At 44.6% G+C, this 144,179-nt stretch overlaps 1 protein-coding gene and 2 pseudogenes across 3 annotated transcripts; 1 reads left to right on the forward strand and 2 right to left on the reverse strand.

Annotated features, from left to right (window-relative positions):
- Positions 1-3,502: 3,502 nt before the first annotated feature.
- On the forward strand, positions 3,503-4,252 carry LOC133084907 (annexin A2-like; annotated as a pseudogene).
- A 3,836-nt stretch (positions 4,253-8,088) lies between these two features.
- CTXND1 (cortexin domain containing 1) lies at positions 8,089-64,940 on the reverse strand. Of its 3 annotated transcripts, none has more exons than XM_061181723.1 (3): positions 64,859-64,940; positions 14,083-14,244; positions 8,089-12,466 (listed from the first exon to the last, which is right to left on the reverse strand). In XM_061181723.1, exon 3 carries the CDS (start codon positions 12,402-12,404, stop codon positions 12,225-12,227), a length of 180 nt encoding a protein of 59 aa, XP_061037706.1. In that variant the 5' UTR covers positions 12,405-12,466; positions 14,083-14,244; positions 64,859-64,940; the 3' UTR covers positions 8,089-12,224. The 3 variants fall into 3 exon arrangements, with proteins under 3 accessions (XP_061037706.1, XP_061037707.1, XP_061037705.1); XM_061181724.1 differs by lacking the exon at positions 64,859-64,940 and adding an exon at positions 14,924-15,074; XM_061181722.1 differs by lacking the exons at positions 14,083-14,244; positions 64,859-64,940 and adding an exon at positions 14,279-14,406.
- On the reverse strand, positions 16,435-17,691 carry LOC133084908 (histone acetyltransferase KAT7-like; annotated as a pseudogene).
- Positions 64,941-144,179: the final 79,239 nt, after the last annotated feature.

The following is a 144,179-nucleotide window of genomic DNA, read 5'->3' on the forward strand; positions in this document are numbered from 1 at the left end:
TGCCAGCTATGGAGATCACATACTTATCCCCTCACTGTGCATTTAATGGGCTTAGGGGCTGGTGATGCTGGATGAATCCGCTGGATCCGGCCCTGGAGTCTGAGACACACACAGGGTGGATGTTAATAGGGGGTCTGGCGTGGGATTTCTCCAACGATTACTTTCCCTTAACCTTCAGCAACATGAGCCTCTTTGTTTTCCAGCCTCGATCTCGAAATTCCCATTGCCAGCTCCAGATGAGAAGTGAATTTAATAGTCTTTAGTTCGGGAAACGAGCTCACTGAAACCTATCTGTGTATAATGGTAATGAAATAGACAAAAATGCTTTTCATGGCCAAATTTTCTCTTTTTAACAATGGTATGTTAAGAACTAGAGACGTTTGAGCAAATAGATGGAGCTGGCAGATCTGGTGATGAACATCCCAAGGCAAATTGGCTGTAATTATCACTATATCTTCCTTATTAATTCATACTTCATTCACGCTTCCTGTTTTAACCAGTGGCCCATGATGAATCTGAATGGATGACTATGCAACTGAGAATAGAATCCATTTTAAACTTCACTTGATCAGGAGGAACAAGCCCAGTGATGTTTCTGACAGGATGCGGCCTGCTGGAGTTTATACTGGAGGGTGTCAGAGGGAGCTGGCTGGACTCACGGGCATGCCACTGTCCTGGGCCTGGCAGGCACTGGGTACCAGGGCTCAGGAGCCCCTGCCCTGGGCGGGTGGGAAGCAAGGAAAGAGGAGCCTTGTTGCTTTCACCATGGGACTTCCCTGCCCTGCGCCTGCTCACTCACACTGGTTTACCTTAAAATGCCATTTAGAGCTATTCTGAGGATGAGGGTAGATTTGGGCCAAGATAATGTTTTTGAAGACAAGGGAACTTAAGGATTTTTTTCTTTTGGCTCCACCCCTCAGCATGTGAGATCCTAGTTCCCCGACCAGGGATCGAACCCACGCCCCCTGCATTGGAAGCACGGGGTCTTAACCACTGGGCCAGCAGGGAAGTCCGGGAACTTTAGGATTTTAAGTATCATAATTAATAATTATCTCAAAGAGTCTCGATACCAAAATGGACCTCCAAAGTGTTTACATTTAAAATTTTCTTTTCTTTCTTTAGTTTGGGAGCATGTTCCTTTTAGCAACCCCAGAAAAAGTAATGTGGCAGGGTTGCATTCCACAGTAAGAGTTTGTTTTCTGTGTATCTCTCTCTCTCTGTCCTCTTTGATACCCCAGGGCTGAGGGAGAGGCAGAAAGTTACTCAAAGAACTACCGAGCTATGGGAGATGGTTACAAATGATGCTTGCTTGAAGGGTCTGTTTTGTCTGTTTGGCTTTGGTTTTTTTCTGCTCTTAGAGAGAAACTAAGTAAGACTGGAGCCAGTCTTATTTTGAGGCTGTCTGCCAACAGCACACAAAAGCTGGAACAATAAGACCTTTCTTGAAGCGGGATCTGGATGGAACATCTCTGTGTCTACAGAGGACTTGATCCCAGAGATGAATACACTATTGCTGTCTGTGATTTTTGAGCAATGTCTGTCTTCATTAGATTTTAAGCTCCTGGGGGCAGAGTCAGCTTTTGCTCATGGAAAGTTCTTCATTACCTAGCACGGTGCCTACCTAGCACAGAGTAGGCATTCAATATATACTTGTTAAATAAATGAATGAATATCTGGGAGATTATTGGGGACAGGGATTATGTCGTATTCATAAGTCCACCCCTGCTTGGCCAAGAATACACATGGAGACCCACTTATGTCTCAATATTTAAGAGATACAAGTGAAGCTACAAACTGTTAAATACTCTCTATTCTCCTACCTTGGCATACACATTTTCATAACTACAAAACAAAAATATTTGCAAAGCTATGGTTTTTATATGATTGAAAACTGGCAAAATATCAAATATAAATGAATATAATTATCATTGCACTTGAAGAGTGTTGATGGCTGGTGATGTTGGAATGAGCGTTAAAGATGTACAAATTCATGAATTGCTATATCAATATTTTTAAAATAAAATTTTATTTTTTAAGTTAGTTTTTCTTGCCTTAATTTCATTAGAATCACTAATTATCCTATCTTAATCAAGCTTTTCACATAATTTGGGTTTTATTGACAGACTAATGTAAATGATTACAAAGTAAATTGAGTTATACTCAAAGTATATGAAATGTAAATATTTTCATCAACACCTTAAATGTTAAAAATTGAAAAATTTACTTTATATTCATTTCCAGTTATTTTTCTTTGACATTCAAAATTATCTATTAAAAGGAAAAGGCAAGATACAAATTATAATTAAAGAACATCAGCATTTCATATCAAGCTTATTTAAATCAAGTTGAAATGTTTAAATTTATTTTTTTTAATTCGATTAAATCCTATTAAGTGCTTTTTATAAAAATAAAACTATTCATAATCCTAGTGTTCAGTGACCATCTGGTTGCCAAAGTAAAGAATTAGTATCACGCTCCATTTATGTTATGTCGAGACTTATGTATATATAAATTAATATGAATTAGTTAACATTGCAAAATGTGCCCTAATTGCCATGTGCAGCTGTTGTGAATCCCGTGCCAGAACCACAAATTGGAAAACAATCAAGAAAATGAGTTTTGGGTAGGACTGAAAAATGACACAGGTTGGGGCAAGAATCAGTTGCATCCATGCTAGGAGGAAGTATTGAGTGACCTAATCAGTCTCTTCACTTACCAAAGTGCTTTCACTCCCCCGCCCCCCCCCCCCGCAAGAGGGAGGACACGCCCATCGCCAGCGCTGGCAGTGACCCACCACACGGCTGTGTGGCATTCACGTGGGCACTTTTATTTTGAGGACGCAGCCCAGAGGTGTGAAGAGGCGTTCCCCTGGGGCCTGGGCAGTATTACTCTTGAGAGGTTACGTAGGATACAGGTGGGGCCGCATCAGGATGAGTCCCAAGGGGAGAGGGGCCCGCGTGCTCTTGAATATATTCATTTGTGTGTGTATGTTTGTGATATGCTGAGCCCTCCGGGGCATGGATCCCAGGGAAAGCCCGCCTATTCCCCAAGCCTAAGGGCACTATTGCTTCTTTACCTCCATCTCTGGACCCCGCACTGTCTCTGATAGTTTTTGTATAAACGAAGAGACTTGTTCACTTCACATAGCTACTGAGTGGCAGAGCTGAGACTGGATTCCGCAACTTTGAACTTCTAGGGCAACACTTTTCTCAGCCTGGCAAATTGTGGTGTTTTGTGGGTTTTTTTTGAGAAATGGTAACATTTTATTACCATTAAAACAAATATTTTTATTTGGAAATAATTTCAAACTTACAGAAAACTTGCAAGAATTAGGATAGTATAAAGAACACCATATAAAGACCACACCAGAAGTCTCTGGCCATATTTAACTATCGCTAACATTTTACCCCATTTGCTGAGTTATTTGTGCTCGCTCTCTCTTTACATGTACATATGTTTATACTCTCCAATATGATATATGTAAATGTATATATACTCTGAAAGCCTCCATGAAGGGGCTGGGGACCGATGAGGACTCCCTCATTGAGATCATCTGCTCAAGGACCAACCAGGAGCTGCAGGAAACCAACAGAGTCTACAAGGAAATGTACAAGACCGATCTGGAGAAGGATATCATTTCCGACACATCTGGTGACTTCTGCAAGCTGATGATTGCCCTCGCGAAGGGTCAAAGAGCAGAGGATGGCTATGTCATTGATTATGAACTGATTGACCAAGATGCCCGGGATCTCTGTGATGCTGGCATGAAGAGGAGAGGAACTAATGTTCCCAAGTGGATGAGCATCATGACCGAGCGGAGCATGTGCCACCTCCAGAAAGTATTTGAAAGGTACAAGAGCTACAGCCCTTATGACATGCTGGAGAGCATCAAGAAGGAGGTCAGGAGACCTGGAAAATGCCTTCCTGAACCGAGTCCAGTGCATTCAGAACAAGCCCCTGTATTTTGCTGACAGACTGTACGACTCCATGAAGGGCAAGGGCACTCACGATAAGGTCCTGATTAGAATCATGACCTCCCACAGTGAAGTGGACATGTTGAAAATTAGATCTGAATTCAAGAAAAAGTATGGCAAGTCCCTGTACTATTACATTCAGCAAGACACCAAAGGCGACTACCAGAAAGCGCTGCTGTACCTGTGTGGTAGGGATGACTGAAGCCCGCGATGGCCCAAGGGTCCAGGATGGCTGCTCTGCGCTCCCAGCTAACAGTTCTACACAATCAGCTTGTGGCTAACAGTCCCCTTGTGCCCATCCCTGGGAGGATGACGTTAGCACTGCCCACCCCACCCGCTCCATCCTTAGTTTAGTTGCCTAAGCATTACCTGGCTTTCCGATCTAGTCTCTCTTTATAGTCAAAGAAATGAACATTCCCAGGAGTTGGAAGTGAAATCTACGATGTGAAACACTGCCTTCTGAGTACTGTGTGGTAAACAGATGAATAAACTGAATTTTTACTTTAGGAAAAAAAAATAAAGGTAATAAAAAAGAGTTCACCTTCATCGGGCAGGGGACAGTGGTACCCCTTAATTGCATTACCTCAGGGATTTGCCATTTTCCTTCTCTCTGTTGTACTGTAGGGGCCCTGATCACCTTAACAACCCACAGAACTTCATGAGTGTCTATTATATAGATGACATTATGCTAACCGGCTCTGGTGAAGTAGCAAGGACCACACATGGCACATGCTTGCCAAAGGGTGAGAGAAAACCCCTACGGAAGTCCAGGAGCCCGCCATATTGGAGAACTTTCTAGGGTTCCAGCAGTCGGGGGCATGTTGGGATATTCCCTCTTAGGTGAGAAACCTTGCTTTTCCTTGCATCATCCATCATGAAGAAAGAGGCTCCATGGATGATGGGCCTCTTTGGGTTTTTGAGGCAATGTGGAGCACATTTGTGTGTGCCACTCTGCTGCATTTACCGGGTACGTCATAAGGCTGCTGGTTTGGAATGGGACCCAGAGCAATCAAGGGCTCTAGAACGGTTCAGGCTGTGACGAAAGCTACCTGACCAATTGAGCCTTAAGACCCAGCAGACCCAATGGTACAGGAAGTGTCTGTGGCAGATAAAGATGCTGCCGGGAGCTTCTGACTTTCCCCAGTAGGAGAATCAGAGTGCTGACCCAACTGCAGTAAGATTGGAAGAGAGGACTCAAGGCAGTCTTGAGGAGATGTATGTAGAAGGATGTCTTCAAAGGAGCCCTGAATGTGAAGATATTCATGTGCCACCTAAATGCCTATCAAAAGGTATCCATTGCAGAGAAGGCTGTCAATAATCAGGTGGACACGATGACCCAACCTGGGGATGCCTTCCCCTCTCCACTCTGGTGTGTTCTCAGTGGTACTGTGAACAAAGTGACCGTAGTGGAAGGGATGGAGGCTGTACATGGGTTTAACAACATGGGCTTCCCCTCACTAAGGCTCACCTGGTTGGTTTCCATCACTTCTGGGTATGCACCCTGCCCAGGATGAAGCCAATGCCCAGCCCCTGATACACAGCATCCTTCCCCAGGGACGGGTCATGTGAGACAGGCCAGCCACCACTGGCAAGTTGATTACACTGGACCCCTTCTATTACGGAGGGTGGTGGGAATAGATTCGTATTCTGCATACGGATTACCTACCTCTGCCATCCTCGCCGTTTGTGGTGTTTCATTTATCTCAGCGTATCTCACAAACATGACCTTCAACCAGACAACCCATTTGTTTCTTGTTTGTTTGTTTTTTAAAGTTTTTTTTTTAATGTGGACCATTTTTAAAGTCTTTATTGAATTTGTTACAATATTGCTTCTGTTCTATGTTTTGGTTTTTTGGCCCCGAGGCATGTGGGATCTTAGCTCCCCAACCAGGGATCGAACCCGCACCTCCTGCATTGGAAGGCAAAGTCTTAACCACTGGACCATCAGGGAAGTCCCTGAGAACTCATTTGTGAAGGAAGTGCACCTGTGGGTTCATGTCCAGGAAATTCACTGGTTTACCACATGCCTCATCACCCAGAAGCAGTTGGCTTGAGTGAAATTTAGAATGGCCTGTGGAAGGCTCAGGTATGGTGGCTGACCTGCAGGATGCAGTATTCACCTTAAACCAGAGACCAATATACGTTGGCATCTTCCCTTGAGCTGGATGATGCTAGTCTGGGAACCAAGGGATGGAAGCAAGAGTGATTCCTCTCACTATGATACCTAATAACCCAGTTATAGAATTTTTGTTTTCCATCCTGTGACCTTGGACTTGGTGGGTTTGGAAATTCCTAGTAACAAAGAAGAAATATTTCCACCAGGGAACATAGTTATGGGTCTGTTAAATTGGAAACTGAGATCATCCTGTAGCCATTTGGGTCTCCTCATCTTGGACTAGGAGGTGGAGAAGGGGGTCACTGTGCTGTCAGGGTGATTTATTCCAGTATCTCAGAAGAAACGGTATTGCTCCACAATGAGGGCAAGGAGGACTAGCTCTGGAACCCAGGGATAAACTGGGGAATCTCTCGTTATTCCTCATCCCATATCCTACTCTGTAGGTCTGGGGTGGGGGCATGCATTTAGATTCCTAGCAAACTCCCCAGTGATTCTGATGCTATCCGTCCTACGACCGTAGCATGACTAGCGCTGTCCTAGGGCACCTGTTCTCTCCTGAGTATTCAAAAATGCTTCCAGGTGAGGCCTTCAAGGCCTTGTCAAGTTCTTTGAGGGGGTGGGGATCTGTGGAAACTGGCAACCAAAAAAGACAGGGCACCAAGGATTTGGATCCTCTGTGAAGGAAGATTTGGGTCATTCCACTGGATAAAAGACTCCAGCAGTGGAGGGACTGCCAGAAGGTAGAGGGGATACGGAATGGGTGGCAGAAGAATGACACTGTGGTTATCAACCTAGGCCTCCTGACCAGCCATAGAACAGGGGACTCTAGCAGCTATGCTTTATATGAATCATTTCATTCACTCACCTAGAGGGGGATACGTTACCATGTAAGTTCCGGGGGGAGTGGAACTAAACTGATAGCAGCCTCAGACAATGTGGTTGTTGATGGGAATTTATATTTCCCCTATGTTGGGGACATGTATACTTTCCCCATCCACGATGGACGCTGAGTGGTAATAGGGGTGCACTGTACTGGTTAGTTTTCGTTTGCTCTAGTTTGCTAATATATATGAAGGATATCACCCAGAGTCCCCTGTCCTTTAGCTTCTGTTGTTCTTGGCTGATGGCATAGGAGATTAGAGGGCAGAAGGTGAGAAATCAAAGTATATATTCTCTTCTCACTGGGTTGCATTTTGATTGTCTACCTGTGGCCATGGCTTTTGTTGGGGGACTCCTCTCCCACTGCTACAGCTTCCTCTGGATTCTGGGAACACCCCTTCCCCTTGTCACTTCAGGCCCAAGTGGTAATGGACTCACCCTGTTGCCCGTCCATGGGTATTTTGCCAACCCCTTTCGTTTCCCTTAACCCTGCCCAACCTCTGTAAATATTCTTTCATTAAACCCTCTTCATTTAATGCTTTGGGTGTGCATCTCTTTCCTGCTAGGATTCTGAGTGTTATGGGTCCCAAAGACAAACTCCCCAGGAAGGAGGGAGAGTCTTAGCTGATGATGATCAAGGACATGAGGATTCAGGGGGCCGGTTGATATGGCCGAGGCTGTCCTGTCCCTCTGAACACAGCCAACCTGGCTGTACTGTTTGGACAGAACGACTGGGCATGTGAATGTGGACCAATGAGCTTAGCTCGAGCACCTCTCAGCAGACTGGGCTATAAACCAAAGAGGGCACTGCAAGTTGTCATCCATCACACACGTGGGACCCATCTTCAACAGCTAGACTGCGGGGTGTGAAACCACACTAGTGGACACACCAGGCTTTGAAATTCTCTCTACCTGATATTTGGAAGCAGGACCAGCTCCTTTTGGATTGAGTTAGCCTCGAAATTCTGGGGCAATTTTATAGGAGAGGGAGTCATGGGTCTTTCAATTCAATAAGAGCATGTAGATATTTGAGCAACTAATTGGAAAAAATGAAATAGAGATGATGGGAATTGATATACCAGGCTGGTAAAACTAGTGTGCTATTATTCATATCAGCCTATCTGAGCATTCTCAGGGGTCACATTTATGCTAGCAACCGTCATTCTGATTTTTTTTAAATTAATTTTTATTGGAGTATAGTTGCTTTCTGATTTCCTGCTTCTGCTTATTTCTGCTACCTCACTTGTCCCTGGGATGACTATCCCTTTCCAGATTACATTTCTTCACACTGACCACCTTCCAGATGTCTTTATTGCCCCCAAATACCACAACCACAAAGTGGATTGTGTATCAGACTTTACTGAGGGTTTGGAGTAACATGGAGGGACTGTAGCAGAGCACAGAACAGGCAACAACGTAAAATAAGCCACGAGACACCACTGTCTGGAAAATCCATCACCCTTTCCCTGCAGCGGGGAGTTTCTCTCTGATCATATTTTGCCTTAAGTCCTGGATTAGGGCCAATGCCACAAATGCTTTTCATTTGCTCTCTGCCAGCTTCCAGTCTTCAAAAATTCTCTTCATTTCTTTTGCTGGACAGTTTACCTCTCCATACCAAACCCCAAACTTCATCTCAGCTAGCTAGAAACTGGCTAAGATGCTCTGATGACAAAGGACCATCTCCTCCATCCTTTAGCAGCTAAAGCAACAACAGAAGCTTGAAATTTCAGTTGGTTTTTCCCCTTAATATGATCAAATGTTTGGATGGCTCTTCCTCCCCCATGTGTCTCTGAGGTGGAGGGGGTGTAATTTAAATATTTATTCTCCACCATCCTGAGCAAGCCCAGGGTTCGTCATATCTGTCTTTAGCTTTCTTTTTTTTTTTTTTTTATTTTGCAACATGTATAATAGGGAAAATGAAGGCAATCCAAGTACTTATTAATAGGACTCTGGATAACTATGTACATGCACTAGATGGCATGGTTTATAGCCAGTAAAATGATAAATAGGAAGACTGTAGCAGAAACATGCTTATGATGAAATGTTAGGAGATGTTGATTTAAATGATGTAACCAAAGGCTTTTATGAAAAAAAACATCTTGCACGTGGGCAAGGATTAGAAGGGAACACATGGACACACGATAGAAATCACTATTTTGTGGAGGCTTGGATTAGGAGTGATTTTGAAATTTTCCATCTTTTTCTGAAATATGATTTCCCTTTGCCACCAAAAAAAGAGTCAAGAGATAGAGTGGGAAATATTAGCAAATCTAGGTGTGGAAAAGAAATAATTGAGACCAAAGGATCCCCAGGGCAGTGCTTCTCATACTTTAACATGCATACAAATCGCTTGGTAGATCCTGCTAAGAGATTCCTGGGCTCCATCTCCAGAGATTATGATTCTGTAGGTCTGGAGTAGGGGTCCATGATTTTGGATTTCTAACAAGTCCCTCAGTGTTGCGGATGCTATTTGTCCTGCATCATGGTTTGAGTAGCACGGCCCTCAGGCACCCGTTTTTCACTCCTGAGAGCTCTAAAGTATCTCCAAGTGAGGTCTTCAAGACCTCTTCTTGTTCCTTGGGATCTGTTATTAACTGATTGGGCGTTGGTTCTGATTTGCATTGTAAATCCATGCTGATGAGCTTTTCACAGAAGTGCTTGGTATCTCTGAGGTAGGCTGCAGAGTGAAGGCTGCTGCTAGGCCTGAGGCAATGTACAAGGTCCTTGCTCTAGATCCTCCCCTCACACAGAGCTTCCAATGCACCTTGGTCCACTGCCTTTGCCAGCTGTCCCTTTGTGCATCCCACACAGTGGGGGTGTGGAGGAAGGAACAGCTGGATATGCCCTGGAAGCTGTCTGAGCAGCTGTGGCCTTGTTCACTTTCAGGGATCACCTAGTGGTGATGGTGCTTTGGAAGCCCACTTCCCAGGTGACCTGGGATGGAGTGGGACCCATGGCTGGGATGCAGGTGATGGGAAGGGAGCCTTGAGCTTCTTCACAGCTGCAGGGCACTTCTGATGGGGATGGCAGGTGTGCCTTAGAGGGATGGAATAAATGCATTCGGAAGGAGGGGGAGTTCTGGTGGTCTAGTTTAACTTCATATTATGTTTGTGGGAATACCGATGACAATGATAATTATGTAAATTAATAGACACCATATCCCTTGAGGTCAGGTGCTGGGAGAGGTTGCTGTGAGTATTCCTCTGACCAGTGGTCCTGGCTGGGAGATTTGGCCTTTCAGAAGTGGCCCTGGGAACTGAGGAAAGCCCAGGGTTCCAGGCTCTGCAAAGAGGGGGGAAGCCAGACCTCTCTTCCTCCCAGCTCAGACCCCTGGCTTCTCCTGGTGTGGTAAAATCAAGAAAATACACCAATGTTTGCCCATGTTCTCTCATTTCATCCTCACAACAACCTTGTGAGGTAGATGTTATTCCCTCATTTTACAGATGAGGAAACTGGGGCTCAGAGAGGCTGAATTATTTGGGGTCATACAGCAAGGAAGTAGAGGATTTGGGACTTGGGACCAGGTCTGTGGGCTCTGGTCCAATATTCTTGCTGCAAGGCCTTAGATGTAGGTGATGGGGTAGGAGGGGGTCAGAAGGGTGGGAAAAGAGGGAGAAGAATCATTATCAACAACTTATCCTTTGTCTCCCCCCACAGCACGTTTACATTCAAAGCACTCCCACTCCTGTCCTTTCATTCACATGAGGTTTACACAAAACAAAAAGGGCAAGGCTTTTCCTTCCCTTTTTAAAATCAGGGAATGGAGGCACCGAGAGGTGAAGTGACTTGCTCAAGGTCACACAGCCTTAGAGTGACTGACAGGACTAGAAGCCAGGTCTTCCTGTCCGATAGTAATCTCATAACTGTGTGCTCTCGAGAGGTCACTGGGTGAAATAATTTTGCATGAGGAAAAGTTAGTGAAAAAAAAAAAAAGAAATGTAAGACTAAAGGAGATAATTATGCAACTATGACCTATCCACCTGATGGAATACTCTGCAGCCAGTAAAAATGATGGCTATAAAGAGTGCTCGATGAAATGAGAAAGTGTTCATGCTCTAATATGAAGTGATACAACATCATGCACACAGTATGATTTTGACTATTTAAAAATACATGTAGGGGCTTCCCTGGTGGTGCAGTGGTTGAGAATCTGCCTGCCAATGCAGGGGACACGGGTTCGAGCCCTGGTCTGGGAGGATCCCACATGCCGCGGAGCAACTGGGCCCGTGAGCCACAATTACTGAGCCTGCGCGTCTGGAGCCTGTGCTACGCAGCGAGAGAGGCCACGATAGTGAGAGGCCCGCGCACCGCGATGAGGAGTGGCCCCCGCTTGCCACAACTAGAGAAAGCCCTAGCACAGAAACGAAGACCCAACACAGCCATAAATAAATAAAAAATTAATTAAAAAAAAAAAAAAAAAGGAGCAGAACAACTTCCAAAGATCACACATGGCTCTGAGTAGTTCCTATTCCCACCAACCTTTAAAAAAAAAAAAAAAAAAAAAGTAAAAAATGCTGGGAGAAAATATATCAAAATGGCGGCTTTGGGGAAGTGGGATTATAAGTGTTATTTTCCCCCATCCTTCTATTTTTTCTGTATTTCCCCAAACTTCCAAAATACACATTTCATTTATAACAGGAAAAATATACCCCTCTATATTTTAGTTTCAAAAAATACTGTTGGGAAGCAGCCCCTGTGCCTTTTGTGAATTTGGGGTGATGCACCTTCCAACTCCTTTCCCACGTCACCACGTGCTCTATTGCTGGCCCATTGGGAAGGGGCTGGGGCTCAGGTGAACGTCTGTGCTGGGAGCCTCCAGGGCTAGTGTGTGTGCTACTTTGCATGTTAAGGGCAAGAGTCTCCTCAAAACGAGACCACTGTTGTTATGATGGTGGGTGACTGTCCCGTATCCGATGCCAAAAGGTGTGCGCGAGCCAGGGAAGGTGACCGCCCCCTAGGCTCACAGTGACTCCCCAGACTGGAATCCGGGCCTCCTGACTCCCGGCCCAGCGCTCTCATCCCCAGACTGGCCCACCACTGCAACACCCACAGCATCCCGAGCATCTCACCCTGCTGCTTCTGTGAGAGCAGGCAAGGCTAAGGTGAACCTTCTCCACCCCCGGGTGGCCAAATCCTTTCTCGCCTCCATGGGCTGGAAAGCTGGTGGCCAGGGGACAGAGGCACATCCTGGGGCAACCCTGTCCAGAGAGCGCTGGGGTCTCGGTCCCCCGCCGCGGCCCCCGCCCGCGGGCGCCTCAGTCATCCAGGTGCTGCTCCTCCCAGGTGGATGTGGGGATGGCGCTGTAAGGGTCCATGATGACCTTGGCGCAGCGAATGATCATCACGACGAGGAAGAGGCAGAGGAAGACGAAGCAGGCCAAGGTCAGTCCTTTGTCCACGTCGACGTAGACGGGCTCAGGCGTGGGGTCCTCCATCTCTCGGCAGCGGCTTCGGGCTCCTCCTCCGGCTCACGGTTGACTGGTACCATCTTCCACCCCTGCAGAGAGCCACAGCAGTGGGGACCGGAGGGTCGTGCCAACTTGCCTGGGGTGCGGGCAGGGCACAGCCCTCCCCCTTCTTATATGTCCCCCTGGCGTGGGAGTCTGCTGCTCCCCCCCACACACATGAGGGCGAGGAGAGGAAGGGTCACGTGCCTCCTTTTCAGGCGCCTACGTGGTCTCAGCCCTGAACCTTATAGGCAACCCAGGTGTCAGGGCCCAGCCAGTGCCTCCTAGGGGGTGGAGGAGGTGACAGAGGAGTCCCAGCAGGGGTAGAGCTGGGCTGTAGCAGAAGCCCCTCCTGAGGATGGAGGCCCTGCAGTTGCCTCCACTCTCTGAAACCCTTTAGGACGAGTTATAATAATGCTTTCAACTCTGCCAAGCCACTGACTGAGGGTGATCAGAAAGCATTTTATTTAATTTTATTATCATTGTTTTTTTTTGGCTGTGCTGCATCGGCTTGCGGGATCTTAGTTCCCCCACCAGGGATCGAACCCGTGCCCTCTGCAGTGGAAGCGCAGAGTCCTAACCACTGGACCACCAGGGAAGTCCCCAGAAAGCATTTTAAAAAGTTAGGTAATTAATATATATTTTTTAAAGCAGTAGAACTTAACGTTTCAAATGAAAATGAACGTTGAACACCAATACATGAATAGATTGAAGAGGGGCTGCTGTCACAGAGTTGGGTGGGCAGGCAGCGTGGAGGGTCTGCATCCCTTCCCCCTCTATGGGGGCCTTCTGGGACTCCTGAGGGACTTTTGCTGAGCCCCAGAGTCACAGTTGGAAAACTGCAGGTGTGACGGGAAGAACAGTTTTGGCAGTCAGGTGGACCCCGAGCCCAGCTGCCTTGCAGTGCAGTCCTGGGCAGTGTAAGGTTATCCTTGTATCAGGCCTACGCCTCCCTGTTGTGATAATACAGGGCGCAAGGCTGCATCGCAAGGGTGTGAGGATTCAGTGCATCTAGCATGGTCCCTCGCCCTGTGGGTGCCCCAGAGCAGGCCAAGATGGCAGGTCACGTCCTTGCAGCCCAGCGGTTAGGGAGAGCTTAGGACGAGGGGCACTGCTGCTCGTTATCGTCAGCCCCCTCCCCCCCCACCACCGCTGAATTTTCAGAGCCCTTGAGCTCTACATTGTGCTTTCACATCCAGTTTATTATTTGTTCCTCACGACAGCCCAGGAGGCATGTTAGCCGTGTATCAATATGCCCATTTTATAAATGTGGAAACTGAGTCACAGAAAGGGGGGGAAATGACTTACCCAAGGTCCCACATCCCAAACCCTAGGCCTCTGCATGCCTCTCTCTTCTCTGATGGAAAGTAAAGTGGGGACCCATCTCCCTCACCCACTTTGCAACTTCAGAAGGGCACCTATGCAACCCTGGGCTGGCTGGTCCTGGCATATCTGTAACCACAGGTGACTATGCTTTCCCCTCCTTATTTATTATTTTTTTTTAAAGTTTTTTTGGCCGCGCCACATGGCATGCGGGATCTTAGTTCCCTGGCCAGGGATCGAACCCATGCCCCCTCTGTTAGAGGCGCTGGACCGCCAGGGAAGTCCCGCTTTCCCCTCTTTCAGACCTCGTCTCCATCCTCACCCCTTCCCAGAGGGCACTGACCTGCTGGTCGGAGTGATCACCACTTCACAAGGGCCACTGGGTGGGCTCGCACCCTGGGTGGGGCTGCTCCAGGAGGGAAGGGGAGTGACCAGACATCACAGCTGGGAGCCAGTGAGAGCAGTGGCCTTTCCCTTAGAGAGCAGGTGCCCACACTGGCAGCAGCTGGAACAGAACAGGACAGAAGAAGGCTGATTACCTCCCAAGATGCCCACTCCCAGTCGTGAGCTGGGCTGGCAGGAAGGTCTGGCCTGGGCAGCTTCTCCCTGGGCATGGTGGTGGGAGCGGCCACAATTTATTCTGATGCTGTTTTTTCTTTCCTTCTCTCTTTTAAAAAATATAACATTAAAAAAAATTGTGATGAAATATACATGACATAAAATTTACCATAGTGACCGTGGTTAAGTGCACAGTTCAGTGGCTTTAGGACATTAAATCGTTGTACAGCCATCACCACCATCCATTTCCAGAAATCTTTTCATCTTGCAAAACTGAAACTCTGTGCCCATGAAACAACTGGGCTGAATTGGGGGATTGGGATTGACATACATACATTACTCTGTATAAAATAGATAACTAATGAGAACCTACTGTATAGCACAGGGAACTCTACTCAGTGCTCTGTGGTGGGACCTAAGTGGGAAGGAAATCCAAAAAAGAGGGGATATATGTATACGTATAGCTGATTCATTTTGCTGTACAGTAGAAACTAACACAACATTTTAACACAACATTTTAAACAAAACATTTTAAAGCAACTATACTCCAATAAAAATTAATTTAAAAAATAAAAAATATAACATTTAAAAAAACTGTGGTAAAATATACCTGACATAAAATTTACCATAGTGACTGTTGTTAGGTGCACAGTTCAGTGGCTTTAGGACGTTCAAATCGTTGTATAGCCATCACCACCATCCATCTCCAGAACTCTTTTCATCTTGCAAAACTGAACTCTGTGCCCAGGAAATAACGGGTCCCCATTCCCCCTTCCCTTCAGTCCCTGGCATCCACAATTCTATGCTCTAGGTACCTCATATAAGTGGAACGATACAGTATTTTTCTTTTTGTGACTGGCTTATTTCACTTAGTGTAATGTCCTCAAGAGTCATTCAATGAAAGTCAGAATCTTCTCTCTTTTTCAGAGGCTGAATAAATATTCTATTGTATGAATGTACCACGTCTTGTTTATCCATTCATCCATTGATGGACACTTGGGTTGTTTCCATCTCTTGGCTATTGTGAATAATGCTGCTGTGAACATGAGTGTACAAATATCTCTTTGAGGCCCTGTTGCAATTCTTTTTTTTTTTTTTTTTGAACAGAGAACATGTTTACTGAGGAGTAGATATAGAACAGCACATTCTACCACATGTGGGGAAGGGTTAGCTTCTGTAAAAGGCCTTTACCCCTTAAGAAAACCCCCAGTGAAGTTGCTTTTGGATAAATTTTGACAGTGACATTGAAACTGGCAGGGAGCTGCCCATGAACATGCTTAAAATTAGCTCCCCCCAACCCACAGTGAATATAAGTAGTGTACAAAGATGACAAGAGAAAGGCACAAATGACCAGAGTTGGGATTGTGGTGAGGGCTCCACATGAAGACAGCGGTGTTGTAGGAGACCAAGTTGGAAAGGGTGACATGTCATACATCAAAAGCTGCCCCAAGGTAGCAGTTTATAATGGGCTAGAGAGAAATTAGAGGCAGCATCTCTTCCTTCACTTAAACAACACCAAAAATAGGAGACCAGAGAATGGGGGGATGGTGGTAAATCCCAAAAAAGGAAATGGAGGAGGAGTTCTTGGAAGGGCATAAGCACTTTAGTCCTAGAGGGAGGGTGAGGCACTGTTGAAAAGGGAAGCAAACCCTGGCAGCGGTGCCCATTCTGCCTTGATGAGTCATGGGCTGAGACACGGAAGTCATTTTCAGTCACTTCTCCAAGGATGTTCAGACAAAAGCAAGGTAACTTATGTGGAAGTATAGGTGTGCTATATCAGACTGGTACTGGTGAAAAGGTCTCTGCAGTATAATTAACCAGTTAACATGCAGCATGAAAGGGAGAACTGGAAATTATTTGGGCACCTGCAAACGTAAAGACGGGCAGGGAGTAAAGAGAAGAAAACATTTACTACTGGGCACTTTCTGGTGAGGCAAAAAGTAGTATTCCATTCCCTTCCACCAAGACATTGCCCACTGCCCACAGGTGAACTCAAATCCAAATACAGAATCACCACCTCTCAATTCTTTTCTCCATCTCATTCAGATAATGTGCCATAACCAAGACTAATCCCTGCGAGAGTCTTCAAAAGTATTTGGCTCTGGTCAGCCTGATACTGATCAAAAACAGGTCTTTCAGTAAAAATGGAGGAAAAAACTTAAAGTGAGATGAAATCCAAAGGGAAGGGACCCCTCCCAGCACACACACACACTCAGAAGTGTTACCTCTTCCCTGCCCCTCCAAAAATGCATGTAAGGAAAAACTGGGAAGGTCCTGGTGGTGGTAACCATAGTTGGTGGCCTGGTGACTGGGCGGCGAGAAGCACTATTACAAAGTTTAGAAGACATGACACGACCTCATGGGGCCAGAGGAGAGAACCAGTGACTGGACAGGTACAGTACCAAAACAGAACACCTTGGGTCAGTGCTACGAGGGATCTGCACTCAAGTCTAATACAGATCCCATCCAGGCAACCTCACTGAGGCCGAACAACAGTTCCTCAGAACCAGCGTCTGCAGTGTACATGAAGGTCAGAGCCAGGACAGTCCTGAGGGGGATGGCCTTCCCGAAGGATACTGTACTTGCCAATCACAAGAGCAACAGAAATGACAGACAGATCCCTAGAGTACGGATTCCTACTGCTGGGGTTTGCTGGCTCGGAGTAACCGGTCACTTTAAGTGCCCTTTGGAGGGGTCCCTTTTAAACAGCTTGGATCCATGGTTTTATTGGAGTTGGATCTTTTGGCCTCTTTGGCTATCCACTCATCAATCAGGTCCTGTCTCTTCAAAACTAGGTGTTTTCCTTTCCAATATTTGAGCATCTGAAGGGCTTGCAGAGTGCTGACAATGTCCACAGGATTCACAGCTGTCTCCTGGCTAATTTCTTTGATAGAAATCTCTTTGCCTTCGAAATTATGCAGGTAACGAAGAAGCACTTCTTTCCAGTAACCGTGGTAGCTTATGAGCCCCAGATCTGAGAGTGGACGTTCTGGGGAGCCAACTTTTTCTTCCACTTTGGAAAGCAAGTAACTGAAATCAATGAGCATCTTGTCATAGCCCTGTCTCATGTACTGAGGCATGGAAAGGATACAGGATACATTGTGGTGGAGGAATGAATTCTTTTCCTCGGAAAACTATCCAATCAGGTGACAACCAGTGTTGTCTGCTTCTGTCATAACATAGAACAGGAAGGGTTCCACATCATAATATAATGTCTTGTGGTCCAGAAAAACCTTGGCCAACAGGCACAGTTTTTGGCGGTAGATCTTGTTTTTCTTGCCATCCACTTCAAACACAGAGATTGAACCTTTGCATTATATCTCATCTCCGGGTGGGTGTTTCCACACACACTTAGCCATGTGTTAGCGGAGTATTGTCTGGCTTTTCATGTATTTTAAACAGAATTCTCACATGTAAAGACATCTCAGTCGTGCATATTCCTTAGGATAGGGAGAATGGTACCAAGTATCAAGCTCATAGCGACAAAAAAGCAATAGTTTTAATCACGTTGCTCCCCTCTGTGATTCGGCCTTGCAGCCTTAACTTCTCCAGACTCTCTGAAGCCCGGGCTTGTGCTCTTCCGAAAAGATCCAAGTCATACTCGCTAGTCAGGTTTTCCAAGAGAGGTTCCCAAGTGTTCCCATAGGTCTGCCTGTGTTCCATATATTTCTCTTTCTGTTCTTTGCTCAGCCCAGAATTTCTTTTCTTCCTGAGTTCAGCAACCTTTTCCTTACATCGCAACTGCCTCTCTGTTGGTGCCTGGTGCCTGGTTGCATGCCTGTTGTTGCCATCTTGCCTGTGGGACAGCATCCTTTCTTCTCTCTGCTTATCCTGGCTCTGTGCTCTCACCTTGCATTTATCAGCTGAGAGGTTATGATAGAGAGGGCATCCTGATGTAGAGAAACGTCTCTTGTGTTTTCCTGTAAGGTGTCCTAGGGAGTTACAGCCTGGTGTAGGACCCTTCATACTGAAATTGTAGCTTTCATGGAAGTGGCAGCGCTTGGGGCGATGAGAGAGATCACTGCCCGCGTCCTTCAGGGACATGTCCTTGGCGGTGCTCTCATCATGAGACACGTTGGGGCTGGAGATGTCTATATCAGACTCAGAAGAAGGGGTATTTCCAGCTGGCGTTCGAGGTGGAGACTCATCATGATCAGCTGTATTTTTAGTTTCTCTATCTGAAAAGTCAACCACTGGCTCACTTTCTGAGCCAGATGAACGAGTCTGCCGAAGTGGGTATTTTTTCGGAGTCACTGGGGTGGGCTGCTGCTGACTACACGTCACTCTCCTGGTAGAATAAGCAGGGCCCTCGGTGCCGAAAGACTGCACATTTCCAACAGGACTGGAATCTTGGGAACTCTGGCTTAGCCGGGCTGAGGAGCGGGTGACTTGGGCAGGTGGCCGGGATGTGCCATCACTCTCTGAATTGTCTGTGTGCTCGAGATCTGTAGAAAAATCGGAATTTTCGGTTCCATCTGAACTACTGCCTGCGTTCCTCTTCCTTTGCGGCGTTGCCGGCGGCTGCGGCCCACCGGTTCCGATTCGGGCAGCGGCGGCAGCAGCAGTAGGAACGGTGGCTCCTGCGGGCTCCGTGGCGGCCTCTGTAGCGTCCCAATCCTGCGGACGATCCCAAGTGCCTCCTGCTTCACAGCGTCTAGAGCCTTCTCCTGTTGCAATTCTTTCACACAAGTGGAATTGCTGGATCAACGGTAATTCTATTTTTAATTTTTTGAGGATTAAATTTAACATCGTTGTATAAAACAATACTTATACACAGTTCAAAATTCAAAAAGTACAAGAAGAAAACCACAAAGAGCGGTTTTTAAGGACTTCTCTCTCCAAGCAATCCAGTTCATTTCCAGACAGACAACTACTGTTATGAGGTCCTCAGACATTCCTCTCATCTGGAGGTATTCAATGCATAGACATTGTATTTGCAACTATTTACATGGTGTTTACATTGGGTATCATAAGGAATCTAGAGACGATTTAAAGTATGCAGAAGGACGTGCATAGATTACATGCAAATACTATGCCATCTTATATAATGGGCTTGAGCATCTGTGGATTTTGGTATCCAGTGGAATCCTGGAACCGACTCCCCACAGCTACTGAGGGACAGTTGTATTGCCTAATCATGTTTGCTTTGTCTTTTCTTTTTCCAGAAATATATCCTTCTGTTGTAACTACTAGAGCATGCAGGACCACTCTCTCTCACCCTATCCAGTGGTGACACCATCTTGAGTGTGGTGTACATTTTCCACTCAGGGCACCCACGGAACTCTTAGGGTTCCTTGGACCATACTTTGAAAATACGGATCTAGTCCACCTCTCTCCATTTCAGAAATGAAGAGACTGGAATTTAGGGAGGGGGAGGGGTTTTCTCAGCATCTCAGAGTGATAGCATAGCTGACCTTGGAGCACACTCACATTTCTGACCCCAGCCAGGCCTGTGCTTTGGGCCACATGCACTGATGCCACATGGTCCTTGGTGGGTCTCAGGGATGGAGGGACATGCTGGAGTTTCATGCTCTTGTGTTTCACAGCTGCACCCAGTGTGACCTCTCAAGCACAGACTCTGAAATCCCTGGCCAATGGTCTGCCTTAAGTTAATATCAGATACCCTGCACCAATTGTAAAAGTCAGACCTCAGAGAAATTGTCTCGTTACCCTCCCGTGTCTTGTATGGGGAGAGAATTGGTCCCTATAAGCTGGTAACATGCCCCAGAGGAAGATTATCAGCATTTTCTGGATGCTTCCAGCTGGAATGAGCGCCAAGGACTTGGATGCAAAGAACAAATTCATCTTTCCACCCTCCAGATGGAGCGTGTGCACTAATCTTATTTACTGGGCCGGCACACGTCCCTCCCAACCCCGTTTCCCAGTGAGGACCTGACACCCGGGAGCGATGCAACACTGAACTCGGCTGCCGTCCCCTGGGAGCTGAGGAGCCGGCCTTCCCAGGGGCCAGCTCAGTGGCCCGCAACAGAATTGAACCATCCTTCAGCATGGCGCCTGCGCAAGCCAGATGCTCCATCTGCCACGGTCTTGGGGCGGCTGGAGGTGAACTTGCTTGAGTCCAGGGTTCTGATCTGGGCGAGTGAATGACCCTAAAGGGGAATGGCTGCTGGGCTGAGCCAGCACACTTGTGGAAGTGAGCGGTTTTAGGGTTGGGGTGTAGAAGATCCACATGGAAAAGAGTCCTGCCATATGCCATGGGAAAGTCACAGGACAAAGTGACCAGTCCAAATATAGGCCCTGGAAACAAGTATCTCAGTCAGGGTTTTAGGAAAAAAACAAGCAATAGGGCAGCCACAATTCAAAGGGAACACAAATAGAGGATTTACATACAAATGTGTGTGCTACCCCAGGGCTGGAAGTGGGGTGCTCAAGACCTTACTCCCTGTGCTGACATATTTCTTTATTTCTGTACATATGTGTGTCTTACCTGCTAGGGCTACCATAACAAAACACCACCGACTGTGTGGCTTAAACAACAGAAATTAAGTTTCTCACAATTCTGGAGGCGAGAAGTCCCAGATCAAGATCTGGCGGGGTTGGTTTTTGGTGAGAGCTTTTCTCCCTGGCTTGCAGACAAGCCTCCTTCTCGCTGTGTCCTCACATGACCTTTCTTCAACGTAGTGGGTTAGCCATAAATTTCGTTCGGGTTTTTCTGTAACATCTTACGGAAAACCCGAACAAACTTTTTGGCCAGCCCAATATGAGCACAGAAGGAGGGAGAGAGACATTGCCCTCTCTTCCTCTTCTTATAAGACCACCAATCCTATCAGACGAGGACCCCACCTTTATTCCCTCGTTTGACCTTAATTACCTCCTAAATGCCTTATCTCCAACACATTGGGAGTTAGGGCTTCAACATATGAATTTTGCGGGGGATACACAATTCAGTCCATAGCAGTGTGTCAGTTCCTCAAGGGCAGGGTCCAAGTCTGGCCGAGGGGCACTGCCAGCCTGGAACCAGGCCAGGCCCACCCCTTGTGGGTTCACAGGAAAGGTCAGAGGTGATGCAAACCTGCACTTAGCCGCTGCCCTCTGGACACCAATGGGAGGAAGCAAGGGGACTGAAAAAGCATGTCACTTATTACTGTGGGGAGAAACAACGGGCTGTATCGACATTGTGGATTCAATCAGGTAACAAAGATTGGAGCTGATCACGTGCAATCATCCACTGGTTCTATAAATAGTAGCGGAGCCATTATGAAACGTGACCTGTCAGAATCACTTCCCCACATGACAGATGGGTTAAGTGGATGACATTTGCTCAGGACACAGAAGATGTCCAGTGTCATAACCCGACACCAATTACGTTGTCCTGTGGGACTGCGCTTGGTGGCTCCACGCCTCCATCAGAGCAATTAACAGGCTTGCCAGAGGGAAATGATGAGTATGCGCTAAGAGATGATTAAGACCATAACCGCTACCAGGGCTGGAAGGATGTATGGAGGGGATGGGATTCATGGAATATTGTGGTGAGAACTTGTTATCTTCCAATATTTAAATATCCTTAACTTCTAAGAAACATTGCAGAGCAAGGAGGCTGTATGAAGCAGCACCGTTTCAGATAAAAGAAAAGAGAATATTTCTGCCAAGAGAGTGCATCATCATTGTATCATACTTCCATAAGCTGTCATACCAGTTCTGCTGTATCACTTTTATAATACGATGCTGATGCTGTTGGTCTCACTTAGATCTCGTACTCCCTTAACTATTCGGTGTGCACACCCCCCAGCCTCTGTATGTTTTGATCCTAGCAGCTCACACCTACCGTTTTTTAGAAGACTGCCCTTGGGCTACTGCAGCTGCTTCACCCATGCGTGCAGAGAACTCGAAATGCCTAGAAGTTTACATCAAGGACTCTTACCCTACCCAGATTGCACAAGATGTTAAAATTAGGAGATTCACTATCAGGAAAGCGTGTTCTGAACAGAAGGCCAAGGGTGGGACTGGACAACCTTTTGCTGGTGCCGAAGAGATTAGATGTGCCACTCAGCCATCTCAGCATAAACCAGGAATAGAAATGAGATTATCCAGCAAAGATCTTTGGAGGACTCTCTTATCTAATGGAGTGAATCCCTGGGACATGCATGGGTAATATACAAAGGTTTTGAGAATGTTACATTAGAAATGCTGCTGGCTGGAACCGAAAGGGACAGAGACAAGATAAAACAAAGGAAGGCTATTGGACTCTAAAATTTCTACAGGCAGGAACAGGATGATAAAACTAGTCAGCTACAAAGTGTTCTACCCTTCAAGACAATAGAATAATGACTCTGAGAAGAAGAGCTTTGGCTCAGAGTGCGGAGCTGTGTGGATCCTTGAGTCACAGATTATTCCCAGACCTTGAAAACTAATGAAGATTTCCCAGTTGGATTTTGAAATTGCTCGGGACTGGTGACTCCTTTCTTCCTTCCATTTTTTTTCCTCCTTTAAAATGGGAATGTGTGTAACTGTTATCCTATGCCTGTCTCACCACTGTATTTTTGGAGCAGATAACTTGACTTCTAGTTCCACAGATGGAATTTTGCCCCAGGGTGGATCATATGCAGAGTTTTACCCATACTTAATTTAGATAATTTAGATTTGGAGTTGATAATTTTGGACTTTGAGTTGATGCTATAATGGGTTGAGAATTTGGGGGATGTCAGAATGGGGTGAATATATATAGGATAGAGATGAATCTTTGGAAGCCAGAGAGTGGACTTCAGTAGATTGAATAATACCTCTTCAAGAAGTCCACAACTGAATCTTTGGAATCTGTGAATGTTATCTTATATGGCAAAAAGAACTTTGCAGATGTCATTAAGTTAAAGATCTTAAGATGGCGAGATTATCTTGGGTTCTCTGGTTGAGTCCTAAATGTAATCACAAGTGTCCTAGAAGAGTAATTACAGAGGGAGATTTTTGGCTACAGTGGAGGAGGAAGTGTGACCACAGAAGCAGAGACTGGAATGATGCCAGAAGCCAAGGAATTCTGGAAGCCTCTCTAAGTGAAAGAGGCAAGGAATGAATTCTCCCCTGGAGCCTTCCATAGGAACCAGCCCAGCTGACACCTTGATTTTAGGTGTCCTTAAGACTTGATTTTAGGTGCCCTTAAGACTCATTTTGGGCTTCTGACCTCCAGAACTGTAACAGAATATATTTCTGTTGTTTTAAGCCGCTAAGCTTGTGGTCATATGTTACATAGACAACAGGAAGTCACAGTAGAGGTTTAAGACAAAGGCATTTCTGTACACGATCCTTTTGATTCTTACATTTGATCTATAAAAGACATGCTCTATTTCCCCAGGTTTGGAGAAATGGAAACAAATCAATCAAAGGTACACAAGAACATGATGTCTACTTACTAGAGGAGGAGTGACTCACTGGCAGGCTGTCAGAAAAACGCACCTTAAAAGGGAACTGAAAACCAAAATGAAGGTGGAACAAGAGCACACCAGCTTTGGGCACTGATGCAAGTCAGACAAAGGCAGCCATATAGTTGGGGAAAGAGAGGGGAAAGAAATTGCACAAAGATATGGAGAGGACTTCCCTGGTGGTGCAGTGGTTGAGAATCTGCCTGCCAATGCAGGGGACACGGGTTCGAGCCCTGGTCCGGGAAGATCCCACATGCCACGGAGCAACTAAGCCTGTGTGCCACAACTACTAAGCCTGCGCTCTAGAGCCCACGAGCCACAACTACTGAAGCCCGTGCGCCTAGAGCCCGTGCTCTGCAACAAGAGAAGCCACCGCAATGAGAAGCCTGCACACTGCAATGAAGAGTAGCCCCCGCTTGCCGCAACTAGAGAAAGCCCACGCACAGCAATGAAGACCCAATGCAGCCAAAAATAAATAAAAGTAAAAAAAAAAAAAGATACGGAGAGTTTCATCAGTGACCTTGCTGAGGCTGTAACATCAAGAACTGAGGCATGGAGCCTGGTGCAGTGGGAGCTGTAGATCTTGCCCTTCCCAGCCTGCTGATCCTTCAGGCATGGCAGTCACAGCAACAAGAGAAGCCAGAGCACTAAAAGATCCATTATTTGTGGTAAACTTAGTGAACTTCTCTTCCTTATAGAATCACTCTCAAATAGAAAACACCTGAAAAAAATCATCTTCATTTCTGGAAGGCAGTGCGCTGAATAATGCCAGGAAGGGCACTAGCTTTCTACTGGATATGAGGAGCGGGTTAAAAAAAAAGATAATGCTACATTGTTATAGTGTATATATATAGTGTATATATATAATGCTATATAAGGTGGTGTGACACCACAGGAAAACTCAGACTGTGGAGACATGGATGTGGGTTCGAATTCTGACTTCACTGTTTACTAGTGGAGGATCTTGAAAAAGTTGCCCCCATTAAGACTCAATCTCCTTGCCTATAAAATAGGGCTAATTATGCCTATCTCATGGGGTTGGCATGTGGATCAAATGCAAGAATGGTCCTTTTCTGGCCCAGATCTTTCCCGTTCTCCCATGAGCGCAGGGACAAAACACACTTGGAAAGCTTGACATTACTCTTGGTCTGCTCAGAGCCCGCTCTCTGATTTTTTTACCTCCTTTGATAAGCTTGCTTTCAGATTCCCTTCTGTTTGTCCGCAGACCGTGTTCCCAAGTCACCTGCTTGGTTCATGGGTTCAGTGTGCATACGGGGATGTGGAGTTGAGTCACCCAGACCCTCTTGGTCTCAGTCTGGCCTGCAGGTCTCTCTGCTCTTCCCCACAGTTCAGAACATCCTTCTGGTACCCTCCCTGTGCTGACTCCTGCTTGTGCTTTCCACTGAAAAGTAGATGATGACTACACAGCTACCCTCCACACCCGGCCCGTGACTTCTCAGGCCTCTGGGAAGAGCATGTCATATCTGTCCATGACCTGCTCCTGTCATTTGCCTCAGACATTTTCAAACTTACAGGAAACAGGAAAGGTCTCAGAAGTAAAGGAAAACAGAAATGAATATGATTGCTCAAACAATAAGTATCATGGCATACCTAGGAGTTAAATTATACTTGGAATAGGAATTTCAGGAGGAGAGAAAAGAATAGAAGAAATTATAATAGAAGAAAAGTTGCCTCAGCTGAAGAAAGCCTTACGTCTGTAGCTTAAAAGGACTAATTGAATATAATGGATTTTTAATGGAAAGAGACTTACACCTACATTTTTCTTGGTGACCTCTGACTTTCAAAGATAGTGGGGAAGAAAAAAAGCTATGAGGATATAAAGAGAGAGAGAAAAGTAGGCTATTCACAGAGCGTAAGAAAATAATGTCAATAGACTGGCATCAGATTCTCCTCCATAACACTAACTACTTGAGAGCAGGGAGCAATATCTTTAGGATTTTGAAGGGGAAGAGTAAAAACAAAGAATTCTGTATAAAATAATGTTATTCAGCTGGGAGAGCAACAGAAAGACATCTTCAGATATTAATGGATTTGAACTCCTTTCAATAAATGAATATTGATATAAATGAATAAATTTATTCATACCAATAAATAAATCAAAGTGAAAGATTCAAGGGAGAGGAAAACATGCAGAGAATAATAAAACCAATAAAATAATCTATAGTGTAAATAATTATAATAAATATAGGTATAAAACAATGTAAATGTTAAAAAAAGAATTTTAAAAATAAAAGTTACATAACATAAAGACTTTATAAAAATTTTCTGTATCTAAAATTCTACATTATTTCAATAAAAATTAGTGGAGGGAAGGGGGAAGGAAATCAGAATATAATAAATTTTTAATATTATTTGGGTAATGTAAATATTTTAATAATTTTAATTAATTCAATAATTTAATGCCAGTTCTATTTTAATATTGATAGAGTAGTGTAGGTTAAGATATGTGTTTGAATATTTAAAGATAAAACTAGGAGAATGACAAAAAATAATTGAATAATATAATTGGTAAGCTGAATAGACATTTTTATTGCCTGTAGGGAATATACATTATTTTCAAATGTTCATGGAACATTTACAAAATTTGATTTAGTGTCGATTTACAACCAAAACACCCACACATTTTAAAAAGTAGAAATTTTACAGGCTGTATTTTCCAACCACAAAGGATTAAACAAACTAACAAACCAACAAGCTATTTGATTTAAATAACGTTAACAAATAATTATTGAGTTAATGAGAAAATTAAGCTGCAATTACAGAATATTTAGAAAATCACTCTAATGAGAACACTACATATTAGAAGTTAGGGGGTGAGGTGAGTGACAGCTGTTTACTACACTCAGGGCCAAAATCATAGCTTTCATGATTAAACAAAAAGAATTAAACAAAGGGAAAGAAGAAATCAACTGAGACAGTTAAAAAAACAGCATCAAAGAAATCTGGAAGATGAAATTAGTAAAATTAAAAGCAGAAATTAACAATTCACAAAACAGAGCACCAATAGAATTAAAAATAAACCACAGAGAAAGGTCTTTGTATAGTTTGAACCTGGGCAAACCGCTGGCAAGGTTAATCTAGAAAAAAAGAGAAAAGGCAAACATACACCTTTAGGAATGAGAAAGAGGCTATAACCATAGACACTAAGGAGATTAAAAATATAGAGGCAGTGCTGTGTAAAACTCCACCAATACATTTCAAAAATTCAATGATATGGATGTTTTCTAGAATGTAAATGGTCAAAATGGACTAAAAATATGCAGTATTGGAAAACAAAATTAAACAATCTCCATGAGAGGTTTGTCAAGAGCCGCTGCTTAGCCCAAGTTGGGCTGGGGTCCAGCAACCAGACCAAGGCCAAGTCCATGAAGCTGCCTAAAGTCCTCCAGTGCATCATGGCCTCCCTGTAGCGTCCCTGGACTGGGGAGGCACCCTTCCTTGTTCTGAGAACTGGGGACAGCCTGGTGGCCACCACTAGGCTTCCTCTCCTCTTATACATCTGTGCTCCTCTTTGCCACTTTGGGATTACAAAACAGCAGGAACACATTTCTTGTTAATAGTTCTACTGAACAGCTCAAACTCCAAAGTCACCAACTTTGAATATGCTTCCTGGGACTAAGAAGTCCCCAAGGTGCTTACTTATGACCAAAGGGCCAGTTTGCTCATGCCTTCCAGGTGGAGTGCCCCCTTGAGGCCAAAGGATGCCACATCACCTCGGGAAGTTGGTGGACAACTAGGAAGCTTACTTTATAGCGTAGGTGGTTCTTCCAGGTGTGGGCTGTTCCAGCCTTCCAAAGTGCTCTGTCAAGAGACCCCACATCACAGCTCCTTAGATTCGCTCCCATGTATGAGCCACATTCCTGGGACTCTAGTCAGCCTCCAGGACGGCTGGATTGTGACCCATCCCAGGATCCACAGCCTCAGGGATTCAAACCATTCCTCTCTCAAGAGACACCAACTCCAAGCCTAATGCTTTTATCCTCACGATGATTTTATTTCAGAGGCTTCGTTGCTCTTTCCTCCCTCTGGATATTGTTTAGGCAAATCGTGAGCTACTGAAGCAGATTTCTGGAACTTGAATCTCAGGGGCAAAGGGGTAGAGTCTCAATCAGTTTCCATTCACGAGGCTCCCAGGCTCCTCATGCAAATATGCCCGCCTCCCCCGGCATCACTCTAGGTCTGCTCATCAGCAGTTTATTTCCCAGAAAGAAATGTTAAATTTCCATCTCTTTGAATATCCTGCTACACAGAACCAACATGACATTTTAAAATGTCTGTCCTTACCTCATCTTGCGTTAGAAAACTTTGAAGACTGTCTTCCTGTTTGCTAGGGCTGGGGCTCCATGAAAGTGCACGGAGCATATGTTTTCTGTCTCTACTTGTGTTAAACATATGGCAAAAGGGAACATTTTCTGTTGATAGTATTTCCCCCAAATTAATGCAAATCCCCTCTGCAGAGCTCCACAAATTGCTTTCTTGGGTTTGAAGGGTAAACTGACAAGAGCCCAAAGTTTTGCAAACTGGGAAGAGATGTTTCTTTTCTAAGGAACATAATTCATTTCCAGCCATGAATTGAGATGTTCACATTTCCTTCTTACAAATTTTACAAGTGTTATCTAGCAGCAGGGGGGCCAAGAAGCTGACGTTTCCTTTGCTGCAATTTTCAAAAGTAATTTGAGCCTTGTTTTGGATAATCAGTCTTTCAATATAGAATCAGAAGTGATGACCTTGGACAGCATCCAATCCAGTGTCCTTATTTTGAGACTGAGGCTCAGAGAGGGCAAATGATGTGATCAAGGATCCCTTTATGGGACCAGCACTCTTGAATGCTGGTTGCTGGGGGATGCAGTGACTTGACACTATCCATGATCTCCAACAAAAATCTCTGGTTTCCTTGAATTCTTTCCAATGGCAGAAGGTAGGCTCTAGTGCCAGGACATGAGGGGAAAAATTCATCTTGCGTTTTTCGTCTGTGCCGGTTATAAGCAGGGCCTCTGTCCTACTGTGGACTGCATAGTAACATAGCTCTAAAAAGAAACATCTAGGAAACTGAGACAAGACCGCCAAAGATGAGGGCTGGTGGAGATCCAAGCAAGGGGTTGGAATCCTATTTCAATGATTATGGTGTTGGCTATTAGTTTCTGGTCAATAACTTCCACCGAGTTAAGGAAGTTTTATTCCTAGCTTGGACAAAGTACTTAAATTCTCTAAGTTTTAGTTCCCTTATATAGAGAAAAGGGGATGATAATGACACCGGCCTCATAGGATTGTTATGAGGATTAAATAAAACATGGGAAATTCTCCGCACATAGTAAATGCTTAATAAATGCTAGCTGTTCTTATTGATTCTAGTATTCTAATGATTTTCAGGATCTTTTGAGATGAACGTGGATTTTTTCACTGTCTATGAAAAAATATCTTAATGTTGAACCAAATTTATATCCTGGAATAAATTCTACTCTGTACACTATTTTTAAAACACTGCTGGATTCAAACATTAGTGTTTTATCTAGGGTTATTACAACCATTACTAAGTAAAATGGATCTATTGATTTTTTGGTGTGCTATTCTGTTAGATTTTTGTATCAAAGTTGTGTTAATTTCTAAGCACAAGAGGAAGATTTCTGTATAATTCTGTGTCTCTAATAGTTTAGGAAGAGGAATGATCTGTTCCTTAGTAGTTTTTTGAACCAGCCTGTGCCTGGGATCTTTTTTAGAAATAGATGATGAACAACACTTTGATTTTTTAATGGATGCCAGTGTATTTAGATTTTCTACCTCTTCTTATAGCAATTTGGGAAACATAATTTTTTGAAGGAGGAAATTGTCTATATTACGTAAATATTCAACTTCAGTGACATAAAATCATATATGGTATTCTCTTATTACTTTTTTTGGTCATTCTTGGCCGTAGTTATTTGCTTATTTCTCTCTGCATATATTATTCAGTTGTGCTTACTCTTGGTCAGACTTCCCAAAGTTTCTCCATTTTGATGGGATTTTAAAATTATTGATGTTCACTAATCATTAGAGAAATGCAAATCAAAACTACAATGAGGTATCACCTCACACCAGTCAGAATGGCCATCATCAAAAAATCTACAAACAATAAATGCTGGAGAGGGTGTGGAGAAAAGGGAACCCTCTTGCACTGTTGGTGGGAATGTAAATTGATACAGCCACTATGGAGAACAGTATGGAGGTTCCTCAAAAAAGTGAAAATAGAGCTACCATACAACCCAGCAATCTCACTACTGGGCATATACCCTGAGAAAACCATAATTCAAAAAGAGACATGTACCACAGTGTTCATTGCAGCACTATTTACAATAGCCAGGACATGGAAGCAACCTAAGTGTCCATCGACAGATGAATGGATAAAGAAGATGTGGCACCTATATACAATGGAATATTACTCAGCCATAAAAAGAAACGAAATTGAGTTATTTATATTGAGGTGGATGGACCTAGAGACTGTCATACAGAGTGAAGTAAGTCAGAGAGAGAAAAACAAATACCGTATGCTAACACATATATATGGAATCTAAAAAAAAAAAAAAAAAGGTTCTGAAGAACCTAGGGGCAGGACAGGAATAAAGATGCAGACATAGAGAATGGACTTGAGGACATGGGGAGGGGGAAGGGTAAGCTGGGATGAAGTGAGAGAGTGGCATGGACATATATACACTACCAAATGTAAAACGGATAGCTAGTGGGAAGCAGCCACATAGCACAGGGAGATCAGCTCGGTGCTTTGTGACCACCTAGAGGGGTGGGATAGGGAGGGTGGGAGGGAGACACAAGAGGGAGGAGATATGGGGATGTATGTATATGTATAGCTTTGTTATACAGCAGAAACTAACACACCATTGTAAAGCAATTATACTCCAATAAAGATGTTAAAAAAAATTATTGATGTTATAGATCAATTCTATGCTTTTCTCTTGCTTTCCAATGAATTGTTTTCTCATTACCTTTTTTCTCAATAGTATCTATTACCATTTTTTTCTGCCAGTATTTTATTTGAAAGAGCTAAACATGCAGAAAGTTAGAGAGACTATGGAGAATATCTATATATTTACTATCCAGTTTTAACCAATATTTATGTTTTGGCTTGTCTCCTTTTTCAAAATAAATAAAACACCACAGATGTAGTGGAAACATACTATGTATTCTAACTAGAGCCCACATGCCATTTTCCTTCATAGACGTGAATACTATCCTGAAGTTGTTGTGAATCATTCCTATGCATATTTTTATATTTTTACTATATAAGCATGTATTCATACACAACATTGAGTACTATTTCCTGTGTTTTTAAAACTTTAAATGCAGGCTGTTATGAAGTCTGCATCACCCTGCTGCTTGCTTTTTCATTCAACGTGATGACTTTTGAGAATTTTTTCTCTGCCACATGGAATTCTGTGGTTGGACCAAGATTTGTTCATTTCTTCTCCAAATAATGAACATTTATAAGATTTCAAATTTTTAATAATGAAAACAATGTTTCAGTGAATGTTCTTATGCATATACACTTGGGCCGGGATTTTTCTATGGTGTGTTAACTGGACTGGAATTATTGAGTCCTACAATAAGCCTTTCTCTAACTTTCTTGCATATTGCCAAGTTTTCCTCCAAAGTGGTTGTTCCAATCCACACTTTCTCCAGCAGTCCTTAGAAGCTCCTGCTTCACATCCTTGGCAAGACTTGGTATTGTTAGACTTGAACTACCGCCATTCCGGTGGTGTGAATGGTATCTCATTGTGGATTGAATTTGCTTTCCCCTGATTTCTAATGATGTTGAGTATATCTTCATAACTTTATTGGGCAATTCTTTTTTCTCTTTTTGAATTGATGGGTTACTTTTCTTTCTCTCTTTTTTTTTTTTAACATCTTTATTGGAGTATAATTGCTTTACAATGGTGTGTTAGTTTCTGCTTTATAACCAAGTGAATTAGCTATACATATGCATATATCCCCATATCTCCTCCCTCTTGCGTCTCCCTCCCACACCCCCATCCCACCCCTCTAGGTGGTCACAAAGCACCGAGCTGATCTCCCTGTGCTATGCGGCTGCTTCCCACTAGCTATCTATTTTACATTTGGTAGTATATATAAGTCCATGCCACTCTCTCACTTCGTCCCAGTTTACCCTTCCCCCTCCCTGTGTCCCCAGGTCCATTCTCTATGTCTGCGTCTTTATTCCTGTCCTGCACCTAGGTTCTTTATACACTTTTTTTTTTTTTAGATTCCATATATATGTGTTAGCATACGGTATTTGTTTTTCTCTTTCTGACTTACTTCACTCTGTATGACAGACCCTAGTCCATCCACCTCACTACAAATAACTCAATTTCGTTTCTTTTTACGGCTGAGTAATATTCCATTGTATATATGTGCCACATCTTCTTTATCCATTCATCTGTTGATGGACACTTAGGTTGCTTCCATGGCTATTGTAACCTGGCTATTGTAAATAGAGTTGCAATGACCATTGTGATACATGACTCTTTGAATTATGGTTTTCTCAGGGTATATGCCCAGTAGTGGGATTGCTGGGTGGTATTGTAGTTCTATTTTTAGTTTTTTGAGGAACCTCCATACTGTTCTCCATAGTGGCTATATCAATTTACATTCCCACCGACAGTGCAAGAGGGTTCCCTTTTCTCCACACCCTCTCCAGCATTTATTGTTTGTAGATTTTTTGATGATGGCCATTCTGACTGGTGTGAGGTGATATCTCATTGTAGTTTTGATTTGCATTTCTCTAATGATTAGTGATGTTGAGCATTCTTTCATGTGTTTGTTAGCTCTTTGTATATCTTCTTTGGAGAAATGTCTATTTAGGTCTTCTGCCCATTTTTGGATTGGGTTGTTTGTTTTTTTGATATTGAGCTGCATGAGCTGCTTGTATATTTTGGAGATTAATCCTTTGTCAGTTGCTTCATTTGCAAATATTTTCTCCCATTCTGAGGGTTGTCTTTCGTCTTGTTTATGGTTTCCTTTGCTGTGCAAAAGCTTTTAAGTTTCATTAGGTCCCATTTGTTTATTTTTGTTTTTATTTCCATTTCTCTAGGAGGTGGGTCAAAAAGGATCTTGCTGTGATTTATGTCATAGAGTGCTCTGCCTATGTTTTCCTCTAAGAGTTTTATAGTGTCTGGCCTTACATTTAGGTCTTTAATCCATTTTGAGTTTATTTTTGTGTATGGTGTTAGGGAGTGTTCCAATTTCATTCTTTTACATGTAGCTGTCCAGTTTTCCCAGCACCACTTATTGAAGAGGCTGTCTTTTCTCCATTGTATACTCTTGCCTCCTTTATCAAAGATAAGGTGACCCTATGTGCGTGGGTTTATCTCTGGGCTTTCTATACTGTTCCATTGATCTATATTTCTGTTTTTGTGCCAGTACCATGCTGTCTTGATTACTGTAGCTTTGTAGTATAGTCTGAAGTCAGAGAGCCTGATTCCTCCAGCTCCATTTTTCTTTCTCAAGATTGCTTTGGCTATTCAGGGTCTTTTGTGTTTCCATACACATTGTGAAATTTTTTGTTCTAGTTCTGTGAAAAATGCCATTGGTAGTTTGATAGGGATTGCATTGAATCTGTAGATTGCTTTGGGTAGTATAGTCATTTTCACAATGTTGATTCTTCCAACCTAAGAACATGCTATATCTCTCCATCTGTTTGTATCATCTTTAATTTCTTTCATCAGTATCATAGTTTTCTGCATACAGGTCTTTTGTCTCCTTAGGTAGGTTTATTCCTAGATATACTTTTCTTTTTCTTGTTTGTTTCTTCATTTTATTTTATTATTATTTATTTATTCATTCATTCATTCATTCATTTATGGCCGTGATGCATGGCATGAAGGATCCTAGTTCCCCAACCAGGGATTGAACCTATTCCCCCTGTGTTGGAAGCACAGAGTTTTAACCACTGGACAGCCAGGGAAGTCCCTGTTTCTTCATTTTAGATATTTCTTCATTGGTCCTGTGCTTTGCAAAATTTCCCCCCAGTCTGTGGCTTGTCTTTTAACTTTGTTCGTAGAATCTATTTATACTTGTTCAAATTGTTTTAAAGTTTAATATAGTCAGCCTCATTCATCTTTTCCTTTATAATTTATGCTTTCTGTGACTTCTTAAATCCTTTCCTATCCTGATGTCTTCGATGTATTCTCCTATATATATTTTCTAGAATTTTGACATTCTGTTTTTCTTACTTAGGTTTACCATCCATCTGAAATTGATTTTCATGTTATCTGACATGGAGGTATACAGTTATGTCTCCCCATATGGATAGACAATCATCTCATCCCCATCTATTGTCTAGTCTGTCCTTTCACCAGTGATTTGTAATGCAACCTCAAGTTTCCATCTACACAGGAGTCCACTTCTGGGCTCGCTATCTATTTTAAATTTGTTTACTGTCTCTCCCTGTGCCAATATGATGCTGTCTGAAACTATGTTACAATGACTTTATAGTACATCTTGATATATGCTAGTCCAAGTCCTCCACTTCCTAATTTTATTCAAGAGTACCTTGGCTCCTCAAATATGTTAGAATCATTTTGTTGGGATGTTGATTGGAATTGTGCTGAATTCATAAATTAATTAGTAATGAATTGCCATCTCTATGATATGGAGTCTTTGACTCATGACAAAAGTATTCAGGCTTTCATTCATGTTCATTAATCATGTTTTATCATTTTCTCTATGAGAAAATGCACATTTTCTGCTTATTTCTGAGTACCTAATATATATGTTTATATTTTTCTTTGAAATAATTGGGGGAAATTGAACATGGATTAAATATTGTATGATATTAAAGAGTTAGGGTTTATTTTTGTTGGTTATGATAGAGGTATTGTGGTTATGACTACTTAATATAATTTCTTAGGCATATTTGTTACACACACACACACACACACACACACGTATCCTGCTCCCCAGAAGAAATCACATTCTGATATCACCATAGATTAGTTTTATCTGTTTATAAACGTCCTATAAATGAAATGAAGTGTGTACTCTTTTGTGTCTGGCTTCTTTCACTCAAATTATGGTCTATGATTTTTAAACCATATTTCTGCATCTATCAATAGATCTTTTTTATTGCTGTGAAGTATTCCACTGTGTGACCATGGCACAATTTATTTTTTCACTCTACAGCTGTTGGCCATTTGGGTTATTTCCAGCTTGTGCCTATTAAGAATTGTGCTGCTAAGAAATTTTTGGACTTCTTTGTTTATCTTTTGGTGAATATATGTACCCATTTCTATTGGTTGTATTCCTTGAAGTCAGGTTGTTGGACCATATAGTAGTTGTATGTTCAACTTCTGCAGATATGGCCAAAGAGTTTTCTAAGGTAGACGTACACATTTACATTCCTTCCAGCAATTCCAGTCCCTCCACATCCTCATCAGCATTTTGTATTTTTAGACTTTTAAATTTCAGCCATTCTGTTGGGTATAGTGTGGGTTTTATTTGCATTTCCCTAATGTGAAATGAGGTTTTTTTTCTTTTCTTTTTAGTCATTTGGCTATCCTCCTCTGTGAAATGCCTATTTAAGTCTTTTGAGCATTTACTTATTGGGCTATTTGTCTTTTTCTTTTTGATTTGTAGGCATGACATATATGCTAGATAAGAATCTTTTTTCGGATATGTATATTGCAGATATCTTCTCTCAGTCTTTGTGTTTCCTTTCCATTCCCTTACTGATGTCTTTAGTGAACAGAAGTTCTTAATTTTAATAAAATACAGATTATTAATTTTTCCTTTTATGGTTAGTGCTTTCTATATCCTTTTAAAGAATTTTTTTCCTACCCTAATGTCATGAAGATCTCCTATGTTTGCTCCCAGAAATTATGTATTTTGCCATGCACTAAAATAAATGTCTCTGTTTGGTGGGTGTTAAGTAAGGTTCATTTTTTTTCCCCAGACAGATATCCAATCTCTTTTGCATCACTGATTGAAAACACCATGTTTTCTCGTACTGTATTACTGTGGCACCTTCACTGCAAGTCAAATGACCCATATAACTGGGTTGAGGTACAGATTTAAAAATATGTCCACAAATCGTTTCAAAAGGGGCAGTCCACGGCCCCTCCCCTTGGACCTGGATGGGCCTCTGTGGCTGCCTCAATGAATAAAAGGAGGTGGAAGGGATGTTGTGTCACTTCCGGGGCTGGGTTAGAAAAGGTCACACAACTTTTGCTCTTCTCTCTTGGGCACTGGCTCTGGGAGCCTTGCGCCATGATGCCAGGAACTGCCCGGGGCTGCCATGTGGAGAGACTGCCAGAAGAGCCAGGCTGTTCCAGTGCCAGCTGTGTGAGTCTTCCCAACCCACGTGCCAGACACGGGAGTGAAAGAACTTGGAGAAGACCCCAGCCCTAACCACCGTCTGACCACCACCACCTGAAAGATCCTGAACCATAACTGCCTAGCAGAGCCGACTTCAACTCCCAGATCTGTGATCAAAATGAATGGTTACTATTGTTTTAAGTCAAGATTTGGGTGGTAAATTACACAGCAATCGATAACCAGAACCATCTATTTCTGGACTTCTCTATCCTGTTCCACTGTCTTTCTTTTTACCAAAACCCCATTTTCTTATTCTAGCTTTATCCTGAGTCTGGCTCAGCTTGTTCGGATGTTGAATGTCCTCATATTTTTGTCTGCTCACTTCTATGAAAGGAGGTGTAGATCCATTTATATTGGAAGCCGCTGTGGCTCCTTCAGCAATTATCTTGGTTCCACACACCCAGCCATCTGCTCTAAGAGCTGCAGGGCTCCACAGGTAGGGTCCACCCTGGGCACAGTGACTGAAGTGGGCAGCAGGAGGCGAGTTTTATTTCAGGGAACTTGGGCCAGAAACAGAAGGAAGAGATTAGGCCTTCCCTCCTCCCAGGGGAAGGTGGGCAGCTCAAAATCCACTCTAGAAGCAAATCCCCGATTGCAGCCAGTTAAGAAGGAATAGGGCACCTTCCTGGTCTGGATCCTCCCTGCTGGGTTCAGGGCAGAGCTTTATAAACCCTTTTGTTTTTCTCTAATGTCCATCGCTCAACCTGCCTTCTCCTGCGGATGCTGCTGCGAGGTCTTGTTCTTTCCTGAGAGTTCTCCTCCCCCTCAGTATTGGAGGGGATGGCCCCCTCCACCCCCCCCCTCCCCCGGCCCTCCTGCTTGGGTTAGCAGTCTCCAAGAGCAAATTCTCTACTTCATTTAGGAAGCAGTCCATGCACGAGACCCTGGGGCAAATGGCAAGCCTTTCATGCAGGAGGGCCTGGCACGGCTCTCAGATTGGAGTTTTTCAGTTTCTCCTGAGCCCCAGGGCTGAGCACCCCAGCACCCCGGCTGCCAGAGCCTGATACTCTGGCCCTGGGCTTTCTGCTGCTGCTGGAGATAGTCCCATGTCCCTCCGGGGGTCAACCTTTGACATAAGTGTTGAGCATTCAACCAGTGACTGTCACCTGCTCCCATCTGATTCATGTCTTCCAGAAATTGTTATCCTCTTCTGCTCTACTGAGGACACCCTGACTCCTTTTCCTGCACTGCTACAGGCGTTTGTGTCTCCATTTTATTTCTTTGGTAATTTCAGTGGGATATAAAGAATGAAGAGAAGGAAACAAGGAAGCAATTCTTCATTTTGAAATGAGCAACATTCACCGCCCCCGCCCCATATCTTTGCTCTTTTGTCTATTAACTGCTCTAGTCTTCATATCTTATTTGTTGGGATCATGGTTTACTGAGTTTTATTGAGTGAGCCTAGCAGATTCTATTTAAAAATTACTTCTGTTTTGTGAAATACGTAATTTCCTACATGCTTCCCCTGACTCTTGAATTCCAGCTCCTTCCTTAATGTTACAAATAAAAACAAAACAAACTCAGTAACCTTGGCGTGCAAAGAAAAAGTACCTGTGCTTCCTACAGCAGATTGAATGTCCTTCACAGGCACCCACCTTGGTGAGCAGTAGGGGACACTGACTCATTAACAATATCACAGTCTTCTACTTTCTTCAGCTTTTCAGTTTCATTCATTCATTCATTATTTGTCATTCAACTTTCCACTTCCCACTGAGGCTGACTTCAATGGTCCATATCTTTAGATAAACGCGCAGGCTTTCTGAGTTCTGCCTCTCTTCCCTCCTCCTCCTCCTCCAGTTGACATCTGTGTCTACGAGTGGTTACGACGTCCTTGCAATGGACAATAAGGACCTTCAGATCCAAGTGTCCTCCTCTGGATCCTTGCTGGCTTCCGTCCCCTAGAACAGTGACTGCTCTAGTGTGCCTGGTCCCTTCCGGACTATTGGAATGATGGGCTTTGCCCCTGTTTCCAGGTCTTCATCCATGGTCCTACTTTCCTCCTAACCCTGGGCTTTTGACCCTGTCACACGTCACACCCCAGGATGCGCAGTGATGTCTAGGTGCCCTGCACACTGCACAGGCAGTGGGGACCCAGGAGCACGACCTCGGGCTTGTGATCTCACCACCTCTGTGCCACTTCTCCTGCACATGGTCACCGTCAGTGGGCTTATCTTAGGTCCTGCAACTTCCCTCACCGCCTGCCCAGAAAGTGAGCTCCTGGCCCCATGTTTGTGAGCTCCTCACAGGTAGCTGGGCGTTCTGAAAGCCCCTAAGGTGTGACCCCCAAGACACGTGAGGCTGGGAAACAAGCTCCTGCCACTCTACATGCTCACCTTCCTTGTCCCCCTTTTCCCTCCCATGATCTCTCGCCCTGGAAGGGACAGGCTTCAGGCTTTCTGTCTCTTTTACAGCAGGCTTCATGTCTGTCCTTGAACTTCCTGGTTCACACCAGGTCAGTACAGACTTGAGAGTAAGTGTTAGGAAACTTTTACAGCAATTTGACATTGCAGTGACGTCCAAGTGTGTGATAGCGGACTCTCTCCCGGGACACCGCACTGACCAGCTAGGTATGAGTCACGCGGTACAAGCTGAGTACTGATCATGCTCAGTAAAACTACAGACTGGGAGTTTAGGGGAAACCCAGCAACAACAGGTTCTTCACTGGAGAGTTTGAGAAGCACTGCTCTCCACCATATTCTCCTTCCACCCTGGGACCACAAGCCACCTGGCCTGGCTAGATGGGAGGGGGAGGGGGGCTGTGTTGGAGCATCCTCTCTATAGGATGGAAGAACTCCATGACCTTGATAGTCTCATGGAAATGAAAGGGTGATAACCTCCTATTCCCTTGGTATTCTAGCTTTCAAAGCAATATTGACTTGACCAAAAAATTCTACTGTGGTATATGTTAGTCAAAAGCTGAATAACCCATTCTTTTAGCTTTTTTTTTTAATTGAAGTATCATTGATTTTCAATGTTGTGTTAATTTCTGCTGTACAGCAAAGTATGAATAACCCTTGTGATGGTGTGCTTTGGGCTGATTAGGGGAGAACATTAGGTGCAAAAAATATAAAAGATACATACATATCGTTAAAAAAAAATCCTTTTTATATTTATCTCAAACAAAGAGAGTTCCATCTGGGCTGGACGATGTTCTCCAAGATACTAAATTCTTTCACATTGAGGCTGGAAGGCCTTATACTGAAGTGAGGCAGGAGGAGCTGATTAGGGTGAGGCGGGTACGTGTTCTGGTTGGGAAAAACAGCAATGGTGGGCATGGTGCAAAGTATGATTCCTGGTGCTGTTCTGAATTATTTGAAGGGCCTGGACCTAATTTTCTTTAAGGCTTGGCTAGTTATTAGAAAATAACAAGATACTTTTATAGACCTTCCTCAAATCAATTGATTAGTTTCTAGAGCTACTTTCTGGAATTCTGGAGCTGATAGAATTACATAAGGTAGAGAATCAGTTCTGTTTGCAGATCTGCAGCAGTGTAATCATAAATTGCATTCTGCTGGGTGGCCAGTGTCACGCTGAGTCTCTAAATGCCCCTGGGGGTGGGCCGTGGGGGATGATGTCACCACTGAAAAGAATGAGGACTTTCAGCTCCTGTCACTTGAATATTCACAACCTCCCAAATGGCACAAATGTCAACATATACTCACCCATTTCTGTTAAGAAAAAGTGTGCAAGATTTGGAAATGGGGCTATAGGATTGCGGAATGACCTTTCTGTGTTTGCTGGGTGTGCTTGTGTCTAGTAGGCCTGCCCAGGCTGTATTGATTCTCTCTGGCTGTGGGCCTCTGTTTGATCTACTCCTTACTATTTATTGGTTAGACTATTTTACAAATCTGAAGAGTAGATGTAACTTGTAGAAAACTGATAGCAATGCAGATGATTCTTGCCCGATAGCAAGGCAAAGAATTTCGCCTGGTAGAAAAGATCACTCCAGAGCTTACAGTTTATTGCTCTGTAAGACATTAAAAATTTTGTATGTAAATCAGCAACTGTATTCAAGCAGCTTTCTTTCAGGGACTTGGAATAATTTACTTTTTCCAATTCTCTTGGAGCTAGCCTTACCATCCTGATGGTCCCTTCATTAATGAATTGAATAAATCATTGCTCACTTTATATATTTGCATGAGAGTCGTAATTTTAACTATTTTTTGGCTGCGTTGGGTCTTTGTTGCTGCGCACAGGCTTTCTCTAGTTGTGGCGAGCGGGGGCTACTCTTCATTGCGGCGCACGGTCTTCTCATTGCGGTGGCTTCTCTTGTTGCAGAGCACTGGCTCTAGGCACGTGGGCTCAGTATTTGTGGCTCGTGGGCTGTAGAGCGCAGGCTCAGTAGTTGTGGCTCACGGCCTTAGTTGCTCCGCGGCAGGTGGGATCTTCCCGGACTAGGGATCGAACTCATGTCACCTGCATTGGCAGGCGGATTCCTAACCACTGAGCCACCAGGGAAGTACGATTTTAACTTTTTGAAAATTATACATTGACACTTCTATTGTCCTCTTGGAAACGAGACAATGTATGAAAATTGAAAATCATTCCCATCACAACTCTGATACAAAGAGAAAATGTAACGTCTTTCTTTTTTGCCTGTTATTGAAGTAATCTTTTTCCAAGTGTCAAACACAGTTTAAATTTTGTCTGATCTGATGATTGTACGCAACACCTTAAGGCAACAGTCAGGCTTTCTAGGGAAAAAAAGGTAGGTCCTTCCAAGAGTCTTCTAGTTCATCCTTCTCTAAGATGGTGTCTGGGCTCCAGGGAGGTGGGGTGTGTGGATTATGTGTCCTGTGGCACTAGGTGTGGTGGCTGCCCTCGTCCCCTGGTCACTGGGGCTAGGTCCCTGTTCTGCCTGGCTTCTGTGTCCCCACGGCTCTTCTTTGCTCATGCTGTCAGCTGCTGTAACTTGGCGGTGGTGTTTTGGTTCTTTGGTTGACGTGGCTTCTCACCAGCTCTCCCTGGCTGTAGAGTCTCTGAGCCCTCTTCTTTTCTCCATCCGGCCTGATGGCCGTGCAGCTCACTTCAGTCTCTGGGATGGGGTGCTGAGCCTCGGTGTTGTCTCAGAGGCCACACAAAAAGCAAGGGAGCTCGAGAAAGCCGAACTTCAAGGCCACCTCCCTCGGACCACTACATTTGCTAAGCTGTGTTTTTAAAGACATGTATCCATTTCATCCGGATTGTCAAATTGACTGCAAGTTGTTTGTTTATACCACTCTCTTACTATTTTCTTTGCTCTTTTTAATTTTTATTTATTTATTTATTAATTATTATGTTTGGCTGTGCTGAGCAGCATGTGGGATCTTAGTTCCCCAACCAGGTAACGAACCTGTGGCCCCTGCAGTGGAAGTGCAGAGTCCTAACCACCGGACCACCAAGGATGTCCCATCTCACTATTTTCTAGTATATGTAGAATCTATTGTAATGCTGCCCTTTAATTCCTGATATCAGTAATTAGCATTTTCTTTCTTTTTCTTTACCAGTTTATCAATTTTATTAATTTTTTTAAAAACATTTATTTAATTAATTTTTTTGGCTGCGTTGGGTCTTTGTTGCTGCGTGTGGGCTTTCTCTAGTTGTGGCGAGCAGGGGCTACTCTTTGTTGCAGTGCGTGGGCTTCTTATTGCGGTGGCTTCTCTTGTTGTGGAGCATGGGCTCTAGGTGCACGGGCTTCAGTAGTTGTGGCTCACAGGCTCAGTAGTTGTGACGCACAGGCTTAGTTGCTCCACGGCATGTGGGATCTTCCCGGACCAGGGTTCGAACCTGTGTCCCCTGCATTGGCAGGCGGATTCTTAACCAGTGCGCCACCAGGGAAGTCCCAATTTTATTAATCTTTTAAAAAAGCTAACCCTTGGCTTTGTTTGCTATCTATCTAATTGATTTCTACTTACTTTAGGCCTTTGATTTTGCCGTTCATTTTCCACCTTCTTCAGTTGGAAACATACATCATTAAAGTTGGACCTTTCTTCTCTTTCCAACCTATGCATTTAGAGCTATCCATTTTCCCGTAAGTAGTGCTTTAGCTGTAACCCACAAGCTCAAAATATTTTCTAATTTACATTGCGATTTCTTCTTGGACCTATAAGTTTTTAAAAAGTGTGTTGCTTAATTTCCAAACATTTAGAGATTTTCTGGTTGCCTTCCTGTTATTGATATCGAGTTTAATTCTGCTCTGGCATCTGACCACCGCTTCTCTGTGTCTGTCCCACCGTCCCCAAGGGGAAGGACCCTCAGTTCTCAGTGATCCTTCAACTTCTCTAATGCACCTTGCCCTGCCAAGTCCAAGTGTGGAGAAGTTGGGGGACACATCTCACCACCTTCAATCTCTCTTTCACCATCCCCCCTGCCATTTTTTGTCCTGCCTTCTTCTTCTTTTTTTTTCTTCTAAATTTTACTTCCCCTGAGTCTAATTCTCCTTCTTGAATGCAGCTAATATCTCATTAAGAACATAGACAAGGCTCTAAAATGTGGGAGAAATTTATGAGCCAACTACTCTAAGTTGGTTTGTGATTTGCTAAATAAAGAAGGAAATAAGGGAGTTTGGAAAATTTCTTCTCAGGAAAATAGCCTGGCTTGCAAGGCTATTATTCTGCTGCATAATTGTATTTTTGATTGTGTCAGGAACTGAATATGAGTGTGGCCTTTCTTTCTGCATGCCGCCTGTAGCATTCTAATCTCTTCTCCAGCAGATCGTTGCCCAGGATGAACCGGGTGAAGGTGAAAGAGAAAAGCCCATTAACTTTGTAAAAACGTTTCCCATCTTGCGATCAGGGAAAGGTCTGTGGACGTTGAGAACAGCAATGGCTGATACCTGTGCACAGTTTATATTTTGGAAACGCGTTTCCATTAATGGTGATATTAAAGCAATAACCATGGGATTGCTTTGGTTACCGAGCTAAGCAGGTTCATGAGACTATGTTCCAGTCTGGGCACCCGGATAGTGTGGTGCTTCTGGGGCCATTGGGGCGTGGGGATCCACAACGACTCTGAGTAGTAAGTTCCTATGTTTGGAGGGAAGTACTTGGGGTGGGCATGGGGAGAGCCACGCTCTAGGAATGGGGTGGGGTCTGCCTGGGACACTGAACACCTGGAGACCTGCAATCAACAAGCAGAGAGATGATGAGGGTTGTGAACGAGGGTAGGGCAGTGAGGACCAGCCTAGTGTGGGCAAGGCAGCCAGCGAAAAAGGGAAAACCCTTGGCTTTTGTGAACTTCCCTTCTTTTTCTGAAGCACGGAGGACTCATTTACAAAGTCTCATTCATCTGGAGTGATCCAAATGTCTTATATCAGACCAGCGGCCAAAGAGATGTTTAGGAAATTGAACCTACATTTCTAATTTGACAGCAATTTCATTTGTGCCCTTATGTAATTATTTACCTTTTCAACACTGGCAAAGAGTCTTTAACAGATTTTTCTTTTAAATGGAGAGAATCAACCTTTTTTCTCCTCATAATGAAATTGATTTGCACGACACGGATGAGCAGTACATATGATTCAACAGCTCTGCTCAGGCTGCCCTTCCAGGCCTCAACCACAACCTTGGGCACAGGACTCCCCAAAAACGCACGGTTCTTCGTGCCCCTCATCCTGCCAAAGAAAACCCTCCACCTCCCGGAGAGCCTCAGCAGGGAGTGTCTTTTCATAAACAGTCAGGCTGACTCAGGTACATTGAGCCACTTTTGCCGTTATTTCTCACCACCATAGTTAGCATCTCAAAGCCCTTTCTCATGTGAAAACAGAAAGCAGTCCCCTTCTTAGGAGGGGAGGGAAGTGGTTACAACTTCAGATCCTGGGACAAGATGTCCAGGCTCAGATTCTGGCCACCTGGCGCACCAGCCATGTGACACTGGACAAGTGATGTAACTTCTTCAAGTCTCAGTCTCCTTATCTTTAAAATGGGGATAATAATATCCCAATGAGTCTCACTGGATCTCTGAAAAGAATAAAGGAAGATGTATGTCGAAAGTGCTAAGCAGAGTGTCCAACAGAGAGTAAACATGTGATGAAAATATTTGCTGTTGCTTTTTGTTTTGATGGTCCCTCCGTAGGCGTGAGTCCCCCACGATGACGGCAGGAGTAAAGATGCTCCTAGCCTTCAGCCTGCACACCTGCCTGGCTCTCTGTGCTGGCTTCCCCAGAACACAGCCAACCACACAGCAAATCACCTGGTGTCCTCTGACAAGGGGACAACCACAATGACTGAATTATCCAAGGAGCATTCCTTCCACCCAAAGCTGGATCAGAGGGCTGAGGGCTGCACTCCGCTGGCTGTACTTGCTGGTACGAGGGGCTCAGGAGAGCGACACAAGCCTGTTTCCCCACAATGACTCAGACCAACAGAGGCAAGCTGTAGGAGACTGACTTGGCTGTCCCCGGGAGTAATTAATCTCCCAGAAATTAATGGTCCCTCCAAGGCAGGCAGCCACAGTGGCTGTGCACCTCCAAGCTGCAAGACTCATCTGCATATGCAAAGATGTTTGTGAGGACACACGACAACCCTGTGGGTGTCCACGGCCCTCGGGGATCCACAGGGCTCCCCACGAGTTTCGACACTGGTCAGGAATGGGGTCACCATCACAGGGTTCCTTGCCTACCTCCTCCATCCCCATAAACAGAGGAGAAGAGTGTCCCTCAGAATGGGAGCAAATCTGCTGTGGAAAAGCTGAATGACCTCGAGCAAGTCACCGAGCCTGGTGTCCTCACCAGGAAGACGGGCAGGTTGTTTTGGCGGACTCCCGTCCTTGCGTGTAGGGCACCGTGCAGAAGCCAGAAACCAAGGAACACCAGCCTTCTTCCTTCAATGCATTTGCAGACTTCTTGGGGGCGGGGAGGGTTTGGGGACAGGGATTGGTTATGGAAACTTGACAGTTTGGAGGCTGATCCTCTGAGACCAGGGGCATTTGGACGAAACTTGGAAAACAAATCACTAAATATTTTTTAAAATCCAGGCAATGTGCTAAATTAGTAGGGTGATGGAGGTCAGGGATGGATGGAGTCTGGGCAGAGGTTAGGTCAGGGACAGGGTGAGATGGGCTGCTTATTACGCACAACATCTAGAAGTAAAAACTGGGACGCCACACCTTGGCTGTGTCAAATCAGCTCTGTCAAAATGCCCCCCTCTTCACAACTGCTGTGCCGGTGGTCCACCCTCTCAACACCCCACAGTGTTCCAGACGCCCTAGGTCAGTTCTGGACACAAGCCTGCTTCTTGATCATGGCCCTCTTCAGTGGGGCAGGGACGGTGAGCTGCAGAGAGCAGCAGGCTGAGGGGCGACCCCCACCCCCAGAGTCTGCGTAATGTCTCTGCCTCTTGGTGGCTGTGTGACCTTGGTCAGGTTGCGTGGCCTCTCTGCGCTTTGCAACCAGAGTTCTTCCCCTGCCCCTCAGCTGTTCTTCCTTGTGGAGTCATGGGGAGATGATGAGGCAGGGGGAGGGGCTGCAAGACAGCCCCTCCCTCTAGCTAAGCAGAAGGAGAACCAGTGTATGGGCCTCCTGTGTTCCTCCATTTATGGTATCCTGTGGGGTTACCCCAGTGCTGACAGGGACCTAGTCAGACACCGGAGCAGCAGAAGCCTAGAGAATGGGATTCTCTCTCTGGGTCCCTGAAGCACATCCCAGTGTGAGCCATAGAAGGGATTCAGGACAGGTGCCCTCCTGATCCAAGGGCCATGGTGCACATGTGTCTCCCGGGGGAAAACTGACCAGGCTGGCTGACCTCCTCAGTTCAGCGTCTCAGAATGAGCTCCCCCTGAATCGTGTTCCTTTGCATAACCTACTTGTGGGCTTGTCTGGTGGGGAGCAGCTGGGAGTGAGTTGCATAACGTCACTCTGGAAGGCTGCAGGGGAAATCAAGTCCCAGTTTCTATCTCCAGCCTGACCTCTCTCCCGAGGGCCAATCTTGCCAGCTGGCCATCTTCACTGGGATGTCCCGGTATGTTGCTCCAGGCTGCATGGAGTCGCCATTGTGTAGTTCTGCAGTTAAGGCAGCCCTCTCCTCGCCCCACCACCCTGCCAACCCCTTCCTCCTTTCAAAAGGCTTGAGTTTGGCTCTGTCCCCTCATGATGATGGCCTGGAGCAAACTGCTGAACCCTTCCTAGCCTCAGCTAGCTCATCTGCAAAATGGGAAGAGCGGCAGTAACAACCTCGTGGGGTGGTGATGAGGACTAAGAAGAATTAATATACATAAGGCACTAAGAAGAGAGTCTGGTTCCCAGCAAGCACTGCAAAATATTCCTCAACCAGCTGTCTATCTGGACTTGTCTTTTGCTGGTGCCTCGGTCTGTTCGGGCTGCTATAACAAAATACCACAGGCTGGGTGGCTTGTAAACAACAGAAGTTTATTTCTCACACTTCTGGAGGCTGGAAGCCAGAGGCTGGGGTATCAGCACAGACAGGTGAGGGCCCTTTGCCAGGTTGCAGACATCTCACTGTGTCCTCACACGGTGGAAGGGGCCAGGGAACTCTCTCTATGGTAAGGGTACCAGTCCCATTCACGAGGGCTCCACCCTCATGACCAGTCATCTTCCAAAGGTCCCATCTCCTAATAGCATCACTTTGGGAGTTGGGATTTCGATACATGAATTTGGCGGGGACACAAACATTCAAACTGTAGCAGCTGAGAACCATACTAAATCCTGCAGGTTCAGATTCTTAGCCCAACATTTCCTGGAACATGTTGGAACAGGGAAGGGATCCCCTGAGCGCTGCTCAGTCCATTTGGGAAACACCCCATCTCTTGGTCCCTCTGGGATGTTCCCACTGCACCCTGACATGGAACAGTGGCATCGGCTAATTATAGCCCGTGGGCCAAATCTGGTCCCCTCCTGTTTTTGCATAGCCCATGAGATCAGAATGGTTTCTGCATTTTTAAATGGTTGAAAAAACAAAAAAACTGAAATCATGACACATGAAAAGGATATGTAATTCTGATCTCAGTGTCCATAAGTGCAGTTTTCCTAGAACATGGCCACACCTGTGTTTACACATCTATGGCTACTTCTGCACGGCAGTGGCCTCAGACCACATGGTCCACAAAGCCTAAAATATTTACTATCCAGCCCGTTACTGAAAGAGTGTGCTGATTTCCATGTTCGAGTTCCCAAGAGATCCAGAGTAGCTGTTTTCTTTTTAAATTAATTTCTATTGGAGTATAGTTGCTTCACAATGTTGTGTTAGTTTCTGCTGTACAGCAGAGTGAATCAGCTATACGTATACATATATCCCCTCTTTTTTGGATTTCCTTCTCATTTAGGTCACCACAGAGCACTGAGTAGAGTTCCCTGTGCTACACAGCAGGTCCTCATTAGTTACCTATTTTATACAGAGTATCAATAGTGTATATGTGTCAATCCCAATCTCCCCATTCATCCCACCCCCCCTTCCCCTTTGGTGTCCATACATTTGTTCTCTACATCTGTGTCTCTATCTCTGCTTTGCAAAATAAGATCATCTCTACCATTTTTCTAGATTCCACATATACGCATTAAGATACGATATTTGTTTTTCTCTTTCTGACTTAACTTCACTCTGTATGACAGTCTCTAGGTGCATCCACGTCTCTACAAATGACCCAGTTTCCTTCGTTTTATGGCTGAGAAATATTCCGTTGGATATATGTACCACAGCTTCTTTATCCATTCCTCAGTGTAGCTGTTTCATAATTAGTGTTTCCTAGATTTATTTGGCCACATCTTCCTTTTTCTTTCAAGTGACACCTGTTAACATTCTGAGCGATGGGTGACAGCAGTGCTGCCTGGGTTCTCCCGGACCTTTTGTTTCTGTCTGCCACATCCTAGCTCTGGAGGCTCGGCTTTCTGAAGCCCTCCCTGTCCAGACCTTCCCTTCCCGCTCTTTCATAAGCCCTAGCACTCTGACCCGATCCCTCCTCCTGGTCTCCTGCAGCCCATCTCTCTGTCTGACGCCCACTGCCAGACTAGCCATGTCAAAGGGCCGCATTAATCACCAACGTGCTACAGCTCCATCATCCCTAGGGTCAAGTCAGCCCTTTGGCCAAGACTTCAAGGCCCGCTGTGGCCTGGCTCTGCCCAAGCCTCCCTGCCCCCTCTCCATTGCTCCTGACACACTGGGGACCTTGGTTCATTATAGTCCCTGCACTTTAAATGTTCACTCTCATTGACCAGCCAAAGTCCCCTAGGCCTGAGTGAGGGAAGTTATTGTTTAATGGGCAAAGAGTTTCAGTTTAGGAAGATGGAAAAATTCCAGAGATGAATGGTGGTGATGGTTATACAAAAATGTGAATGTACTCAATGCCACTAAACTATACACTTAAAAATGGTTAAAATGGTAACATTGTATGATATGTATATTTTACTGCAATTTTTTAAAATTAAAAAATAAAAACTAAATAAAATTGACAGTTACACAGGAAATAAAAAAAAGTCTCCTAGGCCTGGCTCAACAGCCCTTTCCTCCAGGAAGCCCTCCCAGACTTTCTGTGTCCCTCTTCAGAGGTGCCTTTCCCATAAGGCTAGCGGTGCTTAAGTTTCAGGGCCCCTCACTTGCGTGGGCCCCTTCTAAGACCGTGGGAGGCATGTGCTCTAACAGTATGTTCTCGTGGTCATGTATTTTAGCAAAATTTGCAAAAGCAAGATATATTAACTTCAAATGATTAAGAACACTACGTCTTCCTACTCCAGCTGCCCACCACTGGGCTCACTTCCCCTCCAGTCTGAGGCCTTCGAGAATCAGTGGCATTTTCGGGATCAGGCCAAGAGGAAGTTCAGTTGGAAATACATTCAGTTTGGATCACTGGAATATATTTACCTGGTCCACAATGACTTGTGCATAAAAATGCCATGTGTAGCTAGGTTTCCCTGGCTACAAAGTGGCAGGGAAGATTGAAACTGAGGCTTGTCTGACTTGATCTTTAGAATCCACTGTATTGGCTTTCCCATGCTTCGATGGTCATGGACAGGCCTTGGATTCCTTAAGCAAAGGCAGGTTAGTCTATTTTCAGAGCCTTGCCAGCCTCTGACACTGTTTCCCACTCTCCGTCTGTTCCCATGTGCTTTCCTGCCCCATGGACCCCTCGAGCTGCCCGGACTTCCCCAAAGTGGACTCCACACCTTTGTCTTGGGCACGCTCTTCCTGGCCTGAAATGGCCTAGCTCAGCCATCTGTGTGGCTCTTATTGATTTCTTACGGGATTGGCATGAAATACTGACACCCATGAAGATGTGAGGAAGCTCTGAACACCCCACTGTAGTGTGGACATCGAAGACAGCTGGCTGAGTGTCATCATTCAGAATAGTTAAGATCAGTCCGTGCCTGAGAAGGCTGGGAATGCCTTGAAATCTTACCCCTGATAAGTGAAAAAACCATGATAGAGGTTTCCTCACATATGATAATTTAAGACATTATCAGTAATGAGGTGCGAAGCTAAAAGAAACATTTGAAATTAAGCCCCCCCCCAAAGAAATCAAAGTTTGGCCAACTGTGAAAGAAGATTGACACTATTTCTGTTTTCTGTAGAAATGATTTTACCAAAGTAGTTGAAATAGGAAGGGGAGATTAAAATTCAGCCAAAAATGTAGGAATAAGAATGTCATCCAGGTGGGGCAAGCAGTGAATTTTTAAAATTATGTTAATTTTTATGGATTTTGTGATGTCTGTAGGGTTTTTATCTTTTTTTTTTTTTAATTTTATTTATTTATTTATTTTTGGCTGTGTTGGGTCTTCGTTTTTTCTGTGCGAGGGCTTTCTCTAGTTGCGGCGAGCGGGGGCCACTCTTCATCGCGGTGCGCGGACCTCTCACTATCACGGCCTCTCATGTTGCGGAGCACAGGCTCCAGACGCGCAGGCTCAGTAATTGTGGCTCACGGGCCTAGTTGCTCCGCGGCATGTGGGATCATCCTGGACCAGGGCTTGAACCCGTGTCCCCTGCATTGGCAGGCAGATTCTCAACCACTGCGCCACCAGGGAAGCCCTATCTTTTTTTAAAACAAAAAAATTTTTGAAATGTTTTTATTACTTGTAATTTGCTGTGATTTATTTCCTCATTCGAAATAAAGATTCTCTTTTGTGCTTAATTTTTTTTTCATAATTTTGTGTTGCTTTATGAAGGAGGGCTCCCCGAATTGTATAAATTTTAGGGCTCATAAAATATGCATCTGCCCGTGTCCCTCATCCCCAGGGAGGACCAAGCTCTCCCTCTCTATATGGCTGTCTTGTTTTGCCTGTTCTGCCAGGCGACCCTGATGGGGACATGGCTTAGAGCCCACGCTAAACTGATCCGCCGGCCTGCGGATCTGTTACATTGAACTGCAGGCTCAACTTCCCCCCAGTACCCCGCCTCCCACCAAATGATAAGCTCTTCGCAGCGGAATCAGTTCCTAATCACCGTGTAAACTGAGAAGTCTCTCCATGGAGACGCCCTTCTGGAAGTCCTGAGAACTTTCCAGACATCTGTTAAGGGGAAAAGGATTTTAGAAGCTGATTTGTCTCACTGATTCATTGATAAGAGCTCTTTAAAAATACATCTGTTTGGGACTTCCCTGGCAGTCCAGTGGTTAACTCTGCCCTTCCACTGCAGGGGGCACAGGTTCGATCCCTGGTCTGGGAACTAAGATCCCACATGCCGCATGGTGCAGCCAGGAAAAAAATAAAATAAAAATGCATCTGTTTATTGGAGGCACTTTGTACAAGATATAAAAACCAGTAGCACATGTCACATGTAAGTGAAAATAAAACCAGTGAATAAACGCTCAAGCAGCCCTTGACGAGGGACATTATTTTCTTTTCAGCAGCCAGCATCGTTATTCTGAAGCCATCCAGACATCCTGGGACATAGAGAAGTCCCCAGGAGAAACCTGGCTTCCTTCACCTTTGGGTCCTGCTTTGTGCCAGGCCCTGAGGGGAAGCCGCTGGGAGACTAGCGCTACAGGGTGAAAGTGCTGGAATCCAGCCAATACCAGCTGCTGTGCCTGAAAGCCTTAGTGCTCATTCACTGCCCCCTGGCCAAGGCCTTGGGGGTGGGGAGAGTCACGGTACCTCTGCTTTATAAATAAACAGATTCCCTGGGTATCTCACAGGTATTAACACATATAAAATACAACTCTGCTATAAACTTTAGTGACTTTCAAGAAATTCACCTATAAAACATTAAATCATTCATATTAGTCCATAATAATCATTTTAATTTACCTTCTTCAATTTCAGAATTGTTTTACAAGGTATGTTAAAATTTTTCTCCAAATAATATGGATACTTTGTCATCTTGTTTACTAAAATCTTTCTTTATTAAGGGAGAGATATTGAAAATTCTCCCAATTTTATTGGAACTGTGCTCTACAAATAATAAATTTCTATCCATATGGAAAAAAAAAAAAAAGAAACCTAGCAATGGCCCAGCCAATAGCAACTAAGAAGTGGGCTGGCGGTCAAAGGCTTATCTATGGGCAGCAGAGCCCCTGGGTGTGACCGCTCACCCAGACCACTCCCCAGGGCCAGGGTCCAGGTGCTCAGGGCAGGAGGAGCCCTGCAGGGATGTCTCCTGGGAAGCCTTCCCACCAAGAGTCCCGCCTGCCCCCCCTTCAGAACAAGTAGGGTTTGGATGGGCAGGGAGCTCGCAGGAAAGGCCTTCCTATTTTTTTTTTTTAACATCTTTATTGGAGTATAATTGCTTTACAATGGTGTGTTAGTTTCTGCTGTATACCAAAGTGAATCAGCTATACCTATACATATATCCCCATATCTCCTCCCTCTTACGTTTCCCTCCCACCCTCCCTATCCCACCACTCTAGGTGGTCACAAAGCACCGAGCTGATCTCCCTGTGCTATATGCCTTCCTATTTTTAACAGTCCAGATTTCCTAAGGCAGTGGGTGTCTAGGTGGGAGGGTGGCCTTTGCTCCCCCCCCCACTTCTTTTCCTCCTTCCCCCATTCCCTCTCTCCCCTCCTCTCCTCCTCTCTTTCCCTCCCTCCCCTCCGCTTCCTTTCCTGCCTCCTGCTTCTCCTTTTCTCATATATTATACTCCAATCACTGTGTTTCACAAACACAATATTTTGATCGATTCAGTAGATTTTCACATAGTCAATACATTTAAATCAAGTAGAATCAGGCAAAAATTGTCCCAGTTTTGCCCGGAGGGAGCCCTATTAATCTGGTTTTTATAACCTTTTGACATCATCTCAGTCCCTGAAGTATTCTTTGGCATCAGTTGGTAACATTCCCTACAATCAGTCATTTCCCTAAGGAGTACTGGTTCCCTTTAATGGGAACTTGTATTTAGATACCAAAATCTGGGTCCTAGGGATACTTAGTGCTACTAGGGTGTTATTGCTTCTTGGTCTTTTCATTGGATCAAATCAGGAAAAATATCTTAAAAAATCATAAATGTATAATAATGCCAATTAAAATGAACAAATGAATATATCTCTTACCTCTTAAACTGAAAATCTTGGTTCCAAAAAAAAATTATCTTTCCTCACTTCCATGCCTTTGTTCACACAGACCCTTCTGCCTCTAAAGCCCACTCCCCAGAGAAATATTTCAGGCCAAGTTCAAAACCACCCCTTCTGATCTGAATTGAAGATCTCCTTTCGGGTTTCTTATGACTTGGCTTCAAGTGTGTGCTCTGGTCCAACATAGAAAGGCTTCAGCAGCCATGTGCCCATCTTCCTTTCCTCCCCCCGTTTGAGGGCAGGGACCCCCATACACCCCTCTGAGCAGAGGGGATGCTCAGTGGCTGGGCACAGTGAGGATGGCAGCCCCTACTCTACCTTCTGCCATCACCCAGTGTCTGGAGGACTGGACGGGCTCTCTGGCTGTCAAGGAGGCAGGTACCCCTCAAGACCAGTGTGGGCCCCCTGCAGCAGCCCACCCAGGAGCAAGCAGAGCTGCTTGTGGGCCACCCCTTCTACCCATAGCATGACAGAAACACACTGCCACTGGCAAAGCCACAGGGTCCTGATGATCAGGACATTCAGAAATCCATAATGCTGGGCCTACCTCCTGGATGCCTGCCTAGTGCAGCTGGGGAAGGAGGAGAGAAGGACCAAAGTCAAGTTCGTCCACTCTTCCTAGCCAAGAACCCAGACATGCAAAATGGCAATAAGCTCTATCTTCTGCCTTGATTCACATCTAATACTTTCACATCCATATCCCATTTGCATTCCTATAACGCCCTTGGGAGGTGGGCAGAGCGGACACTAGTATTCCTATTTTATAGATGGGAAACTGAGGTTTGGAGAGACCTCCTTATCCAGGCAGATATCTCTGAGCCTATTATACGTGACATAGGTTGAGAAGATTTGGGGGCACCCTAAAGAGACAGATGCATTTTGACTGCATCATGGTCACTCCAAGTGACTGACCCTGTTGAGAGGCAGGCGAGACGGATGGGTCCTGAAACGAGCTCCTTCACCCCAGACGCCCTTCACTCTGCTTTCAGGGACTTCGTGGCTAGTTTGAAACCTGCAGAAACTCTCCTGGCCCACCAGAGGGCAACTGTGAGCTTGGGGCAGAATCCTCAGTTTAGATGGTCTCAGGGCCAACACCCCCTGGGGCAGCAAAGGGCGGCCAAGATATGGTCCCATCTGGCTGCTCCTCACCAGAACAGCTCTGAATTGTCTGTTTTCTAAATTGGGTCTCCTATTTCACTCCACCAGACAATGCCAGCGTAGTGTGGACGTCCAAGGTCACAAAAGTGTCCTCTGGTAGATTTGGGCAAAGATATGTTATGCTTGGGCTGCAGAATGGCTATGAGTTTAATTTTGTTTTAATTTTAAAGAATTGGTCATTGGGAGATTTTAGATAAGATTCAGAATTTCTGCTTTTGGAAGACTGTCGGGTCTGGCGATCCTGGGCCTACATATCTGCTCGGCAACGTGTAGTCGGAGCTAAGTTGCCAGTGTCCCCTTTAGACTGTTCCTGGGTCTCATTTTCCACAGTCTCCACCACTCCCTATCGTCTTAGACCCAGCCTGCTTCAGTCATTATGTCACCTGCCCGGCTTCTGGAGGTATTTGATTTTGCTATCCCAGGCATGTGTTGCTTCAAGAAGCAGGTCATGAGTTAGAACATGCAATCTTTGTTACCCAGGGAGGTCCAGAGCCTTGGACTTGTCAAAGATTTCGTCTGTGACCACGCTGAGCTGTAGCTTCCATCTGCCAATCCTCTGATTCCTTTCAACCACGTCCTCTTCACTCAGGAAGGAGGCTGTGCATTTCCCTTGACCTGCCCCCCAGAACAGATGTGGGTCAGCACAACCAGCAAGGCCTGGCTTCAGGAGCCTCCAGGGTCTCCTATGTGGCCTGGTTGTTGGGGCCTGTTTTAAGCTCCCCCAGCTTGGTAAATGCAAAGTTAGGTCTCTCCAAGGTATGCTGGAAAAGTTACACATTGGGCAGTGGCCACTGCAATGGTTACTAGACACTTTACCATCCAGGGAATTCCCTTTGTCCACTGTCACCTTGGCTTGTTCTCTGAATCAGGCCCCAGGAGAACTTGAAGGGTGGCCACTGGGTGGGTGAATGAGGAGTGGGGTGGGCAGGACCCTGAAATGGGAGAGTCTTCATAGGTTGGTGCCCAAGAGCTGCAGCAAATGCCTTGGACAAGAGGTCAGAGATATTCTCTAGGGCCAGCCAGGTAGTGACACATTAAGAGAATCCAGACGCTTTAGTGTCATCATCTCCTTTCCTACCTTTCCTGAAAAATTTCAGATGCAAAAGCATCTCTCTCCGCCCCCTTGGGTAAAGAGTGCCTCCCAACTGGGAGCCCGTGAGATGAGGTGGCGTGCAGACCAGACGTGGCCGTCTCAAACTGGGCTCAGTTTGAGCTAGTGACCAGTGGGGCGGCCTGGGTGGGTCTCTGTGCTTCCTCACGAGAACGGGGCAGTGACACCCATCTCTCGGGGCTGCCGGCTTAGATGGAGCAGGAAACATGGGAGAGTGGGCTTCCCTGGTGGCGCAGTGGTTGAGAATCCGCCTGCCAATGCAGGGGACACGGGTTCGAGCCCTTGTCTGGGAAGATCCCACATGCCGCGGAGCAGCTAAGCCCGTGCGCCACAACTACTGAGCCTGCGCTCTAGGGCCCGCGAGCCACAACTACTGAGCCCACGTGCCACAACTACTGAAGCCTGCGCGCCTAGAGCCAGTGCTCCGCAACAAGAGAAGCCACCGCAATGAGAGGCCTGCGCACCGCAACGAAGAGTAGCCCCCGCCTGCCACAACTAGAGAGAAAGCCCGGACGCAGCAACAAAGACCCAATGCAGCCAAAAAAGAAAAAATAAAATAAATAAATTTATTAAAAAACAAACCAAAAAACCAAAAACAAACATGGGAGAGCATTTTGCACAAGTGGAAAGAATGGTGTTGACGGCTCCTGGGGGAAAGCAGCGGGTGTTGGAGGGGCCTGATGCTCTGGGCCATCTGCAGAGCGAGAGGAGTCCGGCTCCGCTGGAGCGCGGTGCAGCGCAGCGTCCATCTTCTGGATCTCCCCGTCCGCACAGAGACCGTCACACAGCTCCTGGCCGAATTTCACATCCCAGTCACCAAGGGTGTGGGAAATGGGAAGATGAGTCCAGCCTGTTATGACTCATCACCCTTCTCTGTTTAGAGTCCTTGAAAATGTCGGCTTGTTTTCTGCAGAACGTAGAGCAATCCTCTCACCGTCTGCTAATGCTTTCCTTCCTCTGAGGCCAGCAAGCCAGATTCAAGTGAACAGGTGAGGCCTGAGAATTTATGTGCAAAGCCCCCAGCTCAGGACGATGGGGGATACGCTGGTAAAGGATGTGTTGAAATCAACAGGCCCTACAAGCATCCTTTTATTATTCTTGATAAACCGAACCGTGGGGAGGGGCAGCCTGACACACGGTTGACCATGGCAGGCTGGGCTTGTAGCTGCCTGCTCCCCAGGTAAGACACGGAGGGGCAAAGCCAGACCTCCCTCTCCCAGGAGGACATGCAGAATATTAAGGGGTCTCTTTTTCGGGAAAGTAAAGGACCGTCATTGATGAAGACTGGGTAGACTCTCCTCGAGTCTGTGCAGAAGGGCTCACAGCAAAGGGTGATGCGGGTGGACGGGTGAGCAAGGATTGGATAGCTCTGCACAGTTCTGGTTGTGAGGAAGGTTAATCAGACCCAGACACTGGCCTCTGCAATCAAAGCAAAGGTGACACAGTGACTAGGACTTACGTTTCTGATGAGTGTCCTGGTGATGCCGTTGCTCTTGCTGCTCCTCCCGGAGCCCTTTGGACTAGATCTTTCCCGCAGAGAAGGTCAGTTCAGCCCCTGATACATTAAGTACCTACCCCTTCAGATATACAATCTCGTCTGTATTCCAGCACTCCCTGGAGAGGGAGAGAGTATAAAGGTTGAGACTAGGCACCGGAGCCAGTCCCTGGGTTTTGAATCTCAGCCCCGATCCCATTTACTGGCAATGCACCTTGAGTCAATTATTTAATCTCTTGGTGCCTCAGTCTCCTCACGGGTAAAATAGGGTGATGGTTGCAGCAGCAACCTTATAGAGTCAAGATAAGGATCAGAGGAGTGACGTCACAGAAAGCACTAAGCTTAGTGCCCACGTGTAGAGATGATGGTGCAAACACCAGCTGCTGTTATTCTATCCCTCTGCAGGTGATGACTTGTAGCTGAGCAGTTTGGGGAAATCAGGCCTCGGGCATCAAGGGCCTCTAGGCTCTGACCCCAGCCGTCCTCGTGTTGCCCTTGGCAATCGTGTGTTTGCCTCAAGACTGAAATAAACATGGTCCCTGAAGAGACTTATTCTGGTTATTTATTCATAAACAAATAACAGTCATTTGTTTTGCTGATGAAGCTGGAGACTGACTGGGCTCAGCCTGGTAGTTCTTACTCGGAGTTCTGACGTTCAGTTAAGGTCGGGTGCTGGGTGGGGCTGGGGTCCTCTGGAAGGCTCCGGCACTCACGGGTCTCACGTCCAGGCTGGGAAGACTCACAGCGGGGGCTGCAGCAGCCAGGCTCCTCGGGCATTGCCCTCAGTGACGTGGTCTCTCCACGTGGCGACCTCAGGCAGCTCAAGGGTCACAGAGCAAGTGTCCCAAGAGAGGCCAGCATTAGTCGAATGGCCTTTTCTAACCCAGTCCAGAAGCCACAAAGCATCCCTTGCACCTCATTTTGTAACCGAGCAGGACCCTATGGGGCCTTCCTTCCCCCCATAGCCTCTGTTTTAGCTCCTCTCTGAAGTACCTAGATAACAGTATTTGATGCAAATTTCCGGAGTTGTTTTGCAGATGTGAAAACCCCCCATCAAATGGAAGATGTTAACTACTTGATGACCATGAGCACATTGCCCCAGGCCTCCTGGAGCCTAAGGACTGACAAAGTTAACCCCTGTGACCCCGCCCTGTTTCCTCATCATCAGCCCATCAGTGAATTGTGCAAGATCTGATTACCTACCCTGCGATCCCCCTCCCTCACCTCGCTTTTAAAAAGGCTTTGCCAAAACCCTTCTGGGAGCTCGAGGCTTTTTAGGGCATGAGCCACCCGGCGCCTTGCAATAAACCTTTCTCTGCTCCAAACTCCAAAGTTTCCGTTTGTTTGTTTGGCCTCACTGTGCATCCTCACTGTGCGTCGGGCACACAAACTTGTGTTAACAATTTTATTCACTGAGGCAGCCACGAAGGCCCACCTGGGCTCAAGGCGGGGGGTGGGGGGGGCACGGGCTCCACCTCTTGGTGGAATGAGTGTCAAAGAACTTGTGGACATGTTTCAAAACCACCCTGGGGCTCTGTCCCTGCTGCCCCTATTTCTTTCTGCCACCACTCTCGCTGCCTGAAATGCCACCCTTCCTACCTGTGCTCCTCAAATCCTGCCCATCGTCCAAAGTCCTCATCAAACTCACTCTCCAAGAGTGAGCCCTGCCCCAGGCCACCCCTGAACACTACAGCATCCTCTGCTCTTGACCACAAGTCATTGGTTTTATGCTTACAAATTCCAGTTATATAAACAAGCAAATGAGCAATAACACCAAAAAGGTATGTATACAGGGGAAAAAGGTATGTACAGGAGGAACTACCAAAATGAAAGTTATGTGCTGGGGATCGTAGGTAGTTGTTATTTCCTTCTTTTTTTATTTTTCGGTATTTTCCCAAACTTCTACAAAGTATATCTATAATTTTAATAATCAGAAAAATATTTTTTTCAGAGCAAATACCTTTAGAAATAAATGGTAAACCTTCCTTGCTCTGAATCCAAAGGACTCAGCTATTAAGCTATTAAAATCTTTCTCCTCCAAAGAAGCAAACTGAGATAATTTCAAAGTTTACTCTGTATAAAGGTGAAAAAAATACCACAAGACAGATCAAAGATGAACGTATAGATTGAAATTGGAGCAGTAGATTGAAATTGGACTTTTGTGGTAAAAAAGTCATGGTCAAAGACACAATTGCCTTAGACCTAGAAGCACAGGTTTCTTTCCAGATACAGCCTCCGCTGTTTGTCCTTCTGTGATTTTCCAGGGCTGGTGCAACGGAGATTGAGGCCACGTCAGCCTGGACAGCAAAGCTTTGGCTACAGGTCGTGCTGCAGCCGGCTGTGTCATGACTTTTGTGGAAAACAGGAAATTACAAAATGCCCTTGAGTGAAGCCCGTTGTGGGAACGAATGTGCCTCTCTAGGTCGAGAAGGAGAGAGAGCATTCGTGTTTCTGTCCAGACAGAAGGAGCTGTGGACCTGGAGGGCTCCATAATTTAAATCAAGCAAGGGTGCAAACAGTGCTAATTTCCCCAAGCAGTGGGTGTGATTCTCAAACTTTAGACTCCAAAGTTTAGCGTGCTAATCATCTCTCTCAGAGCTTGTTGAAATGTGCATTGCCAGCTCTGTGCTGGGTAGTTCTGATTCAGGGGTTCAGAGTTGAGCCTCTGTATCTGAATCTTACAACGAGTCTCCCAGCTGATTCTTCGAGAATTTCTCTGTTTCATTCTTGCAACGTCAGGTACAATCAGAGTCAGGTTCCACACACACTTCTGCAGGCCTGCTGCATGGTAAGCATGGTGTTACTTGATTTCACATGTTCTCTTCTGTATGCTCCTCCTGGAACTTCGGAATTCAGCGTTCGTATCTCCATTTTATGCGTGAGAAAACTATGGCTCAGAGTCGTGGGGTGATTTGTCCGTGGTCACATAGCTGTAAGCAGTGGAGTTAAGATTTGGAGCCAGGTCCGGGGAATTTGACAACCCAGAGTCCCTCGTGTCCCCCCTGGGAGAATATCTCCAAAGTCCCATAATTTTTGAGTCTCACCAGCCAAGGAATTGATTACTGGAGCTCTCTCTTCCCCATCCTCCATCATCCTGGCCACATTCCCATGTAGGAAGCCCTTTCCTTCAATTATCCCATAACCCCCACCACCTCTGCTTCTAAGATGCCTCTAAGATGGTAGCTTTTGTCTTGTGAGCAGTTGAAGGGTTCCTTGCTTGGAATCACAGGTGGGGAACCCCTCCTCTGAATGGGGGAGTGGAGGCACTGAGGGGACGGGGAGCGGAGTGGTAAGAGGGGAAATCAATTCTTTTTTTGGATATCTTTATTTTTATGCTTATGTTTATTTTTATTTATTATTTTTTTTTAATTTATTTTTTAGCCATGCCATGTGGCACGTGGGATCTTAGTTCCCCGACCAGGGATCGAACGGGAACCCTCTGTGTTGGAAACATGGACTCTTTTAACAGATTTTTTTTTTTTTTAAATTAATTAATTAATTAATTTTTGGCTGCGTTGGGTCTTCATTTCTGTGCGAGGGCTTTCTCTAGTTGCGGCAAGCGGGGGCCACTCTTCATCGCGGTGCGCGGGCCTCTCACTGTCGCGGCCTCTCTTGTTGCGGAGCACAGGCTCCAGACGCGCAGGCTCGGTAATCGTGGCTCACGGGCCCAGTTGCTCAGCGGCATGTGGGATCTTCCCAGACCAGGGCTCGAACCCGTGTCCCTTGCATTGGCAGGCAGATTCTCAACTGCTGCGCCACCAGGGAAGCCCCGGAAACATGGACTCCTAACCACTGGACTACCAGAGAAGTCCCGGAAATCAATTCTTGATAGAAATACTGCAAACCCAACCTCCCCACACTCACATAGATACTCATTATCTTTCTAAGGAGCATTCTCAGAAATCAGAAATTGCTGAACAAGAAGACAGATTTTTAGGAGACTTACAGTCGACTGGGCATGTATATTGATTAGCAATATTGTCCTTGCTCGCTTGGAGATGCGGCCACTGGGGAAGCGCAGGATTTTCAAAGCGTGGTTTGCTAATGGTGGCAACGTTTCTCCCTTCTTCTGTAGACACTGAGAACGACTATCTTAGTGTTTTAACTGGGGCACAGGGAAGGGAGACATATGCTCTGATCATACTGGACAATTCCGCCTGATGGTCGATACTGACGGAGCCCAGGTCACCTCCTGGGAGTCAAATCCAGAACGTCCGTTTGGCCAGTCTGTTGGCCCACTGGACAAAGCACCCTTCCCAAACATCAGTTAATAAGAGAGGGGAGCAGACTATTTCCAAGAGAAGGGCCATCTTGGAAGCTGAACAACTGCCCTAATGATGGAGGTTTGGATGCAGGTCCATCCACGCCCTCCAGAGACCTGGTACTTGTGGCTGTTCCTCTGTATGGGGTCTCGTTACTGTGCCAGCCTGGACCGCACCCTCTCAAACAGGCCAAGTTCAAGCATCATTCCCTCAGATGTTGTTATGGACTTAATTGTGTTCCCGGCACCCCTCAAGTCATATGTTGAAGATCTAACTCCCAGGACCTCAGAATGTGACTGTATTTGGAGATGGGGGCCTTTAAAGAGGTAATGAAGGTAAAAGGAAGTCATACGGGTGAGTCCTAATTCAATATGAGTGGGGTCCTTATAAGAAGAGGAGATTAGGACACAGACACACAGAGGGAAGCCGACGTGAAGACACAGGGAGAAGGCGGCTGTCTGCAAGCCAAGGAGAGAGGTCTCAGACAACATCATATTTCAACCCCGATGTCTGCCACGGGCGTGGGTTGCAGGAGTGGCTGCTTCTCTAACCCTGCTCAATCTGTAGGGGAAACTCAGGGTTCCTTTCTGTCACGCCATCCCAAGGGCAAGGATGAAATGCCATTCTGGAGTCTGTGGGGTTCTATGTGCCAAGGCATTAGGAGTCAGATCTTTTAGAGGAAGGGTCCAAACCCTTCTAGGGCCTGGCCTCCCTACCTGGGGTATGCATACCATGGAGGGTGCAGGAGTGTGGCCCAGGATAGAAGGGCACTTCTTCCCAGAGTGGTGTTGGTAGTGGGCTGCCTTGCTTAATATTAACACAAAGTTGTATTATGGAGTAGAATAAAATACTTAAAAATAATGTAAACATTAAAAAATATCAAAAGAATTAAACATTTTTTTAAATTCCCATAAGAACAAGAGTGTAAACTATATACTGAACATGAAATGTGTGCCTTGAGGCCAGTCATTTACTGAGACCCAGGGGCACGTTCACTCTTTTGTCATTGGGTCAGCAAGAGGGCAAGACATGACTAAAGGGGACAGGCACGCGGAAGGATGCTTGTTTGTATGGATGCCCCTCTGTGCTACAGGGGTCTCTTATGAGATTCTGGCATGAGGGATCCCAACCTCACCTCTTCCCATCAAGGATGTTGGCCTTCTATATTTCCCTTGAAATAAGTTTTCCAAGGGGGCTCCATCTGAAGGGCTTGAAGCATCATTGTCCCTGGGGGGACCGTCTTCAGGAATGGCCAGCATAGGGTCCTGTGTTCAAGAACACACAGAGGAAATCTACAGAGCCCCAACGTCCATGGTAAAGACAGGGGCAGACACCGGAAGGGGAGGTCCACAAGGACTTCGTTACTATGTGCTAGGCTCTTTCATATACATCACCAACTATGATTTCCACAACCACCCAGCAAAGAAGGCAATGGTTTCCTAAGTTTAGAACGGGGAAACCGAGTCTCAGAAGGAGTTAGGAGCTTCCATGTAATAACTGATTGTATAGAGACCAGTTACAGAGGGACCACTCCCCAGGCTCAAACGTGAATGACCTCATTTAACTTCACCCTCACAAAGTGGAACTGGTCATCATAGTTAAGGGCAGCTACCTTTTTTTTTTTTTTTTGAGTGCTGACTCTACATCAGGGATGTTTTCCTTTTAGCAACTTCATATGATAGGTCAGAAGAATATAGGTTTCAAAATCAGATGATCCCAGTCTGGAAGGGCAGCTTTCCTACCCTGAATTAACCTTGGGTAATTCAAGTTGCTTCTCTGATCATAAGTTTCCTCATCAGGAAAATGGGAATGATAATTGTTTCTCTGGGAATTAAATGACAGCATGTATAAAATGCTTAGCATACGGTAAGTACTTAACAAATGGAACTGACTTTTAGGTATCGGTTCTCCTAGGGTTTTACAAATGAGGGAACAGAAGCTCAGAAAGGCATCTCGATTAAGTCAAGGTCATCTGACCACAGGCAGAGCCAGGGCTAAATGCTGATCTGTTGGATGCAAACGTCAGGGCTCCTTCTCCCCTATGGACACAAGATAACTGATTTTCACAGGGCTGGTCCCCAGGCATCAGGAAATGCAAACATTCCCATTAGCCAGCTTTCTGATTGTAGGGAAGCACGGAGTGCACTTGAGGAATATTTCCTTCCCAAACAAATCAAATATATGAAAATGTTGCCACTTTTAATGTTTTAATGTGAACTTCAGTTATCTAAAAAATTCACTGACATGGACCAGTTCCAGAGCCTTCGATGCCAAAATTCAGAGCCATTATGGTCTTCCTACACGTCAGGACTTACTAGAGCAATAGCCTCAGAGTCTTGGAACTTTGTCAATTTTAGAAACACTCTTCTTTCTATTGTGGCCGGACAGGATAATTTAAGGACATTTTCCTTGATACCATTTCGTTTTCCATTTAAATCTTGGAAATGTTGTCGAATTTGAATGATACTGCACACAAACCACCTTAGGACTGCAGATTTTGAGTCTGTGCTGTGATAGTGTGGCCTGGCAGTGTAAGTATTTGTTGGAGAAAAATTAACTAGCAGGGCAGTATATTCAGAGTGGCTACCTTTTTCATTAACCCTGTAAGCAAATAAACTGGAGAGAAATGCAGTCCTCTGAATCACAACTTACAAGCAGTTAATAGAACTATTTCTGTTCAGGCTAATTCAGGTTCCTACTATTTTAAAAGCCCTTTATTTTACCATAACCTTGTCTATTTTAAATTTACATCTTAACTATCTAATGGCCGGAAATTTGCTGTAAATTTCCAAACATATTTGAGTTCAGAGACACATTATACTTCAGGCATTCATTACTTGAACGTTGTTCAGAAATATTAAATACAACTGAAAAAAGAAGTGACTGGGAAATTAATCATTTGGAATAAGACTATATTAAAGATCATATAGAATCAACTAACAGCTTACCCACAATATCTCTTTTGGATAAATGTGAAGTCATTAGTTCCAGAACAGTTTTCCAGGGTAAGTTTTTGCTTGACAATTTTCCTTCTCCTCAAAGCTGCTACATGTCTTAGGCTGAGCCATCCCTGAAAATGTAGCCTTAATCCAAATCCAATTCGTAAATCACATCTAAGGCCTTGGATGTTTGGCTTTCTGATGTCCTAAACCCACTTTGTAGGTTTGCAAAGACCACAAATCAGGTTATTACAGTTCATCTCAAGTGGTGGCTTAAAGAGACGGAGGGAAAGTACAGGAGACCCAAGTTACCTGGCACCTAGGCATCAACCCCCTAATTTACTGGGTACATATTTTATGTAAACGAGTAAGATTGCATCAGATTGCATCTGATTTTCTGGCTAGAATCTGGGGAGGTTCAGGTAAACCCACACAGTGATTAAGAAGATCCTTCAAGCTGATGCAGAAGTAGACTAGAATGGAATCTCTCCCAGGGAAGGCCCTGCCTGGGACTTTATTCCTGGGTCCAAAGCCACACTGTGACCTTACTGAGCATCTAGTGAGAAGGTGTATCACCTTGGTCTTTCCTGACAGGTTTTCCCTTCCAGAACTTTCCTTATGGGCAATGGAGACTTATAAAATTCAGTTCTATAATGCATTCCCCCAAAATCACCCAGTCATTCTCCGCTTCTACACTGACAAGGGAAAAAATATTTGAAAGGTTGTATGAGGCTTTTCGCTGCAGATCAGGACAAAATCCAATGGGGCCTGACATTTTAGAAAGGCTGCCACCAACAGAACTTTCCCCAGAAGTTACCTCAAATGTGACCTTCATCAGCTACACTGAGAAAAATCTGTTCCAGGTATACTGTCAGCCACAAGAAGGGACTGAGTTTTAGGCACTGAACTTAACGAGAAGAAATTTCTAACTTTGATTCAGTTTCAACTCAGACTCCTTAAACCCCCCAGTGGAGAGGGGCCGAGGACCCCCAAAGGGAGAGGGGCCGGCTCAGGAGAGTGACTACGCCTTGAACACAGCACACCGCTCTTCCAGGCTTTAGAGCCCCGAGCCCCGAAGCAGAACTGGGGCTGCTGCAACGCGGAGCCCGGCGCGGCTCCCACCCGGGCGGCCCAAGGCTGCTGCCACCTGCCAGCCTTCCCGTGCCCACCGAGGCGCGCCCCGGGCGCCGTGCCACCAGGAGGGGCGTCCCGGTCCCGGCTGGCCAGGCGGGTCCCCTCGCGGAGGGGGCGGCGGGGCCCGGCGGGACCCCAACGAGCAGATCCTCCGCCTGTGGCCGGCGGGCTGGCTCCGCGGCCGAGGACCCACCCGCGCGACGCCCCGGCACCGCCGACCGCGCTGCGCCCCAGCCCCGCAGGCGCCGCGGCGGCGGGTCCCGGGATGCTCCTGCAATGCTTACCTGGCGAGGCCGTCCCGAGCGCTCGCTGCGGCGCGTGCCGGCCAGGGGCGCGGGGCGCGGAGGGAGCTGCCCAGGCCCGGCTCGGCGGGCAGCGGCCGGGCTGCGGCTGAGTCAGAGCCCCGGCGGCGCCGGCGAGCGCGGGCCAGCCGCCGAGAGGGGGGCTCTGAGCGGAGCCGCGGCCGCCCTGGCATTTTAAAGGCGAGGCAGCTGGATGCTGTTCAAGCGGAAACGCAGGGAGAAACTTCAGCCTCCAGACCAGAGCGTGGATAGCGCGGAAGGGGCCCAAGAGTCCCTTGCAGGCGCACAGACCAGTCTGGGCTTCTCTGATATGCTGTTCACAAGCGTTCCTATCAGATATTTCCTTCATGGGAAAGCAGATACCTCTCTCAGAGCATCTGTCTGCATTATGCTTCATAGCGAGACAAACGTTTCCATCAAAGTTAGGAGCAAGACCAAGAGGCTGGTTTGGAAAGTCTGGTTGATGCAATTGGACAAGAAGAGGAAAAAGGTGTAAAAACACTGAAGTTGTGCCTTTGTAAAACAAACAAAAAATTGGGGGGGGGGCTTTTTAAAAATTGGGAAGTAGAAGAAAAACACTATATGCAGCAGATGTGATTGTTCAGATGGAAAATCCAAACTGAAGATTGAGTGAAATAGTAGTCTTTTCCAAGGAACTGGCAGGTTACAAAATAAACATCCCAAACTAACAGCGTTCCTGTGCATTTACTAACCAGTTACAAATGCCAGTGAAAAAAAATATCATTCTTACTACTAGCAAAACCATAAAAAGCTAGGAATATAAATTTACCAGGGAATATATTCTACTTTGTTAAAAATTTCTACTGTCTACTGAGGCACCAAAGAAGACTGGAATCTATTAAGACACAATCCTTATTCTGGGACAAAAATACGCCAACATTGTAACCTTGTGACATCCTCTTTACCTGTAAATTCAATAGAGTCTTCATCAAATTCCAAGTAGAATCTTTTTTTTCACTTGACACAATGATTGTAGGTCTCATGTGGAAGCATAAAGAGAGAACAGTCAACACAATGTTGATAAAGAAGAGAAACTAGGCCTGGTTCTGTATAAGAGAAACTAGGCCTGTTGGATATTAAAATGAAAGAATGCATACATGCATGAAGGAATAAATAAAATGCAACAGTGACCCAGGGCTTACTATTTAAGGAAGTGCTTTACATGTATTAATGCATTTTGATCCTCACAACAAACCTGTGATGCAGATACTAATATTGCTGTCACTTTCAGATAAGAAAATGCAGGCCCTGTAGGATAAATATCACACACCAAATCACACAGCTAGGAGTAGGGGATTAGGGATGTGATGCAGGCATTCTGCCTCCATAACCTCTGCACCTGTGCTTAAACCTCCCTCACGCTACACCGCCTTTATCACAAAGCCACAGTAATTAAAACAGCATGTTACTGCCCCAGAGATGACTGTTCAATGGAGCAGGACAAAGAGATCAAATTTAGAAGCACATGAGAAATTGCAGTGTTAAAATGTGGCACTTCAAGTTGATAGAATAGGGGAATTTTTCAAAAAATGATACTGGACTAGTGGAAGCTGATTTTCTACATAGTTCCCTAGGCCAAAAATAAATTCCAAATCCATCCAATACTGAAGGTAAAAAAGTGAAGCCAAAAAATAATTAGATGAATATATAGGTGAATATTTGTTGTAAACCTGGGATTGTGAAATTCTAAGTATATCATGAAACCATAAAGGAAAAGACTGATAGGTATGATTTATTAAAAATCCAAATAAATTTCTTTGTTAAAAAAGACACCATAAGGGACTTCCCTGGTGGCAGAGTGGTTAAGAATCTGCCTGCCAAAGCAGGGGACATGGGTTCGATCCCTGGTCTGGGAAGATCCCACATGCCACCGAGCAGCTAAGCCCGTGTGCCACAACTACTGAGCCCATGTGCCACACCTACTGAAGCCCATGCGCCTAGAGCCCGTGCTCTGCAACAGGAGAAGCCACCGCTCGCCGCAACTAGAGAAAGCCCGCGTGCGGCAACGAAGACCCAATGCAGCCAAAAATAAATAAATAAATAAATAAATAAATTTAAAATAAAAAAAGACACCATAAAATAAGTTAAAAAGTTAATGACAAAATGGAAAAGATACTTACTATATATATGTATATATATGATATGAGATTGCTACATTTGACTAATAGAAATACAAACACTCAGTTAAATTTGAATTTCAGGTAGACAACATATAATTTTTTAGTATGAGTATGTGCCACTAATTGTTTATCTGATAGTCAAATTTAACTGGATGTCCTATCTTTTATCTGGTAGACCTAATATTACAGCAACATTTTAATGTACATAATTTATGAAGAACTTTTACAGTCATTACCAAAAAAGATGATCACCCTAATAGAACAGAGAATTAAAGAGACCAGCAGGCAATTCACAGTATCCAGTAAATAGGACAAAATATCTGGTAAATAGGACAAAATAGCCATCCTCTCTTGCAATGAAATAAATACAAATAAGAAGTTTGGAAGGTTGTGCTTTTTACTTTCTTGATTGGCAAATTTTAAAATATTGACAAAACTCAATGTTGGCGTGGGGCTTGGAAAAACAGGCATTCTCTTCTCACTGTTGCTGAGAATGTAAATTAGTATTATTTCCAGAAAGCAGTTTAAGAACAAAATTGAATACCTTACGTGCATAGCCATAAACCAAGCAAATCCATTTTCAAGAATTTATCTAAAAAGATAATTTGACAAGTGAATCAAATGCATACAGTGGATGTTTACTGCTTTGCATAAAGAATTTATAACAGTGAAAAACTGGAAACAACCTAAATGTCTATAGCTAGGGGACGGGTTAATTAAATAATAATGACATATATTGAGACTTTACTGTGATGCAGGCACTGTTCTAGGCGCTTCCTGTGTATTAACTTGCTTAATTCTCAAAAACAAAACAAAACACATCTCTCCAAACCCCCCTACTAACTCCAGCTGAATAGAAAGATAGTGTTAGCATCTCCATTTTACAGAAGGGGAAACAGGACAGAGAAGTCAAGCAACTTCCCCAAGTTCCCACAGCTGGAAAATGGGGGACTGGGATTTAAACTGAGGCAGTTTAACTCCGGACACCAGCTCTCAGCTCTTGTGCTATGTTGTGTACTTAATGGAATCACACAGAGGACATGCCAGGATGAGTTCCTCCATAGGGTGGAGAATTTTTTAGCCATTAATGATAACAATGTGACTCTGTACTTATTGGCAGAAAAAATGTTCACGACATAATGTTAAGTGTAAAAGGAAGTTTGCAAAACCATATTGCTATAGACTAAATATGTCCCTGAACAATTCACATTTTGAAACCTAATCCCTGTGAGGGTATAGGAAGCGGGGGCTTTGGGAGGTGACCAGGTCATAAGTGTGGAGCCCTCCTTAGTGGGATTATGCCCTTGTAACAGAGACCCCAGAGAGTTCCCTACTTGTGTCCACCATGAGAAGACACAGCAGGAAGGAAACATGTCTGTGAACCAGGAAGCTGGCTCTCACCAGACACTAAATCAGCTGGCGCCTTGATCTTGGACTTCCGGCCTCCAGAACTGTGAGAAATAATTTCTGCTGCATGTAAGACACCCAGTTTACGATATTTTGTTATATCAGCCTGAACGAACTAAGACACACATACATAATATAATCCCATTTATGTAAAATTGAATCTATTTATATATGGCTATATATATATTATATATATAGGCTTAGAGAGATATTGGATGAGTAATCAACTAATAGTTCAACAGACTTTCTTTCTGAATGATGGAATTTCAGATGATTTTTTTAACTTTCTTTTTTATACTTTTCTAAATGACATAGGTTTTAAAAATTATGAACATATATTATGTAAACATTCAGAAAAAAAGTCTTGGGGGAAAGTTCCCACTCTATGTTTCAGTCCTTCAGCATCCTGATATTCTAGGCTTTTCCCAATCTCGTCTCTCTCTTCAAATTCTGAGAACTCAGTTCCTTGGCTGAGAACTCTTAGCCCCAGATTAATCCCAAGCGTCCCCTGTGCACCTTCCACCTGCCCTCTAGCTGAATGAGGACAGTGCACTGGACCAAATTGGGTGAAGTCTTGGTACTGCCACAGAGGATCCTGAGAACTTGTGTCAGTCCTATCCATTTTCTGATCCTCAGGGTCTCATCTGTGAAATGAGATGGATAAGGTAGGGTTCTGGTTGCAAGGGACAGCAATCAACTTAAACTAGCTTAAAAATAAGGCATACTTCCTGGAAGGATTAGAGAATCCAAGGAGAGTAAGACAACCAAGGCAGAGTAAGGACCGAGATGCCAATTAGCTTAAAGGGCTGCTAGAGAAGCACAGGTTTCAAGGCTTCTCTCTCTCCTCACCATGCCTGCTTCTTCTCTTTAATCTGACCCTTGGTTCCATTCCTCCTCAACCCATGAAAACATGGCAGCCTCCTGAGTTTTATGTAACAGCTTTAGTCACCCAAACTGATGAATTTTCTTGGTTCTTAGTTTTTAAATTTCCAAGTCATGGCTTCATTAACCCAGCTTGGGACAAATTCCTGCTAGCTGGGGCATCAGTTAAGATAGACGAGGTTATGCCATAGTCACAAACCAACCCTAAATCTCAGTGTCTCACTACAGTAGAGTTTACCCCTCACTCACGCTGCGCGTCCATTGTGGGTGGGCTGTGGCTTGGTACCATGTTGGGAACCCCACTTGGGAACCCAGGCTGAAGAACAAGTTTCTATATGGAATATTTTTGGCCTGAGGGCAGAGGGGAAGAGTGGACACACATCTTAAAGCTGCTGCCAGAGCAAATCACTTGGCCAAGCCTAATGTCAGTGAAGCCAGGGTCACCCAGAGCAACAATACAGCCTCCCATAGCCAGTAAGCTGTGGCCAAGAGGATGGGGCCATAATAGTTATGGGGCCATAAACGACCATTGGATGGAACAGTGATGCCATGTTCTGACATGTCTCCATCCAGAGAAAAGGGAGTGGGAACATTAAGCAGACAATTATATCACTCTTGACCACAGTGGTCATTAACTTGAGACTGTGATGCTGGAAATGGGCTCAATGGTCCCTGGGGGAAGTTGGGGTGCACTGGAAAGAATGCTGGGCTTGAAGTCAGACAGCTCTGCAACTCATTAGACATATAACCATGGCCAAGTCAGGGCATCTTCTCCATCATTAAATGGAGATAACAATTCTGCAGGATTGTTGCTGAGATCAAATGCAACATCAAATGTAAACCACTTAGCAGAGTGTCGCTGGGTTGGCTCAGCCCTATTGTTGACCTTTAAAAAGAGAAATTTGCCCACCTGCTCCTACTCGGCATCCACCAGGAACAAATCAGTGGCATCCTTCATAAAGGGATGTCCTGTGTCTACGGAGTTTTTAACTCAGAGGTCGCTTTCAACAGGATTAAAGTGTCACTCATTTGCACCTGATTTTGGTGGACATTTGAGCACTGGAGTCAGCTTCTGTGGAAGCCTGCCCTCTTTGTGGGAGGGACTACAGGTAGGGTGGCACCAACCTTACCCTGTGGAGTCTGCTTGCTCTTCCCTGCTTGGCGATCATCACTGGCATCAGCTTGTGCCCCAGTGATGCCACTGAAGGCCCAGAATCTGTGCCCGTGGGTCCCTAGTACATTTATAAGTACCAATGCCTTCTCTGCAGCAGGTGACATGCATCTATGACCTCATCATGAAGCAGGCCTATAGCTTCCTGGTTCCCAATTCCTGCTGGTGGCCCAGGGATTCTTTTACTTCAATGGCGGGATTCGCAAGGAGACAGTTGGGGGAAAATATTTCCAAAGCTTCTGGCTGTAACCCAGCATGGGATGAATTATGAACGCAGTAGGTTTTCCGTCTGAGGAGACGCTCAACAAAAGAGTGGAGGGAAGTGGTGCCCTAGGTGCTAGTATAAGCCTGTACTAGCTGGCAAGAGCCAGTTTTAAATTTTTGGAAAATTTCAAGCCAGTTTGTAAGCCATTGGTGGCTTGAAATCACCCGTAACATTTTCAGCACAGCACCGGTGGGTGGCCACTGCCTGGAGGGCTGCCGAGGGATTTGAGCTCTGACACGGGCTGGGGCGGGGGAGAGTCATACTGGTCTGTCTCCAAGGCTCCTTCCCAGCCCAAGGTTCCGATTGCTCTGGGCCTGGGCGACGCGGCTTGCTGTCTGTGGCTGGCAGCTTCGTGGTTCCAGACAACTGTGGTCTTCTCTTGAAGCCCACAGTGGGGGCATAGCCTGGGAAACCGGCTCTGCCGTGGGTAAGGAGACGCAGGCAGCAGATTCCACTCAGCCTCAACTCCTCCCGTCACTTTTGATGCGTTTTCTTACTCTCCACTTACTAGTTAATTAAGTTGGTCCTATCTACAGAATACATTCAGAATTTGACCACTCCTCCAAACAGTGGCCACAGCTACCCTCTTTAAAACCTACCACTGCTTTAGATGTGGAGGACCTAGAGACCGTCATACAGAGTGAAGTAAGTCAGAAAGAGAAAAACAAATATCGTATAATATCACTTATATGTGGAATCTAGAAGAATGGTACAGATGAGCTTATTTGCAAAGGAGAAATAGTCACAGATGTAGAGAAAAAACTTACCGTTACCAAGGCGGGAAGGGGGGTGGGATGAACTGGGAGATTGGGATTGACATATATACACTACTATGTACAAAATAGATAACTAATGAGAACCTGCCGTATAGCACAGGGAACTCTACTCAGTGCTCTGTGGTGACCTAAATGGGAAGGAAATCCAAAAAAGAGGGGATAGGGGCTTCCCTGGTGGTGCAGTGGTTGAGAATCCACCTGCCAATGCAGGGGACACGGGTTCCATCCCTGGTCCGGGAAGATCCCACTTGCCGCGGAACAACTAAGCCCGTGTGCCACAACTACTGAGCCTGTGCTCTAGAGCCCGTGAGCCACAACTACTGAGCCGGCATGCTGCAACTACTGAAGCCCACACGCCTAGAGCCCGTGCTCTGCGGCAAGAGAAGCCACTGCAATGAGAAGCCCGTGCACCTCAACCAAGAGTAGCTCCGGCTCACCCCAACTAGAGAAAGCCTGCACACAGCAACGAAGACCCAACACAGCCAAAATAAATAAATTTAAAAAACAAAACAAAAAAAAAAAACAAAAAAGAGGGGACATATGTATACATATAGCTGATTCACTTTGCTGCACAGCAGAAACTAACACATTATAAAGCAACGTTTCCCTAATAATAGTGAAAAAAAAGAAAACACCTACCACTGCTTTGCAGAAATCTCCACTGGTTTTCCATTTCAAAGTGAAATCCAAAGTCTTTCAATGACTTACAATCCCTAGGAGGTCACCCTGGTCTTTCTCCACCCTCCTCTCCTGCCCCTTCCACCCGCACTCATGCTTCTTCAGCATGAGAGTCAACAGGCTCTTCTGCATCCCCAGTTCATCCTGCCCCTGGGCCTTTGCACTTCCTGCTCCTTCTACCAGGACCGTTCTTCTATCAGAGATCAACAAGGACAGCACCCTCCCTTTCTCCTGTGCTGAAATGTCAGATAACTTCCATGATCATTCTATACACAATAGAAACTCTGACCCTTCCACTGTGTCTCACTTACCTTGCTTTGTTTATTTGTAGCATTTATCCCCGCTGTACTTACTTGTATAGTTGTGTGTGGTCTATCTCTCTTCATTGGAGTGCATGTTCACGAGGGCGGGTCACTGTTTTCTTAGGTTCTGTGTCTTTAGCGATGGGCCCGAGTTGAGGACATGGATGCCCAGGTGGGGTACCTGGTGCGGGAGGCGAGGCTGCTGCCTGGTGGGGATGGGAGAGCTCCTGCCTCCCGTGCTGGGTGTCAGGCACTGGGTTAGGGTCTGCCTGTGAAAGCTCAGCTGTGGGCTTCTCCCTGTCTGGCCATGTCCTAGCCCAGAGGAGGGCTGCTTGCCTCTGAGACCTGGGAAGAGGAGACCCAAAGACCCTCAGGAAAGACCTCAGGGGCCACCTCAGGAGGCAGCTTGGAAAGGGCACAGTGGGCAGGATTCTGCACATGACTTTGGACCAACCCTTTGCTCTCTCTGGTCACCTTTTCTCCACTGGACTGGAGCACCCGGAGCTTCCCATCAGCTCTGGCATACCATCCCGGGATGGGCAGAGGAAGTGGTTTTTGAGGGAAAGCTTTGGAAAATCCTCAGCTGTTGGCTGTTGTTTGCATTGTAGTACCATTTCTGCCTCTGCTCTGGGCTCCCTGCCACTGCTGACGACAAGGCAGAGCTGTGGGGTCAGCTCCCCCCCACCTCCCATCACCCTGCATTTCGGGGCCAGAACCTTCAGGCTGGCTCATGCTCTCAGTGAACTAGAAGGGCAGCAGGCAGCAGGTTTTGGTGATGGCCAGACCCTCCTCTTTGCGTTTTGCAAAGGATTGATAGATGACCCAATCCTAAATGAAGAGGCCCCAGGGAAGAAGACGGCGCCCGCCAGCTGGACCAGCTCAGAGTGTGCAGGGCCCTTTCTCATACATCATCTGTACAGGCAGGGCGGAGGGGGCAGGGAATGATGTCTGTTTTGCAGATGAGGAAACGGGGAGTACCGAGAGATTAAGTAGCTGGTCCAAAGTCCTGAGACTTCAGCCCAAAATCCCAGAACTAGAACCCATCTCCTGAGTCTCTGGCTGAGGCAGTTTCTGCCATGTCCAACCGCCTCACCTGCCATCATCACGTGTTCACTCTTGAAGTTGAAATTGTTACTGTGTGGCCAAGTGACACCAGACCTCCTGGTCTATTGCCTCCCTAGGTTCTGCCAAGCCAAGGGCTCAGGGCATTTAGACTCAAGGGTGTTGATGCTCAGTGTCCCTCGGAGCTGGAGATGCAGACAAGGGAGCGAAGCCCCGTTGGAGGAGGTGCAGGAGGGAGGTGTCAGCCCAGCCTATGGTCCCTCGTACCATAGGAGGAGGTATGGAGGTGCTGCTCTTCTGTAGCCTGTTTCCAGGCGGTACCCACGTGCCCTCAGGAAATACACTAAAGTATGAGGGGAAGGGTATGGCATGGAAGACCCCTGAGTACCTTAGTCATGCATACCACCCTCCTGCCACCTTTTAAAGGGGGAAGGACTCGTAGCTGGCATGCATCTTGGATGGGCATCCAGGATCGCCTCTCGCTGAAGGGGGCGGGACTGGGAGGTGGAGAGAACTGGAGAGCCGGGAGAGGGTATGTGATCCCAGCCCAGAAAGAGATGCAGCCAGAGGAAACTATCTGGGAGAGGATTGGGAAGCAGAGGACAAGTTTTCGGGAGGTTCTGGAGCTGCAGCTCGAGCAGAATAAGGGGGAGGACTCTGGAGAGAGGCAGCAGGGGAGAGGCAGGAAGGGGGTGGAGGGAGGGATTATTAAACAGCTGCCAGAGGGGCTGATATTTTGCGAAGACAGAAAGACATGTTTTTAAAAAATTTTTATTTTATTGAAGTATAGTTGTTTACAATGTTGTGTTAATTTCTACTATACAGCAAAGGGATTCAGTTATCCATATATACATACACATTCTGAGAAAGACACGTTTAGAACAAACTTTCAGAAAGTCTTGTTGAATGGTTTACAATGTAACCTTCTCTTGTCTCCTGGAGAAAATCCTTAGCAAAGATCCCATTACCTGGAATTCTTTGGGAACCCGCTTTGGGGAAGGTCTTAATGTGCCAGGGAAGTGGGGGGGGGGGTTCTGTGGGGTGCAGGGCAACAGCAAAAGCTCTGGTGCCATGAGACACTCGAAGCGTTTCTGGAAGCAAGATCCACAATAGGGACCAGCTGGCTGTGACCACGGGTGAACTTTTGGAGCCAGACAGATGTGGGTTCAAATTCTGGCTTTGCTACTTGTTCACTGAGAGGGTTTGGGCTTTTTACTCACCATCTTCATGTCCTGGGTTCCTTCCCTGGACAGGAGGATAAACGGGTGCCTGCATTTTAGGGGTGTTGTGAGGACTGAGCCAGGTTACACAGGTAAAACGTGAGTGCGGAGCCTGGTGTATAATGAGTACGCCAAGGGCGAGAGAATAGTTAAAAATCATTAAAGATGGACACATCAATTGAAGTGGTTGCCAGTTATTAGAGTAATGCTAATGAAGATTGTGGGGAAATGTTTGTCATATGATAATGAGCAAAACATGCTGAAAAACACTAAACAATGTACAATTATTTATTCAGATGAATAGTGAAAGGAAGAGAAAAAAAATGAAAACCCAAAATGGTTGATTTGTTAGGGTGGTGGGATTCTGAATATCTTCCTTTGCATTTTTTTACTACTTATATTGTTATGATATTTGTGTCCACCAAGTCCATAGGAAGAAATGAGTGCTCTCCCCTGGAGGTGACTATCGTGGAGGCTTCTAGTGCTCATCCACAGTGATTCTCTCCTTCTGGGCACATGGGAGGGTTATATTTGACTCTTTCTGGTTAATGGATTGTGAGTGGACATGAGTGTGTCCCCTCCAGGATGAAGCCTCGAATTGCCAATGCAAAGGCTTCTCAGCACCTGCTTCTCCTGCCAGGTGATGGAGAAAGCCATGGATTCCAAACAGTATAGCCACAATATGGTAGGATTTCCATCAGTCAGGGTCCTTGAAGGACTGCGTAGAGCAGAGCTCCCTACTGACCCCTACTGGTCATGGACAACTTGAGCAAGAAATAGATTTCATAGCATTCAGCCACTAGATCTGTTGGTTAAATTTTGCACAGCATAAACCAGCCCATACCTTATCCATACCTCTGCTTGCTACAACAGTGTGTGCAGAAGTGCTTTCCTGAGATGGAAGCAGGCAGGCAGGTGCCTCACCTGAGTCTCCCTGTGTCCACAGAGGCAGAGGAGAAGCAGCTCGGTTACACCTGACTCGTTTATCGCTGGGCCAGCACCCAGTACAGCAGCTGACAGGTAGCAGTTGCTCAGTCAATGCTGAATGAACAAACGAGTGAATGAGGGAAGGGCATGGTCCTTTTCAGGGCCCCTGTGTTAAGCCCAGTGACTCAGTGCCTTGGTGGGGGAAGGCTGCGTTGTCTGTATCAAGTCTGTGCTGGGTTGCAGTCCCACTGATGCCTGCGGCCAGCTGCCCATCCCTCCCGCTGACTCCATAATAAAGCCAGGCAGCACTGGTCCCCTGGACTGATTTTTGCCACCAGGAGCAAGGCTGTTGTTTGTAAGGCATGTTTGCTTCTAACGTAAGATGCCCGAGAGAAGGTTGGCATTCTCCTGCTGTGTAACAGGAGCTGTGTATATGGGATGGAAGCAATTGTTCTCCATGCCCCATAGTTGCAGGCATTACTGAGCCATGGTAAATGAAGGCAGGGCACTCACTCTGAGCTGTTTCCCTCAAAGTCTGCTCTTCCCTATGTGAACACTCTTTTCTAAGTCCTGGATTCAAGTCTTGCCCTCCTGAAGGGGATCTAGAGAGAAAGAAAATGTAAGCAGGTTATTAAAAAAATTTTTTTTCATTGAAGTAAAATGCACATAACATAAAATCCACCATTTGAAGTATTTTATTTTTTAATTTTTTTGTTTTTGTTTTAACTTTTGATTTTACATTGGAGTATAGTTAATTAACAATGTTGTGATAGTTTCAGGTGTACAGCAAAGTGATTCAGTTATACATATACATGTATCTATTCTTTTTCAAATTCTTTTCCCATTTAGGTTGTTACCTAATATTGGGCAGAGCTCCCTGTGCTATACAGTAGGCCCATTTTAAATATAGCAATGTGTACATATCAATCTGAAGTGTTTTAAAATGTACAATTCAGCGGTTTTTAGTATATTTATAATGTTGTGCAACCATCCCACTGTCTAATTTCAGAACAATTTCATCACTCCAAAAAGAAACCCCACACCCATAAAATAGATAGTTCCTCTTCTCCTCACCCCCTAGACCCTGGTAACCACTAATCTGCATTCTGTTTCCATAGAGTTGCTTGTTGTAGACATTTTATAGGACTGGGATGACAAAATATGAGTCCATTGTGACTGGCTTCTTTCACTTAGCATGTTTTCAGGTTCATCCATGTTGTAGCATGGATCAATACTCCATTCCTTTTTATGCCTGAATAATATTCCATTTTGTTTATCTAGTCACCAGTTGATGGACTTTGGGGTTGTTTCCCACTGTTTGACTGTTATGCCACTATGAACGTTCCTATACAAGTTTCTGTGTGGGCAGGTGTTTTCAGTTCTCTTGGGTATATTCCCAGGAGGAGAATTGCTGAGTCATATAGTAATTTTCTGTGTTTAACTTTTTGAGGAATGCCAGCAGGTTCACAGGAAGCATAAAAGATCCTGTGACTGGTGGAGCCTTAAGGGCTGTAGAATTTTCCAGACAAAAGAAATTGCTCTCCATCTGACCCTTTCCCATTTATTTCTGCTGTCACAACCTTTGTCCTGGCACCTGCCAGGATGTCATGCACCAATTTCCATGACTCCTCCTCTCTTTTCCACGCTTTCCCAAGGCCATTCCAGTCTGTCAACACTCCTAAACTGATCTGCCTGCAGCCTGACCATAGCAGCCCCTGAGAACCCAAAGGGTGGCCCCAGGACCCCAGCATCAGCGTCACCTGGGAATTCTCATTTCTGTTAGCTGTGCAAACTCGTGGGCCCTATCCCAGATCTGAATCAGAGTCTCTGAGTGGAAGGGCCCAGCCATCCTTGTTCAAGCATGATCCCAGGTGATTCGATCGAGTTTGAAAGTTCAGCCCAGAAGAGTCTGACCTCTCTGGGATCTGCATCATTCAGTACAGAGATCACTGGGCCTCTCGTCTCCTCCTTCAGCCCAGAACGGGTGACCATGTGTGTGTGTGTATGTATATGTATGTGTGTGTGTGTGTGTGTGTGTGTGTGTTTGTGTATGTGTGTATGTATGTGTGTGTATGTGTGTGTGTGTTGAGAGGTGGTGTGGAGGTTTGTACCTGTTCCCAGGAAGATTAGGTTCGAGTTGGTGATGCCCCACAAGAGCCCTGGTACTGCAGAGTCCCCGTTTACTGTGGACCCTCTTTTCCATCCTTGCTGGAGTCTAGAGTTACTCATCCTCTGAGAACTTGGCCTCCTCATCCCACCCTTGTCTCGGGGCTTTCTCTTGGAGTGGGGCTGAACCCCAGCTTCCCTCCTGCTTTACTTCCAGAGACAGGCACGCACTGTTGCTTTAAGGGGCTTCTTCTCTGGGCAAGCAGAAGGCAGTAGCAAATGGCTGGGGGCGGGCGGAGTGCAGAGTTTCCGGAACTCACAGAGTTCTCATCACCGTCCTGATCCTAGGTCTGTGGTTCCTGACTCTCCTACAAGTGAGTGGGTCTGGATGGACGCTTCCCAGGAAGCACTGCCTGCTCAAAAGCCCACAGTCCCCTGAAGAGCCATAAGGAAGCCCCACTCCAAAAAGACCATTTGTTTCTTCACTCCCTGTGCCTCCTCTTCCCCTTCAGGGCTGGGTATGAGGTACAGCTCCAGGCACTGCTGGCATCTCCCCAAATCCTCTATCTAACTCCAGACTCCAAACCTCAGCATTGTCTAGCAGATGGGATGCACTTCTAATTCAAGTAAGCTGTGCCCCCATGAAGGTAAGAGCTGATGGAAGAGAGGAAAAGCTGAGAGATAAGACTTTTTAAAAGCTCTGAGCTTAGGGTAGGAAAGGAGAGAGACTGAAATGAAATCTCAGGCCACTCAATCTCTGTCTGTGATCAGTTCTTGTCTTCTTCCCTGAGGTTGATGCATTTGTCATTGAAAAGGGTCAGCCAGGCAGTAGTGAGGTGAGAGTCCTGGGTACCCTTTACTGTAATTCCCATGACCATGGCCACCACTGATGACCCTCGGATGACCTGCCTCAGGAGAGCCTGGCTGCTCAGATTACAGGACAGTAACCTGTCATTTCTAGCTACGGAAGGAGGAGGGGACCCCGAGTGTGTGTGTCTGCTATGCTCTTATCCTGTGCCTGCTAATCTCATATTCCCCACAAGCCTACAAAAGGATGACAAGTATTTCTCTCATTCTCTCTCTCCCTCCCTATCCACACACATATATGCCTCTCCTCTCCCCCTTTCTCTCTGTCTCTCTGTCTCTCTCTCACACACACACACACACAGGCACACACACACACACACTCATTCATTTAACAAGTATCTACTGGGTTCCCACTGTAGATTCAGTGAATAAAGAAGAGATAGTCGGACTTCCTGGTGGCACAGTGGTTAAGAATCCGCCTGCCAATGCAGGGAACACAGATTCGAGCCCTGGTCCGGGAAGATCCCACATGCCGCGGAGCAACTAAGCCCGTGCGCCACAACTACTGAGCCTGCGCTCTAGAGCCCGCGAGCCACAGCTACTGAAGCCCGCGTGCCTAGAGCCCGTTCTCCGCAACAAGAGAAGCCACCGCACCACAACGAAGAGTAGCCCCCGCTCACCACAACTAAAGAAAAGCCCACGCGCAGCAACGAAGACCCAATGCAGCCAAAAATAATAAATAAATAAAATAAAATAAAAATTAAAAAAAAAAAGGAAACAAAGTCTCTGTTCTCACAAAATGTATAATCAAGTGAGTTAGGATTACATTAAAGAAATGTGTACAAAATATCTGGTTACAATTGCGTTGTGGCTGATGGAGCAGTGCAGGGCGCCCTGAGAGAATGTGATAGGATCTGGGCACTTGGGGAAGCTTCCTGGAGACAGTGACATTCATGCTGACATTTACAGCGAGAAGGAGTTAAATGGGCAAGGAATGGGGAAAGAGTGGACCAAGATAGCAGTATGTGCAAAAGCCCTGAAGTAATAATGAGCTCCATGTAGCAAAGGAGGAATGGAAAGAGGACTAGGGCAGGGGTAGGTGTGTGAGGAAATAAGGCCAGAGCAGTGAACAGGGGTCAGCCATGAACGACCTTGGAGGTCTCCATAAGGATTTTGCCCTCATTCTAAGAACAACGGGGGGCCTGAGAATGGTTCTAAGAAGAGGGCGACTTGGTCAGATTTGCATCTTTTTGAAAAAATGTATATTATTTCTTGGCCACACCGCACAGCATGTGGGATCTTCGTTCCCCAACCAGGGATCGAACTTGTGCCCCCCTGCAGTAGTGAGGAGTCTTAACCACTGGACCACGAGGGAAGTCCCCAGATTTACATCTTAAAGTAGCCTGGGGAGAACTAAAGGACAGCAGGGTGGTTGTAGGGGTCCATCCAGAGGCATTAGACGATGGGCCTGGACCAGGGTGGCAGCAGGGGCGGATGACACAGAATGAGGACTTCCAGATATGTTTGAGGGTAGAGCTAATGGGACTAGGTGGTGAACTAGTTTGGGGGGTTTCAAGAGAGGGGCCTTCCAGGGACAGTGCTCAGGGTTTTATCTTGAGCCATCAGGCAGGGGTGGGGCAGGGGCAGAAGAAGAGTCATTCGCTGAGGTCAGGAGCAGCTCTGGGGGACAATAGATCATTAGTGCAGGCTTGATACGTCAAGTCTGAGATGTCTGTGGGATGTCCAAGTTGGAATTTCACAGATGCAGTGAGATACACGGGATGGGAGCCCAGAAGAGAGGTACAACTGGGGGGATGTGTGGGTAACTGAAGTCATGCACCAGAACGGACTGCCCCGGAGAGAGCAGAGACTGCAAGGGGGGTGGTCGGAGGACTAAACATGGGGACACCAGTGTTCACATCCTGGGTGCAGGAGGATGAACTGGCTAGGGAGAGGGGTGTGGAGTGGCAGAGGGGAATCTCGGGAAAAGGGCCAACCACACCAAGCAGGAGGTGGTGGACACCATTGAGAGCTGAGAAAATCAAGTCCATGAGGACGGAAAAGCAAGCCTGGGGCTCAGCAGTGTCGGGGTTCCGAACGGTCTTCACTAGAACAAGTGCAGTGGAGGGAATGGAGGGAACACAGATTGGAACTGGCAGAGGAGTGAGAGGGAGGGCATGAGATGGAGAAACTAAGGTCCGACAACTCTCCAGAAGTGAAGGAGGTGGGGGAGCCTGAGGACTTCAGGAAAAGTTCTTTTTGTTTATTTTACTTTGTTGGATTTTTGTCTTGTTTTGTTTTCGGCAGGGAATGACTTAAGCAACTGGGATGCTGATAGGATGGATCCAACAAACAAGGAGAGGCTAGTGAGGGTAACGGGTGATTCTAGAACCCTGAGAAGGCTGGGAGTGGGGTCCAGGGTCCAGAAGGAGGAACTAACTTCTACTGGGAGGCACGGGGCTCCTCTATCACATCAGGGTGGGAGGATGAAGCCTGAGTGCAGATAAAGGCAGGTCTGTTGATGCCAAGGGGGTTCCTGTCTGGTGGCCTCTATCTTCTCTGTGAAGAATGAGGCCAGGTTATACACAAAGAGTGAGGAAGGCAGAAGAGAAGTCAGAGGTTTGAAAGAGTGGAGAAATTAAGAAACATGTATCACTGAGTTTTAGCTTTTTCATCAGCAAGGTTTGGGGATAATGAAAGGACCTGTCATCACAAATGGCAAGATTTCATTCTTTTTTATGACTGGGTAATATTCCATTGTGTATATATACCACATCTTCTTTAACCATTCATCTATCAATGGGTTCTTAAGTTGCTTCCATATTTTGGCTATTGTAAATTGTGCTGCAATGAACATTGGGGTGCATGTATCTTTTTGAATTACTCTTTTCATTTTCTTCAGATAAATACCCAGAAGTGGAATTGCTGGATCATATAGTAGTTCTATTTCTAGTTTATTGAGAAACCTCCATATTGTTTTCCATAGTGACTGCACCAATTTACATTCCCACGAACAGTGCATGAGGGTTCCCTTTTCTCCACATCCTCACCAACATAGTGTTATTGGTTGTTGTTATTTTTTGCCTTTTTCATAATAGCCATCCTGACAGATGTGAAGTGGTATCTCACTGCAGTTTGCATTTGCATTTCCCTGATGATGAGTGAGGCTGAGCATCTTTTCATGTACTTGCTGGCTATCTGTATGTCTTCTTTGGAAAAATGTCTCTTCACGTACTCTGCCCATTTTTAAAATAGGTTGGTTTCTTTTTTTTTTTTTGATATTGGGTTGTATGAGTTCTTTTTATATTTTGGATATCAATTCATCAGATATATTGTTTGCAAATATCTGCCCCCATTCAGTAGGTTGCCTTTTCATTTTGTTGTTGGTTTCCTCCGCTATTGTCAACAAAAATTCAATTAACAATCAAGTTTAGAATTAAAAAAAAAGGGAAATTTATTCAGGCCTAACTGAGGTTTATAAGCCAGGAGAGACTCACAGAAGCTCTGAGAACTGTTCTGCCTCTTAAAAGTCAAAAGCACAGGCTTCCCTGGTGGCGCAGTGGTTAAGAATCCACCTGCCAATGCAGGGGACATGGGTTCGAGCCCTGGTCCGGGAAGATCCCACATGCCGCGGAGCAACTAAGCCCGTGCGCCACAACTACTGAGCCTGCGCTCTAGAGCCCATGAGCCACAACTACTGAAGCCTGCGAGCCACAACTACTGAAGCCCGCCCGCCTAAAGCCTGTGTTCTGCAATAAGAGAAGCCACCACAATGAGAAGCCCCGCGCAACGCAACGAAGAGTAGCCCCCGCTCGCCGCAACTAGAGAAAGCCCGTGTGCAGCAACGAAGATCCAATGCAGCCAAAGATAAAAGAAAAAAAAAAAGTCAAAAGCACAGTTATACACATTTTCGAGATAAAGGATCATTCATCAGGATGATATACTGATATTTACATCAAGTTCACCAAAGACACATGGTCCAGGTAGGCATGTACAAAGCAAGTAGCAAGTCACCATGACCCCCTGCAGAGCTGGGAAAGAAAGCTGTTCTTTTAAGAAGTTATATTGTTAGCATCAGGAAGAAGGAAAAAAATTGATCTTCAAGGTTGAGCAGGCGTTCCCATCTTTGAGGAGGTCTGGTTAATGTGTAATGCAGGTGCACACTGCACATTAGGGAGGGAGGAGACCCAAAGGGACACAGAGAGAGAATTTTATGTTTAAATTTTCTTGTCTTGCCTTAAAATATAAATTTGATTTCATCGCTGTGCAAAAGCTTTGTAGTTTGATGTCGTTCCATTTGTTTATTTTTGCTTTTGTCGCCCTTGCTTGAGGAGACATATCCAAAAAATATTGCTAAGACTAATGTCAAAGAGCTAACTGCCTGTGTTTTCTTCTAGGAGTTTTATGGACCTAGAAGGTATTATGCTCAGTGAAATAAGTCAGACAAAGACAAATACCATATGGTTTCACATATATGTGGAAGCTAAGAAACAAAACAAATGAATAAACAAAACAAAACAGACACAGACTCAGAGATACAGAGAACAAACTGGTGGTTGCCAGAGCGGGGGAGAGTGAGGGGGACAGGCAAACTAGCTGGAGGGGACTAAGAGGTACAAACATCCGGCCGTAAAATAAATAAGTCACGGGGGTGTAATGTACAGCATGGAGAATATAGTCAATAGTATTATAATAACTCTATATGGTGACAGATGGTACCTAGACTTATCATGGTGATCATTTTGTAACATATAAAAACATTGAATCACTATGTTGTACACCTGAAACTAATATAATATTGTAAGTCAATTATAATTCAATAAAAAAAGAAAGAACGGACTCCTGTCCATGGCCCTCAGGCACCAAAACTCGGCATGCTTAAACTACACACATCACCCTCTCCTTTCAGATCACTTCTCCTGAGTTCCTCATCTCAGTCCTGGGTACGACCGCCCAAGCCAGGTTTCTAAAGTCTACACTGCAAAGTCAGCTGCAGTCATGCCTGCCTGACCTCCTGATTGCAATCAGTCACCGAGGGTCGTTGGCTTATGGCTCTTAGTATCACCACCTCCTTCTCTCCATCCACTGCCACTGCTGTATCTGCTTCTTTCTCCACTATGACAGAATATTTTTAGGGACTTCTTTGGTGGTCCAGTGGTTAAGACTCTGCGCTTCCACTGCAGGGGGTGCGGGTTCAATCCCTGCTCAGGGAACTAAGATTCCGCATGCTGCGCGGCCAAAAAAGAAAAAAAAAAAAGAATATTTAAAAAAATCATAGGCAAGTACAGAGCTTATTATAACAGATACCGGGTGCCAGCCACTCAGATTGAATGTATATTAATTGTCTTAATTTTTCTTTTTTAAAAAAAATTCAAGAAGTGTACTGGAATTCTTTCCCTCACAACTTACTTGCTTTTCTTCTGATACATATTTTTTTTTTTGATGTGGACCATTTTTAAAGTCTTTATTGAATTTGTTACAATATTGCTTCTGTTTTACGTTTTGCTTTTTTGGCCTGGAGGCATGTGGGATCTTAGCTCCCTGACCAGGGATTGAACCCTCACCCCCTGCATTGGAAGATGAAGTCTTAACCACTGGACCACCAGGGAAGTCCCTGAGTCGTATTTTTAATAGGTAAATAGTCACATGGTACAAGATTCAAAAGTTAGGAGAGGTCACTCCTCTTTCTAGTGTCCTGACAGCATTATCTAGTGCCGGTGAGTGTGCATTTCACAAAGGGGTGTGTCTGGGCCTCTAGTCCTGCAGGGATGTAACAGGGAATGAGGAAGGGTAGTGAGGCACTAATACAGATGCCATGGATCCTGCATCCCTCCACGAACCTCAGTTAAAGAATCCATTGAGAACCAATCTTCCATTGACAATTCAGTTGGGTGTGATTCGAACTCCGAGTAGGGAGTCGACCCAGGTCTGTCTCACTCCCAGACCATGCATTTTCCTCTCTCTACCAGACCTCCCAAGAGAATAACATGGCAGTGTGTCCCAGTCTCCAGCTGCCCTCCAATTGGCGAAGGTGGAATGTAATGGTTGCAAGGGGACCTGAGTGCCATTTCCGCAGAGCTTCTGGGTCAGTGGAGCAGGACCTCGGGTCCCATCACCCTGACTATCGCGGAAGTAAATGCATTCTTGAGAGAATGTTGTACAAACAATTGTTGCCACAGCAGCATGATTAGATCTTTAGGGTATGGACTTAGCAAGATGTTAGGCCCCTTCCAGCTCTTGCTGTGTTATTACCCTCACTTTGCCTCACTTCTTGCACATCCTGGGACTCGTGGGAGCTGGCAGTGACTACCCCCGGTTGTTGTCAGCACCAGGCCATATGGTGGAAAGAACAATGAATTCCCTATGTGGCTGAGCCAGCTCAATATGCTTTTCCTTCAAGTGGAGGAACACAGTTGCCTCCTTCCAAATGCTGTGGAAACAAGTGACACAACGTGTATTCTGCCCTGGAGAGTGGGCCCAGGGTCCTCTAACCCAGACACCACCTGTCACACAGAAAAATATAAATTAAAAATAATATATAAGAGCTGCTTTTATTGAGCAGCTCTTATATATTAGGCACCACTGGGGCCATAGACAGGAATAAGACTGTCTCTGGAATTAAGGTGTTTACGGACCAGTTGGAGATGCAGACATATCATCGAGTAAAGTTCAACTGCAAAGCATTAAATTCTGGATGACCAAGAAGACAGAGCACAAGCCATTATATTACCAACCCTCTAGCTGGGTCTTCCAGGCACCTCCTCATCACTCTGCTGCTGTTCTCGAGTGTGTTCTCTGCACTTACTGTCTACACCTTCCCCTCACTGCTCAATTTACTAAGATCTGGCTTATCTCACCAAGGGTGTCAATGACTTTAAATGACTAAATCCAACAGCCCTACTTTTTTTCCTTCCCGTCTTCCTTCCTTTTCTTTCTTTACTTCTGTCAACACTTAGCTCAGTTTCCATGCCCTCAGTCTTAGTCTGCTTGGGTTGCTATAACAAAATGCCATAGACTGGGTGGCTTAAACAACAGGCATTTCTTTCTCACAGTTCTGGGGACTGGAAAGTCCAAGGTCAAGGTGCTGGCAAGTTCTATTTCTGGTGACAGACTTCTTCCTGGCTGGCAGACACCATCTTCTTCCTGTGTCCTTCCTTGGTGGAGAGAGGAAGCTCTGGTGTCTCTTCATCTTCTTATAAGGGTACTAATCCCTTCTTGGGGGCTGTACTCTCATGACCTCATCTAAACCTAATTATCTTCCAAAGGCCTCACTTCCAAATACCATCACATAGGGGGTTAGGGCTTCCACATATGAATCTGGGGGAACACAAACGTTCAGTTCATAGCATCCTCCTTCTTCCCTTCATTCCATGTTGTCCATCTCCTGTGGCTTTCCTCTGTCCTCTCTGATATCTGTCTTAGGCTGCCCAGTTGGCATGTCCTTCTTAGGGCTTGAAGCTCCCCGGGGCTCTGTCCTGGGCCCTCTTCTTGCCTCAGTCTGTGCACCGTCACTTAGACATCCTGCTCACTCTCAAGGCTCCAATGACCATCTCTGTGCTGACAGCTCCCAGACCTCCAACCAAGCTGCCTTGTCTCTCCTGACCTTCAAGCCCACACCTCCAATCACCATCAGCTGCACTTAAGGCTGCTCTATCTCCACGTGTCTAAGACCCAACCGATCTTTTTCTTCCCTACCTCTGCCCCTCTTCTCATGTGTTTTATCTTTGTCAGTGGCACCATGCCCACGCAACTTCTCAAATCCGAGACACAGGAGTCATTCGTGAGATCGACCTCACTGTACTCCACACTCTTAACAACCAAGTCCCTGTATTTGTCCACTTCTCTCCATCCCTGTTGTCCTCACCCACCATCATCTCTCTTCAAGATTATTGCAGCAACCTTCGAACTTTTCTTATTTTCAGGTTGGCCCTTCCCATTCTTCATCGTGTAGTTGAAACGATCTTTAATAACTCAAATCAAATCATGTCATTCTCTTGCTTAAAACCTTTAAATGGCTCCAATTGCCATTGCAGTAAAGCAAAATCTATTATTATAGAGGTATTTTAGGACCTTACTGAAATCCAAAATGAGTTCTTTCTTTGTCCCAGAGGAGATTTCAATTTATTTATAGTATAGAAATAAGGAGGGAATTTCAAGGTGGGAAGACACGAGACTAGAGAAAGGTGTTTTTCTGCCACCCCTTCACCCTCCACCCAAAGCAAGATCAAACACCATTCAGATGTTACCCATCTTGGTTTCTACCTTCTGAGGGTGAAGGGAGTTTTGTTTATATCTTGAGCATTTCTGGACACTTCTTTTTTTTTGAGGGGGGATGGTCACTCTTGGAAGGTTTTGCCTGAAATTGCCCCAAAGCTAGGAGTTGTTTTAACTCCTTTATTATCTCCCCTGAGGCAGAAATGATTGCTTGTCCAAGATGAGGTTTAATGATACCTCCCATACTTCATATGAGGTGGTTCACTGGGAAGGGTTTTGTTCCAGGGTTGACAGTAAACAGAAAGCCAGCATGATTTCTACACAAAAAGATTTTGTAAACATTGCCTGTTCTATTTGCTGTAATATGTGAAATATATCTTTTCCAAGAAAGTATACACATATCTTGCCATATCTTGCTTAAGTTCAATAATGAAATTTGATACAAATCTTATGCCAGATGAGGAACTTGTATCCAGAACATATTAAAAAACTCCTGCAACCCCACAATAAAAGGACAAACAACCCAATTAAAAATGGGCAATGATCTGAATAGACTTTCCTGCAAAGATGTATACAAGATAGAATACCTATCTATCTATCTATCTATCTATCTATCTATCTATCTATCTATCTATCTTCATCATCATCATCATGTATCTATTCAAGAGGGACAAGAAGCACATGAAAAGATGCTTAGCATCATTAGTCATTAGGGAAATCCAAACTAAAACCACAATGAGATACGATTATACACCCACTAGGATGGCTAAAATAAACAAGATAAGCAATAAAGAGTTTTGGCAAAGATGTGGAGAAATAGGGACTCTCATGTACTGTTGCTGGGAATACAAAATGGTACACTCACTTTGATAAACAATTTGGCAGTTCCTCAAAATGTTAAACATAAGAGTTAACAAGTGCTGAGAAATTCCACTCCCAGGTATATACCAGAGAGAATTGAAAACATGCCCATGCAAAAACTTGTACAGACGGTCCCTGAGTTAAGATGGTTTGACTTAGGATTTTCTGACTTGACGATGGTGAGAAAGTGATATGTATTCAGTAGACACTGTACTTAGAATTTTGGGACTGCCCTGGTGGCTCAGTGGTTAAGGCTCTGCACTCCCAGTGCAGGGGACCGGGATTCGATCCCTGGTCAGGGAACTAAAATCCCGCATGCCGCAACTAAGACCCAGCACAGCCAAATAAATAAATAAATAAATATTTTTTTAAGAAAAGAATTTTGATTTTTTCCTAGGCTAGCAATATTCAGTAGATACTCTCGTGATGCTGGGTATGGGCAGCAAGCCAGAGCTCCCAGCCAGCCCCAAAACCACGAGGGTAAACAACTGATATACTTACAACCATTCTGGACCCAGACAACCATTCTGTTTTTTACTTTCAGTACACTACTCAACAAATTACATGAGATAGTCAAACTTTATTATAAAACAGGCTTTGTGTTTGATGATTTTGCCCAACTGTAGGTTAATGTAAGTGCTCTGAGCATGTTTACGGCAGGCTAGGCTAAGCTATGGTGTTCTATAAGTTAGGTGTATTAAATGTATTTTCAAGTTACGATATTTTTAATTTACAATGGGTTTATCAGGATGTAACCTCAGGTTTGTTAAGTTGAGGAAGATCTGTAAAAAGATATTCAAAGCAGTGTCATTAGTACTAATCACAAAAATGTAATCAACCCAAATGTCCATCAACTGATGAATGGATAGACAAACTGTGGTATATCCATGCAATGGAATATTATTCGGCCATCAAAAGGAATAAATTACTGATACATGCCACAACATGGATGAACATTGAAAACATTATGCTGTGTTAAAGAAGCCAGTGGCAGATGGCCTCATAGTGTATGATTCCATTTATCTGAAATGTCCAAAACAGGCAAATCTGTACAGACAGAAACTAGATTAGTAGTTTCCAGGAGTTGGGGGAATGGGGAAATCAGGAGTGACTGCTAATGGGTATGGGGTTTCTTTAGGGGATAATGAAAATATACTGAAATTAAATAATAGCGATGGTTGCACAACTTTGAACATACTAAAACCCACTGAATTGTATACTTTAAAAAGGGTGAATGTTGTGGTATGTGGATTACATCTCAAAGTTATATGTACAAGAAGAAACAGTGAGGGACTTCTCTGGCTCTGGTGGTCCAGTGGGTAAGACTCCGTGCCTCCACTGCAGGAGGCACGAGTTTGATTCCTGGTTGGGGAACTAAGATCCCGCATGTCATGTGGCGCGGCAAAACAAAAACAAAAGAAAGAAAAGAAACAGTGAGTGGGACAGTGTGGCTGGCAGTGTTGGGTGGGGGGTCACCAAGTCACAGAGGAGTGGGGGGGGGAGTGTCTGCAGGGAGACCTTGGACCATCCTGAGTATGTGGGTGGCATGGGTAGGGTTGTGTCAGGATGCACTTGGCCAGGATGTGTGGAGTGGGCTTGGAATGGGAGGAGGTGGGGGCCGTCTTTTTAGTGATCAAGGATATCTATTTGCAAGAAGCTGGGCTGAGTTTCAAATGGCATCTGTGTTCAGTGAACTGAATAACTTCCTGGTCTTGACCTTAGCACCATCTGCCGTGTGCCAAGCTGAAAAGGCTTCCCAGGCACTGAAAAATGACTCACCCCTCTCAGTGCTCATGGTCCTACAGAAGGCGGATTATTCTCCAGCTGCCTTTGCTGTCAACACCATCTGGGTGGTGGGCTGGTCATGGCCCTTCTTCCTTGAAAGGATCCCAGTGGTGTGTTGGTCCACGGGACCCATCTCCTGGCTACAGGCTGATTGGTCTGTGGTCACTACTGACCCCAGCTGGGGCATCTGAGTCTCTGTCTGGGTCTCAGACACAGAGAGACACAGGCGGCAGTGGCCTTGAGAGGGATCTCGGACCTCTGGCACCGAGGTCTCTGACACTGTCCTGGTTCTGCCCTTCCTGAAGCCTGGCGGGCAGGGGTGGAGGTGAGGGTGAGAGTCAGCTATCCCACAGACGCCCTGAGCCGCCCAGTCTCCTTCAGAATATCCTGTTTTGGGCTGCATGGGCTGGAGGGGTTTCTGAGGCACCATCCTCCGGATGCCTCTTCATCGAATTGTCAGGGCAGCTGAGCCCCATGTGGCCTGAGGGACAAGCTTGGCTACCAAGGAGTCAGCTTTGCTCTCAGTGAAGGTGTGTGTGACAAGGGACATGTTTTTGGAAGATTCTTCGAGCTCTGGGGAGCTCTTCCTTTGTTCCTGGGGAGGGAGGAAGCTGCGGTATTGGGTAGGGGGTGCTGTGGACGGAGCAGGGAGACATGTGGCTGGCGTGTGGGCTGCGGCTTGCTCTGTCCAGGCCCAAATCCTGGAGGTCGAGGGGAGGAGGTGCTGGAGGCTGAGTGGCTACTGCCTCTCTTCCAGGCTGAGGTCTGGCAGGAGCCTGAAGTAAAGCGCAGCCAGGCCTGCCCCAGGTACCTCCTGCTCTCCATCACCTCAGACCCCCCTCAGGAAAGGGCCTGCTGCCCCCGTGGGCACCGTCTCAGCCTCCGAGACCTGCCTCACCAAGGTCCTGGGTGTCCCGGGGTCTGTGCCTGGCAGGGGTATAAAGGCCCAGCCCTCTCTGCGGGCCCATTCTCGCCCCAGAGAGAACAGCTCGGTTGGCTGGGACTTTGCTGGGCCTGCAGCCCAGGTTGGCTTTCCCCCTGCCTCGTCCTGCTTCCCCCTTGCTTTCTCAGGTGGGATCCCTGATGAATATTGTGCACACCAAACTCTGTTTCAGCATCCTTCTGTAGAAGCCCCAGCAGCACCCAGAATGTGAGCACAGGTCCGGATGGCCCGGACCCCAGGGTGAGGGATTCCTGCCTCACTCGGCATCAGCCTGTGACCAGGCTGGGGATGGGGAAAAGGGGGACAAAACATGACTCTTATTCTGACCCAATCCGCAGCTCACTCTGTGAGGCTGAAAGACCCGCACCTCCCCTGCTGGGCAGGAGAAGGGCAAAGAGAGAGTTTGGAAGGTGGAGAATTCAGCCCCCAGGGCCTTTTTTTCAGGGCAAAGGAGCATTGTGTCAACCGTTGACATCACCCAGCTGGGCTGGGTTCATGAGGAAGATTACATCAGAAACAGCATAAACAAGCTGCCTTTTCTTTGCACATCTGAGTGACCCCAATGCATATTCAAACATATAAACTTATATTGTCATTTTTGAGTTCATCTTATCTTTTGCGGGTTTTCAGTGATTTTTACCTACTGTGAGGTGCACATTTGCTGCGGGCATCTCTGGAATTATTTTTTCCTCCTGTTTAGGAGACGTGCAAATAGACAAACTTGAGGCTTTATGGTGGGGAGAGAGAGAGAGAGGGAGAGGAGGGAGGCAAGGAAGGAAGAACAAAAGAAAATATGGTCATATAATAGGTGGGGTGGGGACTTCCCTGGAGGTCCAGTGGTTAGGACTTGGTGCGCTCACTGCCGAGGGCGCAGGTTCAATCCCTGATCGGGGAACTAAGATCCTGCATGCCCCACAGTGTGGCCAAAAAAAAAAAAAAAAAAAAAGAGTTGGGGCGTTTTGGGAAGGCAGGCATGAGGGTGGTCCTCTTAACCCAGAGAAGGGGAAGGACGCTGTCAAGGTCAGCCTGGCAGGCCAGTGCCCATGGTGTTCTGGAATTGTGCATCTTTGTGATTTCTTTTTTCAAATCCCCTGAGGCTAGATCTCCTGAAAGCCAGCATCCCGGGCCCATCATGATCAATCCAGAAGGACTTGGCATTTCTTTTTTTTTTTTTTTATTTGTTCTTTGGCTGCGTTGTGGCGCAGGGGCTTAGGTGCTCCACGGCACGTGGGATCTTCCAGGAACAGGGCTCGAACCTGTGTTGCAGGGAGATTCTTAACCACTGCACCACCAAGGAAGTCCAAGGACTTGGCATTTCTTGATCGTGATTATAACGGCACCGTGTCTGGCCTCCCCACCAGCCTCTGGCCCAGGAGGCCTGGACGCCCCTTCTGTCACTCAGGAAGAGTGTCCCCTTCTCCGCCACAAATCAATGTCTGTAGAGAGCTGCTGTGACCCACGATGGACTTGCCATGGACGCAGAGAGAGAACGAGGTCCAGTAAGGCCATTTATGTGGGTGGGAGGGAGCAACCATTGGCCTGAAAGTTTAGTTTGATCTTAATAGCACCAGCTCTGTGGAGTGCCATGAATTAAAAGTCTTGATGCAAAAAACCATCAGGAATCCAAAGTGAACCTAGTCATGCTGTCAGGGCTTGAAAGGGCCCTTCAGGCTACCTGGCTGTCCTTTCTTTTTCCATGTCCTGGGAAGGTGCTGCCCAAAGTGACTGGGAGGGAGGGGCCGGGGTGATTCTTGGTCTTCTGATTGCCAATCCAGTAGGTTGTTTATCTGGAGGATGTTTAGCAATTGAAGGGTGAGCCCACCAAATGAACAGTGTATGATGTCAATTACAGGACCTAACATGGGGTGGGGATGGGGGTGGAGCATCTGTGTCCATATGGGATCAGGGCCACCAAGGTTCTCAAATTTGACTTTGCACCTTCTTGCCAAATGAGGTGTGTATACAGATGCCTTGTGTTTTTGCGTGTATGTTTAAAGTGTTGTTTCATTCAATGTAAACATTTAAGGTATACTATAATTTTCCTAAATCCATTCTGACGCTTTTTCACTTTTTCCAGATACTGGCAGCCTTTAAAAAAAAGCAATTGGTCTAAACCCTCTCAACAACGAGAGGTCCTACCAAATGATATTAATCAGGCATCAAGTATTCAAATATTCATATAACACCCACTGGCTGCAAATATGAACAAGAGCTATAAGTTATGCAAATTAGACATTTCAGTCATTTAAAAATAATTTCCTCCCCATATGGGCCCTGTTGTTTTAAGTTTCAACCAAATGATACCACTTGTCATTGGCCAGTCGTGCTGTTTCACTTCCTGTGGTTGCAGCAGCCCAGGAGTTGTTTAAAGGCCAAGGAAGTTTCCGAGTTTCCACGTGCAGGTAGCAGCCCAGTCTGGGTGGGAGCCCTTGGTCCGTGTACACTCGTCCTTGACGTGCAAACGGGGACCAGGCAATCTCTCTTCTTGGGAAGTGAGAGAAGGGAATTTGGTAAAAGAGATGATCTTGTTTTAACTCATCATTGGAGGGGCTTGTCCAAGGGTCACCTGATGCTGGATCAGGGGCAACAAGGGGAGTCACACGCAGGGCTCCTAACTCCTCCTCCTACACACTTTCCCACCAACATTTTACAGATTCCTGCAGATTAGCTCAAGTCCTTATGAACTTGTTCAGTAAGAATGCATTCACATACTGAGTGAGGTAAGTCAGAAAGACAAATATCATATGATACCTCTCATATGTGGAATCTAAAAAAGGCTACAAATAAACTTATCTACAGAACAGAAATAGAGTTACAGATGTAGAAAATTAACTTATGTTTACCGGGGAGTGGGGGGAAGGGGGGGAGGGATAAACTGGAAGGTTGGGATTGACACATACACACTACTATTATAAAATAGATAACTAACAAGGCCCTCTGTATAGCACAGGGAACTCTGCTCAATACTCTGTAATGGCCTATATGGGAAAAGAATCTAAAAATGTGGATATATGTATATGTATAACATATATATACATATATATGTATATATGTGATATATGTATATGTATCACATATATATGTATATATGTGATATATGTATCACATATATCACATATATATGTATATATATGTTATATGTGTATATGTATATCTAAAAAAGAGTGGATATATATATGTATGTATGTATATGTGTTCACTTTGCTGTACACCTGAAACTAACACAACATTGTAAATTAATTATACCCCAATAAAAATTCAAAAAAAATGCATGAGTTACCCCCGACTTCACTCCTCCAACCGGTGGGACCCGAGTCCTTGGGTCATTTGCCCATGATGAGTCCAAAGTATTATTCTAAAGGTCACACTTACCATCCCTGTGTGTGATGATGCCCTTTCAACCACCAACCTGGCAGCTCACCTGCATTTGTACCCACACACTCTACTTTCCTGTCCTATACAAAGGGTTGACTGTCCTTGGTTCTACATCCAAACTCTCCACTTCTGCCCCGGAGCCCACCCGCCTCTCGGACTTTGTGCCAGCAGCAAGTCTTCCTCTCCTGCATACGCATTTGCTCTCTCCACCGCATGGCTACTGCTGGCATCAAGCTGTGATGCTGTTACCCCGAGGGTGACAGCATGTGAGTGTGCTTGGAGGGACAGCATGAGTTTCACAGATAACGACTGAGAAGGTTCGACGGCCCAGGGAGCAGATGTTTACGTGTGGTGTGTGGCGGCTGAATCCGCAGTCAGAAGAGCTCTTCCCCTCCCCGAGTCCAGCCCCACGTACATTCATCCATGGAGCCGGCAAATTGTATCTGGTGCCTGTTGTGTGCCAAGCTCCATTTTAGGGTCTGGGGGATACAACGGTGAACAAAAACAATCATAGTCCTACTTTCTTGGAACTTAGAGTTGTTTGGGGGATGGAGGGCTGGCAATGGGCAAATCCATCAATAACACATATTCAGGAAGTGACACGTGATATAAAAATAAACTGGGCAAGGGGAAGGGAGAAAAGAATGAGGGGCTGGGGATTTAACTGTTTATGTTGAGTCGTTAGGGATGCTCATCTCCAGATGCTGCGTCATCCATCAGGTCTCAGCTCAAATGGTACCTCCTCCAGGAAGATTTTGTTGGCTCCCCTGATCAGGTCAACACCCTCCCCCAGTGATAAGCTCTCGTAGCATAGTCCCCAGTCCCCTAACTTATTAAAACATACCAACATTTCAATCTTACATTTATTTAAGCAGTTGTTTGATTGCAGAGCAGGGTCTGTGGCTGAGTTTACTCACCATGCCCCTCCACTGCCTGGGAATGGTGTGATGGTTCTTCAGTGAATGACTGAGTGGATGGAGCTGGCGTCTCTTCCTTAGACCTGCTTTTCTTCTTGGGTTGGTTAACTTGGCCATGATGCTACTTACCCAGAGTCATTGCTAAGTCTTCCCTTTTCTCAGCCTTGGCCTCACGATGTGTGGTCTGGCCTCCTTCCTTCGCTGCCTTTGTCTCGGGTCTGCTTCCTCCTGGTCATCCCTTCTACCACTGTTTATGTTCAACCCCTCCTTTTGCCTCCTTTCCATTTACATGGTATATTTTCATGTCTATTTCCACAGTCTGTTTTGGTCCTTGCTTTATGTTGCATTTGGGAGGGTCATTCTGTTTTAGCTATGTCTTTTGTTAAGACCAGAGTTGGATTTGTTGTTGTTTCTGGTTGCTTATGACCTGCTCTGGGAGTCTGTCTTTGAATAGGGGTGGAGAAGCAGTTCAGACTTGATGTGATAACAGCTGAGCTGATGCAGTAGAGGGTAAGTTAATGTGATTGATGATCAGCAAGCCTGCAATGAGAAGAGAGCAATTTTAAGAGCTTGGACTTCTAGGCTCTGACTCCTCAGGTTCAAATCCCACCTCTGCCTCTTATTAGCTGCATAATTAATTAATTAATTGCATACAAGTTACTTCAACACCTTAGTTTCCTCATCCACAGAGTGCGGGTCATAACAGGACCCACCCCACGGGGTTGTGATAGAAGTTGACCAGTTAACGCACGTGGAGCCCGTAGAGCCGGACCTGGCCCACAATATATGTTTGCTATGACTCTTTTATTTTGTCCTTCTGCTTTTCTGCTTTCCTATTTTTTCCAATTATTCTTTTTTATGGTGCTAATATTTTTTCATGCTGCTTTTTTTCCTTATGTGGATTAGAAGCTATATATCTCATTTTACTATACTAGTTATTACCTTTAAGGAAAAACATATTTGAACCTGTCTTTCTTTACTCCAGTGAAAAATAACTCTAAGAAAAATAAGAAATTTAATAAGCTTTTAAATCTCTCATTATCCCCCCCCCCCCATTTAACACAATATTTTGATGGAATAATCTAGTGTTTTAGATCCAGGTTATTATTAACAGCCTCTTTTTTTTCTACAACTTTTTTGAGAATGTATATAATATTTGCATTAAGTTAATGTTCATGCTAATGAGAGTTCTTTAAACTTAACTACACATTTTGTAGGTTTAACATATCATGTCTTTTATCATTTGTCTCTGCTGTTCTGCAGTCTTTCTGTTCCTTCTTGAGGGAGTGGAGTTTGTAGTACACTGCAGCATGGCGCTCCCTGCATCCACACCTGTGCTCTGGCTCATCTAGGATGGAGTGCACTTCTCCTTCTCTTGAGTTCGGCCTTGGCCATGTGGCTTGTCATGGCTGAAATGCAAAAATATCAGTTCTGAGTTTGGACTTCAAAAGTCCTTCCCCTTTTCTGCTTCCCCTCTTGCCTCTCGACCACCACCAGGGGAAGAGAGGCCCTTGCTCATCTGCTGGTGCTGGTCCCAGGGAGGGGACGAGGGACATGGAGCAGAGCCTCCTCGTCGACCTGCAGACCTCCAGTGAGAAGCAGTGCTGTCCACTCACATCCCTCCGAGATCAGCCAAACCCAGTGACCACAGATGCTTGGAAGGAGACGCAGGAAGCACAGTGCGTGGAGCCTGGCCTGGGCACGTTACCTTCAGAGCCTCCTCTGCAGGAAAGCTCTGCGAGCAGGGCCAGGGGTGGACACACCTGGGTTAACCTGATTCTGCCATGACGGGGAGTAACTCCCAAGACAATGGCCAGTGTGTGCTGGCTTCCCCCTCAAAACCAGGAACAAAATGAAAATGATGTTACACACCACTCTCAGTATACCCCTGTTCTTGAATGTTCTCTGTCATTCAACCAAGAAAGGGAAAGAAGCTTGATCGTGAGGAAGGAGAAGGAAAAATTACCATAACTTGTTTACAGGTAATACAATTGCCTACTTAGAAAACTGAGAGAAGAAATTGAAAAACTGGAAGAATTAATATAAAGTGGCTGGCTGCAAAATAAATATTCAAAAAATCTATAATTGTCCTAGTAATAATTAAATAGGAAATATCACAGACTCCATGAGCAAATAGCAACATAATTTATAAAATGTTAAAAGAGTAAACTTACTATGAAGTTGGCTGGGTCTTTATTTTTAGCAATGTTTTGTTTTTTACTGAGGGACATAAAAATAAACTTGAATAATTGAAGAGAGATGCCTAGGCAATGGAATAGTTATTCCAAGATATTAATTCTCTCAAAACCAATTTATAAATCAAATGTGATTCTAATGAAAAAACAGGAAGATCATTTTTGAACTTGTCAAATAGATTTAAGTTCATCGGAAGGAATAGATGCTCATGAAGAGCCAAGAAATTTTTGAGGAATTAAAAACAATGATGTCAGTGCTTTTGCTATGAGCATTGGCTGAAAGCCATGATAATTAAACCAGTTTGGTTATAGTTCAGAAATAGGCAGATAAACAGCAAGAAACTAAATATTTTAAGGAAATTAGTACATGATAAAGATGACATTTCATAGCAGTGGTCAAAATAATATTAATTTTTAAAAATGGAAAGATCCCACTGTTGGTGGGAATGTAAATTGGTGCAGCCACTATGGAAAACAGTATGGCGATTCCTCCAAAGATTAAAAATAGAACTACCATACGATCCAGAAATTCCACTTCTGTGTATTTATCCAAAGAAAATGAAATCACTAACTCAAAAAGATATATGCACTCCCATGTTCATTGCAGCATTATTTACAATAGCCAAGATATGGAAACAATCTAAGTGTCCACCAGTGGATGAATGGATAAAGAAGATGTGGTACATATATACAATGGAATATTATTCAGCCATAAAAGAATGAAATCTTGCCATTTCGACCACGTGGATGAAGCTTGAGGGCGTTATGCTAAGTGAAATAAATCAAACGGAGAAAGACAAATACTGCATGATCTCTCTTATATGTGGAATCTAAAACACAACATAAAATAAAAAGCCAAACTCATAGAATCAGAGAACAGATTGGTGGTTGCCAGAGGCAGGGGCTTGGGGGGCAGGGAGAAATGGGTGAAGGGGGTCAGAGGGTAAAAAGGAAAAATAAAAAATAAAGAAAGAGCTGCAACCAAGACTCTGGAACTGGGGAAACCGCCAAAGGGGAGTTATATGCAAAGGAAGCAAGTCAGGGGCCACAGGGACCTCGGCAAGGGCATCCCAGTATGGCTGCCAAATGGCACCCTCTTGGTTGTGGCCACTCTGGACAAGCCTTGGGCTCTGGCTTCAGCCCCTTAAAGTTATGTCCTGGCCTCTGACAATTCTTTTGTACCAAATAGGTGCACAAGAAATACCCAGCACAAAGTAGATGCTCAGTAAATACATGCTAAAGGAAGGAGGGAATGAAAATGGATTTGGGCCTTAAATGCTGCTCAGTGAAATACTGATTTAAATTGGCTTGTTTCCATTTTCAATCTTAGGACTCATGCCTGGCCCAAACTTTTCTCCCTTAATGCAAAAAACACAAACATATATTAAACTTGGAAGTATTAATGAGAGATACTTTGGAAAGGTCTAAAACGAATGAGGATATTTTTTAACAAAAGAAAAAAAGAAAGCTAGAACCTCAGACATATATATCAAAATTAATTCCAGGTGGATAAAATACTTATATGCTAAAATAAGTAAGAACGTTGTTTATTTGTTCTTATAATGCCTATTTGATTTGTGTTTCCTAGTCTACTTCATCTGTTATGAGATCCTTTCTTCTATTATTCCTCTACTATTTCTCTTAAAAAATCATCATGTTGTAGTCAAACATGCCTCTACTTTAACAGAGAGACAAATTCAAATAAACAGACCAATATGCAAACTACACTTTTAAAAGAAGCTAAAGTATTGAAATCTTTACAGAGACAGAAACAAATTGCACATTTATTTACTGGCAAGTCAGGACTACAGTTGCCTTATGCTATGGTCTGGATGTTTGTGTCCCCACATGTTAAATACTATTTGAAGAAAATACAGAGGTAAGAGCTACAGGGCTTTTCATTCCAATGAAATGTTTATTTCCCTGATAAATGGGCTGTTACAACGAAACAAATCATGGATCCTCTCTGAAATCGTTGCTTATTTTCATCCAGGAGACCAATTTCCTCTGCTTTCAGTGCAGGTCCTAATGGTGGATACTTTCCAAGATTCTAATAATACATTTGCAATCTTCAGAATCTTCCTCTCCAAAGGACTGTCTCTGTCCTTCAGGCAGAGATGCAACTGTGACCAATGTTAGAGTTACTCTCAGTCACGTGTGACTGAGCCAGGCACCTGAATTTACATGATCTGAGCCTCTCCACTGTTTTCTACCCTCATTTGCCTTACTTCTCTTTCTGGCAACATCTGAAGTCTGTGTCAACGCCCATCCTGCTTATACAGATGTGCAGGTAAGACGTCATGAGCCTCCGCCTGCTGGGGTAGCTGAGGGACAACAATGAAACATTTTCTGTAGAATGCAATGAATTAATAATTGATGATTACATGTCACACTCACGCTCATCTGGAGAGGCTACTGATTCTACCATACCATGAGAAGCAATTTCTGATGTCAAATGAGGTAGGGAGTGAACGTGAGTTTTCCTAAACTTTCCCCTGTACTTTCAACTTTTGTGCCAAGCTCATTAGAACTGATTTATGGGAAGTCACTGGAGACATTTCCAAGTTTATGAAAAGGACGTTAAATTCATTCATCAGAAAGACAAGCTGAATGGGTTCTTCATTAAAAATATACACTCAACAGATAAAACTCCTCGGCTACATTTGTCTGTGTCATATAGTCAGTGTGGCAATGTAACCCTGTGCTGAAAGTTGTTAAATCACTCACATACAGGCCACTGCTTTGATTTGGTAGAATTTGTAATGTTTTGCAAAGAGGGTGCCTGGGGTGTAAGCTGTCTAAGTGACTTATGTCAGGAAGACCTGTGTGCTAATGTCTCAAGGGAAAGACTAGTGAACTGCTTCTAGAAAGCTCCAAGTTTGAATCAAATCCCTAGAGCATCAAAACAGTAGACCTCATGCTGAGTTGAATTCATTCTCATTCTCTCTCTCTCTCCCTCCCACCCTCCTTCCCCTGCTCGTCTGTTTCAGACATTGAGCCAAACAGAACACTGGTTGTAACCTCAGCCTAGGGGTCCTACTTTTGCCCTTTGGAGACACATGCAACAAGCATGAAGTGGATGGCCAAGCACAGATATGAAGAGACTTAGTATGTCTCCACTGAGACTTCTTTCTTTTTGAATCTCTCTCTCTCCCCATCCATCCATCCATCCATCCATCCATCCACCCATCCATCCATTTCTTTATCTCCTCACCCACACCTCGACTGTCATTATTTACTGATATATCTCTCCAGAGTGTAGACCCAAACGTAAATTTAAGTTCACATTCTCCCTCCTGTATACAAAAGGTAGCATATTATTCATACTGTTCTGTGCTTTGTTGTTTTTGACTCTCTGATTCAGCAGAAAAGAGATTTATTCCTACCCCCCCGTCCCCCATCCAGTGGCAGGCTATTCCATCCTATGGATACAATACACCATTTTCAATTTGTTTTTTCATCAGTTTTTTTTAATGGACATTTGGGTCATTTCCAGTCTTTTAAACTTAAAACTACAGTGAATAAAAAATATGTTATTAAAAAATATATATATATGTTATTTCGTACCAGTGCTAGAGTATCTGTGGTATAATTCCCAGAGGTGGAATTGCTGGGTGAAAGAGTGAAAGCACTTATAACTTGGATTCGTAGTGCCACATTCTCCTCCACAGGCAGTGTTGTACCAATTTCTGCTGCCTCCCAGTAGTGTACGGAGGGCAGGGAAGTGGGGAAATTTGGCCCCTGGTAGAGGCAACAAGGGATGTATTGTCTGTAGGAAACTTAAAAGCCAATAATAAAACCAACTGAAAATTGGTGTGCTTTCTTTTTGACCCCATGAACTGGAAATTCGACAGTCTGTGATAAAAGACTTCTTCCCTCCCCAGATCTTGGATTGATCTAAATTCTAAATAATTGCTGCAGTCGCTATTGGGTTTTAATAATCTACATGCAATCACTGCATTCTATCTACATGAAAGTTAATCTGGAGGACTCATAGGTATACTGTTGGCCCCATTCAGAGTCAGCGATTGGTGCAGGATGAGAGGCAAATGTTTCCAGAATCGAGGTGTGCGTGTCCATGGGGGCCTGCTTCTGGTGCAATCCTGTCTCAAGCCCCCATAGTCCTCCACGTGCCTGGGCTTAACCAGTAGATTAAAAATAAACTAGGATTATGCAGTGACCATAAAGATGAAGAAACAGAATTCAGGTTACTTCAATTCTATCCTTCTGTGCGATCACTTAAAGCTTCTACTTGCATTGAAAACTTTAAAAATTTACAAAAATTAGTCTTAAAAACAGAAACTGCAATGTTATTACTTATTACTACGAGAGACGAATATGTACACATTTAAAAATTTTTGTTAACAAAATTAAAAAGCATTGAGCCATATATTTTTGGTACTGTAATGATTATTTTTGTACCTTTTAATCTTTTTTAATGGTATGATTCATTAGAGATGTGAAGTTCAAGAAAGAAAACAAAATAACTGCACCTCTCTTCTGGCCATAACAGTAACTTTTTGTTTGACCTCATTTTTACTGAAAATAGTTAAAGAATACAAAGGAAGAGGTATTAAAATATGATCTGCTCTGGGTGTCAAAATATGCTTGGTATCTACTCCTCCTCCAGCAATGTAGAAGGGGGACCCCAGTAATCTTATCAGTGGATAATGTCATTATACTGTCGATGACTGCCAAGCTGAACACTGGATAAAGGCACCTCAGTGTTGCCTTATTTTGTATTCCTCTTATCATGGGTGAGGGCGGGCATTTTTTCCTATCTTTTAGTGTGCCTTATATTTCCTCTAGTTTTCTAAACTTGGGGCGCTAGCTCTTCAATTCTTTTTCTTGTTCCCTCTCCTTGTTTTCTTCTGGGAAAATCTGATTGAATTCATCCCTCTCAAATCCTGGTACCCAGAACAATGAGATACTTTCAGTGGTTGATGGCTGAGTAGAGACCGAGACCATCTGCTCCCTTGTTCAGGACACTCTGCTTCTATTAATACAGCCTCAGCACCCGTTATTAGTAGCCTCCTCAACGACTGACTGATGTTGAGTTTAGAGTGTCAACCTAACCTCTTAATTCCTTTGGTAAATGACCTCCCTTAGCCATAACATCCATATTTCTGTACATGGACACTTAGCTTTTTGAACCCAGTCAAGGATGCATTGTTTCATGTGTACATTTTGTTTCATTAGATTCATGCCATCATTCCAGCTTGTTGAGATTATTTTGCCTTTTGCTTCTGGCACTTGCAGAAGCCTCTAAGGCTTTCAGCATCACATTAATGGCAAATTGAATAGTCAGAAGCATCTGTCCTTATTCTGCTCACTAAAAAAATGGGGGAATGATGCCAGGGCCAGACCCTTGGGGAAGATTACGAGATATTTCCCTTCAGCTGTCCTTATCCCATTAATGAACACGTTACAGGAAAGGCCTTGACATACTTCTTACTACTTTACCATTATTTAGAAAGAAATATATGCTCCTTATAGAGAATTTACAAGGTACAGGAAAATATGTAGTAGAAAATGACATCTCTCCAGAAACAACACTGTTAACGTTGTATAATGTTAACATTTCATTATAATGTATATCTGTGCTGTCTGAGAGAGTAACCCACACGTGGCTATTAAGCACTGGAAAGTATGCTGGTCCAAATTGAGATGTGCTGTAAGCATTAAATACACTGGAGTTTGAAGACTTAGCATGAAAAAAAAAGGTAAAATGTAAATAGTTCATTAATAATTATTTATATTGATTGCATGTTGAAATAATGTTAATTTTGATATATTGGGTTAAATTATATTATTACATTAACTTGAGTTGTTTCTTTTTACTTTTTGAATTTGGCTGCTAGAAAATTTTATATTATGTGTGTGGCTCATGATATTTCTGTTGGACACTGCTATGTATTTTCTGTACACTAGACTCTCATGGTCTGAATATGTCTGAGTGATCTTGAAGGCTCATGACATGGATGGGTCATCCATGTCCTCGTTTAGGTATGTATCCAGTCACATGTGCTAGAGGAAGCAACTTAAAGAAAAAATGTCAAATAGCTCACCACCATCTTAGCCCATGTGACTCTGGTAGAGCTAAGTCCAAGTGGGCTCAGAGATGCACAGTCATCCAGGCCTGGCCAACTGGCAGATCCCATCCTCCAATCAGCAGTGAGCATGCGACCCAAGCCAGTGCAATTGCAGTCAGCTCCTGGACTTCTACAGTGGCTGGAAAAGAGATGTGCTCTTTCCATTGGGGTGGCCCATAGAATAGAATTCTGCCTCTGCTAGTGACTATAGCTAACTATACATACAAATAAGGCATCTGAGAGGGAAGCAGTGCAAGAGATGGATGGGGACAGACCACCTTGTTTGCGCACCTGGATACAGCCATGCCTAAAGCTGGAAATCCCTGGACTTTTCAGTTATAAGAGTCAATATATTCTTTATTTTTTAAAAAATATTTATGTATTTATTTGGCTGAGCTGGGTCTTAGTTGCAGCATGTAGGATCTATTTCCCTGATGAGAGAGCGAACCCGGGCCCCCTGCATTGGGAGCACGGAGTCTTAACTGCTGGACCACCAAGGAAGTCCCAAGAGTCAATATATTCTACTACCCACTTTCCCCTCTTAATTCAGTTTTAGTTAAGTTTCTGTCACTTGCAACCTCGAGAGCCCTGACTAGTACATGTACTGTGAGTCTTTTGTGTGGAACCAAATGTTTTAACTGGTAAGAGAGCCTGGCACTGGTCCAGCATCTGTAACTTATTGACATCGCGACTATTTACTCATTTTGTCTAGGCTGGTAATTGCTCTGAAGTAACAAATACATCATTTCTTGGGAATTGCACCCCTGCCCCAATTACACCGTGCCCCAAGCCAACTGCTACATTGATGATATAAGTGAGGAAAAGGTGTTGTAATGTTTTATTGTATTTCTATGCAGTTATTAAATGTTATCAGCAAAGATAGAAGGTGTTGAAGATATCACAACCTATCCGTCAACCAAACCAAGGGTCTATTGTATCTTTATTTGTGCCTATCCGTACCCAGATTGCTCATATCTGGGTCTGTTTGAGATCATGCTGTCTGTAAAGAATGTTTACAATTATTTCACTCACGGTTGTATCTTGAACATTTTGACAGATGTCAAAAACATTTGAAATGTAATTTGTAATGACTGATGATACTCAATTATATTAACACGGTGTCACTTCCCCCTCCTTTATCTGGTAGAATTTGGCGGAGTGTTTCTTAATATCCAGTTGGATTTTTTGTTTTATGTTTTGTAGTTTTATTGCTTCTTGAGTGTTAAATTTGGCTCCTGCAATTCCTACTTTTTGGATCTTAAAATTTAAGATCAATTTTTGTAAATGATTAATTGTAACTTGAAAATATGGTATGTTATCATTTACAGGTCAAAGTTTGATATGTATATTTGTATGTACACACATATATACATATATATACACAGTGTATATATATACATATATACACAGTGTGTATATATATATATATATATATATACACACATATATACACTGTGTATATATGTGTATATATATATACATACATACATACAGTGCCATTGATTCAGTAAGTATTCAGTCTCTCAAGTTTCAAGTTTGGTCTGTTTTATCTGCAATGCATTGATAGTGTTGTGTTAAAATCGCCCAGTACCAAAGGCAATGCCAAATGACTTTGTCAGGGCTTTTATTTATGCATGTTCTCTATCAGCCAACAACTTCTAAAATCATTCCAAAGAAACATACAATCTAAAAAACAAACAAACAAAACCCAACCCTGCCTTGCTGTGCACATACTGCTTTAAGGTAAGTCCCTCAGGCCTTTCTTCTATCAGAGTCTACTGCCAAAGCCATTCGAAATGGATACTTTGAAGCCGATTGCAACTGTGATCCTGGCAAATCATTTAAAAACCATTCAAGAAATAGTTATGGAGCACCCACTATGCTTTAGGCAATGTGCAAGATTTTAGCTCCTCTTTGTATATCGAGTAAGTTTGCTTTATATATTTTTGTGTTCCATTTTGTGTATGGTTTCATGGCTGTTCCATTTTTTCTTGTTGATTGTACCTCTCAGTTTAAATGACTTCTCCCCTGCCCCGCCCCAGGTACCAGTTATCAACTGGTTTCCTCTCAACTCCCAATACATCCTTCATTACTCTGCATCGTATTACTGGAGCTGGCCCCTGTAAACACTGTATGTAATATGTATTTGCTCTTGCTGCTTCAATGAAGAATTTTTCTTTCTGTCTTTGTAAGTCAACCATTATGCCTGCAGTTCCGTGACTCTTTTTTTCAGCACACTGTATTATCTGACTCTGTACAATGCCCTTGCTATCAATATAATGACCGTGGTATTTACTAACTGGGGTCTTCTATTTCATAAAGAATGAACAAATATTTATTGAGGCTCTTATATGTGCACAGCACTATTGGGGAGGAACCTTGGGAAGTATGGTAAATTCATTCAATCTAAAGGATTTACTATTCGTCAGACTCTAGCCTGGCTATTGAGAATGTATGCGTGAAAGCAGGTGAGCTGCTTCACCCATCTGAGGGGAATGGGGAAGGGAAAGTAAAGGCTCTCTAAGGTCTCCTGCAGCCATGAGAACAAAGAACCTAGGCGGGGACAGATGGGAAGGGAAGAGAAGACTTCCCTGCAGGAAGGAGCCCTCCAGGGCAGGGACTATTGCTCCTCTTTGGAGTTCTTGGTGGCCAGCACAGAGAGGCCAGCAGAGGGCAGGGCCCTGGTATTGCCAATGAATCCACGTATGAGTGGAGTACAAAATCAGGCCAGACATAGAAGCTATTTAGTACTGTCACACTGTGAACCTCATACATTCACCAGGGCAGTGGGACCTGGGCCCCTCCAGAGAGAGGCACAGGGGCTTCCAGACAGGGACACACCTGGCTGTGTCCCCAGAGGGTGCACTGCTCCAAGCCATTCTTTGGAGACTATTTCTGTGACCAAGAAAGGCAGACTCGACAGACATACAGGTGATAATGGGTCAAGGTAGTGAGATGATTTGGGCTTTATAGCCATCCAGTCTTTGAGATCAGTGATTTCAAAATCAAAGAGTAATATCTGAAAAGTGATTGAGCTAGAAAATGGAAAATGGAAAAGAAATGATTTGTGCCTGTGTAAGAGTGATTCATGGACAGCTATTTAGTTTTTAATTTCCAGGAAGGTTGCCTAATCTCAGTTCCTGTGCCATCGAAGGAAATATAAAGTGTGATTTCATCACATTTATTCCTAGTGATATTAAATAAAGCTGAAAGCTTGACAGCACATTAATGTGCACTCAGAGCGTGGTCTGAAGCTTAATAAACCTAATTTAAAAGAACTCAGGCCATGACATTTATCTTTTACTCAAGTAAAAGGAAGAACTTGGATGCATTCTCTTGAGCAAATGCATCCCCTTCTTTAAATGAACCTGTATGGCTCAGTCCAGCTGTATCTGTAAAAACGCATACCTCCTAAAGCTTATACTTTAATTTCTAATTCTAATTCTGTGAGCAAACATACATATACAAAGCTAAGGCTTAGAGATTGTCTGAATGGAAAATCACAGGATCCCTAAAGGTCAGGGATTGAGATGTTGTTTCATCCCTTTCATTTCACAGATGAAGGATCAGGCCTGGGCATGAGAAGTTACTGACCCAAAGTAGACAGTGTCCAACTCCCCAAGGCCCCGACAAAAGGGAAAAAAGGGATTTGGAGAGCAAAAATGCTAGAGCAATTCAAGAGGCATTTTCCATTAGAAGCAGTTTATTTCGTTTGAGGCCATTTGTCTTCCTTCCTTAATCCTCTCAAGCATGAATTTAATATCTTTACTTCAAAACAGATAGCTCCTGTAAGGCTCAAATGACAAGAAGGATATTACAATCCACCAAGTCCAAGAAGATCATTAATTATTTTGCTGGCCATTCTCTGAGTTGGTTGAAAAGTTATGGACTAAACAACAGAATCTTCAGTAGGTCCCATGTTATAAAAATCCATTACACAGGTGCTCAGTGGATCTCTGGTCCTGGATAGCAGACCCTCTGCCCACCTGTTCCTTGATGCCATCTCTGAACCCCATCTTTCCTTGTGGTGTTTCTAGGTGCTCAGTCCTCAGGATTTGTCCTTATTCCCAGGCTCTAGACAAATCTCTCCCTAGTCTTCAGTTGGGTTTCTACCTCTTGGTCTGATACCCATTTCAAACCTCCGCAAATAAATCCACCAGCCCAGGCCCCAGAAGACCTTTTCCTGAGACCTCTGTGAACACCCCAGTAGGGGAAGTCTCTCTCTCCAAGGTCCACACCTCTCTTTCCAGCTCTTTTCCCAAACAACCGTTCTAGACATACATAGATTGCCACAGCAACTTAGCAGAGAGGCATTCTTGTTTTCCCTTTCCCCGCCATGCAGATATTACCAACCACAACCCCTGAGATGCCTGTTGGCCTCAGAGTAGCCTGTAGATGGTGGCTCAAATGCTTACAGCTTGGCAAGAAGCCCCCATGCAAACTCGGGGCATTTTTTTGAGGGAAGAATAAGAAACAACCAGAAGAGAAAGGCTGTCTGAGTAATCACATGGATTCTTCCAGAAAGAACTCAGCCCCCAATACACTCTTTTTCCTTCTTTAAATCAGAGAGGAGAACCCCATCCCCAGCCGGGCCACAGCAGCAGACACAGTGCTGCTAAGAACAAAGTGAGGTCCCTTTGTGCTGAGTCATGGAGAGCTAAGATCAAGAGCAATTCAGTTGGGGAACCTCACAGTGAAGGCTGAGAGCTTCTGCTCTTGGGATCATGCCGGGGGCACGTATCGACCTAAACACTGAGAATGTTCTGGAACCAAATTTTCAGTTCTGACGTTGCCAGCACACATCAGCTTGGGAAGCAGGTGCAAGAGGAAGAATACAGGAGAGGGTGATGAACTAAGTCAGGGCCAGGGTGCAACCAGAACGTAGCTGTTGCCTGACTTTCCCTGACTGAGAGGAGATGAATTCCCAAAGGAGGAGGGATTGGGAGACCAATACTGCGATCGTCTGGCAGCAGGGCCTTGAGTGAATTCCACATCACCTGGTATAGGTTCATGCACAGGCTTTATTTAGGGAAGGAGGAACTTACAAAGGTAGGTTCATGGAGAGATGAGGTTGGGGGTTCGCCCTGCTCCCTGGCCCTGCTGTGGATGTGTGTTCCACAGGACTGTGCTGGCAGACAGAAGCCTTACTGGCGAAGGACCCGCAAACCACAGGGACCAGCAGTGTGAATTTGGGTGCAGCTGCTGGAGCCATTGTCTGAGAATGTGGCTGCAACAACCTGGAAATCTTAGGTCCCGTGGGAAGTTGAAGCTTCCTATCCTGGTCCTAGGGAGCTCATTGCCTGAGCAATCAAAGTGAGCCCCAGAGTCACTTTCTGGCCCGCGCTGTCCCTTGTATCGTGGTAAATCAGGGTCGACACCTAGAATGATGGCAGATGTCAGGCAGGTGACATGAGGAAGGGCCCAGGGGGAAGTATGGGTGGTAGAGGGAGTGAGTCCCAACTAAAGGGGACATGTGAGATCTTGGTTCCCTGATCAGGGATCGAACCCACTCCCCCTACAGTGGAAGCATGGAGTCAACCACTGGACCGCCAGGGAAGTCCCATTATTTAATTCATTTTTTAAAAACACACTGTGAGCCTCATAAAATCATCCCTGAGCTGGATGCAGCCTGTGGCTGCCAGTTTTAGCCTGTCTTGTAAACTATAATTTGCAATGTGCTTTAACTCAACAGTGATTTGCTTATTATTCATTTTTGCAAATTTAATTTTTTTCTAGGTTAAAAAATTTTTATTATAAAAGTTTCAGGTGTACAGCATTATAATTCAACCTCTGATTACACCAGAGAGCGGTCACCACCACAAGTCTAGTTGTCATCCGTTAAAGCTCACTTTTTTTACTGGCAAACAGAGATATCAATCTATTCTTCTGGAATTCCAGTGGGCTTGGGGGCCAGGGAGAAAGGCTCTATTGTCCACAGCAGTGCTTTGCAGAGCTCTTTTTTCAAATAAAACCTTCTGTAGAACTAGTACAATATATAAACTGATAAAAATGATAAATGGGTTCCTTCATTTCCACGGTGAAAATAGATTTTTGAGGTTTTTTTTCACCCTGATTATATAAATAATACATGTTTGTTGGGGAGGAAAACAGTACAAAACAGTATAAAGGAAGAAATGAAAGCCCCTGAAATCAGACCTCCTGAGAGAGTCATCATTACCTTTCTGTCATTATCCTTTTGTACATATCCTTACACACACACACACACAACATTTACACAAATGAGGTTGTGCTGTATTTACTCAGGGCATCATTTTAAATTTAAATTCTCATTTTGTTTTGCCTGCCCGGCCCTTCTTCCTTTCTGTCTCTCCCCTGGCTCTGTCTCTACCCCAATTCCAACACACGTTAAGAACCTAATGGGTATTTTCCTATTTCCCTGTCTCCTTCCTGACTATGTCTGTGTCTGTCTGTCTATCTACCTATCTGCCTCTCTCTCTCTCATGTGTGAGTAAAATAAGCTTGGGGGATCATTGTTTTGCATGAGTGAGATTGCATCACGCATGCTTGTTGTTCAAGAAGGAGTGACGCACAGCCTCATTTTAACTGCTTGGGACACCAGGATGTTATGCAGCTCCCTTATATCAACGTCTCCTTTACTGATGCTGGTTCACATTGTCTCTGGGTTTGGCCATTACAAATATGCTGCAGTAAACATCCTTGTACTGATATATGAAGTTTTATGTTTTGGTGCTTCTTTTTCTTATGGGTAGAATCCCAGGAGAGAGACTATAGTTTCAGAGTACGTTTTTAATTTTAAAACTTACTGCCAGACCCTTTTCTAGTGGTCTGAAACAAATTCCCATTTCTATCAGTGGTGTGTCAGAATCTTCTTTTCCCTGAAAGCTTACCAGAGGGAGAGTTTACAATTCATTTTAGTTTTGTCAGCCTGATGGGCTTAAGATGATAACGCATTATTTATTTTGTGATTTTTCAGACTTCAAAGGGTTTTGAGTATCTTTTCGTAGGCTTATTGGCCAGTTGGCTATGCTTTCCTGTGAATCTCCTATTCTTTTTCCTTTAAAAAGTTAATTTGTGCATTATAGATACCAATGCTTTATCCGCCATCTGTGTTGAATATTTTTTCCCAGCCTAACATGTATCTTTTGAATTGATGATATTCAGTTTCCTCAGTGAAATAGAAGTTAGTTACTTTGCATTTGATATCTTTTGCCAAGTAAAATTAAAACAGCATTATTTTTCAAGCAAATACATTTATCTTTTCTCTTTTAACTTATTTTCTTGTTTACAAAAGTCTCCCCATGATTATGTGTGTACTGTACTGGGAACAACAGTAACTGTTCTAGCCACCTACTACGTATTGGGTGGGAAGAATTTCCCTCTACCCTTCAGAGGTTCTTTCAGCTGGTCTAATAATCAAATCGACATGAGACATTAATAGGAGAGAAACCAAATTTAATTTTGTACATACAGATGTTCAACGACAGAAAGGTAAAATGAGGTATGTATGTCATTCTGAGCTAAGGAATGGGGCCTGGGACCGCCAAGGACAAGAGGGTCATTCACAGGACAAGAAGAAGAAGAAGAACAGATGTTTGGTACTTAGGTGTCTACCCTGATGTACAGATGTGTCACTCAAATCAAAACTTATCTTTGGTAATAATTCTCATTCTGGGAAAGACCCCCCAATTTAAATACTCCTATACCTTCTATACCTTAACTACCATTAAGGGAGGGGCAGAAGTTTCTCTGAGCCTGCTGAGTCTCACTGGCCTTTAGCTCAAAATAATCCATATGCAAAAGTGGCACATTTGGGGGACGCTTGTTCTGAAACCCTTCATTACTGCTTTACAACAAATTATATCAAAACTCTGGCTGAAAACAACAACAGTAACTATGTCGCAGCTTCTGTGGGACAGAATTCTGGGTGTGGCTTAGCTGGATGCTCTGCTTCCGGGTCTCTCCCAAGGCTGCAACCTACCTGTGAGCTGGGGCTCTGGTGGTCTCCCGGCTAGACTGGGGGAGGTCTGCTCCCAGCGCATGTGGCTGTCAGCAGCGCTCAGCTTTTTGGCTGTTCCTTGCCCTGTGGGCCTCTCCATAGAGGAGCTCACTACCTGGCTGCTGGCTTCACCAGAGCAAGCAAGCAAGAAGGGCCAGAGATGGTGTCGGCCAAGGGGAAAGTCATGAACTTTTATACCCAAATCTGGGAGGTGACATCGATCACTTTTGCCTCACTCTATTCATTAAAAGTAAGTCACTCTTTGTAACCCATACTGGGTGATGGAGGGTAGGGGATTACATAGGGTATGAACACCAGGAGGTGGGGGCTGTGAGGGACCATTTTAGAAATCTGTCTGCCACAGTGACGGAGAGATACGTTAGTGTGTGTGCTTCTATTTTTCAAGGAAAAGAGTTTTGTGTGGTTCGTGCTTGATTCTTTGGTTTATTTATTTGTTTGCTTTGACCTCTAGATTTTAATTTGACTATTTTTATGAAAAATTACTGCACTGTCATTTTTGCTTCTTTCTCTGTATGTGTTAATAAACGTATCTTCAAGGATCAACATCAGTCCAAAGGCTGAATTTGCAAACCATTGGACTAGAAGTTTCCTTCTGGTTTTCAAACTCCTTACTGTTTTTGCAACCAGAACTCACCTTTCAAAGGCAGCAGTGCTCAACAAAGTGCATTTCATCCATTACAAGTGTGTCTTTATCATCTAATTAAGCTACTTAGGCTTTAGTGAACGGGGAACTCATACATGGGCTTTATCTCTCCATTCATTATACAGATGCTGCTTGATGTGCCTTTTGAAGCTTACACACTGACTTTTTTTTTTAAACATCTTTATTGGAGTATAATTGCTTTACAATGGTGTGTTAGTTTCTGCTGTATAACAAAGTGAATCAGCTATGTGTATACGTATGTCCCCATATCCCCTCCCTCTTGAGTCTCCCTCCCTCCCTCCCTATCCCACCCCTCTAGGTGGTCACAAAGCACCGAGCTGATCTCCCTGTGCTATGTTGCTGCTTCCCACTAGATTATATACACTGACTTTTTATACTTTCATTTCAAAAAGAAAGACTTTAGCCGTGTGCAAACTATATCACAATGAAAACCCAGCTTAGCAACAGTACAGAGATGTGGAACTTACTCAAGTTGCAATGAAATCAAAGATTACACTCACGTGGATATTTTCTTGGAAACGAAAAGCTCATTGCAAGCACAAAACTAAAACAGAAGGGCATCATTATGTATTTATAATTTCATTAAGCCGTGCATATTTGTCTCTATTTATTTACTTGTTGCAGTTACAACAACCAGGATAGAATGTTGTTTGGAAGCTGCCTAGAGAACCAAGCAGGAGAGAAAAGAGGATTTACTTCTGTGTGAGGAAAATACCCATATTTGGGAAGGTTTATGCTATCTTTGAAGGTAAAAGAAAAGATCCATGAAACATATGGTGAGAAATTTTTATCAGAAGTAGCCTTTGTTCATCAAAATCAATGATGCTATTTTAGATCATTTTAAGAGTGTACCATTTGCATAATTAAGCTAGTAGTATAGACATCAAATAAACATAGGGGTGACAGATTTATTTCAGATTAAAGTAATCAGAAGCTAAGAAGGCATGTTAGTGATTTTCATAAATGTGTGGTTTCTTGGTACTCATGGACTACCTGACCAATTAATGCTGTCAAATGCAGATGCTCAGCATTTACTCTTATTTAATTAAAAATTTTAAAGCTTTGTTGAAGTATAACTGAAAAATCAATTGCACATTTTAAAGTGTACCATTAGATGACTTTTGACACATATACATACATGAAACCATAAGCACAATCAAGATAATGAATTTTTACATGAACTCCCTAAGTTTCTTTGTACCCCTTGGATTCATCCCTTCTCAAGTACCCTCAGCCCCTCCATCCCACCATCCCTAGGCAACCTCTGAGCTGCTTTTCTGACTCTATAGATTGGTTTCATTTTCCAGAATTTTTTTTAGTGGAATTACCCAATATGTACTGTCAATGCCTGGCTTCTTTCGCCAGTGTATTTATTTTGAGATGCAACCATGTTATCCAGTGTATCAATAGCTTTTTCCTTTTTATTGCGGCGTAACAGTCAGCATGAATGTATCAAAATGTGTTTATCCATTCATCTGTTGAAGATGGTCGGACCATTTTACATTTCCATCAGCTGTATATGAGAGTTTCAGTTCTTCCACATCCTTGCCTACACTTGTGAAATGAATTTCATAAGTGTAGATTTTTGGGGGTGCATACAGAATATCTTACGAACGAATGCTGTCAAGTACTCACAATCCCTCTTTATTTTTAATTCAGTGAGGCTCAAAAGGATCTTATTGTAATTGGAAGCGTCTTCTTTCAGACCAGCACTGCACTTTTAGTGTGTGGTGGTGGGTTTGCACTCAAGAGTGTGGGCTCTGAAATCAGATTGCCTAATCTGAACTCCGGTTCTGTCACTAATAATTGTTTCACCTCAGTTTCCTCAGCTGTAAAATGCATTACATAACAGTGTATATCTTGTGGGGCTGTTGGGAAGATAAGTACTTTAATGCATGTGAGTCGCCATGTGCTGGGCACACAGCAATTAACACATATTACTTACACATAATGCAGATGGACTACAGTCCTTCCGCAATTCTTATGAAAAAAAAATAGTTCTTGAGCCTTCATCCTAAGGATTATGAAAGGGATTATTCATAAAGTAAAGTAAATAACTTCTTGCTGACTTTAAAATGAATATATATTCTTCACAGAGAATTTGGAAAGCAGGATTTGGTCACATGTCAGGCTGAACTTACATGGAAAAGTCCTTCTTATTACAGCTACATGGAAATGGTAGATAAAATGTAACAAAGCGACTCAAGTTCCCCTCCTCACCAACTTTTCATTGATGTGGAGGAGGCGGATGATACCCAAGCAACACAACACACATACAACGTAACGGCAGAAGGGGTTCTATTATTTTAGAGGTATCCTCTCTTCACTGTGAACTAGAGCAATGTAAACTATTCCAAAAAGGACTCTGTGAACCCAAATACAGGAAAAAGAGAATTAAGTTTAATTTTATTGGTTTAACCTGCTGCCCTGTCAGATTTCTTGATTCCTCCCTTCCACCCACCCTCCTTTCTTCCTTCCTTCCTTTCTTTCTTTCTTTTCCCCTCCCTCCCTTTCTTCCTTCTTCCTTCCTTCCCTCCTTCTTCCTTCCTTTCTCCCAATAATGTAACTGACAGAGGACACAAAGCAATTACTGCTTGGGGGGGATCAAGAAGATGCTCTTTGGAGAGGTGTGAAGGAGTGACTAATACTTGAATGACTTCCAGGGATTGGGGCTGTGCTGGTGAAGATGCTAGGAGAGATGGATGGGGCTATTCCAGAAATTTCACCTGGAGCCACCACTACACTTAGCATTCTTCCTACAGATACTGACACAAAAATTGTGTTTCCATCTTCTTGCAACCTGTACGAGGCCTGAAGGGATTTTTCTCCAGGGCCATGGAACATGCACAGAAAGATAATTTATGGAAACATTAAATTGCACATGAAGTCTTATATTTTCTTCCTGTTCTACCTCATTTCAAGAAGCTGGGCTCCGTGAGGCAGATGCTGCCCAAAGGGCATGGCTCTCAGGGTCTGTTGGCTAAGCCTCAGCTCACTGAGCAATGATCACAGCCAGTGAACTGGAGGCTGAGGGGAAGGTGGGGCAGGGGGAGAGGAGAGCCGTAGACATGGGGAGGGGCTGGCCCCGCTTCTGGCCAGTGCCCTGGAGTAGGACTCAGCACCTTGGAGGGAAATGGCAGCACCTAGCGGGGCAAGCCCCACCTTGGGGCCCCCAACCCTGCCAGGGTGCTCATGCTCAAGCTGGGAATGGAAGCCCCACAGCAGTGCTTCTAGAAACACCACACAGGCTGGGACTATGGCTGTGCTGAGGCTCTTCTCCAAAGCTCTGCCCCTTCATTAGACCCGGGGAATCATCACACAACTCTGGGAGGACGTACCCTAAGAAACATAAATAAGATGTTTAAACATAAATAAGATATCATCAATAAGATGGTTTTATGAATATGTGCTTATGCACAAATTCACACTGACATACACAGTATGTATCATTCCTTCATCCATTCAGTCAGCATAGACTGGATAGTGGCTACAATCAGACCCTCTGACAAATGCTCTTGATTCAGAAATGCCTAGGAAAAGGTTCGTCACTGTCTGGCAAGAGAAACAGCCAAGTTGACAGATGTATCAGTTGTCTACTGCTGGGTAACAAGTGACCCCAAAATGTAGTGGCTTAAAACAACAACCGTTTAATTAGTTCATGATTCTGCAGGTTGGCAATTGGGGCTCTCGTGGTCTGGGCTGGTTCAGCTACTCTCAGCTGGACTTGCTCATGTGTCTGCAATCAGCTGCCAGATCAGTGGGGGACAAGCTGCTCTAAAAGCAACACAGCAGCACCAGCAGGATCCACCTCTACAAGGTGGCTCATCATCCAGCAGGCTGGCCTGGGCTCCTTCCCATGGGTTCTCAGGATGTGAAGGGGGTCACGAGGGCACACGCAGTGTGGAAGACCATGTCAGGTCTCTGTTTGCAACAGGTTTGCTACGGTCCCAGTGACCAGCCCCTATTCAAGGGATGGAGAAAGAATCCTGCTCTTGAAGGTACAAAGTCAGTCATCAAAGAGGGAAGTGGAGAGAGGAAGACTGTGTGGGCATTTTCACAATCAATTACAAGAAAGGCAATCAGGTGTGTTCTAAGCTAGAGCAAAGCCCTCCTTGAATACAGTGGGGTACCCAACAGGGGTGGGAAATTCTACTAGGGGTTGGTCAGGGAAGGATGCAACCAGGAGGTGACGAACCAATTTTGGAAATATGAGGGGGTGAGGAGGTGGGGAATGTCCTGGTACATTCAGGAACCTCCAGGTGGTCTCCTGTGGGCCACTGCAGGGGAGGGTGGCATGGAGGGAGAAAAGTCTGAAGAGAGAGATGAGAACAATGGGACATTTCTGTTATATTTCTGAACAAGCATACTTTTTTTTTTCTGTTTCGTTTCCAACAACTTGTCCTGTCCTGTCCTGCCTTCTGGAACCACACAAAACAAGCCTCTTTTCTTTGTATCAGAGAGCCTTCAATTTCCTCTGAGTTGTCAGGCTGTTCTCTGCTCACCACTTCAACTTTCTCACACTCTCTTTCAAAGGTTTCCACAATTTGCTGGTTCCTGTTCTCAGTGGTCTCCAGAACAAAAACAGAATCCAACCCAAGCAGTGGACAGTGGGCTTTCCCCACGTGCCCTCCTAAACCTACAAGACCATCAGAGGTCCTGAGTATCCGTGCCTTTCTGGGAGGCTATATCCTACGCCTTTCCCACTGGCCCCAAGGGGAAGCTAAGGAGCTTCATAGGAACACTTCTTGGGGCTTGGGACTGGGGATGTCAAGGAACAGTGGCCAGATGTCCATCTGTGAGCAATGGTGCCTCCAGAGTGAATACAAACAGGCCTGGTCTGCATGGGATGCCTATGATGAAAGGTCTTTTGTGGGAGTTATCATTCATTCATTCATTCATTCAACAAATGTGCATTGGGTACCTACTGTGTGTCAGGCCCTGTCCTACTTTATGAGATGATAGACATAGGGCAGATCCTGTCTCTGCCCCCACGTCCCTTACAGTCCATTTAAAGGGGATAGATATGCAAATGAGCCTATCCTGTAACCTAGAGGAGTGTAGTGATGGGGGATGATGGTGAGCTCTGAACCCCCACAGCAGGGATGTCAGCCAGTCTGGGTACCCTCAGCAAGCTGTCTCTCCAGATTAGCAGTACAGACCATTAGCCTGGTCTTATTCCGTAGCCATCACTGCTCTACATGCTCACGTGGTTGACTTTCTCAACCTCTGAATGATGCTCTCAGGTGGATAGAGTCCTCTCCATTGTACAGATCAGGAAGTGAGGCAGGGAGAGGTGGACTTACTGGGCCAAGAACTTCCCTGGTGGTCCAGTGGTTAAAACTTTGCCTTCCAATGCAGGGGGGTGCGGGTTCGATCCCTGGTTGAGGAGTTAAGATCCCACATGCCTCATGGCCAAAAAACCAAAACATAAAACAGAAGCAATATTGTAACAAATTCAATAAAGACTTTAAAAATGGTCCACATCAAAAAAATTTTTAAAAACTCTTAAAAAAAAAAGATCACAGGGCCATCGATGGTGGAGAAGGGATCCAACCCAGGAGCATGGCCAGTGTCAGCTTTCTGTTCCCCTGTGTCCCACCATAATAAGGTGGGTCCAGGAGGGAGGGGAGAGACAGTCTTCTAGTCAAGGGGAATAGCCTGTGAGAACGCTCAGAGGCATAGGAGACATGAGTGGGGTTCCTAGTGGACATCGTGTGACCAGGCTGGAGAGACATGCTTCAAAGAGTCAGATGAGAAGTCTGGGAGAAAGCACTAGCCCATCGCAGTCTGTACCATTCCCTGCAACTCCATGCTGTCTCCAAATGGATAGGAACCTCCCTGAGGGCAGGGAAAAGTTCCAAGTCTTTTCATTCTATAATTATCATATAATCGTTTCTCAATGCCCACCCCATCCCTGCTTCAACCGTTGCCATGCTTTCTTGTTGCCATGTTGAGGTTCCAACGGGGCCCTTGGAACTGAGCTACGTCAGCGATGGCATCACACAGGACTGACTGGAAGCCTTGGAGCCCACTCAGATCCCAACTGCTCCCAGAGAGGTTGTGGCTCCCAGATCTCCCTGTGGGACAGCACCTGTAGCTGCCGAGTCACGGAAACCCAGGACTCAATCACACTCCCCAGCCTGAGAGAGGGTGAGACACCACCTAAGAGCGGGAGGAGGGAGAGAAGTCCTTCTGGAGACCACGTTTTAGGTCACCTTCGCCCCGACAGGATGAACGAGCGGCAATGGGAGGAAGAGGCTTTCTTTAAGAGTCCAGGTAAGCGGGGGGGAAGATGGTCTGCTGGATGATGGAGCCTGGCAGCCAGGGGTCTGCTTTCCCTGGACAGGGGGCCAGGAGAGTGAAGGTGAAGGATTTGGCGTGAGAGGTGAGGCTCACTGAGGCTTTCACTGAGAAAGCACCGCCCTTTAGGAGACAATTCACTCAGTGTGTAACGTGAATGAAGAAATGAAGGAATGAGTGACTGAACCTAAGAATTTCCTCTTGGGAGTCTGAGGGCCTTTCCTGGATGGGCTGAGACTAGGAACTCGGCTCTTCAAGCCTGAGACCTTCCTGCTTTGTGTCCTTGGAAAGGAAGCAAGTGGGCAAGTGGGGCAGTGGGTGTGGGGCTGGGGAGGAAGTGGTTTGGGGTCTTGTCCTTTAAGTCATCACGTTTTCTACTGACAATGAGTTAAGATATCATGTGCGGCTTTAAGAAGTACAATTGACCAGGAGGCTATGGGCGTGGGTGGCATGAGGAAGCACGGTACCCCATGCTGCCGCAGGGTCCCTGCCCCGGTGGGCCTGCAGCTGTCCCCAGTGGAGGGAAAGAAAGGTCTGGGCAGACTCCCTCCCACAGCTCCACGCACCTCCCTGTATGGCCTCTACCCACTTCTTCCGAGGACCTCAGCAGCGCACACATGGGGTCGCATCAGAATCACAAGGTCAATTCCCACTTAACCGGTGCTTCTGCCACAGATCCCACTTTCACAGCCGGTTTGCCATCTGGACAACGTCTGCCATCTTCTCTCCCCTTTCCTTGTCCTGCCCCCACTGGCGCAGTCCTGAGTCCCCTTCCCTTCTTGGCCTGGCCTCCAACACCTTCCTAGGCTCCTCCTCGCCCTCTGCTGTCTCTCCCTGGACCTTTCACTTCTCTCTACCCACAGAAACACGCAACTCCACCTCTCTCAGCATCCTGAGCTTTCCAAACTACCCTCCTATCAGAAACACGCACAGACCCTGAAGCTGGCACGTCTGACCCATGCAGATGCACTCCATGAGGTTGTTACCTACTGGTCATGGAGGCAGGGATCAGGGCCCCCAGAGGCCTCCATACTGATGGAGTTCATCTCACAGGGACACCTTCAAGGAGCTTGTTTGGAGAAGGTTTTTCACCTGCTACTGATTCTTGGTTTAAAAATGGCACGGGGAAGAAGTGTACCTGCAAGAACCTTAACAAAGTATACACATTATTATGTCTTGAAGTACAATCCTTCTATAAGCGCTCTCTTTAAGAGAGGTTGGAAAGAGGTATTTCACCTGTTGTATGCTAACACCCTACATGTACTAGAAAATCACTTCACAGACAACATCTCTCACAGAAATAACATAATAATATGAAGGTTCCGGGGAAACAGCTGATTTCCATGTGCCAAAGGACAAAATTCATTGGCATTAAACAGGTACTGAAAAAAATTAACTTGAAGATCCTCCAATTACGAACATCAGCTCCCAACCTGTCTTACAGTGTCTCGCCAGTGACTTTCGGTATAAGGTACCACTGTGCTCATGGGACTCCATCTCCCCCAGCAGCGTTCCCAGCACCTTGCAAGATGTGATGAGATTTCCAGAGGTGGAGGAGGGTAGGGATGGAGAGGCCCCAGGGACCCCCTGAGACCAGAGCCTGAGCGCAGACACCAGGCCCCAGGCCCCAGATCTCATGTAACTCACACTCTGTTCTCAGAAGCCTCAACCCCGGAGGACAAGGCCACGAAGCCTGCAACGTCCGAATCAAAAAGCCCGAGCGTCGGGCCCAGGAAGACCCCACGACTAGCAGAGAGGTCTCGGTCCTCGGCTTCCACGGAGCGAACCTCCCACCCGTCCAGCTACTGGGCGCGATTTGAGAGGCGGCGGGTGCGCTGTGCCCATGACACCCGAGTGCGCACCGTGCAGGGGGTGGCCGTGGCCTGGTAGCCCCGGAACGCCGGCGCCCCCGAGGACCAGCCTCCCCGCGTTTTCGCAGGAGGCACCTGTGCTCCCTGCCCAGCCCCGCAGACCCCGAGTCCCTGCCCGGCGCTCCGGAGCCTGGAGCCCGCCCGCCGCAGCCCTCTGTCCCGGAGGCGCGCGACCACCCCCAAGTGCCTGCCGAGACGCGCTTCCGCCGGAAGGCCTGCTGTCGCGTGTTTCCGGGGCCCCGCCCCGCGGTGCCGCACGCCGAGCGTGGGATCAGGAGGGCTTCCCGGCTGCCGCGTCTTCTTCGAGGAGCTACTGGAGCGCTGGCCGCCCAGATGCCGCCACACCGGCCCCGACGCTGCCACCTGCGCTCCCAGCAGCGCCTGCGGGCGACCGAGGCCCGGGAGGTGCAGGCCCAGGAGGAAAGCTGTCGGCGCCCGGACGCCAGGCTGCGGGCGCGGAGCCGGGCGCTGAGGCGGGTGCGCGCGCTGGAAGGGCTGCGCTCAGGCACCGGATGGCGAGCAGGGCTGGGGGGTCTGGGTCTGTCCCGACAGCCTTCGGGGCCGGCTCCTCATTCCCCCCGGGAGCCCCTGCACCTGCTGCTTCCGGGGTCCGCTCTCGCCCTCCACATGCCCAGGAGGGATACCTGGAGGGACCCGGGGCTTTGGGACAGCCGACTCCGGATACCAAGTCAGGGCAGAGGCTAGCCCGCCAGGACAGATTGGAGGCCTCACCTAGAGGATGAGTCCCATGGAGACCCTGAAGATGGCCACGGCGTAAGTCGGGAAAGAAAAGGGGATTTCAGGGGACTCGGGGGACTGGGAGGGGGCCTCAGCTCTAAAGAGGAGAGACTATGAAGGGGGTGTAGCTGATTCCTTGGGGGAGGGCGCAGAAGGACTCCAGGATGTGGAGGAACCAGCCTGCCCTAGAGCCATGGGAACAAGCCCTCAGCCAAGACAGCAGGATCCCTTCCCAGCCACTTCCAGGGAGAGGCAGGAAGGAGGCCCTGCAGGAGGAGGGCAGGGCCTCTAAGAGAAGGTCAGCTCACCATCCAAGTCCTCTGGCCTCCCTGGGAGAATTGGGGTTGGAGGGATGTCTGCTTCCTCTTTGGGGGGAGTAGAGGTGGCAGCTGGGCTTGATGCTGTGCTCTTCTCAGAACAGTAGGTCCAGTTCTGGACAGTTCTGCAAGGGAGCCTCTCAGGTGCAATGGAAGCAGCTTAGAAACTAGTTCATCCCTTTAGAGCAGGTTTTACCCTCTGCTGATGAACACATCCGTGGCACTTATTCTTTCTTTGTCCTGTGGTATCAAGGTAGGACCTATCTTGAGATCAGAAAACTGGAAGAAACACCTGGCTGAGAATCAAGCAGCAAAAGAGAGGGTGAGGCCTCTCAACCCTGGAATTATAGCGATGGCCCAGATGATCCAGGTGAGGATGGGAAGGGGCATGTTCAGGCCCAGATTCCATCTTGGGCAGAAATACCAAAGTCACAGCCACAGCATCAATTCTTAGGGCTTGGGAAGCCCTGGGGTGCCAGAGGCGTGTCCATGTCCCTGGGAGATGAGAGGAGTGACATAGGGAACCTTAAGGGCCCAGGATGTGTGGGCAGGGGCTCCAGGCCTGGCACATCCATCCATAGACTGTCCTGTTTGTACTTCTCAGAGGGACGGAGAGGGATTCTGAGAGTGACAGGGTCTGTAGTGGAGGGAAGCCGGGGCTTTGAGGCAGGATCCATTCTGCATGGTTCTGATGATGAAAAAGGAAAGCTTGTGATTCTCAGAGGTACCAATTGGGAATGGTCTGGCATTTCCAGGATGAGCAGAGGCTGGCTGGAATTTTCCCACTGTCCAAAAAACCTTTTGGCTGAAAAAAAATTTTTCCCCCCAAACTGCATACTCCTAGTTAACTTCCTCTATGTACAGTCCAAAAAAGGCCTAGAATGCACCATGATAGGTTTTCTAGTAGGGCCTTTTGGGGCAGGAAGTTGGGATTGGTGCCTATCAGAGTAAAGAATCTTGGGTGGTTCACATGTTATTATTTTTTTAATTAAAAAAATTTTTTAATTTTTATATTTTCTTGGCCGTGCCATGCTGTATGTGGGATCTTAGTTCCCCGACCGGGGATTGAACCTGCACCCCTTGCATTGGAAGCGCAGAGTCTTAACCACTGGACTGCCAGGGAAGTCCCTCACACGTTATTTTGAATTGCATGTGGTGTCCAGCCTTCTTCTTCACCACTAGACATGTACACTCGGTAGATGTTGAAGAATGATGTTTTAACCCTCACAGAATACTCTGGTCATTTTGAGGTATAAAGAACAGAAAGAGGTCATTGTCTCTGAATACCAAGATAGAATTCTGCTGGGTCTGACTTTTGTATAGTCTATGTGTGCTTTCATCCTTTGATTGAAATCTTTGAATCCAACTACAAGACTTTTTAACGTATTTAAATAGATTCAACTAAGTTTTTTTTCTTTAAGACAAAATAAGTTTATTTATATCTTTAAGATGTTAACCGAACGTCATTCTTTTTTAAAATGACACATTCAAAGCGTATGTCTGTTGAACTTTAAAAAAATATATTGTTTTTCAACTTATAAAGGTCTTAACGTTTCTATAGCACGTTTAAATACAAATTTTTAAAAAAGAAGTAGTTATAGTTGTAACCACCTCCTCATATGTAAATTATACTTCCTGTCTTAAGGTGTCCAATTTTCAAAAATACTTGTGTATCCTTCCTTGCGTTTTTCTTGCTTGGATATATCTGTATACAGTCACAGGCACACACGTAGATTTTTTTTTTGAGTTTAGTATTTTCTTTTTTTAATGGAAATTGGGTCATACTCTACCCACCTTGCTCTGCCCATCAGAAGGGTACGCATTACTGGAATGAACACTGGGGAGGGCCTTGGGGGCTGGGGTAGGGGGCATGAGCCAAGGGCACCTGGCGGCAGCTCGGGGTCACCACCCACTCCGTTGCAAACCCTGCGGAAGGAAGGTTGGGAGCCAGCATCTCGTGCCGCCAGCGACCAGCCCAGCCCAGCCTGCCCAATATCCCTGGGCCACCGGGCTTTGCCGGGACGAACCACAGGAGGGGAAGCTGGCAGCTGAGGAGGGCGAGGCCGGGAACCCAGACCCCGGGAGATCCAGGTAACAGCCGCCCCTGGCAGTGCTTGTGCCACAAGTGGATGGCGGAGGGTTGTCAGCCATCATGCGTCTGGACTGTGACGGTCACACACGTGCCTGCCTCCGCCCAGGCGAGGGGCCTGGGGTCGAAAACCAGGAGGAGGATAGTCAGGACAGTCACACTCTTCCAGGTTGGAGGCTCTGCCCTGGAGGGTCCTCCCAGGGCACTCATCCCTAGTTGGGGGGCCTGAGACCACACTGTGCTCTTCTGGAGCCTCCCAGAATTGCTGCGTGCCCAGGGCCAGGGGTCGTAGGGCTGGGCCTGGCCACCTCCCTTGCAGCAGGCAGGTCTGCAGGTCTGGCTGTATGTTGTCCCCTGTGGACATCCTGGTATTTTTGAGGCTCTTTTTCGGTGGGTTTTGGCTTCTGGGAGCAGACACTGCAGGGAGAGCAGGTCTATGACTGTGCACTGCCCTGCCGCTTGGCCCTGGGCCTGTCCACTGCAGCTGTGCCCAGCACATGATCCATGGTTAGAATTTATGGATCCTTTCTAATGATGTACTTTCCTAGATCTTGTTTCAGCTCTATTTCTTTATTCTTCCCCCCTGCCCCACTTCCCAACCCCTCCCCACTTAATTCCCTTGGGAGAATCCATCAGTTCTCCTTTGTCCCCACCTTCACGTGATTCTGAGGCCCTGGATGCCCAGCCTGTAGGAATCCCATGGAAGATGCTAGATAGTGGTCCATGTGCTAACAGCTGCCCAGGACCTTGGGGTGGGAGGCCTGAGGGTTTGCATTTCCTGCAATATCTTCAGGTAATTCCGATGCTGATAAAGTGGGAGCTTTGCATTTTATAGGGTCCCTTGTGAGACTGGCCTCTGATTTCCCACGAGCTCCACTGTCCTGCATGGTTTAGATGGAAGACTTGGGAAGGAGATGGCGCTAAACGACAAGGAATCTGCAGCAAAGCCTGCCTGGTCTTTCTGTTTTCCCCACTGTCATCACTGGCTGTGAACAGACTGTCCTATTCCTAGACCAAAGAACTGTCTGAATGAGCTTAAAACAGACTCTCCGGATCTCACTTCTGGGTAAGAAATGAACTCAGAAAATTCAACAGTAGTAACAAATCCTGCTTAAAGTTTTATTTGCGAAAACAAACAAAACAAAAAGAAAAAGGGCCCTGAATAAAATCCCAAAGGGCGAGAAATGAGCCTCTTCCTTTAGACAACCTCCCTGGTCCCAGCTTTCTTATCTCCTAACACTCAAGAGTGTACAAACTCAAATCCTTGGAATAAAGATCCCAGGAATATTACTGTCACCTAGCGAAGATCTCCCCCACTGCTGGGTCAGGCATTTGTCCAAGGTCCTCCTGGGCTCCCTGGGCCTCTGTACTTGACACTCAACACACCAAGCTGCAGAGCTATTAAGAATTCCCAGCAATGGGCATGACCCCAGTGACCTTGAGCCCCTGAGCCCTGAGAACCTCCCATAGTCAAAGACAGCCCTCCACCCTGATTTCCTCTCATCAGGGGTCTCAGGATTATTCTGGTCCTTTTGTCCCTTTTAGCAGCTTTTCTGTCAAAGGACCTAAGGGCACTTCTGTTTGTGCCTAGCACCCGGAAAATATGCCACCTCTGAGGTTGGGCAAACAGCTGTGTAAACTACAACTTTAAGACTGGCAGAGACCACAGAAACACTGGGAAGGAGAGAGGTGAACAGTTAGAAAGGCCTGATTCTGAAGGCAGCCAGGGACAGAGACCCAAACTCGCAAAGCTGGCCCCAGGTGAAGCATGCTAAACTTGTGGGTCCTGGGCCCTTTTCTACTTTCAAAGGAGAAAGTCTTTTGCCCTGAACCTTTTCAACTGGATTGGAAGTGCCTTTGACTTATGATATAAACCTCCAGCGCCTCTTGGGGTGCCTCATGGTTCAAGGAGGCCTTGCCTAACACCACCTATTCTTCCTGCTGGTAAAGAACCTGTCATTTTAGTCTCAAGCTCATCAGCTGACCTCAGCTTGGATTATTGGACCTCGAAGGTGCCCCGGCCTAGAAATACATCCTGGGTTCATCTTCTCACAGCTGATAGCTTGATTCCCTGTTTTATTACGCAAGTGAGAAATGGAACCAGGAAAGGAGTATGGAGACACGAGCCCTGACCTGTTAGCATCCACTCCTGCTTCCTGAGGAGGGAAGAGGTAAGGAAGACAGCAGTTACTGTGTCCTTTTACACGTGTGTGATGAGATCCTCACAAAGACCCTCTCAGGTAAGGAGCTGGTAGGAAATGCTTTGCTTTTTTTTTTTTAATTTTTTAAATTAAAAAAAAATTTTTTTATTGGAGTATAGTTGCTTTACAATGTTGTGTTAGTTTCTGCTGTACAGCAAAGTGAATCTGCTATAGGTATACATATATCCCCTTTTTTTGGGATTTCCCTCCCATTTAGGTCACCACAGAGCATTGAGTAGAGTTCTCTGTGCTATACAGCAGGTTCTCATTAGTTATCTATTTTATACATAGTAGTGTATATATGTCAGTCCCAATCTCCCAATTCATCCCACCCCCTCCCTTTCCCCCCTTGGTGTCCATATGTTTGTTCTCTACATCTGTGTCTCTATTTCTGTTTTGCAAATAAGTTCATCTGTACCATTTTTCTAGATTCCACATATATGCGTTAATATACGATATTTGTTTTTCTCTTTCTGACTTACTTCACTCTGTATGACACTCTGTAGGTCCATCCACGTCTCTGCAAATGGCACAGTTTCATTCCTTTTTATGGCTGAGTAATATTCCATTGTGCGTATGTACCACATCTTCTTAATCCATTCCTCTGTTGATGGACATTTAAGTTGCTTCTGCTTTGCTTTTTTGTTAAACTTTGTCCTTGAGGCCCTTTTCTGATGGAGGCATAGATTGTATTTTCCACACAGGGAGGAAGAAAAGAAAGAGGTTAATTAATATGCATGACATGAACCCATTTTGGTAAAACAGTGGCAAATATCTAAATATATTCAAATACTTATATGTATATATATATATGTGCATAATTGAGCAGATTGTTTCTTTAAGCAAGGATAAGATAGGGTACTTGTTAGATTGTTAGAATTTTCTTAACTCAGTGGTGGGACAACATGGGGTGGAGAGTTAGAACATGTGGGAAGGACAGTATTTAAAGAAAATAACATGAATGTAACATATTTCCATTCTGTAGACTTGTATATGTAAGTGTATATAATGTACACTAAGCAATTATTTAAATTCATGTGTGTGTAAATATAAGTCAAGAAAAGAATCAAAAAGCTTGTGTTAGCTGTATCTACTGACTAACAGGAACCCATCAGAGATTGTCAAGCGAAAAATGAGAACAATGTGAGTAGAATGTGATCCAATTTCTAAAAAGGCAAGGAAACTGATCTACCAATGTCCCTGTGACTGTATATATGTGTCTCTTTTAGTCCAGTTGGGGCTGCTATAACAAAATACCACAACCTAGGTGGCTTACAAACAATAGAAATTTATTTCTCACAATTCTGGGGGCTGGAAGTCCAAGATAAGTGTACCAGCTGGACAGTGAGAGCCCTAACTGGGTCATACTTGTATTCTCATATGGTGGAGGAGCTAGGGAACTTGGTGGGATCTCTTTATAAGAGCACTAATCCCATTTATGAGGGCAGCACCCTCAGGACCTAATCACTTCTGAAAGGCTCACCTCCTAATATCATCATATTGGGTGTTATTACTCTACAGGCGAATTTTAGGGAGACAAATATTAAGAACATGGCAGTGTCTGAGCAAAGATATATGTGTGTGTTTTTCAATACTAAACACCTTCAGGGAGGAGGTGAAATTTACATGTAAGAGGACATCTATTTATACTCTATTTTTATAAAATGTTGTAGGTATATGTGATATAATAAGGATGTAAGACTTTTCTAAGTTAAAAACATCACAGATATATAGTTTTAAATTTCACATTAAAAAAATGAGGGATAAATCTATCTTTAAAGTTGGATTCAAAGATTTGAACCATTGAATGAAGGCACAGTCAAGGATGTACAAAAGTCAGAGCCAGTAGAACTCTTGCTTTCACATGATTTCATTCACGTTACACACTGAGTGAATTGTCTCCTAAAGGATGGTTCTTTCTCAGTGAAAACCTCAGTAAACCTCACCTCTCACGCCAAATCCTTCACCTTCACTCTTCTGGCCCCCTGTCCAGGGAAAGCAGACCCCTGGTTGCCAGGCTCCATCATCCATCAGACCATCTTCCCCCCACCGCTTACCTGGACTCTTAGAGAAAGCCTCTTCCTCCCATTGCCACTCGTTCATCCTGTCGGGGCGAAGGTGACCTAAAACGTGGTCTCCAAAAGGACTTCTCTCCCTCCTCCCGCTCTTAGGTGGTGTCTCACCCTCTCTCAGGCTGGGGAGTGTGATTGAGTCCTGGGTTTCCGTGACTCGGCAGCTACAGGCGCTGTCCCACAGGGAGATCTGGGAGCCACAACCTCTCTGGGAGCAGTTGGGATCTGAGTGGGCTCCCAGGCTTCCAGTAAGCCCTGTGTAATTCCATTGCTGATGTAGCTCAGTTCCGAGGGCCCCGTTGGAACCTCAACATGGCAACAAGAAAGCATGGCAATGGTTGAAGCAGGGATGTTCCTGAATGTACCAGGACATTTCCCACTTCCTCACCCCCTCGTATTTCCAAATTTGGTTCAAGTATCACTTCCTGGTTGCATCCTTCCCTGACCAACCCCAGGTATAATTTCGCACCCCTGTTGGGTACCCCATTGTATTCAAGGAGGGCTTTGCTGTAGCTTGGAACACACCTGATTGCCTTTCTTGTAATTGATTGTGAAAATGCCCACACATTCTTCCTCTCTCCACTTCCCTCTTTGATGACTGACTTTGTACCTTCAAGAGCAGGATTCTTTCTCCATCCTTTGCATAAGGGCTGGTCACTGGGACCGTAGCAAACCTGTTGCAAACAGAGACCTGACATGGTCTTCCACACTGGGCGTGTCCTCTTGACCCCCTTCACATCCTGAGAACCCATGGGAAGGAGCCCAGGCCAGCCTGCTGGATGATGAGCCACCTTGTAGAGGTGGATCCTGCTGGTGCTGCTGTGTTGCTTTTAGAGCAGCTGGTCCCCCACTGATCTGGCAGCTGATTGCAGGAACATGAGCAAGTCCAGCTGAGAGTAGCTGAGCCAGCCCAGACCACGAGAACCCCAGTTGCCAACCTGCAGAATCATGAACTAATTAAGTGGTTGTTGTTTTAAGCCACTACATTTTGGGGTCACTTGTTACCCAGCACTAGACAACTGATACACCTGTCAACTTGGCTGTTTCTCTTGCCAGACAGTGAGGAACCTTTTCCCAGTCATTTCTGAATCAAGAGCATCTGTCATAGTGTCTGATATGTAGCCACTGTCCAGTCAATCTATGCTGACTGAATGGATGAAGGAATGATATGTACTGTGTATGTCGGTGTGAATTTGTGCATGAGCACATGTTCATAAAACCATCTTATTTATGATATTTCTTTAATAAAAAATTTAAAAATTAATTAAAATTAATTTAAAAATTAACCTTAATATTTCTTAGGATACGTCCTCCCAGAGTTGTGCGATGATTCCCTGGGGCTAATGAAGGGGCAGAGCTTTGGAGAAGAGCCTCAGCACAGCCATAGTCCCAGCCTGTGTGGTGTTTCTAGAAGCACTGCTGTGGGGCTTCCATTCCCAGCTTGAGCATGAGCACCCTGGCAGGGTTGGGAGCCCCAAGGTGGGGTTTGCCCCCCTAGGTGCTGCCATTTCCCTCCAAGGTGCTGAGTCCTACTCCAGGGCACTGGCCAGAAGCGGGGCCAGCCCCTCCCCATGTCTGCGGCTCTCCTCTCCCCCTGCCCCACCTTCCCCTCAGCCTCCAGTTCACTGGCTGTGATCATTGCTTAGTGAGCTGAGGCTTAGCCAACAGACCCTGAGAGCCATGCCCTTTGGGCAGCATCTGCCTCACAGAGCTCCGCTTCTTGAAATGAGGTAGAGCAGGAAGAAAATATAGGAAGACTTCATGTGCAATTTAATGTTTCCATAAATTATCTTTCTGTGCATGTTCCATGGCCCTGGAGAAAAATCCCTTCAGGCTTCTTAGAAGTTGCAAGAAGATGGAAACAGAATTTCTAATTGTGAGATAATTGGTGGGGAAGGACTCAAAGAGCAGAGGCAGCACCCCAAGGAAGTACGCAAAAGCCGATGGGGGGAGGGATAACTCCCATCCTTTCTTTGTGGAATCTTCACCAGCAAACCCCAACCCCTTGGAAGTCACTGGAAGTGTATCCTCAGACCTCCACAAAGAGCACCTTTCAGATTTCCTCCAGGCAGTAATTACTTAGGGTTCCACTCTCAGCTGCATGATTTTCTTTGGAAAAAAAAACAAAAACCCAAAAGCTGTCAAGACAGGAGGTAAAAAGAATAAAATGAAACAAATGAAATTTCTTTTACATATTTACCCCTTAGTCTTTTCAAGGGCTTTATTTACAGTGGGTTCACAGTGAAGAGAGGATTCTCAGTGAGAGAGACAGAACTTGGGCCACTCGTAAATAATAGTGTGTCTATTATCTTCACATAAATGGAAGATCCATGAGGACGGAACTTATTTGGTTTCTCAGTGTATCCTTGGTGCCTGGAACTGTGCCTAGCACCTATAAAGTGCTCAAAAATATGTGTTGAATGAATGAATGAGTGTTGCTGGGTTGGTTAACTTTGCACTGATCTCTTCATTTGCAGCACCATGGATGGCCCTAGAGAATATCATACTAAGTGAAGTAAATCAGACAGAGAAAGACAAATATCATATGATATCACTTATATGTGGAATCTAAAAAGTAATATAAGGGAATTCCCTGGCTGTCCAGTGGTTACGACTCGGCGCTTTCACTGCCAGTGCCTGGGTTCAATCCCTGGTTGGGAAACTAAGATCCCGCAAGCCACGAGGCGCGGCCAAAAAAATAAATCAATGAAAAGGAATACAAATGAATCTATATACAAAACAGAAATAGACTCACTGACATAGAAAACAAACTTATGGTTACCAAAGAGGAAAGGGAAGGGGGAGGGATAAATTTGGAGAATGGGATCAACAGATACAAACTATACATAAAATATTAAGCAACAAGGATTTATTGTAAAGCACAGGGAACTATATTCAGTATTTTGTAATAACCTATAATGGAAAATAATCTGAAAAAAATATATACATATAACTGAATCACTTTGCTGTACACCTGAAACTAACACAATATTGTAAATCAACTATACGTCAATTTAAGAAGAAAGATCATACACCACTCTGTAACCTACCAAACTTTCATTTCAACCTGGAGGATTCCTTTTAGTATTTCTTGTAGGGCAGGTCTTCTGGTGATGAATTCCCTTGGGTTTTTTCTTTTTCTGAGATTGTCATAATTTCTATTTCATTTGAAGAATAGCTTTGCTGGACACAGAGTTTTGGGTTGACAGTTTTTTTCCTTCAGCACTTTAGATATGTTATCATCCTTCCTTCTGGCCTTCATGATTTCTAATGAAAAATCAGCTATTAAAATTATTGAGGATCTCTTGTACATGATGAGTTGCTTCTCTTTTGCTGTTTTCAAGATTCCCTTTGTTTTTGTTTTCAGCAATTTGACTATAATGTCTCAGTGTGGATCTCTTTAAGTTTATCCTGCTTAGAGTTTGTTTCTTGGACGTGTACATTCATGTCTATTTATCCTATTTATTCTACTATATTATTTTTTAACTTAGACTTTTTCAGAGCAGTTTAAGGGTCATAGCAAAATTGAGGGGGAAATACAGAGATTTCCCTTATACTCCTTGCCTCCATATATGAATAGCTTCCCCCATGTCAACCTACTATTGTCTGCCACCTGAGTGGTACATATGTTAAAACTGATGAATCTATATTGACACACCATAAACCCAAAGACCATAGTTTACATGATAGTTCACTCTTGGTGTTTTATATTCTATGGGTTTGAACAAGTGTATAATGACATATATCCTTCATTATGGCATCATACGGAATATTTTCTTTTTTTAAAATTTATGTAACATTCGTTTATAACACTATATGTTTCACATGTACAGCATTTTAATTCAACTTCTGTATATACTACAGTGTGCTCACCACCAAAAGTCTAGTTACCTTCTGTCACCACACCATTGACCCCCTTTACCCATATCACCGTCCCCCACCTCCCTTCCCCTCTGGTAACTACCGATCTGTTCTCTGTATCTGTGTGTTTGTTTTTGTTTTGTTTATTTATTTATTTATTTATTTATTCCACACATGAGTGAAATCATAGTGCACTTGTCTTTCTCCATCTGACTTACTTCACTTAGCATAATACCCTCAGGGTCCATCCATGTTGTTGTAATGGCAAGATTTCATCTTTTTATATGGTTAAGTACTATTCCATTGCGTGTGTGTGTGTGTGTGTGTGTGTGTGAATATATATAATGTGATGAATTCCCTCAGGTTTTTTTTTCCTGGAATTGTCATAATTTCTCTTTCATTTGAAGAATAGTTTTGCTGGACATAGAATTTTTGGTTGACAAAAATATAAATAATATATACCACATCTTCTTTATTCATTCATCCCTCGATAGGCACTTAGGTTGTTTCCACACCTTGGCTATTGTAAATAGTGCTGTAATGAACATAAGGGTGCACATATCTTCTCAAATTAGTGTTTTCGTATTCTTCGATTAAATACCCAGAAGTGGAATAGCTGGACCATATGGTAGTTCTATTCTTAATTTTTTTTGAGGAAGCTCTGTACTGTCTTTCATAATGGCTGCACAAATTTACATTCCCACCAACAGTGTATGAGGGTTCCTCTTTCCCCACATCCTTCTTCAACATTTCTTTCTTTTTTTTTTTTTACATATATCCATTCTTTTTCAGATTCTTTTCCCATAGGTTATTACAGAATGTTGAGTAGAGTTCTCTGTGCTACACAGTAGGTCCTTGTTGATCATCTATTTTATGTATAGTAGTGTGTATATGTTAATCCCAAACTCCTAATTTATTCCTCCCCCCCAACCTTTCCCCTTTGGTAACCATAAGTTTGTTTTCAAAGACTGTGTGTCTGTTTCTATTTTGTAAATAAGTTCACTTGTATCATCTTTTTAGATTCCACATTTAAGTGGTAGCATATGATATTTGTCTTTCTGTGTCTGACTTCACTTAGTATGATAATCTCTAGGTCCATCCATGTAGATGCAAGCGGCATTATTTCATTGTTTTTTATGGCTGAGTAATATTCCATTTTATATATATCTATATCTATATCTATCTATCTATCTATATATATAGATATCACATCTTCATCCATTCATCTGTCAATGGACACTTAGGTTGTTTCCATGTCTTGGCTATTGTAAATAGTGCTGCTATGAACATAGGGGTGCATGTATCTTTTGAATTAGAGTTTTGTCTGGATATATGCCCAGGAGTGGGGTTGCTGGATCATATGGCAACTCTATTTTTAGTTTTTTGAGGAACCTCCATACTGTTCTCCATACTGGCTGCACCAATTTACATTCCCACCAACTGTGTAAGAGGGTCCCTTTTTCTCCACACCCTCTCCAACATTTGTTATTTGTAGACTTTTTAATGATGGCCATTCTGACAGGTGTGAGGTGGTACCTAATTGTAGTTTTGATTTGCATTTCTCTAGTAATTAGTGATGTTGAGCATCTTTTCATGTGCCTATTGCTCATCTGTATGTCTTCTTTGGAGAAATGTTTCTTTAGGTCTTCTGCCCATTTTTTGATTGGGTTGTTTGTTTTTTTTGTTATTGGGTTGTATGAGCTGTTTGTATGTTTCAGAACAAGGGTCTTCTTTATGGAAAGAAATAAATACACTGTTTCTGATAGGAGGCCGGAATTTCACCTTTTGGCTTGGTTTTGAGGGGCTGCAAGAAACAAAGAAGGAAAGGGTACCTCCTTTTCCCAATTCTCATCTTCAGGATGTTATTCTCAGTGGCTGGGTGTGTTAGAAGATGGATGAGCTGGCAATAAGGCACTGGTAGTAAAAATCACTCTCATGAGCTACAGGTTAGCACACCTCTGCCAACCTTCAGGGTCACCTGAAGAAGGAGTCATGGGGAAGGCTGATGCTGGTTGCCATTCTGTGCATCCAGGTCTCAGACTTAGTCTTTTTCCCCCAAACCTCAATCAAAATAAAGGGGTGCTCCTCTAGATTACACCATAAAAGCTTTTTCCTATTATTTCCTACACTTCTACAGACCTCTTGTTAGAAATCTGGCTCAGTCCTGACTAGCATATCAAATTTGTCCAGCTAGAAAAAGGCTAAAAGCTTTAGGAAAGAAATAAAAACTTATCTTTGATACAATCTCTCAAAACTGTGCATTCTAAATATCTTCAGCTTCACCCATTTTCTGAAGCAGAGATTTTTGCGGTGTGATTTTCGAGGAAATTCTCCATGTCAGCAGCTAAACACTCTACAATAGGTTGCTTTTAGGTTGTTAGATCAATATCATGCATCCTACCCCAGTAATCAGAAGAGAAGATGTGGAACAAAAGCAAAAATCAAATGTTATTTAATGGTTTGGAGCCCGAGACGGCTAATTGTACGTGTTAATTTGGTTAGGCTATGGTGTCTACATGTTTGGTAAAGCACCAGTCTAGATGTTACTGGGAAGGTGTTTTTTAGATGTGATTAAACTTTATTTATTTATTTATTTATTTAGATTTATTTATTTATTTATTTAAATTTATTTATTTATTTATTAATTTTTGGCTGCATTGGGTCTTCATTGCTGCTCACGGACTTTCTCTAGTTGCGGCGAGCAGGGGCTACCCTTCGTTGCGATGCACGAGCTTCTCCCTGCGGTGGCTTCTCTTGTTGTGGAGCACAGGCTCTAGGCGCAAGGGCTTCCATAGTTGTGGCTCACGGGCTCTAGAGTGCAGGCTCAGTAGTTGTGGCGCTCAGGCCTAGCTGCTCTGTGGCATGTGGGATCTTCCCGGACCAGGGCTCGAACCCGTGTCCCCTGCATTGGCAGGCGGATTCTTAACCGCTGTGCCACGAGGGAAGCCCTAGATGTGATTAAACTTAAAATCAGCAGACTTTGAATCAAGCAGATTACTCTCCATCATGTGGGTGGGCCTCATCCAATCAGTTGAAGGCCTCAAGAGAAAAAGACTGAGGTCCTCCAAGGAAGAGGGAATTCCACCAGCAGACAGCCTTTGGAGTGGGGACTGCAGCATCAACACTTCCTTGTGTCTCCAGCCTGCAGCCCATCCTGCAGATTTGGGACTTGCCAGCCTCTGCAGTCACATGAGCCAGTCCTTTAAAATAAATTGCTCTATGCACGCACACCTTATTAGTTCTGTTTCTCTGGAAAGCACTAATATGAAGCCCAGATTAACAAGGGTATGAGATAATACACCAGTGAAAGGAGACTGGTGCTCAGTCCTGCTTCTGCCTCTGGGCTCTGCTCCCTGCCCCTTCTTCACTGGTCAGTCTGACCATGAGTGGGCAGGAGAGTAGGTACAAATATGATGAAAGAGTTTGGGAGCTTGGGAAGAGGGGTCAGGAGAAGGGATATGAGAAAGGTATCCACAATGGGGAGTGGTTTTTAGTCACCAGTTAAATTAGACTGTGGAGCACAGGCTGCCAGAAGAACTAGGATATACTTTCTGATTCCTTAGCCTCCATCCTTATCCCCACACTTTGTCCCAGCTTTCCTCTTCTGTTGTAGGGATACAGGGGTGGTTTGACCATCCTCAGCCTGACTCAGTTGGAAATTATCCCTGCCTCACACTCTGGTTAAATGTCTTTTCTTAAGCCACAGCCATTTAGTGAGCAGCCTTTACCTGCCAAGCATCGTGCCAGGCACTGGACTGCAGAGTGCTCTTTAACCAAAGAAGTCTGCAAGAAATCACACAAAGCCTGGCCCACTGGGCTGGCGGCTTGTTCACTCAGGCTATGATGCTGCTAAAAAGATTTGGTGGGTCCCCGTCTCCAGGTCCAAAACCCACATGTGCCATGAAGTGAACGCCTCCATCAGGACCCCCAGATTTAAGGGCCAGTGTGATGCTGCTGGCTTGGGAAGGTGGAGGTCTCGTTTTTACACCCAAGACCTCTCAGCCCCTAATGCACTCCACATATTTTAGTAAACAAATGTTCTTACTTTAAGGAAACCTGGGGCAAAGGATGAGATAAGAGGAGCTTTTACAGCAACAATATATAACGGGTCCACGAACTATGGGCACTTACCACTTGTTTTTTGTAAATAAAGTTTTATTGGAACACAGCCATGCTCATTGCACCGTTTCTATGGCTGCTCTTACCCTGTTATTGCAGAGCTGAGTAGTTGCCACAGAGATCATATGTGGTCCACAAAGCCTAAACTATTTTCTTTCTGGCTCCTTACGGAAACTGTTTGCTGAGCCCTGAATCATGTGCATCTCTCGATCCTGAGGAAGGCAGGACCACTATCAATTCATTTGCCTCCTGACCCTCTCCTTCGTGTTTATCTTGTTGCCACGTCTGAGTTTAAATGCGGCCCATGGAACATGGCCATGTCAACAGTGATGTCACACAAGGGTTCCTGGAAACCTTAGTGATCACTCAGAACCCAACTGGAGGCTGTAGTTCTAGGAGCTTCCTGCGGGAGAGTGACTTTAGCTAGCAATTCACAACAAACTAGAGAAACCAGAAGAGAAATGGGGACATTACCTAGAGCCAAAAGCAGTGACAGAACATCACTCTTGGCCTTCCTTCCAGGCTCAGGTTCACCCTGGCAGGATAGAGTGTCAACTCAAGAGTAGCAGAACTACCCCCAACTCCTCTGGTAAGGTTGGGGGGATATCTTTCTCCAGTAACGGGGACTGGGCAGACAGTCTGGTTTCCCCAGGAAGAGAGGATCAGTTGGAGAGAAAAAAAACTTGCATTGATGTCTGAGCTACTCACCAGTGTTCCCACTGCAGAGGAACAAATGAATACATGAAAGAAGGAATGAGCAAAAGAGAGCACAAATATGGGAAAACACGAATACCTGAATCTTACCTTGAGTTTTAAGATCTGTCAGCCACAGGCACTGATGCAGTTCTCAGTTGCTCAGACCTGCAGTCTCTGTACCGTGACTGATAGCAGCTTTCAAAGGTATCTAAGGAGAGGACCAGTCCCTTCACATATGGACTACTGTGGGTTTTATTTGTATTAAGATCAGCTTTGGACAGATGCAAGGGTGGGGGTAGAAGGAAGAGGACAGGGGACAGAAGAGGATGAGGGGGGGTTAGGTGGTCCAAAATGTGTCCCCAAAGAGGAGTTGGTGTTTAACAAGAGGGATTTGGGGAAGAGAAAAGAAAAACGCAGGAGATTCTAGAGGCAGGGTGGGGGACCAGGGTCTGGAGGATGAGGGACGCCTGTGGGAGTGACTGCACTGCCCCAGCTCTGCCGGTCCTGGGCCCCATCCCTGGTTCTGTAGCACACGTGGGCCAGAGACCCGCGGTACCCAAGGGAGTTTACTCCATCCTGAATCCTGGGGCCCATCAAAGATGCTCAAAGGGGGATGATTTGGGAAGAATTGGAAGCCGATGAGTAAAGGAAGTACTCCAGGACCTCTATCACCCTGAGGTGTGGGAAGGCAGAAATAGTAGTCTCCGAGACAATACGTGGAGAGAAGTAAGAAACAGTGGGAGAGCAGAAAGCAGGTGGGGGCTGGAGCAGGGAACCCCACTCTGGCCCTGCTGATCCTCACTGTGTTCTGGGCCCACGGAGCTGTCGACACCCAGTGCTCCAGTCTCCAGGGAATTGGGAATCAGCAGAAATCTAAAAGCGAGAACACAAATTGCAGAATATGAAATGATTTCTTTAAAAACAAAATGAAAACAGAGACCATCCATTCCTGTGGGGATATATGTGTGTATAATAAAACCTGCCCTATTCAAAGGATATAAGGTTCTGCATATATTGATTAAAACCAATTTGTTGGTTGTATTGTATTTCTCTATATCCTTTATAACTTTTGTCTGCCATATGTCTGATTCTGAAAAAAATGTATTGAAAATCTCCAAATTATGCTTTTGTCATTCTCTGTAGATGTATCTGAATTGGATGTTAATTTACCTTTAAAATAGAGTTTCTGTATATTAAAATTATATACATACATATATGTATACACACATACAACTCTAATATTATTTTGAATGCTTTTAAACTTTATATATATCACATAATTTTTTATTTCTATAATCTACTTTTTTTTTCAATGTATTGGTTTAATTTGGAAGAAGTCCATTAGACTATTTCTCTCCCCTCTAGTCTCCGCTCACTTTCCCCATCTCACCATCTCTGTATCATTTTATTTATTTATTATTTTTTATACATCTTTATTGGAGTATAATTGCTTCACAATGCTGTGTTAGTTTCTGTTGTACAACAAAGTGAATCAGCTATATGTATACATATATCCCCATATCCCCTCCCTCTTGAGCCTCCCTCCCACCCTCCCTATCCTACCCCTCTAGGTCGTCGCAAAGCACGGAGCTGATCTCCCTGTGCTGTGTTGCTGCTTCCCACTAGCTATCTATTTTACCTTTGGTAGTGTATATATGTTGATGCTACTCTCACTTCATCCCAGCTTCCTCTTCCCCCCACCCCCCGTGTGCTCAAGTCCATTCTCTATGTCTGAGTCTTTATTCCTGCCCTGCCACTAGGTTCATTCATCAGTACCTTTTTTTTTTTTTTTAAAACATCTTTATTGAAGTATAATTGCTTTACAATGGTGTGTTAGTTTCTGCTTTATAACAAAGTGAATCAGTTATACATATACATATGTTCCCATATCTCTTCCCTCTTGCATCTCCCTCCCTCCCACCCTCCCCATCCCACCCCTCTAGGTGGTCACAAAGCACCGAGCTGATCTCCCTGTGCTATGCGGCTGCTTCCCACTAGCTATCTATTGCATCAGTACCTTTTTTTTTTAGATTCCATATATATGCATTAGCATACGGTATTTGTTTTTCTCTTTCTGACTTACTTCACTCTGTATGACAGACTCTAGGTCCATCCACCTCACTACTACGTAAATAACTCAATTACGTTTCTTTTTATGGAGGAGTAATATTCCATTGTATACATGTGCCACATCTTCTTTATCCATTCATCTGTCAATGGACACTTAGGTTGCTTCCATGTCCTGGCTATTGTAAATAGTGCTGCAGTGAACATGGTGGTACATGACTCTTTTTGAATTATGGTTTTATCAGGGTATATGCTGAGTAGTGGGATTGCTGGGTCATATGGTAGTTCTATTTTTAGTTTTTTAAGGAACCTCCATACTGTTCTCCATAGTGGTTGTATCAATTTGCATTTCCACCAACAGTGCAGGAGGGTTCCCTTTTCTCTCCACACCCTCTCCAGCATTTATTGTTTGTAGATTTTTTGATAATGGCCATTCTGACTGGTGTGAGGTGATACGTCATTGTAGTTTGATTTGCATTTCTCTAATGATTAGTGATGTTGAGCATCTTTTCATGTGTCTTTTGGCCATCTGTATATCTTCTTTGGTGAAATGTCTATTTACGTCTTCTGCCCATTTTTTAATTGGGTTGTTTGTTTTTTTGATATTGAGCTCCATGAGCTGTTTGTGTATTGTGGAGATTAATCCTTTGTCCATTGTTTCATTTGCAAATATTTTCTCCCATTCTGAGGGTTGTCTTTTTGTCTTGTTTATGGTTTCCTTTGCTGTGCAAAAGCTTTTAAGTTTAATTACATCCCATTTGTTTATTTTTGTTTTTATTTTCATTACTCTAGGAGGTGAGTCAAAAAAGATCTTGCTGTGGTTTATGTCAAAGAGTGTTTTTCCTATGTTTTCCTCTAAGAGTTTTATAGTGTCCAGTCTTACATTTAGTCTTTAATCCATTTGGAGTTTATTTTTGTGTATGGTGTTAGGTAATGTTCAAATTTCATTCTTTTACATGTAGCTGTCCAGTTTTCCCAGCACCACTTATTGAAGAGGCTGTCTTTTCTCCACTGTATGTTCTTGCCTCCTTTGTCGTAAACTAGGTGACCATATGTGTGTAGGTTTATCTCTGGGCTTTCTATCCTGTACCATTGATCTATATTTCTGTTTTTGTGTCAGTACCATATTGTTCTGATTACTGTAGCTTTGTAGTATAGTCTGAAGTCAGGAAGCCTGATTCCTCCAGCTCCATTTTTCTTTCTCTGGATTGCTTTGGCTCTTCGGGGTCTTTTGTGTTTCCATACAAATTGTAGAATTTTTTGTTTTAATTCTGTGAAGAACACCATTGGTAGTTTGATAGGGATTGCATTGAATCTGTAGATTGCTTTGGGTCATATAGTCATGTTCACAATATTGATTCTTCCAATCCAAGAAACATGGTATATTTCTCCATCTGTTTATGTCATCTTTGATTTCTTTCATTAGTGTTTTATAGTTTTCTGAGTACAAGTCTTTCACCTCCTTAGGTAGGTTTATTCCTAGGTATTTTATTTTATTTTTTAATTAATTAATTAATTTTAGGCTGTGTTGGGTCTTCGTTTCTGTGTGAGGGCTTTCTCTAGTTGCGGCAAGCGGAGGCCACTCTTCATCATGGTGTATGGGCCTCTCACTATCACGGCCTCTCTTGTTGGGAGCACAGGCTCCAGACGCGCAGGCTCAGTAGTTGTGGCTCATGGGCCTAGTTGCTCCGCGGCATGTGGGATCTTCCCAGACCAGGGCTCAAACCCGTGTCCCCTGCATTGGCAGGCAGATTCTCAACCACTGCGCCACCAGGGAAGCCCCTATTTTATTCTTTTTGTTGTGATGGTAAATGGGGTTGTTTCCTTAATTTCTCTTTCTGATTTTTCATTGTTAGTGTATAGGAATGCCAGAGATTTCTGTGCATTAATTTTGTATCCTGCAACCTTACCAAATTCATTGATTAGTTCTAGTAGTTTTCTGGTGGCATCTTTAGGATTTTCTGTATATAGTATCATGTCATCTGCAAACAGTTACAGTTTTACTTCTTCTTTTCCAATTTGTATTCCTTTTATTTCTTTTTCTTCTCTGATTGCCATGGCTAGGACTTCCAAAACTATGTTGAGTGAGAGTGGACATCCGTGTCTTGTTCCTGATCTTCGTGGAAATGCTTTCAGTTTTTCACCACTGAGCGTGATGTTTGCTGTGGGTTTGTCATATGTGGCCTTTATTATGTTGAGGAAAGTTCCCTCTATGCCCATTTTCTGGAGAGTTTTTATCATAAATGGGTGTTGAATTTTGTCAAAAGCTTTTTCTGCATCTGTTGAGATGATCATATGGTTTTTATTCCTTAATTTGTTAATATGGCATATCACATTGATTGATTTGCGTATATTGAAGAATCCTTGCATTCCTGGAATAAATCCCACTTGATCATGGCATATGATCTTTTTAATATGTTGTTGGATTCTGTTTGCTAGTATTTTGTTCAGGATTTTTGCATCTATGTTCAGTGATATTGGTCTATAGTTTTCATTTTCCGTGCTATCTTTTTCTGGTTTTGGTATCAGGGTGATGGTGGCTTCGTAGAACGAATTTGGGAGTGTTCCTCCCTCTGCAATTTTTTGGAAGAGTTCGAGAAGGATCAGTGTTAGCTCTTCTCTAAATGTTTGATAGAATTCACCTGTGAAGCCATCTGGTCCTGGACTTTTGTTTGTTGGAAGATTTTTAATTACAGTTTCAATTTCGTTACTTGTGATAGGTCTGTTCATTTTTTCTAATTCTTCCTGGTTCGGTCTTGGAAAATAGTACCTTTCTAAGAATTTGTCCATTTCTTCCAGGTTGTCCATTTTATTGGCATATAGTTGTTTGTAGTAGTCTCTTATAATCCTTTGTATTTCTGTGGTGTCAGTTGTGATTTCTCCTTTTTCATTTCTAATTTTATTGATTTGCATCCTCTCCCTTTTTTTCTTGATGAGTCTGGCTAAGGGTTTATCAATTTTGTTTATCTTCTCAAAGAACCAATTTTAGTTTTATTGATCTTTGCTATTGTTTTCTTCATTTCTATTTCATTTATTTCTGCTCTGATCTTTATGATTTCTTTCCTTCTACTGACTTTGGGTTTTCTTTGTTCTTCTTTCTCTAGTTGCTTTAGGTGTAGGGTTAGATTGTTTATTTGAGATTTTTCTTGTTTCTTGAGGTGAGATTGAATTGCTATAAACTTCCCTCTTAGAACTGCTTTTGCTGTGTCCCATAGGTTTTGGGTTGTCGTGTTTTCATTGTCATTTGTTTCTATGTATTTTTTAATTTCTTCTTTGATTTCTTCAGTGATCTCTTGGTTATTTAGTAGTGCACTGTTTAGCTTCCATGTATTTGTATCTTTTACAGTTTTTTCCTGTAATTGATTTCCAAATCTCCAAATTATGCTTTTGTCATTTTCCATAGATTTATCTGAAATGGATGTTAATTTACCTTTAAACTAACGTTTCTGTATATTAAAATTATATACACAAAATACACACATGTATACGCAAACTCTAATATTATTTTGAATGCTTTTAAACTTTATATATATATCACATAATTCTTTATTTCTATAATCTACTTTTAAAAACAAACTATAATTGCTACATACAGTAGTGAATATAAAAAATAATGAATTGGTGAATATGATGGAGCCAGGAAGACATCTCACCATATTTAATAACATGCAAATGAAATAAGGACATTTTTAGTAAGATTTCAAGCAAGCAAGAGAGGATCTGATATAGTTAAATTGAAAGGATAAACATTTTAAAGTGCAGATAATGTTTATTAAGCAGAAATGGTTCCTTATCAAAGGAAAATAGGCAAGGATATTAAAATATTAAACTGATACTGTTCCCAAAATAATTCATGAAACTAAAATCCCCATACAAATGTATAAATCCAGAACATTCTTTGAAAGCTGCATAACAAAAATTCATGAGAATATTGTTTATCTTTTCATGGGTTTCCTTTTTAACTGCTCTTTGAATAGCTCTTGTACACATACAACTGCAATCTCATCAATAATCAGTCTCAGCTTTTATGAAACTAAATTATGTTTATAATTATGAGAAGAAAAGCATATTTAAATATCTTTAATTAATATAAGTAAATAAAATAATATATATTATAATTATCAGAAGCAGATATTAGAGAGAGTCTAAGGTCATAATATTAGTACCAGATGAAAAGCAGAGTGGGTTTTTAATCCTATGTTAATATCAAAGAGAAACAGTTAGGCTGTGTCTTTGTCCAGTATAAAAGTTACATATTGCTGAGCAATCGTAACAAATTTTTAATTTAGAACCTAGTTTCGGCTAGTATTCAAGACTCAGAGAAATTGTAAAAGAGAGAAGGGAACATTAATGGCCATTACTGATGGTGTAAGCTGCTATCTTTGTTTCCCATTTAGAAACTTTCCACTATTTCCCCCTCAATTTCCTCATATTCTGTCAAAGCACACTCAAAATTTTCAGTACTTTAAACTTTAAGCACTGAATCCACATGTACAATTCTGATATTAGAAGTTTATCATTTTAATGACAGTGTGCACAATATATAGTCAATTTTTTTTTCTATTCTCACCATGTCCCCAAAGCTTATTCAATAAAAAATTTCCCCACTGTAATAACTGAGAAACTTACCTTAGGGGAATAAGCGGCAAGAAAATCATATCTGGGAGTAAAGAACACGAGAGGTAAATGTTTCTCCAAAAGAAAACAAGACATTTTGGCCACAGATTTAAGAAAAGTATGGAAGTGGCCCTCCATTCATTGTATATAAACAAAGACACACTTATGGGCACAATTTAATATGTTGTAGATTAGTCCCTGCAGGCACAGTTTTGAATTGCACAAGTGGCATGTCAAAGAGAGCAGAAAATAACTTTGGTAAATGTCCTGAACTTTAGAAGAATCTTTTGTGAGTGGCACATTTGCTTATTTGTGGTTTAATAGCAAAGTGAAGATCCAATGACATGACATATGATGAGAGTCTTCAGATGCCTTTTTTCCAAAGCCAGCCTGCGGTACCCCTCTGGTTGGCCTTCCCTGGCTGGGCTGGGCTCTTTACTGCATTACTTGGTTGCCCATTGAACAGATCAAGTCTGTGTCATTGACAAGCCCCAAGAATAAACATTCATTAATTTGTTTATGGCAGACTGTGGCTTTATTTTGAATTGGACCATTGATTAATCCTGCCCAGCTACTGTGATATTGATGAGATCATTATCTTTCCTTATCCCTCTGAGGCAATCCGTTACACATCAAGGAAGACTTAATTTTTTTTTTTAACTTTTTATTTTATATTGGAGTATAGCTGATTAACAATGTTGTGATAGTTTCAGGTGTACAGCAGAGGGATTCAGTTATACATATACATGTATCTATTCCTTTTCAAATTCTTTTCCCATTTAGGTTGTTACATAATATTGAGCAGAGTTGCCTGTGTTATACAGTAGATCCTCGTTGGTTATCCATTTTAAATAGTTAAGGAAGACTTATATCCCCTTCACCAGCAACATCTATTTTCCTTGGGAGTTCTAGAAGGTAACTTTGTTTCAGGCCTATTACAGACCGAATGTTTGTGTCCATCAAAATTCGTATGTTGAAACCCACCCCCAATGTGATGGTAGGAGGAGGTGGTGCCCTTGGAAGGTAGTTAGGATTAGAGGAAGTCATGAGGCTGGAGCCCTCATGAATGGGATTAGTGCCCTTGTAAGAGTCATGAGAGAGCTTGCTTCTCTCTGCTGGCTGCCAGGTGAGGGTACAAAGAGAAGCCACTGTCTGCAATCGGAAGAGGGCCGTCACCACTTGACCATGCTTGCCCCCTGATCTCGGACTCCCAGCCTCCAGCACTGTGAGAAGTAAATTTCTGTTTTTTAAGCCACTCAGTCTACGATATTGAGTTAGCCAAAAAGTTGGTTTGGGTTTTTCTATAACATCTTATAGAAAAACCCAAACCAACTTTTTGGCCAACCTGATATTTGGAGTTATAGCAGCCTGAACAGAAGAAAATAAGGCCCTACAAAAATGTTCCCTCTTTGTCCCAACTGCATGTCTGACCTCACAGAAAATAGCCAGTCTGGGTCTCAGCCACCAGGGGCTTCTCAGAAGAGGGAATGACTAGGAGGTGAGAGTGCTGGGGAGGGAAAATTAATTTGTACTTATTACTTAGTATCTGAGATATGCATCCACATG

This window comes from Eubalaena glacialis, chromosome 2, assembly GCF_028564815.1.
Source record: "Eubalaena glacialis isolate mEubGla1 chromosome 2, mEubGla1.1.hap2.+ XY, whole genome shotgun sequence".
NCBI classification, from domain to species: domain Eukaryota; kingdom Metazoa; phylum Chordata; class Mammalia; order Artiodactyla; family Balaenidae; genus Eubalaena; species Eubalaena glacialis.

Coding starts and splice junctions, on each gene's coding strand:
- CTXND1 (XM_061181723.1), bottom strand. CDS start 12,404: ATGGAGGACCCCACGCCTGAGCCCGTCTACGTCGACGTGGACAAAGGA.